Source organism: Zingiber officinale, chromosome 8A, assembly GCF_018446385.1.
Source record: "Zingiber officinale cultivar Zhangliang chromosome 8A, Zo_v1.1, whole genome shotgun sequence".
NCBI classification, from domain to species: domain Eukaryota; kingdom Viridiplantae; phylum Streptophyta; class Magnoliopsida; order Zingiberales; family Zingiberaceae; genus Zingiber; species Zingiber officinale.
The window spans coordinates 123,202,578-123,346,756 of record NC_056000.1 but is presented as its reverse complement, the minus strand read 5'-3'; the positions used below and the strand labels follow the sequence as shown (position 1 = coordinate 123,346,756).

The 144,179-nt window shown below is 41.0% G+C and overlaps 2 protein-coding genes across 3 annotated transcripts; both read right to left on the bottom strand.

The window, feature by feature from the left end:
* Nucleotides 1–39,391: 39,391 nt before the first annotated feature.
* Nucleotides 39,392–41,259, bottom strand: LOC122010079 (CBS domain-containing protein CBSX5-like). The gene is made up of 2 exons (XM_042566454.1): nt 40,833–41,259; nt 39,392–40,516 (listed from the first exon to the last, which is right to left on the bottom strand). The coding sequence occupies exons 1-2, from the start codon at nt 41,141–41,143 to the stop codon at nt 39,676–39,678; spliced, it is 1,152 nt and encodes a 383-aa protein (XP_042422388.1). The 5' UTR covers nt 41,144–41,259; the 3' UTR covers nt 39,392–39,675.
* A 12,990-nt stretch (nt 41,260–54,249) lies between these two features.
* On the bottom strand, nt 54,250–92,190 carry LOC122010078 (mediator of RNA polymerase II transcription subunit 16-like). 2 transcript variants are annotated; one of them, XM_042566453.1, is made up of 16 exons: nt 91,789–92,190; nt 91,530–91,598; nt 89,799–89,887; nt 86,956–87,068; nt 85,551–85,652; nt 71,902–71,992; nt 71,228–71,824; nt 65,630–66,248; nt 65,473–65,552; nt 65,320–65,402; nt 64,242–64,478; nt 63,757–63,925; nt 61,713–62,110; nt 55,664–55,840; nt 55,036–55,419; nt 54,250–54,680 (listed from the first exon to the last, which is right to left on the bottom strand). In XM_042566453.1, the coding sequence occupies exons 1-16, from the start codon at nt 92,070–92,072 to the stop codon at nt 54,540–54,542; spliced, it is 3,633 nt and encodes a 1,210-aa protein (XP_042422387.1). In that variant the 5' UTR covers nt 92,073–92,190; the 3' UTR covers nt 54,250–54,539. The 2 variants fall into 2 exon arrangements, 1 of the variants encoding a protein (XP_042422387.1); XR_006119779.1 differs by having other exon boundaries at nt 54,538–54,680; nt 55,036–55,220.
* Nucleotides 92,191–144,179: the final 51,989 nt, after the last annotated feature.

The window sequence follows — 144,179 nt, the reverse complement described above, 5'->3', positions numbered from 1 at the left end:
AAACCATTAGAAGGTCATAGTGTAATTAGGTATCAGTTTATCTTGACTGTATAATTACACTAGTACACTTAGAGTATATTGAGTAGGACCATTTGAGGTCGTTTCTTTTATACTGACTTTATAAAGAAACAAAGACCTCGGTTATTATGGAAGTGTGTGCTCTTAATCCTAATATAATAACAAGCACATATATTTGATATTTATTTCTTTAATTTATCAATGGGTGAGATTTAGTTCGATGAATCAATAAGCCCGATAAGTTGGGAAATGACATCACTTATAGTGTGTGTTGTTGATTATAGAAGGAAACTGTGTCCTAGAGATACTAGGTTGATAATGTCCTCAAGAGAAGCTCATAAGGATTGTCATGTTAAACCCTGCAGGTGGACCTAGTCCGACATGATGATAAGGTTGAGTGGTATTACTCTTGGATTAAGATATTAATTAAATGAGTTGTCAGTAACTCACTTAATTAGTGGACATTCGATATCTTAAACACAGGGAGACTAACACACTCATAATAAGAAGGAGCCCAAAAATATAATTTGGGATTGGTGTGGTAGTTCAATAATAGTTCTCTAGTGGAATGAATTATTATTGATAAAATTAAGTTGTGTGTTCGGGGCGAACACGGGATGCTTAATTTTATCGGGAGACCAAAACCAATTCCTCCTCTCGGTCCCTATCGTAGCCTCTTATTTATAGAGTACTATACCCACCTATACCCACCTTCTATACCCACCTAAAGGGGGTCGGCCAAGCTAGCTTGGGAACCAAGCTAGGGCCGGCCTAGGTATAAATTGGGGTGGCCGGCCCTAGCTTGAACCCAAGCTAGAGGGGCCGGCCAAATTAAATTAAAAAAAGAATTTTAATTGAAAGATATAATTTATTGAAGAGAATTAAAATTAAATTATCTCTCTTGTAAAAGATCTACAAAAGATTAAAGAAAGAGATTAGATCTCTTTCCTTATTTGTAGATTGGTGAGATATTTTATTTTCTCTTTAAAAATTATTCACATGTTGTAAAATTAAAATTATGGAAATTTCTTTTTATCAACCATGAAGAGATTTTGAAGAGAAATTTTAATTTTAAAATTTCCGGAAACAAATTAGGAAGTTTTAATTGTTGATTGAAACTTGTCTAATTTGATTTCATGATGTGGCCGGCCATTAGAATTTAATTGGGGAAATTTTATTTTATTTTTCTCAATTAAATCATGTCAAGGAAATTAAGGAAATTTTATTGTAATTAAATTTCCTAATTTGCTTAGGCCAAGGAATATAAAAGAAGGGGTGAGGGTGCCTTCATGAGACACAACCTCTATTATTTCTCTCCCTCTTTTGTTCCTTGGTGTGGCCGGCCATCATCATCCTTTCCCTCTCTTCCTCTTGTGGTGGCCGAACCTCTCTCTCCCCTTGGAGCTCTTGTGGTGGCCGGATACTACTTGGAGAAGAAGAAGAAGAAGGAGAGAAAGCTAGCATCTCTTGGAGCTTGGTTGGTGTTTTGATCTTCTTCCTTGGTGAAGCTTCCTTGTTGTGGCCGAACCTAGCTAGGAGGAGAAGAAGGTGGTTGGTGGTTTCTCATCTCGGAAGATCGTTGCCCACACAACGTCCGAGGTTAGAAGAGGAATACGGTAGAAGATCAAGAGATCTTTCTAGAAGGTATAACTAGTAATTTTTCCTTTCCTCATCATGCTAGTTATTTATGAAAATAATACCAAATACAAGAGGCGTACGTGCTAGTATTTCGAGTATGTTTTCTTTTGTTTTGTTTTTTTTCTTGTGATTTGATTGTTCTTTTTGGTTAACCTAAAGTTATTTTAGGAAATTAAATATTAGATTTCTATAAAAGGTTTTGTCTAGTCGGTGGTGGTTGCTCCTATATCCAAGAAGGCCATGTGCCTCGCCACGTCAGTACTGGGAACCAATTATGGAAATTAATATTTAATGGAATTAATAACTTAAGGTGACTTGGGTCGAACGTGTTAAGTTCTGCAGGAGATCCAAGTCAAAACCTAAAAGAACAAATAGATTAAGTTTTGGATCAAACGTGTTAAGTTCCGCAGGCGATCCAAAATTTAATTTAAAAGAACACATGGTAGCTAGGAAAAGGTTCAGACCTTTGTACAAAATGTTTGTACAGTGGAACCGCTAGGTTTTCCGAGTAGCAACCGACAATTGGTATCAGAGCTAGGGTTTTGCCTCTGTGTATTTGGTATTAGTTTAATTATGCACATGTCATACATAATTTAGACAGGTTAATAGTAGGATGTGCTAACTTTATGGATGCAGGATCCAACTATTATGGCTTATAGTTATTATGTGTGTGATTGGACCCTTGGACATGTCAAGGTCATTTTATTGTGTGTGCATGATTGTATTATAAAATACAGCAAGAGCTGTATTTAGTTTTATTAGGATTTTATTTTTTGATCTAGTTACATGTACATTCCTTTTATGGAATATAGGATTGATGGATGTAAATTTTATTTTATGTTCGATCTAGTTTACATGTACATTCCTTCGAGGAATATAGGATCAAAATGTAAAATTCTATTTATGTCGCGGATCGAATCTTGCAAAGCGTGGAACCTTCTAAGGACCAAAGGCGCAGCGGAACTAGGAGCAAGATGGATGCGACAGCTAGACCCGGTGGCAGTGGCCAAATATGGCAGCAGCTTGGGATGACAACACATGGAGGATAACTAGAGAAAAAAGCCATAATAGTTGAAAATTAGATTTTCTATTTATTGCTTTTATATTGTGCTGTGTGTGCATGTTAGTTTACATATTTAGTAGGCTAGCATAGTTAAAATTCCTCATTTATAAATAACTAAGTGGGAGAGGGATTTTTAAGTAAATCCCATGGTCTCCATTATTGGTTTGTAAGTGATGCAAACAAGCTTACGCGTTGGCTCTGAGTGCCTTCCTCCATAACGAATGAGCTTGTTTGTGGATCACTAGAACAGACTTCCATTTTGGATGACTATAGGAAGTTAATTAAGAGCGTGTGATCTTCCCCAACGGAAGGGGCATAATCTTATTAATGGACTTAGTGTCAAGTAATGGTATACACTTAGACACATCTAATAGTATCCTCCCCATCGGAGTCACTGCTATTATTTGTGTGACCAAATGATACCAACTATTAATTTTATTTGTCAAAAAGTTAGGTTGACAAGATAATAAAATTAATGGGTTAAAACCCTCCTTTTACAAATATTGAATTTGTATACGTCCACACTAACGTGGCATGCAAAATTCACGGTGTTTGAGGTGTTGGTGAATTTAAATAATATTGTTTGAGGAATCAATATTTTTTTTAAAATTCAAAAGTTTTTGACCAAATATTTGATCAGAGACAAATCAACTATTAATTTTATTCGTCATAAAGTAAAGTTGACGAGATAATAAAATTAATGAATAAAATCTCCTCTTCGATTTTGTATACATCCACACTATCGTGGCATACAAAATTCATGGGGATTTTTAAAAAGTTGATCTTGACCAAGTATTTTTGTGATTCTTAGGATTTAAAATGTTTGTCAATCCCCTAGTAGTCATACTATAAGAAAGACTTAGTAATCTCAATTGTAATGATTGGAAATAGGACTTGGACATTAAGGTAAACTGTCTTCTTAGAACTAAGAACAATATAGGTGTATTTAATTCATTAGTTGAAACATGTTTAGTGGTGTTATCTACCAGAACCTGGAGTGTAGATACAGATGCCATTAATCATGTTCGCAATTCATTGCAAGGTTCCAGGAAACCCGGCAACTAAATGAAAATTAAAACACTGTCTACATGGGCACTACTGTAAAAATGGTAGCTGTTGCAGTGGGAGATGTTTATCTTTTGATAAGAATAAAACATGGATTTTTGAGTAATTGTCTTTACGCACCAAGTTTAGAAAGAACTAGTTTTCAGTTTCTAAACTATTCAAAGAACTTGATATTCTGCCTCTTTTAATAACAAAGTTGTTATTAAGAAAAATGTTGGTGCAACCTTAGGTCAAGGTTGACCTGGTTGACCAGACTCGAGTTGACTTGACTCGAGTTGTGTTTTGATGTTTGACGAGTTATGTTTGACAATGTTTGACGTGAACAGAAAAGTTGTATCTTGATGTTTTACAAGGATACAAGCTTGGGAGATTGTGGGTGCAACCCGTGGTCAAGGTTGACCTGGTTGACCCGAGGTGAGTTGACCTGACTCGGAAAAGTCCAAGCAGGGAGCTTGGCACGAGAAAAGTCCAAGCAGGGAGCTTGGCATGGGAAAAGTCCAAGCAGGGAGTTTGGCATGGTGAAAAGTCCAAGCAGGGAGTTTTGGCATGGTGAAAAGTCCAAGCAGGGAGCTTGGCACGGGAAAAGTCCAAGTATGGAGACTTGGCACGGAGAAGTCCAAGTATGGGAGCTTGGCACATGGGAAGTCGGAGAGGGCTCGGTAGCTCGTTCTCCTGGTCGAGAGGGCTCGGGAGCTCGTTCTCCGGACGGATGGAAGTCGGAGAGGGCTCGGTAGCTCGTTCCCGGATTGTCGGAGAGGGCTCGGTGGCTCATTCTCCGGACTGGGTGAAAGTCGGCTGGGTAGCCGCGGATGAAAAGTCTGGTGAGTGAAGTCAGGCGGAAAAAGTCACGGTGAGTGAAGCCAGGCATTGGAAGTCTGGTGAGTGAAGCTGGTGAAAACCCTAGTGAGTGAAGCTAGGTGAAAGTGAAAGTCCCAGTGAGTGAAGCCAGGCGGTTGGTGAAAGTCACGGTGAGTGAAGCCGAGCGGTGGGAAGTCTGGTGAGTGAAGCCGGGAGGAAAATCCGGATGGATCAAGGCCGATCGGACATCGGTGTTGTGAAGGTCAAGAAGGTCAAGGGAGTGACCGGATACTTGTACGAAGAGAAAAGTCAAAGTGGGTCAAAGGATTGACCGGACACTTGGTGGGAGTCTTAGCAGGTCAAGGGAGTGACCGGATGCTAAGCATGATGTACCAATAGGTCAAGGTTAACGGATGTTGGTTTGGAAGGCTTGGGACTTGGTTTGGGCAAAACCAAGCTCGGATCGATCGGTGGATCGATCGGTGATATCGGTATCCGGATCGATGCGTGACCGATCGGTAACAAACGAGCCTCGAGTGTTATCTCGATCGGTGCGGACCGATCGAGCAACGATCGAAGGCAAGAAGTTCGGAGAAAAAGGAAGGGACATGCATGCCGATCGGTCCTGGACCGATCGAGAGGAAGCTCGATCGGTCCCGGGGACCGATCAGGGTCTTCTGGATCGAGACATAGCTGATCGGTCCGGGCTCTGATCGGTCCCCAAGACCGATCGGGGACGATATGGATCGATCGGGTTGGGCTGATCGGTCGAACTATCCGTTGGCTCTGGCGGTCTTACATCTTCTCTTGTCTTCTAGCTTCTTCTTCGCAGGTGGATGCAGTATAAAAGAGGGCTTCTCGAGGGGTAACTACTTACTTCTTCTTCCTCCTCTGAACTGAGCTGTTCTTGCGATCTGAGCTTTCCTGAGCTCGAAGCTTCGTGTGAGCTTCTTGTTGAGTTGCTTGTTGGCATTCGTCCGTGAAGTTGGTGCTTCATCCGGGACTTCAGTCGACGAGAAGGCAAGCGAGTATTTGTACATTCATTGTGTATTTTGTTCTTGCTCTTCTTTGTATTTCCATATTGCTGTTGCAAGCTATTGTAGTGAGGTTTCTCCACCCACAAGGAGTATTTATTAGCCGGTTCTCCGGGGACTCATCCACCGACGGATTGATAGGGCTCGTCCACCTTACGGACACGCCGAGGAGTAGGAGTATCACCTCCGAACCTCGTTACATCCATCGAGTTTGAGGTTTGTCTTCTTCCTTTTCATTTCTACGGTTTCATTTCCGCTGCGCTAACCCTAATCGTAGGAAGAAACGCGAAGAATTTGGGGCGGCTGTTCACACCCCCCCTCTCTAGCCGAGTACGACGATCCTAACAAGTGGTATCAGAGCAAGGTTGCTCTTCGACGGATTAACACCCAAGGGAGCACAAGCTAGAGAATGGAGTTATTTGGAGAAGACGTCACAATTCCACCTTTCTACGATCGCGACGACTTCGCGTTTTGGAAGGTAAGAATGAAGTACTTTCTTATGACTAACCTAGAAAATTGGAGGTGTGTGCAATTAGGTTTTACTCCTCCATTGGATAAAGAAGGAGAACTTTTGGAGAAGAAGAAGTGGACGAAGGAGCAAATCCACCTATCAACCATCAATGATGAGGTAACGAAAATCATTGAATTTTCTTTACCTAATGATGCTTTGTGTAGGATAGGTGGATATAACGATGCCAAGGAGTTGTGGAATAACTTGGCAAAGTTCCATGAGGAGAACTCCACTTCAAGTCATGAAGAGGAGTCAAGTGAGCCAAGTAGCTCACATCATGGAGGCATGGATTTAGAGGTTGAGGGCTACTCAACATCTAAGGAAGAAGAGGAGGAGAGTTCCTCTTCAAGATCGGAGCAAGAAGAAGAAGCTTCTATCTCCGGAAGGGATGAAGAAGAGAGCTCACATCCATCCTCAACCCTAGGTAACTCAAGCCATTTAATTTCAAATAAATTACACATAATGTGCTTTGAGTGTAGGGAATTTGGGCATTACAAGAGTAAGTGTCCAAAGAGAATAAGGAAGACTCCACCTGCACCAAAGGTCAAGGAAGCCGGAGTCCCGATACGTAAGGGTAAGGAGCACGTGGTGTGCTTCCAATGCAAGCAAAGGGGACACTATAGGAGCCAATGTCCGAGGGGGAGGCAATCTCGCAAGGACAAGAGACCGAGCACGTCAATAGGGGGAGCTAAGGCAAACCCTAAGGTAACATTTAAGTCTCATTCTTGCAATAAGACACATGCTAGTAGTTTTATTGAAATTGCTAATAATGATAAGCATGTTAATTTTAGGAACCAATACATGAGCTTAGGAGCCAAACATGTTAACCTAGATAAGGATAATACTAGAAATGTCAACCCTAGAATTAACCCATCTAAGGCTAAGGAAAATCTAGGTAGAAATCCCAAATCATCTAGACATATGCCTAGGAATACCTCAAAGAAAAATGATAAATTAAAGCTTGAGGTATTAGAGAAAGAAAATCAAGTCTTGAGGTCAAGACTTGACTCTTTAGAAAAGGCTCTTGAGGATTTGACTCTAGAGTCTAGGGGTCAAAAACCCAAGTCCAAGGACAAGGAAGGTTTGGGTCACAAACCTAAGTCCCAAGTGGTCAAGCCCACTTACCATGATGTTCCATTCGATTATGGAACAAAATCTAGGGCTAGGAAGACCATCACCAAGGTCACAAGGGGAGTTACCCCTAGAGTGGATCTTGATGAGTCCCAAATGACCAAGGCTTTAAAGCCTAGGAGGGTCATTAGGAGGGTTGCTAGGGAAGACATCCCTAGTGAATATTTAGTGAACCCAATGAGCTCCAATAGGTATTAGGTTCCTAGGAGCGTGATTTCATCACGCTAGATGAGTTAGGGTGTGCCAACCTTACTTGAATAGGTAGTTAACCTAATCATGGAAAAAGGTGGCACTTTAGGATTTTTCAAGGTATAATCAAGCCTTGAGAATGAAATTAAGAATTATTCCTAAGGTGATTAGAATGTGTCAATCAAATTTGAGGAGTTTTCTAGAGTCAATCTAATTGGCACATAGTGATCTAAAAATCTTTGGTATAAGATGCTAGGTTTATTACACTTAGAAATATATAACCTATGGCAAAATGATCAAAATTATCAAAAATGGAAACTAAGGCTAGAATTAGGTATTTTCTATACCTTTATGTGCTATTTGCCATATATTGTTTGCCATATGCCATGTCATGACATCATATTTATTTTATGATCATTTAAAATGTCATGATAATGCTTAGGTTAGTTAAATGTCATGCTTTATTTAAGTTTCATACTTTATGCCATGACATCATGACATTGGCACATGTTTCCATTTATGATACAATTATATGCCATGTCATCATCTTTTGCATTTATAATCAATTAATTTGATTTAAGGACTAAAACACAATTTGATATGGAGATCAAATTGTTATTTAGAAAAATGCATGAGAACTTAGATTAAGCTAACCTAAACCCATATCTCACATCAAAATTGACTTGGATGTGTTTGATACACCTTAGATGTGTGTGAGATATTAGGATTGTGAGTTAGGATCAAGGTGCATAGTTCTTGTACCTAGATGAGCATAATTCTAATTGGGGATCATAGGGAAAGCTTGTGTACAAGTCATGTACATTTAGCCCTAAGATTGTAGTCCGAAATTAAAGGGTTTAAAATCATTTTAAAATTGATTTGAAAAACCTTGATGAAGCTTTTCTAGTGATAGCATTCATCATTGAACAAGTGATACAAAGAGTGATTAACTTTGAGATATTTCAAAGACTTTTGAACTTTGTATCAAGATTTGAAAATGGAAGTTATTTTCATAGAAAACTATTTTTCCATGATAGTATATGTTATGAGGAATGTATCCTCAAAATTTTACAATTTTTGAAATTTTCTGTGATTTTCTAGAGGTTTCTGAATTTCGGGAGAAGAAAAATTCAGAAATCAGAAATCAGAGGTCGTGGACCGATCAGGAGGTTCCCTGATCGGTCAGTATGATCGGTCTGGTGACCGATCAGGGCGTGCCAAGTTGCTGAAATTCGACTGGTTGTCTGAAATTTCAGCTCGGGAATTGGTGTTTTAGAGTTCTAAAGGTTCAAAACTCTCCAAGACATTGTTGGTGCAATGGTCAAGGGGGAGTTGACCTTTAGGGGGAGTTTTACCTATTAGTCAAAGGGGAGTTGACTTTTAGGGGAAGTTTTTACTCCTAAATACTTGAGTGATATGGGATTATCACTAAGTTAATTGTTGACCTTAGTATCAAGGGGGAAATTAAGGGTTTCAATGAAAGGTATGAGACCTTCATAAGAAATAAACTCTTAACCTTGATTCACTCTTTTTGATGTGTGTCAAAAAGGGGGAGAGTGTAGGTTTGGGGAGAATGTTCAAGGAAGAACATTAGAAAACCTAAGTTAGATTATGAGTTTTGTCAAACATCAAAAAGGGGGAGATTGTTGGTGCAACCTTAGGTCAAGGTTGACCTGGTTGACCAGACTCGAGTTGACTTGACTCGAGTTGTGTTTTGATGTTTGACGAGTTATGTTTGACAATGTTTGACGTGAACAGAAAAGTTGTATCTTGATGTTTTACAAGGATACAAGCTTGGGAGATTGTGGGTGCAACCCGTGGTCAAGTTTGACCTGGTTGACCCGAGGTGAGTTGACCTGACTCGGAAAAGTCCAAGCAGGGAGCTTGGCACGGGAAAAGTCCAAGCAGGGAGCTTGGCATGGGAAAAGTCCAAGCAGGGAGTTTGGCATGGTGAAAAGTCCAAGCAGGGAGTTTTGGCATGGTGAAAAGTCCAAGCAGGGAGCTTGGCACGGGAAAAGCCCAAGTATGGAGACTTGGCACGGAGAAGTCCAAGTATGGGAGCTTGGCACATGGGAAGTCGGAGAGGGCTCGGTAGCTCGTTCTCCGGACTGTGGTCAGAGAGGGCTCAGGAGCTCGTTCTCTGGATCGGATGGAAGTCGGAGAGGGCTTGGTAGCTCGTTCCCCGGACTATGGTCAGAGAGGGCTCGGTAGCTCGTTCTCTGGACCGCAGGTGAAAGTCCTGGTGAGTGAAGCCAGGCAGATGGAAAGTCCTGGTGAGTGAAGCCAGGCAGACGGAAAAGTCCTGGTGAGTGAAGCCAGGCAGATTGGAAGTCCTGGTGAGTGAAGCCAGGTGAAAACCCTAGTGAGTGAAGCTAGGTGAAAGTGAAAGTCCTGGTGAGTGAAGCCAGGCAGTTGGGAAGTCCTGGTGAGTGAAGCCGGGCAAGGAAAAATCCAGATGGATCAAGGCTAATCGGACATCTGGTCTTGTGAAGGTCAAGAAGGTCAAGGGAGTGACCGGATACTTGGCACGAAGAGAAAAGTCCAAGTGGGTCAAAGGGATTGACCGGACACTTGGTGGGGAGTCTTAGCAGGTCAAGGGAGTGACCGGATGCTAAGCATGATGTACCAACAGGTCAAGGTTGACCGGATGTTGGTTTGGAAGGCTTGGGACTTGGTTTGGGCAAAAACCAAGCTCTGGATCGATCAGTGGATCGATCCAGTGATACATTGGGTATCTGGATCGGTCTGGTGACCGATCAGTAACCAAACAGTAGCCTACTGAGTGTTATCTGATCGGTCTGCAGACCGATCAGGAAACAACGATCAGAAGGCAAGAAGTTCGGGAGAAAAAGGAAGGGACATGCATGCTGATCGGTCCCTGGACCGATCAGAGGAAGCTCTGATCGGTCCCAGGACCAATCAGGTCTCGAACCGAGAGGTCAAATGCTCCTGATCGGTCCTGGAGACCGATCAGGCCCCATCCGATAGTGTGGACCGATCAGGTTGGAGCCTGATCGGTCCAGAACTATCCGTTGGCTCACAATGGTCTTCTGTCTTCTGCTGTCTTCTGGCTTCTTCTTCGCAGGTGGATGCAGGTATAAAAGAGACTGAGGGCTTCTAAAGAGGGGTAACTACTTACTTCTTCTTCCTCCTCTGAACTGAGCTGCTGTTCTTCTGAAAGCTGTGCTCTTGAGCTTTGCTGAGCTCCGAAGCTTCGTGTGAGCTTCTTCGACTGAGTTGCTTGTTGGCATTCGTCCGTGAAGTTGGTGCTTCATCTGGGACTTCAATCGACGAGAAGGCAAGCGAGTATTTGTACATTCATTGTGTATTTTGTTCTTGCTCTTCTTTGTATTTCCATATTGCTGTTGCAAGCTATTGTGGCGAGGTTTCTCCACCCACAAGGAGTATTTATTAGCCGGTTCTCCGGGGACTCATCCACCGACGGATTGATAGGGCTCGTCCACCTTACGGACACGCCGAGGAGTAGGAGTATCACCTCTGAACCTCGTTACATCCATCGAGTTTGAGGTTTGTCTTCTTCCTTTTCGTTTCTACGGTTTCATTTCCGCTGCGCTAACCCTAATCGTAGGAAGACACGCGAAGAATTTGGGGCGGCTATTCACACCCCCCATCTCTAGCCGCGACCGTCGATCCTAACAAAAAAGAGGAAAGTTATCTGTTCTGATACGTTGGTTGGCAATTTATAAATCCAATAACTCCCACGATGCAACAAATGGAAATTAGTAACACATCTTCTAACTTTAAGAGAAAGTAACCTTCGAAAATGAAGCAATTATATCTTTGGCTTCTAAGGTTAGGTTATATTAACTTGAGTAGGATTTATTGGTAGCTGATGAACTTTTGGGTTCATTAGTAGTGGAAATCTTTCCAACCTACGAGTCTTACTTGGAAGGAAAAATAACCAAGAATCTTTTAAGTCTAAGGGGTATGGAGTCAAAGATATGTTGAAATTGGTTCATTCTGATTTGTGTGATCCTATAACTATCCAGACAAGAGGTAGTGTAAAATATCGGAAAGAGGCGAATATTAATAAGGGAATTTTTCAGAATTTTTGGAAATTTTTCGGGAATTTTTCGGAGCTCGTACGGACGAGTTAACGGGGACAAAAACTGAGGCCGGAAAAGCCTGTTTAGGTTACCCCGTTTAAGTGAGGAAATGTTTATATATTCTTTTCCTTTTTATTTTCTTATTCTTTTTCTTTTCTCTTATACCTCCCGCGCGCCTCTCTTCCCTTCTCCTCTCACGCCCGACACCTTCCTTCTCCTCTTTGCCCTAACCGCCGGCCACGGCTGTTTCCTCCGCCGCTACATCTTCTTCCTCACCGATCTTGTGCCCTAGCCGCCAGGAACCCCAGCCCCGGCCGTTGTCACGAGTGCCCTAGCCGACTTTTTCCCGACGCCTTCCTCTTCACTGCTGTCGGGACGCTAAGCGCCACAGCACACAGCCGACGCCGCCGGAGTACTGCCGACTCAGCGACGCCGTCTCAGTGCCCTAGCCACCGTTGCTGACACCGAGCAGGAGCCGAGCGATTTCTTGCCCTAGGTGCCGACGCCGCACCTCTCTGCCCTAGCGCCGGGCCGCCGTCGAGCCCTAGTTCTCCGGCCGACTCTTCCTTCCCGAGCCGCACCAGGCGATGCCATCACTTGAGGCCGGACGGAGCAGTGCATACCCCTACTTCAATTGCCCAGATTCGGTAGCCAATTTGTTCCTCTGCCTAGTGTCAGTAAACAAGCCTTCTTCCCTCTGTATTGTCGTCGGCCACAAGATTTCGAGCATCAACAGATTTCTATAGCCTATTGACAGAGAGGAAGAAGATTTGGGTAAGGCAGGTAGGGTTCTGTGTTTGCAAATTCTTGTGTTAGTGGGTTAATTGATCATATTGGTGTTTTATTTGTTTACAGCAGCAATATACCTTTGCTGGCAACAACAAACCGTGTGTGTGGATCAACAATCAAGGCTGTGAATTTAGGTAAGGGTAGGAATTTGATGCGTTTTGTAGTTAGATGTTTATGTGTTAAGGGAATTAGGTTTGGATTTAATCTAATGGGTTGATTGGGGATTTAGTTGCTAACCCTAATTAACTATTAGATTTAAAAAGGTAAATTGAGGATATGTGATTAGGGTTTTACCCTAAATTTAGTCCTAGGGATTTTATTTAGCTGTTCTTATGAAGTAGCTAAATAAAATATTTGTATATTGTTTGATACAGGACTTTGACGCGAGACGAGTATCTCGACGTCGTGGACCAGATTGGACTTTTCTATTTTCGGAGGCGGGTACTTTTGACTTATGTCATTTGATATGCTTAGTAATTAAATTAACATGTTGTATTAATTGTGTTTCTTATCTATTTCGGTTAATCACTACCCAAATCTTACATGCTTGATTGATTGATTGGTTTTGCATCTCAGGTATATTTTACCTGTTTATACATGCTTATAGGGGTAGTGATATGCCATGCTTGACCATGTTCAGGACCTAGGTTTTATACCTTCTGTATACCTTTGGATTGTTTTGGATTCGTTGACCTATGATGCATTTTTATATATATGTGGGTTAGGTCAGGATATTCTTGTGGTTAGTGTCATGCACCATTTGCATGATTGCATGCTGAGCGATAGTCCGCTCCATTATTGTTGAGCACATCGCCAGTTACATGGATCTGCACACACCACCACTCATGGGTTAGTGGTCAGTGTGTTGCAGCAGGGACTCTGTTAGGCACCGTTGGTCCGCTCATGGGTAGTGTGACACAACGTGTTATCCGGCAGGGATTCCTCCCCGTCTTTGAGTACTGGGAGTTGAGAGCATTGTGCTCCCCCATCTATGATTTGGGGTAGGAGGATAGGTGTACTCCGACAGCATCCCGTCCACTCGGTCACTCATCAGGAGTAGTGACGACAGAGTGCACGGTTGTCACAGCCCTACCCACTCGGCCTCACTATTGTGTGTGAGATGATCGACTGGCGTCAGGGGTGACCAGGACGCATCATTGGCATCATATGCATGATGCATTTATTGCTTGTGGTTGCTGCATTTATATGCTGCATATTGTTTGGATACCTATGTTTGACATGCATACAGGATTCCTATACCACTCGGACTGTTTGACCTTATACTCAGGACATGGTTAGTACAGCATTCTCTTGTTTACTTCAGATGCATTTTTATCTTTCTTATCAGGAGACTGTACGCATGATTAGTGCTAGGTGTTGTTTCTTTACTTTGCATATCAATTGTACCTGCTGAGTGTTGGACTCACCCCGCCTCCATTGTTGATATTTTCAGGTTGATGCTGTCAGGAGGGAGTTCCAGTCGCTAGTCCCCTGCAGACCTCCAGCTATTTGCTATCGTTTGTATTATTTTTTATTCTCACTTGACTATATTTGGATTTGGATGTTGAATACTTAGATATTATATAAGTTGTCTCATTGATGGATTTGTTTTCGATTTTATACTACTACATGCCTGCATGGACGGCAGAAGAGGTAAGAAAAATCGGATTTGGGCTTTACGAGTGTAGTTGAGTAGGGTTGATTTCGAGTCAGAGTATTACTATGTCGTTTATTTTATTAACTGCGTGGTTGTGACAGCCAGAGGCTGAATACTTATATAAACTCCGTGGTGATTGGTTTATTTACTGTTATTATTCCAGCCGCCTGTGGCTGAGGTATATGGGTTATGTAGAAGTTTCAGATTGTCCGCCGTACAGGGGAGATGCTGCCGAAATTTCTTCGGACAGGGACTCCTCTGGGGCGTGACAGGTAGTATTGAATATTTCGTCTATTTTATAGACAACTATTCAAGATACAAATAAATTTACTTAATGTACCGCAAGACTAAGTACTTTGATTAGTTCAAAGAGTACAAGGCTGATGCGGAGAAATGTTAAAGTAAAAGTCACTATGGTAAGATCGTAGTGGCAAGTACCTCTTGGGAGAATTTAGGAGTCACTTATCAGAAGTAGGGATTCAATCCCAACTAACTGCACCTGGTATACCCTAACAGAATGGTGTAGAAAAAGGAAGGTATAGGACTCTTATGGAAATAAGTAGATTGATGAGTTATTTAGAATATTACCAAAATCATTTTAAGGATATACTCTGGAAACGGAAATGAATATAGTACCTTCCAAAGACAGAACTCTCTACTCATATAGAATTGCTGAATAGGCGTAAGCCTATTTTGAAGCATATTCGGATTCGGGTAGTCCAGCACATATGCAGAAGAGAGACAATGATAAGTTGGACAGGAATTCACTTGTTTGTGGGTTATCCTAGAGAAATGAAAGTAGGTTTATAGTCTTAAAAATCAGAAGGTCATTGTTAGCATCAATGACCGATTTTTAGAAAAGGACTATGTAATAAACCATGTGCCCATAAGAAAATTTGTTCTTAAGGAAATAATAAAAGACATGTCTAATCTAATACCAACTGTACAAGATGAGATACCACAAGGAAACTGCAACAAATATCATAAATGATACACAATTGCAGAAAGTGCCTTGTCGTAGTGGGAGGGTTGTTAGGCAACCTAAAAAGATTCATGTTTTGGGAGAGTTTTTGGACTCGATCCCTAGAGGACATGAACCTGATCTCCGGACATATGACGAAACACTCCAAGATAAAGATGCAACATCTTGACAAAGAGTAATGAATAACAGAATTAGAATATATGTATTTTAATAAAATCTGGAAGCTTGTAGAACCACCAAATGGTGTAAAAGTCTTTGGGTGTTAAAAGGTCTATAATAGGAAAAGAGGGATAGAAAGGAAGGTAGTAACTTTCAAAGCAAGGCTTGATGAAAAAGGAAACTTTTTCACTGGTAGCCATGCTTAAGTCTATCCGGATTCTTTTATCTATTTGGCAAGTGGATGTCAAGACAGCATTCCTTAATGGAAGTCTTGATGAAAGCATCCATATAAAGCAACCAGAAGGGTTCATTGCAAAGGGCTAAGAGCATCTTGTGTGCAAGCTCAGTCAGTCTATGGACTGAGGCAAAGCTTCAAGGTCTTGGAATATCCGGTTTATCAAAGTAATCCAGACCTATGGATTTATTGAGTAAACGGATAAGTCTTGTGTATACAAAAGGTGTGATGGAAACGTGGTGGTATTTCTTGTACTATACGTAGATAGCATTTTTGGTAGTTGGAAACAATATCAAAATGTTGTCAGAAGTAGGGGTATGGTTGTCCAAATAATTCGATATAAAGGACTTGGGAGAATGTATATATTCTTGAGATCAAAGTAATAAGGGATCGCAAGAAAAGAATATTTTACTTATCCCAAGCTTCATACATCGGAAAAATCCTTGCTCGTTTTAAGCATGCAAAACTCCAAGAAAGGTTTCTTACCTTTTCAGGATGGAGTAACTTTATCTAAAGATATGTCTCTGTAGACATCAAAGGAGATAAAGGAAATAAAGGCAGTTCTTTATGCTTCGACTGTCGGAAACCTAATGTATGCTATGCACGAGATCAGAAATATGTTTTGCCAAGGGCATAGTTAGCAGATATCAAAGTAACCCTGGACAAGGACAGTGGACTGCAGTAAAGCATATATTGAAGTACCTTAGAGGCACTAGAGATTATATGCTAGCTCACAAGGCAGTTAATTTGGTTCTTGTGGGTTGCATGGATTTTGACTTCCAATCGGATAGGAACAATAATAAGTCAACCTCGGGGTTTTGTGTTTACTTTAGGAGGAAAAGTCATAACTATGGAAGAGTGATAAGCATAGATGTTTTTCTGGACTCCACCATAGAAGCTGAGTATATGGCAAGCCTCTGAGGTAGTCATAAAAGCTGAATGACTTAATAACCTCAAGATAGACTTAGATATGATTTCTAGTTTGTCCAAAGATTATTACAATTTATTGTAATAATAATGGTGCAGTAGCAAACTCGAAGAAACCATGAGTCTATAAGGCAAGTAAACACAATAGAGCGCAAGTACTACCCAATACGAGAAATTGTATAACGAGGAGAAGTTGTTGCCGCCTAGATTGCATCAGATGATAACCTAAGGTCCTTAAGGCAAGAGCTTTTTGAAAGGCATGGGAATCAGATGTATGGCAGCAGATATGGCAGCTTAGTCTTTTAGTATAAGTGGGAGATTGTTAGAATGTATACTAAAAGCCTAGCTTTTGGTATAAAACATTTATCTAGAAATAAGAATCACATTGGTCAAATGTCTACATTTGTGATAAATGTAGTTGTTCAATTAATTTATACTGTAGATAACATAGTATGTGGTGCCATATGCAGAAGATGATGTTATCAGTACCTTATAAATTATAAACAGTAGCTCTCGACCAAAATGGAAAGGAACAAACCATTAGAAGGTCATAGTGTAATTAGGTATCAGTTTATCTTGACTGTATAATTACACTAGTACACTTAGAGTATATTGAGTAGGACCATTTGAGGTCGTTTCTTTTATACTGACTTTATAAAGAAACAAAGACCTCGGTTATTATGGAAGTGTGTGCTCTTAATCCTAATATAATAACAAGCACATATATTTGATATTTATTTCTTTAATTTATCAATGGGTGAGATTTAGTTCGATGAATCAATAAGCCCGATAAGTTGGGAAATGACATCACTTATAGTGTGTGTTGTTGATTATAGAAGGAAACTGTGTCCTAGAGATACTAGGTTGATAATGTCCTCAAGAGAAGCTCATAAGGATTGTCATGTTAAACCCTGCAGGTGGACCTAGTCCGACATGATGATAAGGTTGAGTGGTATTACTCTTGGACTAAGATATTAATTAAATGAGTTGTCAGTAACTCACTTAATTAGTGGACATTCGATATCTTAAACACAGGGAGACTAACACACTCATAATAAGAAGGAGCCCAAAAATATAATTTGGGATTGGTGTGGTAGTTCAATAATAGTTCTCTAGTGGAATGAATTATTATTGATAAAATTAAGTTGTGTGTTCGGGGCGAACACGGGATGCTTAATTTTATCGGGAGACCAAAACCAATTCCTCCTCTCGGTCCCTATCGTAGCCTCTTATTTATAGAGTACTATACCCACCTATACCCACCTTCTATACCCACCTAAAGGGGGTCGGCCAAGCTAGCTTGGGAACCAAGCTAGGGCCGGCCTAAATTGGGGTGGCCGGCCCTAGCTTGAACCCAAGCTAGAGGGGCCGGCCAAATTAAATTAAAAAAGAATTTTAATTTTAATTTTTATTATGTGGAAGATATAATTTATTAAAGAGAATTAAAATTAAATTATCTCTCTTGTAAAAGATCTACAAAAGATTAAAGAAAGAAATTAGATCTCTTTCCTTATTTGTAGATTGGTGAGATATTTTATTTTCTCTTTAAAAATTATTCACATGTTGTAAAATTAAAATTATGGAAATTTCTTTTTATCAACCATGAAGAGATTTTGAAGAGAAATTTTTGTTGATACAGTCTGACCTGGCTGTTGTTTTGATGTTGACACTGATTTAAGTTTGTATCAGATATTAATTAAACTCAGACTGATTATTGATCAAGGTTGATCATGAGGAGAGGAAAAGTCCAAGTACGGATACTTCGCACGCGAAGTCGGAGAGGGCTCGGCAGCTCGTTCTCCGGACTAGGTCAGAGAGGGCTCGGTAGCTCGTTCTCTGGACCGGACGAAGTCGGAGAGGGCTCGGCAGCTCGTTCTCCGGACTAGGTCAGAGAGGGCTCGGTAGCTCGTTCTCTGGACCGGACAAAGTCGGAGAGGGCTCGGCAGCTCGTTCTCCGGACTAGGTCAGAGAGGGCTCGGTAGCTCGTTCTCTGGACCGGACGAAGTCGGAGAGGGCTCGGCAGCTCGTTCTCCGGACTAGGTCAGAGAGGGCTCGGCAGCTCATTCTCTGGACCAAGAAGACGTTAGAGTTTAGGGCTGGGAAGCTCTAAAACTAACTCAGGGACTTTAGATCGGTCAACAGACCGATCCAGTGATACTCTGTGTGACTGGATCGGTCCACAGACCGATCCAGTGATACTTGAAGTCTCTGATCGGTCTATGGACCGATCAGAAACCACACAGAGAGTTTCTGTGGGTTATCTGATCGGTCTGTGGACCGATCAGTTACCACACAGAAGCTTCTGTGGGCTATCTGATCGGTCTCCTGACCGATCAGCAACAATTGACGGAGCTCAGAATCGAGGGGGGGATCGGTCTATGCACCGATCCACCCATAGTTTGATCGGTCCACAGACCGATCAGACTCCTTCCAGACCGATCAGGAGAAATCCTGATCGGTCCAGAGATCTATGGATCGGTCTGTTGACTGATCCACAACATGTCGTTTGTGTCTGCTGCTTCTCTGATTTTGCTGATTCACTTCTGATTCACTTCTGATTCACCTGATCGAATTATCTGCTGTGAGATCTTTAAGTTACAGGTTGCAGGTATCATGTCATTGGTTAATTTCAAATGAAGCCCCATCAGAAGAATAAGAACAAGTGATCTTTATGTTGTATTTCGCTGCAAGTGATGCAATTCGAGCTTCAACGTTCATTGACCGCGATCAGTTGGACTCTTGCTCATTGGTTCGAGCTCAGAGACACCAGAGAAGACCATGGATGGTATTGGTGTGAGTTCAGAGAACCAAGTGAGGAGCAAGAGTGATTGGCGACGCCTGGTTTGGTTGCAGTGATCCGATACAGGTGACAGCGATTCTCTACGGTAAGCAAGCAGAATAAGAAGAAGGAAGAAGAGAGGTTTGCTAAGGTTCTGGAAAAACTCTCTCTGTCGATCAAGCAAGAGGCTGTGTGTGTTGTTGAGCTCTTGGCTGATTCCTTCGGTCTTTGTTTTTCTGCTTCGTGGCTGTAAGTTAAACTGTTCAATCCTTTAGCCACACTCTGTAAGTAATTGTGCTTCACTTTCAAATCTACTTTTATGATCTTTGTGGAGAGGTTACTCCACCGAGAAGGAGAGATTCTTAGCCAGAATTTGTCCGAGGTGTGATCTACCGAAAGATCAAGGGATCGTCCACCTTACGGACACGCCGAGGAGTAGGGGCAAGTTATCCCCGAACCTCGTACATCATTTTGTTAGTGTTGGTTGGTTTTCTTTCCTTACATCAGTTTTTGTTCTTGTTTATATCCGCTGTGCTAACAAAGTTTTGTGAGGAAATTGTTGACTTTTAGTGAAGGCTATTCACCCCCTCTCTAGCCATCCCAAGATCCTAACAATTTTAATTTTAAAATTTCCGGAAACAAATTAGGAAGTTTTAATTGTTGATTGAAACTTGTCTAATTTGATTTCATGATGTGGCCGGCCATTAGAATTTAATTGGGGAAATTTTATTTTATTTTTCTCAATTAAATCATGTTAAGGAAATTAAGAAAATTTTATTGTAATTAAATTTCCTAATTTGCTTAGGCCAAGGAATATAAAAGAAGGGGTGAGGGTGCCTTCATGAGACACAACCTCTATTATTTCTCTCCCTCTTTTGTTCCTTGGTGTGGCCGGCCATCATCATCCTTTCCCTCTCTTTCTCTTGTGGTGGCCGAACCTCTCTCTCTCCTTGGAGCTCTTGTGGTGGCCGGATACTACTTGGAGAAGAAGAAGAAGAAGGAGAGAAAGCTAGCATCTCTTGGAGCTTGGTTGGTGTTTTGATCTTCTTCCTTGGTGAAGCTTCCTTGTTGTGGCCGAACCTAGCTAGGAGGAGAAGAAGGTGGTTGGTGGTTTCTCATCTCGGAAGATCGTTGCCCACACAACGTCCGAGATTATAAGAGGAATACGATAGAAGATCAAGAGGTCTTTCTAGAAGGTATAACTAGTAATTTTTCCTTTCCGCATCATGCTAGTTATTTATGAAAATAATACCAAATACAAGAGGCTTACGTTCTAGTATTTCGAATATGTTTTTCGAAGTTGTGTTCTTTTGTTTTTTTTTCCCTTGTGATTTGATTGTTCTTTTTGGTTAACCTAAAGTTATTTTAGGAAATTAAATATTAGATTTCTATAAAAGGTTTTGTCTAGTCGGTGGTGGTTGCTCCCATATCCAAGAAGGTCATGTGCCTCGCCACGTCAGTACTGGGAACCAATTATGGAAATTAATATTTAATGGAATTAATAACTTAAGGTGACTTGGGTCGAACGTGTTAAGTTCCGCAGGAGATCCAAGTCAAAACCTAAAAGAACAAATAGATTAAGTTTTGGATCAAACGTGTTAAGTTCCGCAGGCGATCCAAAATTTAATTTAAAAGAACACATGGTAGCTAGGAAAAGGTTCATACCTTTGTACAAAATTTTTGTACAGTGGAACCTCTAGGTTTTCCGAGTAGCAACCAACAGAAATAAAACTAGCATGATGCAGAAAAACATTACTAGTTATACCTTTCTTTTGAAGACAAAGACCTCTTGATCTTCTACCGTATTCCTCTTCTAACTTCGGACGTTGTGTGGGCAACGATCTTCCGAGATGAGAACCACCTTTCCACCTTCCTTGTTTCTTCTAGATTTCAGCCACAATAAATTTCTTCAAGGATGAAGAATTTCGGCCACCACCAATACTCCAAGGGATGCTAGAGACGAGGTTTGCTTTCTATTCTTCTTCTCCTTCCTTGATCCGGCCACAAACAAGAGCTCCATCAAGAAGATAGGTTTCGGCCAACAAGAGGAGAGGAGAGAAATAGGGCCAACCACCAAAACCAAGGAAGAGAGGGAGGAAAATAATAGAGGTTGTTCACCCATGAAGGCTCCTCCACCTCCTCTTTTATAATCCTTGGTCTTGGCAAATAAGGAAATTTTAATAAAAACTTCCTTAATTCTTTTGCCATGAAAAAGAAAATTTTATTTAATTAAAAATAATTTTTCTTCTCATTATTATAATGGCCGGCCAAACCAAATCTCCAAGCAAATAAAAATTTTAGACACAAATTAAAATTTCCTTATTTGCTTCCGAAAATTTTATAAAAAATTTCTCCAATAATTTTTATCCCTTCATGATTGGTTAAAAAGAAATTTTATAAATTAAATATTTCTTTAAACATGTGGATAATTTCTGGAAAGTTATCTCTAAAAATTAAAATCTCCTTTCAATCTACAAATAAGGAAAGATATCAAATCTTTTCTTAATCTTTTGTAGAAACTAATAAAAGAGAATTATTAATTTTTAAACTTTTAAATCATGAACATGGTTAAAAGGAAAGTTTTTACCAAAATTAAAATCAACCTTTTAATCTACAAATAAGGAAAGAGATTTAGCTCTTCTCTTAATCTTTTGTAGAATCTTATAAAAGGAAAGATTTAAATTTTAAACTCTCTTTTAAATCATGTTATCCATATAAGAAAAATTTTAAAAATAAAAATCCTTTTATTTTAATTTGGGCCGGCCACACCAAGCTTGAACCCAAGCTAGGGTCGGCCACCTTGAAGCACCCATGAACCAAACTTTGGCCGGCCCTAGCTTGGCCGGCCCCTATGGGATGGGTAAGAAGATGGGTATAGGTGGGTATAGTACTCTATAATTAAGAGGCTACGATAGGGACCGAGAGGAGGAATTGGTTTTGGTCTCCCGATAAAATTAAGCATCTCGTGTTCACCCCGAACACACAACTTAATTTTATCAATAATAATTCATTCCACTAGAGAACTATTATTGAACTACCGCACCAATCCCAAATTATATTTTGGGCTCCTTCTTATTATGAGTGTGTTAATCTCCCTGTGTTTAAGATAACAAATGTCCACTAATTAAGTAAGTTACTGACAACTCACTTAATTAATATCTAGCTCCAAAAGTAGTATCACTCAACTTCATCGTCATGTCGGACTAAGTCCACCTGCAGGGTTTAACATGACAATCCTTATGAGCTCCTCTTGGGGATATTCTCAACCTAGATCACTAGGACACAGTTTCCTTCTATAATCAACAACACACACTATAAGTGATATCATTTCCCAACTTATCGGGCTTATTAATTTATCGAACTAAATCTCACCCATTGATAAATTAAAGAAATAAATATCAAATATATGTGCTTGTTATTATATTAGGATTAAGAGCACACACTTTCATAATAACTGAGGTCTTTGTTCCTTCATAAAGTCAGTATAAAAGGAACGACCTCAAATGGTCCTACTCAATACACTCTAAGTGTACTAGTGTAATTATATAGTTAAGATAAACTAATACCTAATTACACTACGACCTTCCAATGATTTGTTCCTTTCCATCTTGGTCGTGAGCTACTGTTTATAATTTATAAGGAACCGATAACATGATCTTCTGTGTGTGACACCACACACCATGTTATCTACAATATAAATTAATTAAGCAACTACATTTATCGTAAATGTAGACATTTGACCAATGTGATTCTTATTTCTAGATAAATGTTTATACCAAAAGCTAGGCTTTTAGTATATATCCTAACAATCTCCCACTTATACTAAAAGACTAAGCTGCCATATCTGCTACCATACATCTGATTCCCAACCCTTCAACATGCCCATCAAAAGCTCTTGCCTTAAGGACCTTAGTGAAAGGATCTATAGGTCATCACCTAATGTAATCTAGGCGGCAACAACTTCTCCTCGTTTATATGATTTCTCGTATTGGGCGATACTTGCGCTCTATTGTGTTTACTTGCCTTATAGACTTATGGTTTCTTCGAGTTTACTACTGCACCAATATTATTACAATAAATTGTAATAATCTTTGGACAAATCAGAAATCATAACTAAGTCTATATTGAGGTTATTGAGTCATTCAGCTTTTATGGCTACCTCAGAGGCTTGCCATATACTAAGCTTCTATGGTGGAATCCAGAAAAACACCTATGCTTATCACTCTTCCATAGTTATGACTTTACCTCCTAAAGTAAACACAAACCCCCGAGGTTGACTTACTATTGTCCCTTTCCGATTGGATGTTAAAATCCATGCAACCCACAGGGAACAAATTATCTGTCTTATAAGCTAGCATATAATCTCTAGTGCCTCTAAGGTACTTCAATATATGTTTTACCGCAGATCAATGTCCTTGTCCAGAGTTGCTTTGATATCTACTAACTATGCCCACGGCAAAATAGATATCCAGTCTCGTACACAGCATTGCATACATTAGGCTTCCCACAGCCGAAGCATAAGGAACTGCCTTCATGTCCTTTATCTCCTTTGATGTCTACGGAGACATTTCTTTAGATAAAGTTACTCCATGCTAAAAAAATAAGAAACCTTTCTTGGAGTTTTGCATGCTTAAAACGAGCAAGGATTTTTTTTCGATATATGAAGCTTGGGATAATTTAAATATTCTTTTCTTGCGATCCCTTATTACTTTGATCCCAAGAATATATTCATTTTCCCAAGTCCTTCATATTGAATTATTTGGACAACCATACCCTTACTTCTGACAACATTTTGATATTGTTTCCAACTACCAAAAATGTTATCTACGTATAGTACAAGAAATATCATCACGTTTCCATCACACCTTTTGTATACACAAGACTTATCCGGTTACTAAATAAATCCATAGGTCAGGATTCCTTTGATAAACTGGATGTTCCAAGACCTTGAAGCTTTGCCTCAGTCCATAGACTGATTGAGCTTGCACACAAAATGTTCTTTGCCCTTTGCAATGAACCCTTCTGGTTGCTTTGTATGGATGTTTTCTTCAAGACTTCCATTAAGGAATGTTGTCTTGACATCCACTAGATAAAAGAATCCAGATAGACTTAAGCATGACTCACAGTGAAAAAGTTTTCTTTTTCATCAAGCCTTGCTTTGAAAATTTACACCTTCCTGTCTATCCATCTTTTCCTATTGTAGACATATTTTCACCCAATGGCTTTTACACCATCTAGTGGTTCTACAAGCTTCCAGATTTGATTAGAATACATATATTCTAATTCTATATTCATTGCTCTTTGCCAAGATGCTGCATCTTTATTTTGGAGTGCTTCATCATATTTCCAGGATCAGACTCATGTTCATTTGGGATCAAGTCCAAAAACTCTCCCAAAACATGAATCCTTTTGGTTGTTTGACAACCCTCCCACTACGATGATGTACTGTTTATAATTGTGTATCAATTGTGATACGTGTTGTAGTTTCTTGTGATATTTCATCTTGTACAGTTGGTACTAGATTAGACATGTCCTTTATAATTTCTTTAAGAACAAATTTACTTATGCGCTTGTGGTTTATTACATAGTCCTTTTCTAAAAATCGATCATTGATGCTAACAATGACCTTCTGATTTTTAAGACTATAAACCTACTTTCATTTCTCTAAGATAACTTACAAACAAGTGAATTCCTGTCCAACTTATCATTGTCTCTCTTCAGCATATGTGCTGGACTACCCGAATCCGAATATGCTTCAAAATAGGCTTATGCCTATTTAGCAATTCTATATGAGTAGAGAGTCCTGACTTTGGAAGGTACTATGTTCACTTCCGTTTCCAGAGTATATCCTTAAAATGAATTTGGTAATTTTCCAAATAACTCATCATCAATCTACTTATTTCCATAAGAGTTCTATACCTTCCTTTTTCTACACCATTCTGTAGGGGTGTACCAGGTGCAGTTAATTGGGATTGAATCCCTACTTTTGATAAATGACTCCTAAATTCTCTCAAGAGGTACTTGCCACTACGATCTCACCGTAGTGTCTTGATACTTTTACTTTGACGTTTCTCCACATCAGCCTTGTACTCTTTGAACTAATCAAAGCACTTAGTCTTGCGACACATTAAGTAAATGTATTTGTATCTTGAATAGTTGTCTATAAAATAGATGAAATATTCGATACTACATCTTGTCTGGATAGTCATAGGATCACACAAATCAGAATGAAACAATTCCAACATATCTTTGGCTCCATACCTCTTAGACTTAAAAGCTACTTGGTTATTTTTCCTTCCAAGTAAGACTCGCAGGTTGGAAAGATTTCCACTACCAATGAACCCAAAAGTTCATCAGCTACCAATGAATCCTACTCAAGTTAATATAACGTAGCCTTAGACGCCAAAGATATAATTGGTTCATTTCCGAAGGTTGCTTTCTCTTAAAGTTAGAAGATGTGTTATAATTTCCATTTATTGCATCGTGGGAGTTATTGGATTATAAATTGTCAACCAACATACCAGAATAGATAACTTCTCTATTTTTCTTGATAACAGCTTTGTTATCAAAATAGACACAATATCTATTCTATAATAGTTTAGAAACTAAAATCAGGTTCTTTCTAAACTTAGTACGTAAATACAATTTCTAATAATCCATATTTTATCAAAGGATAAACATCTCCCACTGCAACAGCTGCCATTTTTATAGCAGTGTCCATGTGGACGGTGTTTTTATTTTCATTTAGTTGTCGGGTTTCCTGGAACCCTACAATGAATTGCGGACATGATTAATGGCATCTATATCTACACTCCAGGTTCTGGTAGATAACACCACTAAACATGTTTCAACTAATGAAATAAATACACCTATATTGTTCTTTAGTTCTAAAAAGACAGACTACCTTAATGTCCAAGTCCTATTTCCAATCATTACAATAGGGACTACTAAGTCTTTTTTATAGTATAACAACTAGGGAATTAACAAATATTTTAAATCCTAAGAATCATAAAAATATTTGGTCAAGATCAATTCCTTAAAATCCCCATGAATTTTGTATGCCACGATAGTGTGGACGTATACAGAATCAAAGAAGAGATTTTATCCATTAATTTTATTATCTCATCAACTTTACTTTATGACGAATAAAATTAATAGTCGATCTTTCTTTGATCAAATATTTGGTCAAAACTTTTGAATTTAAAATAACATTGATTCCTCAAACAATATTATTTAAATTCACCAACACCTCAAACACCGTGAATTTTGCATGCCACGATAGTGTGGACGTATACAAAATTAAACATTTGTAAGAGGAGGGGTTTACCCATTAATTATCTTGTCAATAAATCTTTATGACAAATAAAATTACCTCAAACACCGTGAATTTTGTATGACGCGATAGTGTGGACGTATACAAAATCAAACATTTGTATGAGGGGTTTTTTAATTTTATTATCTTGTCAACTTATTTATTTGACAAATTAATAGCTGGTTTTCTTCAGTCGCACAAATAATAGCAGTGATTCCGATGGAGAGGATACTATTAGACGTGCCTAAGTGTATACCATTACTTGATACTAAGTCCATTAATAAGATTGTGCCCCTTCCGATGGGGAAGATCACACGCTCTTAATTAACTTCCTATAGTTATCCAAAATGGAAGTTTAATCTAGTGATCCGCAAACAAGCTCATCCGATATGGAGGAAGGCACTCAGAGCCAACGCGCAAGCTTGTTGCATCACTTATAAACCAGTAATGGAGACCGTGGAATTTATTTAAAATTAAATCCCTCTCCCACTTAGTTATTTAAAGTGAGGAATTTTGACTATGCTAGCCTACTTAACATGCATACTAACAAGCACACACAGCACAGCATAAAAAGCAATAAATAGAAAAACTAATTTTCAACTATTATGGCTTTTATCTATTGTTGTCCTCCGTGTGTCGCCAACCCTAGCTGCTGCCATCTTTGGCCACCGCCACCGGGTCTAGTTGTCGCATCCATCTTGCTCCTTATTCCGCTGTGCCTCTGATCCTCAAAAGGTTCCACGCCTTGCAAGATTCGATCCGCAACATAAATAGAATTTTACATTTTTTGATCCTATATCCCTCGAAGGAATGTACATGTAAACTAGATCGAACATAAAATAAAATTTACATCCATCGATCCTATATTCCATAAAAGGAATGTACATGTAACTAGATCAAAAATAAAATCCTAATAAAACCAAATACAGCTCCTGCTGTATTTTATAATACAATCATGCACACATAATAAAATGCCCTTGACATGTCCAAGGGTCCAATCACATACACAATATCTATAAGCCATAATAGTTGGATCCTACATCCACAAAGTTAGCACATCCTACTATTAACCTGCTTAAATTATGTATGACATGTGCATAATTAAACTAATACCAAATACACAGAGGCAAAACCCTAGCTCTGATACCAATTGTTGGATCGAAAAGAATTTAGATATCTCCACAATGGTATGATATTGTCCATTTTGGGCCTAAGCCCTCATGGTTTTGCTCTTGGGCTCTCTCTAAAAGGCCTCATGCCAATGGAGATATCTTTTCTCTTATAAACTCATGATCTTTCCCATGTGTTTCCAATATGGGACTATGTTTGCAACCTTGCAACCCCAACAATCCCCCCCTTAAACAAAGGACCATAGGCTTCCCACGTCCGATCCTCGACCCACCAGGTCTTCCTGCCCCTCGGTCCACCCGACCTACTAGGACTTCCTTGCCTAGTCGCAACTAGGACTTCCTGCCTGGTGTCTGATCCCCTTGATCCGAACATAGGAGCCCTCACTTTCTTTGTTTGAGGTCAATATTGTACCCACATGGCTCAATCAGACCATAGCTCTTGTGCACAGTCGGTGGTTAAACCTTCTGGCAGTCCGTGCTCTGAGTATTTGGTATATATCCTAACAGACACCTCTTGATCAACTTGGAAGTGTAGCAACATTTCTCTCTAAGTCTCCAAGAATCTGGTGTGAAGTCATGTGAGCTCGGTGAAGAGAGTGGGAGAAGAGATGTAGTGAACAGTGCACGTGAACCCCTTTTCTACCTGCATAATGGCCATATTTTCAACCTTAATCGACTAACCCAGTCAATTAATCCTTGCTGAATCGATTAGCTGGATCGATTTAGGAATATTCTGTTCAATCGCGAGAAATAGCTTAAGCAAGTAACCTGATCTCTTAAGCTTCGAACAGAAACATTCTATTCGAAGCAAAAGGGGGCGCAAGTGATTGCTCTAATCGCTTACGATGTGTCTAATCGATTGACTTAATCGATTAGGTACCTCTGTGCACTCACATAAAACCAACTCTTAAGCGATTAAGAAAAATACGTAATCGCTTAAGCTAAGTGTAATCGATTACCCTAATCAATTACCGAACCTTAACTTCCAAATCTAAGTCTAGGGTTCCTTGCCCAACATCTGGTCAACTGTGACCTGTTGAGACTCCTCATTGCCTGACATCCGGTTACCCTTGACTTGCTAGGACTTCTTCACCAAGTGTCCAATCAATCCTTTGATCCACTTGGATTTTTATAACTGCCTAGCTTCACTCACCAAGGATTTTCACCTAGCTTCACTCACCAAGATTTTCTTCTACTTAGCTTTACTCACTAGGGATTTCACCTGGCTTCACTCACCAGAATTTCCTTCTGCCTAGCTTTACTCACTAGGGCTTTCATCTATCTAGTTTCACTCACTAGGATTTTCAACTACCTGACTTCACTCACCAGGAATTTCACACAAGTGTCCAGTCAATACTGACCCACTTAGATTTCCAACTTCTACCAACCTTCCCATTGGACTTGCCCTTGCCTAACCTCTAGTTAGAACTTCCCAGTCAAGTATCCATTCAATCTTGACCTACTTAACTATTTTTCACATCAAACTAGTCAAACCTTGACTAGTGGAGAATTGCACTAACAATCTCCCCAAATGGATAATTGCACCTGTAATTTTCATATATTATCGAACATCAAAACTTAAATATCACGACTCAAGCTTGAGCCAACTCAAGCTTAGTCAAACTGGTCAACCTTGACCTATGAAAATTGCACTAACAGTTATCACCTGCATTAAGCATATTCCTATCATTATATTTAAAACCATGACTTTACATAGGTAAATAAAAATTATTCCTACCATACATGGAAGAATTTAAATCTGAATACAAATTTAAACTAGGGTATACTTCTCTTACCCTTGAAGCTCCCCCATGAGCCTCTCTTCTTCTCTTATTTCTTTAAGTGTGCCAACTTCTCGAGCTCTCCCTTCCTTGGACACTTTGTGTGGTAGTATCCCCACTTACCGCATGTGAAACATCGAATGTGCCTCTTCTTCTTGGAGCCATCCCTACAACCCACGTTAGTCTTCAAAAGAACTTTACCAGGTTTAGAGTTTACCTCCTTTATCTTCTTGAGCAATAGACACCTACTCTTGTAGTGTTCCTGTTGATGTTGCAAGGTTGCAAACATAGTCCCACATTGAAAACACATGGGAAAAATCATGAGTTTATAAAGAGAAAGATATCTCCATTGGTATGAGGCCTTTTGGGGAGAGCCCATGAGCAAAGTCATGAGGGCCTAGGCCCAAAGTGAACAATATCATACCATTGTGGAGATATCTAAATTATTTTCGATCCAACAATTGGTATTTGAGCCCGGACTGCCAGAAGGTTTAACCGCCAACTGTGCGCAAGAGTTATGGTCTGATTGAGCCATGTGAGTACAATATTGACCTCGAATAAAGAAAGTGGGGGCTCCTATGTTCGGATCAAGAGGACCAGACACCAGGCAGGAAGTCCTAGTTGCGGCTAGGCAAGGAAGTCCTAGTAGGTCAGGTGGACTGAGGGGCAGGAAGACCTGGTGGGTCGAGGATCGGGCATGGAAAGTCCGTGGTCCTTTGTTTGAGGGGGGGGGATTGTTGGTGTTACAAGGTTGCAAATATAGTCCCACATTGAAAACACATGGAAAAGATCATGAGTTTATAAAGAGAAAGATATCTCCATTGGTATGAGGCCTTTTGGGGAGAGCCCAAGAGCAAAGTCATGAGGGTCTAGGCCCAAAATGGACAATATCATATCATTGTGGAGATATCTAAATTCTTTTCGATCCAACAGTTCCATCTTACCATATTTAAAGCACTTGATGTGGGGTTCCCACTCTTCTCGGTAGTTGAGATTGAGGGTTGAGCTTCCAAAACTTCTTCCTTGCCCGTCTTAGATTGTTCTCCCTCATTTGAAGATGTGGATGTTTTCGCTTCTTCCTCCTCCGAAGATGTGGTTGAATTCACTTCTTCCTCCTTATCGGATGTTGAACTCGTCTCCACATCCGATTGGTTCTTCTCCTCCTCTTAGACCAATGAGCCCTTCTCCATAAGCTCCTCCACTTCTTGGACTTGTATAGGGACTTTATAAAGCACAATCACTTTACTCCATAGCTCATGAGTACACTTGTAGTCATCTACACGTGACACAATATTAGAAGTTAATAAATTTAATGCAATTCTAGTTACCTCCTTATCCATCTCTGATTGCTCCCTTTGCTCCTTGGTCTAATACCAAGATCGGAGACGTTTCCCCTTCTTGTCCATTAGAACTTTGAAAGGGGCTTCCAACGCAGTCCAATAGTCCCAATCCATTTGGAACCACGTCTCTAAATGCTTCCTCTAATACTCAAAATCATCTCGATTGTATGGAGGTAGGATTTGGATATCCCATCCTAGTAGACTTTCTGACTCCATTTTCTTCCTCTAGCGTTTGCTCCTTCCGGAGATTAGTCCTTCAAGAATGCTCCTCGCTCTTATACCACTGATGTGGTGTGGAAAGCAATTGTCACTCACGCACATCAAATTAATTCATTTTTACTCAACCGAACCCCCTCAACCTATATTAAGTAGTATAGTGGAGGACCAGGTCGTCTCTACAAGGAACTAATGATAGGGCGTTTGTTTTTAGACGGATCGAAAAATGGGGGTTTTGTTTTGAGGTTTTGTTCTCTAAACCTAATGCAATAAAAGAAAGTCTAACTAACCAACAAAAATGAACTCACAGCGCAGTGTCACTCTACGCTATAAGGATCCCTTCTACAAAAGAAACATGCGTAAAGAAATGAATCCATTATCCTAACTAACTATTGAAGATTTCCCTACATCACATTGTCACGCTATGATTCAAGAATATCTATCAATGGACATAACATGAAAACATAACACATAAAAGTGCAAGACATAAACTAAATTATGCAAGTGAACTAAACAAATCTAAACATCAATTAACAAAACCTAATTATGCATAAAAGTTAAACTTGGACCACATTGTCACCCTATGACACAAGATCAACATTCATACATAAATGAAACTAACCAAGTGCAATAACAAACAAACTATCATGCATAACAAAACTAATCAAAGTGCAATAACAACAATCAAACATGAACAAGAAAATAACACAATCAACAAACAAGTAAATCAACTAAGCTAACCAAACCCTCTTCAGCGATCATACACCAATCGACTACCTCCGTCGTCACACAGAGACCCGACTCCGGAACCCCCAAAGCTGGTGGACAGCAGCTAAGATACTGGCAGTGCTCGCTCAACAACAACAACGATGAATGAATCTTTCAACAAAGAACCCCTTTGTTGGAAGTTGACTGGAAATGAAGGTGTACTGCCCATCTCCGTCATCCTACACATATCACAGTGAGCATGACTAGATCGGATGTAGCCGGAAGCAGGGACAACATAGTGGAGCTCTCTCCGGCTGGTGGAAGTGGCTGCCGAAGAAAAGGGAGATGAACCTCGCTGTCGCCTTCTTCTTCCTCTGCCCGTCCGAACCCCGGAAAGACAGAGAAGTCGGAGAAATGCCTGGAGGTGAAGAACACACCGAAGAACCAACTTCGATGAGATGAAGATCGAAGCTCGCCCTTCCGCCACTCACTGTGGAACCCTAGCCCTTGTAACTCGCGCCAGTGAGAGCGACACAGTAGCCACGGAAGGGGGAGAAATGCCGAAGAACCCCTCCACTGAGTTGAGCATGATCTGAGATGTCTTTGCTGTCGCTCGCATTCGTCGACACTCGTCGGCGTTCGTCATCGCTGGAGAAATCACGAAAGAGAGGGGTGGACTGGGTTGGCCGGCCAGCGGCAGTGAAGAGAAGAAGAGGAGCCGCCGGCCGATGGTGAGGAAGAAGAGAAGAAGAGGGCGAAGGGTCGCATGCCCTTGCTGTCGCAAGGAAGAGAGTGCCGCCTGCGTGAGAAAAGGTAAGGTTTGGTTTTGGTTGATGGGATCTAATCCATTAAGAGGATGAAATTGGGCTTTTAGAATTGGGCTTTAAGAGTGGGCTTAAGTATTGGGTTAGGTTTTTGAAATTGGACATGGAATTACATTGAATTAGAGCTCTACTTCTTAATGAATCCTTGGATTATTTGATCATGATCAACGGCCTAGATGCTTCCCTACAAAACAAAATGCACCTTTTAGATAAAATCCTAGAAAATATAGGAAAAATTATATCAAGACTCTAAATAGATATCAACTCGTAAAACATAATATAAATACAGAATTAAGCATATGAGAGGCTAGAAATGCTAAGTATAAGAGTCAAAATAATGCATCAAAATGCTAGTTATCAACCACTTGTTGAGACCTTGATGCCCGGACAGAGGGGGATGAATAGACGATCACCCACTTCGTTCGCTTCCTACGTATTCGTTAGCACAGTGGAATATGAAAACAAACACAAATACAAAAGCTAATCCTAAAAGACAAGAAAGAACAAGAAGAATAAATTGACACGTTGTGTTTAACATGGTTCGGAAAGTAAGGCTCCTACTTCATGATTGTCCGTAAGGTGGACGATCCTAATCTGTTGGTAGATGACTATCTGAAAAACCCCAGCTAGCTCAAGTAGCTCATTGTGGGTGGAGAAATCTGACCACAACCTCGCACAAGCACACTTGATCACACAAGAGCTTGGAAGATTCTAATAGACTTTAACCAAGTCTATTTCGTCAAACATGGTCGGCCACCCCGAGCTCTATTAAATAAAGCACGGGAGAAAACATAAATTGTGTTTCCCATTATCAGTCAACTGGTATATGCATCAGTCGACTGTTCCTCTGTGAAATTCGACAATTACAATCCAACGGCTGGATGCTAGTCGACTGGTCTAACTTAGTTGAGAGAACAAAAGCATTATGTTCTCTCCTTGTCCAACCATCAATCGATTGGTACATATACTAATCGATTGGTAAACCTTAGATCTAGGGGTTTTACCCCAAGTACAATCTTTCAACACTCGTTCTCGCCCGCACAACTTTGACCTTACCTTCTAGCCTCCTTCATCAGCCTTGCGTCTCTCATATGCTTCCTCATCATTCACGTTTTGCCTTCAAGAGCTTCCTTCGGTCTTTTCCTTGTTGTCAGATCTTCTATTGAGAAGAGGCTCCTTGCCTTCGGGACTTCATCCTTTGTTAAGTCATAGTTAGACTTACGTTGTCAAGATTACATACTTGGATTTACACTTCAAGACTCATCCTTAGACTTTCCTCCTTTGCCAAAGTCACATTTGGACTTTCCTGCACCTGCACACTCAAAGGTACATCCAATACAATAATAAATTTAACCTAAATCTTTGTCCAAACATCAAAACCTAAGCCGCCTAGATTGCTGCAACATAAGTTGCTTGTAAACTTGTCTTTGTGATTGTGGTTTTCGAGAGCTCTTCTGTGCAGTGATTTTATTTTGGATTTACATTATGGTGTTACTCTGTTCTTCTACTTTATGAATAAAAATGTTTTGTATGCTATCATCCACCCTAGATTATTTATTTCTAAATTGAGCTTATAAGACATATATTAATCTGACTAAAAATCCAAAGCTAATATTCAGCTCAAAGTGAACAATCAAATCGATTTTATCCAATCAGTACCTGGAATTGTTATTTATGAGAAAAATATTATAAGTACGGATTTTGGATTGGCTCAGATCAAAAATAAGGGCAAGGGTATGGAAACGATGGAGGTGGCCCTATCAAACGCTCAAATTATAATAAATATAACATGACAGAACATTAAGGGTCAGACTGTTGAGATAATAGACTTTTTAGAATTGTTGCACCCAAGATGAGTTTCTTAACCACAACATGGTCTCTCGTATCTTTTGGTTTGCAATTGCAAACCATGTAGAAGAGCAATTGAGACTCTTCATCTTCAGTCCATTAAGAGTAGAGCATGTGAAATAAAAAAAATAACACGGTTCATATTCTTGGGAAATTTTTACAATCAAAAATGAAAATATAAAGGTTCATATTTAATTATATATTCATAAAGGATTTATTCAATGCATGTCTCTTAGAAATGCATGTCATCTTAGAAATACAATTAATCATTAATATAGAGAGATAATTTTAAAAATTAAATATTAAAATAAGTGGAAAAAGATATAATTGACTTATAAGATATGATATTATTTGTATACCTTTAATAATACCCTAAAAGTTATTAAAAAATCTATTTTAACTAATCATATTCTGATCATTTAGCATTGTCCTTTGTTGAAACTTGATTTAGTTCTTATGAACTGAACCAATTAAAAACATTTATGCTTAATGCTACGTATGACTTTAAAAAAAACATTCATCAACCAATTAAAAAGATTTTATAGTCAATTTAATTATAGCAACCAGTTAATTATTGTTACAATGATTTTATAGTGAATTTGGTCATATTAAAAATGATTCCAATCAAATAATTTAAGTAATGTAATTAAGATAATAAAATATATATAATATCTTATGTATAATTTTTTTTAGCAAATTAAATTAATTTATTTCTATACTTTATAGCTACAGAGTAGTTATAATAGTATCAACGGTAATTTATCAAAGGGCGCATATAGAGAGCTAAATTTATCAAAAGGCGTACACTACTTTGATATTTACCAAAGAACGCACTTTGTTAAATGCATTTTCTATTTTACCCTCCTGACAATTTGACTTTTCTCCCGTTTTTCTTTTTCACTATATTTTTCTCTTTTCTCTCTCTTCTCTTTTTTGTATCGACATGCAGAACATATGAATAACATTAATCTATTTTTTAATAACATTTTAATATATTTGAAGAAGTAAAAATAAACAATGAATAATATATTTGAACTCCTTGTAATTTCAGAAATCTACTGGAACTAAAATGAGTGTAATCGGAGTTCTCTAGGTCGATTAGTGGGTTTCAGTCAAAACTCACTGATGGACCTAGAGAGCTCCGATTGTACCCATTTCAGTTTCTATGGATTTCTGAAATTGCAAGGAGTTCAAATATAGTGTCCATTATTTATTTTGGTTTTTCATAAATGTTAACATGTAAAATGAAAGAATCATCAAAAACACCCACGTTGGACCTGATATGGAATCATATCAGGCCCAACGTGGGCCTGATATCATTCCATATCAGGCCCACGTTGGGCCTGATCATATCAGTCCATATCAGGCCCATGACATGGGTTATTTTTGTCGATTCTTTGATTTGATATTTTAACATCTATGAAAAGGCGAAATAAATAATGGACATAATATTTGAACTCCTTGCAATATCAAAAATCCATAGGAACTTAAATGGGTGCAATCGGAGCTCCCTAGGTCCATCAGTGGGTTTCAGTCAAAATCCACGGATGGACCTAGAGAGCTCCGATTGCACCCATTTCAGTTCCTATGGATTTCTGATGTTGCAAGGAGTTCAAATATGGTGTCCATTATTTATTTTGACTTTTCATAAATGTTAATATATAAAATCAAAGAATCGTCAAAAAAGCTCACGTTGGGCCTGATATGGAATCATATCAGGCCCAACTTTCATCAACGCTGGAGAAGTTATATGTATGGGAAAACAATGAAGTCAACCATGTAAATATGAAAGTTATCATCATAACATGAAAGCAGATAGCTTTCAAAAGCTTGTTTCTCCCTAAACCTAAAATGAAAGTCATTGGCATGCACACACAGGGACATAGAGGTAGATCACAAGTGAAAGAATGACTAAGAATACTTGATTTCAAACTCCATAGCACAGTTCTTATGAGAAGATAACATTCAAGTGATACACAAGATTTAGAAAATATCATATTAAGAAATTAGACCTTCTAACTACAGTATCATCGTTTTTTGCTAAATTGTCTATAATTTGCACTAGTCCTAAAAATTAGGTTAATGTAGCAGTCAATAGAACCATTAACAAAATAAATACCTATGATGATCAACCAATTCTGGGTGGACCTATAAAACTTCTCTAGCGTTGATGAAAGTTGGGTCTGATATGATTTCATATCAGGCCCACGTGGATCTTAATCTCATTCTTGAAAATGGTCGCTCTAATATAATCAGCTATTGGGGGGTCTATTCTGATATCTAGTTAGTCAGAGACTCAGGCATCTGTTGGTGCTTATGCAATATTGAAATATATAATTATTTAGTTAAAGGCATATGTTGATATTCACACTTAAAGAGTGAGGCTGTATGAAAGAAACTTGCAGCAATTTGCTCTATTGCTACATCATGGATGATATAAAATTGTTAGTTATCATGTCACATATTGGCAGCAATTCACACTTAATTGTTAGTTGGAAATGGATTTTGTACTGTATCATAAGTAGATGGTGGAAATGTTGCAAGTTTGTCTTGATGATATACAGGAATGAGGTTAATAATGGTTTTATCCACTCAGAATTATTCTATACCTGCCATTAGATGTGCAACCCTCACTCAGAATTATCATTTTTTTATTGGAAAACATGGATTTTCAGGTTCTGTTTATTTTCTATGGTATTATATGATATTTGAACGGTAAAGATCTTTGCTTTTGTCTTACTTGTTGAACTTTTTCTAAAAATTTGACATATACACATGCTATACTTTTTAATGTTGTAAAGCATCTGTTGTCAAATGGTGATTAATTAAATTGTATGAAACAAATGGATTCTGCAGTTACCTATAACACTTAACTATCCATTCGGCTTTTCTCAGATCTGACTTTGTGGCTAACTACTTTTCCCATTTTTGAGCAGCCTGATTGTTTGGATGACTTGGCCTATGCAATTATGCGTGAGATAACCAAACTCTCCTATAGAGTCTCAGAAGTTGATGTTACTCGAGCACGCAATCAGGTAGATCATTAAATCTGTGTTTCATTTTAATCATTTGAAACACTAGATAGTCATTCTATAAAACATTTTTATGGTTCAGTATGTATTTCTTCTATTAGGGTAAACCAGCCTTTAAATAATGGAATTCCCTGAAAGTTTATTATCTTGTGATAAATGTATTGCAATACTGAAAAAACTAATACATTTTTGTAACTTCTGCTGGAAATTTTCCTTTTCGGCTTCCACAATGACTGAACCAATATATAGTTCAAATTATGCTTTGCACTAATGTACCACAACTTGGCTTTCCAAGTTGGGCCTGATATGATTTCATATCAGGCCCACGTTGGGCCTGATATGATTCCATATCAGGCCCAACGTGAGTTTTTTTGACGATTCTTTGATTTTATATATTGACATCTATGAAAAGCTAAAATAAATAATGAACACCATATTTGAACTCCTTGTAACATCAGAAATCCATAGGAACTTAAATGGGTGCAATTAGAGCTCTCTAGGTCCATTAGTGGGTTTTGACCGAAACCCACTGATGGACCTAGGGAGCTCCAATTGCACCCATTTCAGTTCCTATGGATTTCTGATATTACAAGGAGTTCAAATATGGTGTCCATTATTTATTTCACCCTTTCATAGATGTTAATATATCAAATCAAATAATCGACAAAAAAAAACCCACATTGGGCCTAATATGGACTCATATCAGGCCCAACGTGGGTCTGATATGGAATGATATCAGACCCACATTGGGCCTGATATGATTCCATATCAGGCCCAACATGGGCGTTTTTGACGATTCTTTCATTTTGCATGTTAACATCTATGAAAAGTTAAAATAAATAATGGACACCATATTTGAACTCCTTACAATTTCAGAAATCCATAAAAACTGAAATGGATGCAATCGGAGCTCTCTAGGTCCATCAGTGGGTTTTGATCGAAACCGACTGATCGACCTAGAGAGCTCCGATTACACTCATTTTAGTTCCAGTGGATTTCTAAAATTGTAAGGAGTTCAAATATGTTATTCATTGTTTATTTTTGCCTCTTCAAATGTATTAAAATATTATTAAAAAATATATTAATGTTATTCATATGTTCTGCATGTCGATAAAAAAAGAGAAGAGAAAGAAATATAGTGGAAAAGAAAAACGAGAGAAAAAGTCAAATTGTCAGGAGGGTAAAATAAGAAATACATTTAACAAAGTGCGTTCTTTAGTAAATACTAAAGTAGTGTGTATCTTTTGATAAATTTAGATCTTTATATACGTCCTTTGGTAAATTACCGTAATATTAAAATAACAATAGTTTGGGTATAACCGTATAAGAAATATAATAGATTTTTTGTAAACTTTATTTGAAAAAAAAGGATTGTCCTTTATGCCTTTTTTTTTTAAATGTAAATTGTGGTTCCACCGAAACATGTGGACAAACCGAGTCATGCACCATGCTATGATACTTAGATTTGTAATCAAGCCGAGCTAAGTGATTCAAAATTTAGTTCAGGTTTATTAAATAAGATTATTGAGTAAGCTAAATTAAATTTAAAATAAATTAAATCATTAAAATGATTATTAAGTTTGATTTAATTCCTATTTTATGAGTTTGAATTTAAGGATGGTTCAAGTTTAATTGGAACTTGATTTGTTTAAGTGTTATAGAGCCGCTCTTAAATTAAATTTGTTTGATTATTTAAAATTTTTTGATTCAATTGATTATTGAGTTTAATCCTATAAATTTATTTATTAATTTTAATAATTTTTGAATATTTAACACGTTGATAATCAAAATTCATGAAAATATATATATATATATATATAGTGAGCGATGTATTGGTAACTTAGAATGATCCTGAGTGTCCATATCATTCCCAGGCGTCCTGAGTCAACTTCGGCCACTCAGGACGTCCAAGAGTAGGTTGGACGTTCAAGAATAGTTTGGATATCCGAAATCACTCTGAATCACTTAGTGTCGCTCATCGAATAAGTATGCAGGTATATATATATATATATATATCGAGAGAGGATTTGTTATCTTGCACATCCGTTCGATACATACACATAGGGTGTATCGCTCGAAATTATGTGAGTCACCTAGTTAGACATATAGATCGGATGGAGAGTCCCACAGTTACTCCCGATAATTCACCCAGTAGCGATTTCAGATAGGAACAGGTCCAAGAGGCCAAGAGTACAAATTGATAGAAACCTTGATAAGCCTGCATATTTCTGAGATAAAACAAACAGCCAAACGACACAAAAGTGTTTTTTGTAGCCCGAAACATAAACACAGAGTAGGAACAACGGAGTCACGTCATCGCACTAAGGGAACTGACGGATAGGAAGCATTTGGAGCGATCGCTGGAAACGCAAATGATATCATGAGCTCTCGGACAAAAGGGGGAAGTGCGGTGTAGGACAGTGGGACCCTCAGAGAGGAGGTTCATGGCAGCAACTGCTCCCGTAAGACTCTGAGCATGTCGGAGAAGTTCACGATGCCGATGAGATCGTAGTTTTCTTCGTCGACGACCCACAGATAGCTCACCCGGTGGGCCAGCGCCTGCGCCATTACAGCCACCAGGGAGCTTCCCGGGTGGCAGACTTCCGGCTCCTCGGATCTCCTCACCGAGGACAAGCTCCTTGATTTTGTCCTCCTCGGCCGCTTCCCCCCGAAAGACTCCTCGTCGGAGGACGAGGAGGTCGTCGACGGCGAGGAGGATGAGGTGGAGAAGGAAGACAACTCATCCTCCACTAGTTCGAGCATCTCCGGCAGGCCCTGCTCCTTTAGGCTGGCCTTAATTGTGCGGACAAGGTACTCCGGTGGAGCGCCGTAGTAGTCGATAAACGCCATGAGGTCGTTCGCGGTGAGGGTGGCGATGGCCGCGGCCAGCGTGAGGGACTCGTCGCAGGCGGAGAGAGCGGAGGGGGAGATCTCGCCCACAAGGCGACCATCGTCGGCGACGACAGCGACGGCGGCCTGGTCTGAGAGGGCGCGGTCGAGGAGGGGGAGGAGGGAGAGACCAGGCTCATTGCTGCGGATGGAGAGCGTGTCGGCCGGACGGACAAGGCCGAGCGAGTCGATGGAGAGAGCGGCGATGTGTGAGAAGAGGGCGATTGAATTGAGGAAGTATCGAACGAAATCCTCGTGCGTCAGCCAGCAAAACTCAGGGGCGCCGCCGCCGCCGCCGCAGCCAGATTGGATCTTCCGCCTCCCGGCGACGGAGCGGATAGGGACTACGAGGTTCTGCGCTCCGTCAAGTATCAGATCGACAGCTTCCAATAATCTGATCAAACAAAAAAACAAGAAGAAAAAAAAGAGTGACAACTTGCGCTTAAATTCTTTCTCTAATCGCAGAGATCCGACCAAATCAGATCGAAAGAGCTACAAACAAGAACATAAATTCAAACTTTAGCATCCGCGCAAGAACGAAAGCGACAATTTCGATGATCAACCAAAAGCCACGTTGTAAACGAAAGCATTTTTGGCATTCCGCACGATCGCATTAGTTTTCTAATCGATCAATTTGCGCAAAAAAAAACAAAAAAATTAAAGAAAAGAACGCGTTTTGACCAAATCATCGACGGGGCAAAAGAGAATACCCAAAATGAGGCTCGACGCGCCGAACGATGCCGGCTTCTTCAGGAAGGGCGGCGGCGACGGGCCGCTCGAGAGCGGCTGCCGGCGAGGCGAGGTTGCCGTCCGAGCAGAGGTAGCAGATGATGTCCGCGACGGAGATCTTCCCAGAAACGGCCTTCTTAACGTCGCCTATCACGCCCAATTGGGGCTCGCCAGATCTCCTTAGCGCGATTAGGGCTTCGCCGACATCGACCGCGGAGAGCGGCAGCGTTCTCAGCGCTGGCTTCCCGATGCAGAGGTCCGACACCTCATTCGACACCAATCTCACTGCCATGCACCGGAAAAATTCGAACCCTAACCCTCCTCGGCTAACCCTAAATTCTCAGAGCAGGACGAAGACGAGCGAGAGAGAAAGAGAGAGGAAGAGCTCGGAGAGGCAGAGGATCGACGAGGTCGCGAGTCGGAATAAATAGGCGAACGGTGAAGCCACCTGTCGATCTAGACAACGCAGAACATATTTCAACTTACCATAAATTGTTTTAGAAACTATAAATTTACCCCGCATGGTGTTTAAAGATTTCAAAATGTCAATTTCAACAAAGTTTAGGGTCGCAATAAACTTTTCCCATGCATCCAAAGGTAAACAGGTCGATGGTTCCTTTTTGGCGGAATCTTTATTTAGATTCGCCAACAAAAATAGCTCCAATAAAATTTTGACCATTTCTTTTTTGTTTATTAAATTTAATTCTTTAAAATAAAATAACAAATTATATTAATTGTTATATGTAAACTGATTTATCATATTCTATTTTTGAAATATTAAAAAACATTAAAAAAATCAATGACAATATACTTTAAGAACGATTATATAATGAAATATTTAAATGATGTTTTTAATTCGATTAAATTATAGTGAACTAGTGTATTAATTTTAAGGCAATGGATACAAGTAGGTATTTAAAATTATGAAAATTTTAGAAGGCACACCTAGGTTTTAGATTTTTTTAAAGGGTACATTTATTTTTCATTTTACCTCTCCTGTCAACCTTGCATTCAAAGAACAACACCATCTTAGTTTTAGATTTCAAAAAATAATACAAATATGGTGTTTTTTTTAAAAAAAAAACTAATACCATTTTAATACAGTATAAATCCTAAAACCATCATAGCGGTGTTATATTTTGAAAATCAATGTTATTATAATACTAATTTTTAAAATACAGCATCACAATTATGATGTTCTTTGAAATCTAGTATCATAGTGGTATTGTACTTTGAATGCAACACTTTGAAATCTAGTATCATAGTGGTTAACGGTAAAAATAAAATGGATAAACAAGCATATCTTTTTTGAGAAATTTAAAAGTTAGAGGTACCTTTTAGGAATCCTAAAATTTTAAATGTGTTCATTGATTAATTGCCGTTAATTTTATACATCAAAAATAGCATAAATTATCTGTATTCTTATTTTACTAATTAGTTAAAAAATGAATATCTTTTATGTAAAAAAATTCATCATCTTGACGCCCCCTCCACGCCTGTCCTATGTCATTCGAAAGCCCCCTTACTCTATTCTATAAATTTATTACATGATTATCGATTCGGCTACGCTATGTGAGCGTTACAAAACTGAATATGGAACAACTTTTTGGTAGTTGAACACAATTCGGCTTTAGCATTTCCATGTTGGGTGAGAAAGTTTTCATTGATAAACTTGCCACTTTTGTGAGTAGATGAATAAGTAGACTTGCCATTTCAATGAATGAAGACACGATCCATCAACTGAACAAAGTAGAAGTGATCATTTATCATACTAGGCCTCCAACTAAAAAAAGAAAAAATCAAAAGTAAAACGCTACTAAAATTCTAAAGGAATATTAAGATAAATTTTAAAACTATAAGGGTGTTTTGAAAAGAGAGATAAAGGGTAAAGGAAAACAATAATCCCCTTCTATCTTTATTTTATATACTTATATTTAGGATCCTTGCTTCTATTACGTTTACTATGTAATATCCTTGTAATTCAACTTGTGAATTTGTTTTAAATTGTTTATGTTACAGTGAAGTTTGAAGGAAAAAAATTGTGTTTTTTTTATATGGATATCCTTAAAAAAAAAAAAAAATCAAATGAGCTTCGTTCTTCTGTGCCTATTTTAAAGTGACCTATTTAAAATATTCTTATATTATTTGATCATTTAGTCATATAGAAGATAGCAAATAGCTTCTACAATCGTAGAATATATCATCTAGTTTTTACACCATGTAAAAAATTAACAACTAACTTTTACAAATATATTATCTGATCATTAGGTCATGTGAAAGTTAGATGTTAACTTCTATAATTGGAAAGGCTAGTTACTAGCTTCTACAATGTGTATAAGCTAACAAGTAACTTCTATAAGGATAATTTTATATCATTTTGATTTTTGAATAATAACCTGATTAAAACAACATCTTAACAAGCAAACCAAACAATGAGGACTTCATAACATTCATTACATTTTAAATAAACATAATCTAATCATATTTGAGTGTGTAGAAACCAGCATGTAATTTTTATAACGTGTAGCAATTATAGGCTAGCTTCTACATATTATATAAGTTAATCGATAGTTTTTATATATTGTAGACGCTAGCCAGTATCTTCTACACATTGTAGAAGCTAGCTGATAACTTCTACAATATCAATATCGTTGAATCTAAGGATATTTTTGGTAATAAACATTTTTTTTTAGAGGGACACTCATTTGACTTTTTAGAAAAGGGGTGCACATCTAACGAAAATGAAAATGATGAACACCCTTTTAATTTTTGCCTAAATTTGAATGCTCGTGGTGGAATTCTTCTCATTGTTCTCAGGTCTAAAGGATAAGCTCCTACTAAAGTCAACACGTAGTCAGAGGGTGCTAACTTTGTCCTAGCATGACTTCTCATTGTTCCCTCTCTAGGCTCGACTGACCGGATCCATCCTTCAACCACCTATCCAAACTTTTCGGATTTCTCAACTTCTTAATCTGAATTAATATGGAATATCAATTTAATATTTCAGATGTAAATAAAGTTACACATGCTTTATCTGAGTATATTATTCTAAAATAATATAAAACCGATTACATTTTTTATATAAAAGGAAAGATTAATTATTGAACTTTTAAAAGTTATGTTATAAAAAAAACTAGTCTTCTATACATTGGTTATATTATACCATTTTTAAATTTTATCTATATTAATTGTGTTTTGGATTGTGTTATTTAATTATATTATCTAGTCGTGTCTAATAAACAGTCGTTTTTAAGATAATAGTGGTAGCAATAGAAATATCTAAAATCAATTTTTAATAAGCACATTTGCCCACGTGATTAATTTTAGGAAATCCGATTGTCAAACCACTGGATACTTTTTGAATTTAGGACCCATGAAAAATCTTCATAAGTCAAATTGGTCATCTAGTTTAGTATCATCCGATTCGTAGCAAGGTATCGGTAAATAAATTAAGGAGATCATTTTATCTTTTATCTTAATATAAATAATCTGACATTAGATATTTTACGTCCGCTAAAAATTCATTCATCTATTTAGTGTAGGACGATAAATGAATCAAATATTCATAAATAAATTTAGTGTTCGACTTGGTAAGAATTTATTTATATTCGTTCAATATATACAAGATTAATTAAATAAATAAACTTGAACACCTCGTTAAAATAAACAAACAAACTTAAACACATATGTATTCAGTTTGTTAACATTCATGAACAACGTTCATGAACAATGTTCACGAACCATATTCATTAATAAAATTCTTTTCAATATACTAAATAAATAATAAAATAAAATAAACAAATAAGTTTAAATTATCAAGCTCAATAATCAATCAAACAACTAAAATTTTCAAACAATCAAACAAGCTTGAATTGAGAGCTTGATAACATCTAAACAAACCAAACTTGAACTAAGCTCAAGCCAAGCTCGAATTGAGAGCTCGATAACATCTAAACAAGTCAAGCTCAAGTTTCAAACAAGCTCAAGCTTATAAAAAATAAATCAATCCCAGCTTGAACAATTATTTCAAAAATATGGTTCATTTTAAGCTCGGCTTGACTTGACTTGGCGTGACTCGATTATCTTATCAAACAAACTTAAACACCTCAAAACTCGATTCAAACTCGATTCAGCTCGACTCGTTTACCATCCTAATTTGGAGCAAATACTGAGTAAGCTAGATTCAAGCATGCATGCAAATTTAAAATACTCAACTTAAGTACTATCACATTATATCTAATTTGATCCACAACGTGATTAATAATGATAAAAATCTAAAAGCCTCATCACATTATGAATTGAGTAAATAAATAGATTCATATAAATTGAAAGATATTCCTTTATATATATTTATATATATATATATATATTATAAAAATATTTTTAAAATTACATGATTAATTTTTTATTATATCATATAATTTTTTATTGACCTTAATGTCCTAACTAGCTTATATTATTAACATAACACAATAAGAATTGCCATGCTACCATCTTGAATTATTCTATATTATTGATGTCATCAAATTAGGTGAAGATGGCTAAACATATATTTTTTTAAAACAAAGAATTAGTAATTCTTTAACATTTACCTCCTTGAAAATTTAATTGTTAGCTGTTCCCTTAAAGTTTGAATCATACGTCAGCTACCAGCTCTTCTGAATTATATTAATACAAGCACTAATAAATTAAAGGGTAAAAGTCATATATCTATATATGTTAAAGAATATGCTACCAGCTTATTCTATGCATGATTCAAACTTTAAGGGAACAGCTAACAATTAAATTTTCAAGGAGGTAAATGTTAAAGAATTACTAATTCTTTGTTTTAAAAAAAAATATATGTTTAGCCATCTTCACTTAATTTGATGACATCAATAACATAGAATAATTCAAGATGGTAGCATGGCAATTCTTATTGTATTATGTTAATAATATAAGCTAGTGAGGTCATTAAGGTCAATAAAAAAATTATATGATATAATAAAAAATTGTATGATATTCAAAAGCACCATATCCCATCAGCCCCCAAATGCATTGTTAGTTAGATTTTGAATTTTAATAAGTCTATTTTAAATTTAAATCTTGAATCGGTCGATCGATTAGTCATGTGAACATAATAATTTTATATTGGTACAATATAAATGTTGAACAAAATAAATTAGTATTATAACAATTATAATATTTTTTAACTATTATTATAACATGAATCTATATTATAATTATTATAATTTTATAGTAACGTGAATTAGCATAACAATTATAATTTAGTAATTATGACCACGTGAATCGTAATAATAATTATTGAATAGTGGTGGGTGCACTTTTGAAAAAAAAAAATAAAAAACAAAAAGCGACTCTTCAATTTTTTTATCCTAAATGAAATTAATAAATAAAAATAATAATTTAAGACTCCTCCGTGAATACAATATTATCCGTTTTATAATATTAAATTTCGGGCGTTCCTAGAAACCAGTTGGCCTTTGGAACAGAAGAGTCAAAATAATCAACACGCCAAACGTGCAGCAGCTGTTTTTTGACCGTAGCTATAACTTACAAAAACAAAACAACTCAAAAGTAGAATCTTTTTCCTTTTTATAAATAATATATATATATATATATAAAATATGAGCTCGGCTGCAGACGGGACGCTGCGTGCCTGCCCATGCGTCTGAATCAGAGATGTAGGAGTCTGAATTAAATTCAGGTTTGAGCAGTATAAACGAAAAAGGAAAGTTTAAATGCTAATGAAAATTTTATTAGTTTAAATTTATTATAACTTAATTTTTAAAATTTTAAATTTTAAATCTTAAATATATATAATATACTTTACGAGCATTTAAAATTTTTAATTTTGAACGCTATAACTAAAGAGGAAAATCTGAACTTGTAAAAAAAATCTTATTGATTCAAATTTATTATAACCCTTCTCTTAAATCCTTAAATCCTAAAATTTTAAATCTGATTATATATATATATATATATACTATAACTCAATTTTTTTTAAAAAAAAAATTTTTTTGATTGAATTCATGTGTCTGGGTTTAATTCAGGCACCTGCCTGAATTCAACCTGGGACGCTTAGATTCAATCTAGGCATCCGGGGTCCACATGGTCGTGCGGCGATGAGTCTGTAGCAGAGTATTCCTATATATAATATTATAACAAAAGTAAAATAAAAGATAATAACACTATCCTTTTAAAGTCCATTTTATGTGGCAAAAGGTGATTTACTTGTCTCTATCGTCTCCGTCAGCTCATCCCTAGGTCAACACAGAGGAGATAAATCACAGGTGGCTACTAGCCATTAGTACAGATGGTCAAGACATGATGAAAGACATATTTAAACGTACCGAGTTTCTTCAGAGTCCATTTAAAGATCTACGGAAGGGTAGTAAATTATGATATTGAACGATCTATTAGATGGAAGAAACTTAGGTGACATTTGATTTAGGAGAATGAGAATGAAAAATTGGAATGATTACTTTTTGTTATGTATGGTTAATGGGAATGAGAATGAGAATAAAATCTAAATTTTTGGGAATAAATGAAACTCATCCCTCTTCTCAGGGTTGATATCACATTCCAAAAGTAAAGTTCTTTCAACTTCCAACCAATTTCAATTACCAACCAATCAAATTCGTCGATATATTCATCATGTCAATGATGGTCTTCAAGGTCACAATTTGACCGAGATTTGATTATTCAGGCTAAATTTGTTTGCTCCGTCGTGGTGACGACAAGTTGTTACTGATCTAAATAACGGAAATGTTTCTCCACGGATCTAACAAACATGGCATCAATGGTGTTGTCGTCGTTGTCAATGGCAGCGAACCCCACTTTGCCCTCTTTGAATTCGATGACGTTGACGAAGCCAGAGGAGTTGGCACGGTTCCAATGGCTTAGTCGAGGATGATGTGAAGCTTCTTGGCGTTGAAATAGTCGAGGATGATGTGGACGGAGAGGACATTTTTTGAGAGGGCACTTTTGAGAGAGGAGGATGTGGACGGATGATGGTCTTCAAGGGTATTTTTGAAATTCAATTGATTTCCATTCTTGAATATCAAAATAACCAAACACTATATTGAAATAATGATACTTATTGTCATTCTAGTCTACTATCAAATCCATTTTGATTCCTATTCTCGTAATCCAACCCAAACACCACCTTAAATGCTTTGTTTACTTTGGAGCGCAGATCATATAAAGGATATATTTCTCATGAATCGATCCACCTACTTCCGTTACTTCGAAAAAAAAATACGGACATATGGATTTTAAATTAATCCGTTGTTCAAATTTACCCCATTTTCTTATCCTCCCAAATTAGACGGAACTAACTTTTCATCTGTCGTCATGTCTTCATCTTGACCTTGCCATAACAACATTTTGACGACGGGGCCGCAAACCAGCCGTGGCCTTGCTCGCCACAAGTTCGTGGGCGAGGTGCGACCTCAATGGCATGATGTCGCACGAAGAAGTTGATAGGGCCGATCTCCAAGTCTTCGTCAAACTCCATCGGAAACAAACTTCTCTCTATTCCATGAAAGCCCCCCAAACTGGTATGGTGAAGCAGGGAAACTACTCCTCCACAAGCCCAAAGGAAGGCACAATTTGCACCACAAACTCCTCCCCTCCTTCAAGTTTCAGTGCGGCCGCACTTTGTTCGCAGTCATGCTGCATTGCACCATGAGCGTCGGCTTGCTCCTCCTCCCTTGGTTGCTCAAGACAAGTGTAGGGCATCATGGTAAGTGACGTCGTAGACCAATGTGTGCTTCTTAGTAGGGCAGTCGTGCGAGGTCCAAGCATCGAAAATAGGCCGCAGGCAAAAAGCTCATCAGAATGCATGGTTTTGGCCCTTCATTGCGGTTGACATGCAACATCGCAACATGGCTACAAGTTCACAGCCTATACACTACAAGGAGACATGGCCATAAGGTCACGGGTTATAGCGACCTCACTCCTTTCCTTTTTCTTCCTCAAGTTTACTTTATTTATTTCCTTCATCTTTGCATTCTCTTTCCCTAAGGCAATATTTTTGATCCTGTCTGAAAGCTAGAGAGATGACGTGCTGGGTCGGTAGCTGGAATGTCGATTGAGAGAAGACTTTTAATCAGCGAAAAGACCATAAACTAGAGCGAAAATCCTCCTTGCACACACTTAAATGAGTAGACAAAACATCAGTGCCTAAAAATGAGGGAAGGAGTCCCTGATAAAGGCCCTCCGACGCTCAAGTTAGTGTAGTGATCGAGCGAAAAAATGGAGAGATGAACAGTAAAGGCTCACGCATAAATAAGACTACTATAAAAGCGTACCTTACTAACGGAGAGGACCCCTTTTACATATCACCTCTAATAATCTCCGCAATCATGAGGTGACAGAGAATGTCAAGTGTTAGAAGTTGTCGAGTAAGGGAATATGTATAGCTTGGGAGGCCTATAATCATTGGCCGAGGAATCTTCCGCCACTCGTGTGCATCCTTTTTGTAACTTATACCATTAAGACGGCTGTTGAAGGAATATATTGTCATAATGTGTCGGTTGATAGAATGTGTAGAGTCATCTTCGAGAAAGGTTCCATTGAATGCTTATGTAACAATAAAAGAATATTATATGACAAACGGTTGTTATTCTCTGACAAACTATTGCGATTCTCTGATAATGTGGTCCCCCAAAGATATCCCAGCTAGATGTTTAGCAGACCAGGTGTATATATAAAAGTAGAATACTGAATATGGTAGGACGTTCGACCAGAGACAAATCCAGGAATTAGAGTTAGAGGGCTAAATTTAAGTCATTTACTGAATATGTGTGCCCTACGGGATTTTGAAATATAAAATTCATCTATAATAGAATCTATATTTATATCCTAAAGGTTATAGAACTGAAAAAATAACATAATCTACCAAGAGAGCAACTTTAAAATAATAATTTATTACAACTCATACTAGAAAATAACAAAATTACAAATAATGAATGAAAAAGATAAAAGAACTTACTTTCTTGAGATTAAAATCCAAAGTAAGAATGCTTCCATGCCAAATTAAGATCACACGCAAGCATTCACAATTTTAAATCTACAATGTAAGAAACAAAAATGTGTGCAAGAAATAAAAATTCAAGTGGGCAATAATGTATACTAATAATTTCAATTCAACTTTTTTGGCAACAACTCCACCAAATACAGTAAAAAAAAATGACAGCATATCCTATTCATTTAATAGATTACCCAACGATGAGAGTAGGATTTTAGAGTTTAATTGGTAAAACAAATTCTATAATAATCATGTTCTTTAATAATATGTTTTAGGAATTAACAATTGATTAGTTAATTGGTCCACAGTGAATAGAAGCAAACATACGGAAATAAAAGACAGACAATTTAGCATCAAATAGAAAATGTGAAGCTTTTTTTGCATAAATAAAAAAATAAAAGGTGAAGCTTTCTAAGTTCTATTTCTTGTCTGGAAAAACAACAAATAAAGCAACAAATCGAAATTTGAAATCATCATTAAAATGATACTAGTTCGGACCTTTAGCAGTTTCGTAGTTTGGCAATTGACAGCTAACTATTCTCTTCGCAAGAGCCGTCCGTCCACGAGAGAGGCTAAGAGGACAGAGGTGAATGGAGATCTATTGATCCGTGATTTTAAGTCTTAACAAAACAACTAAGAAGAGAAGAGAACTAGAGTTTAGAGAGAACCGAACCTGAGATCTAGATTCGTTGTTGTCGACTTGCCATGGAGATCGTTGTCGCTGCTCTCTTGTTATCGCCCTTCATCACCATCGCGCTGTGGAGAGAAAGCAACCAAGGGAAAAAAAACCTAAAACCTTATTAAGAAAATGGATTGGGTAATAGAGTTGGTTAGGCAACTGGGTTGTGCTACATCCTAGTACAACCCCTATGATGATCCGTCTATGCGTTTGACCCTTAAGATTTCTCGGATATATATTGTGTAATGTTAGGGATCTGATTATGAAGTAATAGAAAATCAAGTCTCCTAGGTTTGTACAACTTTTTGACCGACCAACCATATGCAGGGATACTTGTTTATTGAAAATGGGGAACTGAGCCCCGAGAGGCCCGACCGGTATTTTCCGTCGATCGTCCTTGTACCAAGAGGCTTGCCCCTGAAGTGATATCTGAGCTCTAGAAATCAGTTCGGATTTCTTCTGAGATTTACCTTGTATGTTTACTCGACGAAAATAAAGATACTGAGCCTTGTAATTCTAGTCAGTTGTATATTTGGCCGCACCATAACAGGAGGACGGGGGAATGAACAATGAAGGCCTATATATTTGACCGGCTGTCAAATCGACCCATTGTATACTAGATACTTAGAGCGGAAGGCTAGGTCCCGGGACCTGTCCGAATGTTACTTTCGACCAACCCTGTGACCAGTCGGGCATCTTTTGAACCCGAACGGATGATGGCCAATCAAATATATACTAGGGTGGTGTTTGGTTTAGAGATTTGGGAATGAGAGAATGGATTCATTCTCAAACCTTGTGTTTGGTTGATGGGAATGAAATCAAAATTTTAGAATGAAACTCAAAAATTTGGATATGGATGAAACTCACCCCCTCCCTTGGGTTTTGATGGAATGGGAATGAGAATTAAATTTTGGACGAAAATATCCTTAGTATATTTGTTCAATTTTTCTTTCATTTCACTTTCTCCTTGTTCTCTCTCATCATACTTTCTCTCTCCTCATTCTATCATCACACTTTCTCTCTCAACATACTTTCTCTCTCCTTACTCTCTTTCATCACACATTATTTATCATTTTTTCTCTGTATTCTATCTCATCACACATTCTCTCTCACATCATTTTCTCTCTTTTCATTCTCTTCTCATTTTTACCAAACTTTCTCTCTCATCATAATTTCTCTTTTCTCAATCTCTTACCATACTCTCTCTCCACATTTTCTCTTATCACATTTTATCTCTCTTCATTCTCTTCAATCACACTCTTTGTTCTCATTTTCTCTCATCACATTCTCTCTCTTCATTTTTTTAATCACACTTTCTCTCTCATCACATTTTCTCATCATACTTTCTCTCCTCAATCTCTCATCACATTTTCTCTCTTCATTTTTTTCCCATCACTTTTCTCTCTAAGCACACTTTCTCTCTCATCATACTTTTTCTCTTCTCAATCTCTCCTATCACGCTCTCTCTTCTCATTTTCTCTCATCACACTTTCTCTTTTTTAATTTTTCCCATCACACTTTCTCTCTCATCATATGTTTCTTTCACATTCAACTTTCTCTTCCATCTAATTTTTTCTCTTATTTTTCTTTAAGGGTAAAAAAAATAAATTTAGGTTCATTCCGATTGAAAATATTTAACTAACCAAACATTATTTTTAAGAATGATACTCAAGCTCATACTCATTCTCATTCCACAATACTATATGATACCAATTCCTTTTCCGATTCCTAAGAGAGAACCAAACACCACCTAGATGTCTTAATACAAGCGGAGAACACTAAACCCTTTTGGTCTGACCAGTCTCTAGGCCAGCCGTCCTTATACTGAGGGTCTTAGCGCTAGACGAGGAACTAAGTACATTGTTGAAAGTGGCCTACTGACTACCATCTCTATTAACATTAATTACCATATCATACTTGAGTCGGTTGTAACATTCCGTATCAATTTTCACTGTGAATTCCTTTGTCTACCTGATCCGCAGTCCGAATAGATCGATCGAGCATAAGAGAACGAACCCAACAGATTCTAAATTTTGTTCCTCTATAATAATTCTACTATCCAACTGGGCTACGCGGACAGGGACAACAATATTATAACGAAAGTGACCTTACAGATGATTTCTGAGTCGTCCAATCCATGTGCTTATCGACGTTTCACATGCCCACGTTTGATAAGATAAGAACTCTGTGCGTATCGATCCACACCTACAGAGAAACAACAAGATCCAGACAAAAAACAAGCATTGATAATTAAGGGCAAGAGACAAGTTGGAAATTAATTAGAGGGAAAAAAGAATTAGATTAACGAGGCTAATTGCTGTTTAATTAAGATAGTATTTATCAGAATCACGTGCATGCTGCGCAGTTGGATCTCTTTGACTCGATGATGATGCGGGTTGAGGACATTTAAGCACGTGGAATTTGACTTCTAGCGAAAGGTTGGTTGGCTTTTAATATAGCGTATTTCATGAAATATATTAGACAATTGAAGGGCAATTAAAATTAACTTTTAGATTTTTTTAATGACGCACTTGTTTTTTTTTAAAGTGCAGCGGTTAAGGCGTAGCGAAATTTAAGAGTGACATCACATCAGACAAGTGTTGTCATTTAATTTGACGGAAAAACTTTGGATTGGACGGCCGGGGAACGAACTATCGACGGTGTAAAAAGTACATGAATTTATGATGAAGTAATGATTCCGTGTTGTATAATCTTATTTGAGACGGTAAAGGCTTCCGTGGTATAGTACAGCAGCGGTAGAGTATTTAAATTATTATTTAGATATTTATAATTTAAATTTCAGTTATGATAAATTTATAAAAAAAATTTCTTCAAATAAAATATATAATTAAAAGATATTGAATTCCTAGGCTGCCCGCTACAAGTACTTCCCGATTTATCTTGATGGACAATGGAAAACTTCCGTGGAACCAGACTAATCACCCCAGACTCGACGTTACTCAGCCTAATTAATCATTTAATGCCCTCGGGGCTATGATACGCAAGGCATGTAGATTATCACCCAGAGATCCACGGTTCGAACTCCAACCATAGTAAATTTATAAAAATTTATAAAAATTTTTTCTTCAAATAAGACATGTAACTAAATGATACTGAACTCTTGTACTGATCTCCTTTTTTAAGTCCCAAATTCCCATCAAAATATTTTAGCTACAATTGTTATGATAAAAGAATGAACAAATTCTTAAAGTAAGACTAATGCAGACAGAGAGTTTTGGAATTTTGGGACCGTTTCAATTGTTACTTATAGACAGATAAATTTTATAAGATCCTAATTTTTTATTCAAGTAAAAACACGTGACCTTCAATCTATCAAATCAAAATTCGTTCAAAATCCACAATAAATTATTAGATGAAACCTTTAACGGGTCATTCTAGGACTAAAAAAATAATCTAAAAGTTAATTTTAAGAGGTTATCAAGTATTTAAATGATTATTAAATATTTTTAAAAAATAATGTAAAACTATCACAAATAAATATATTAAATAAGATAAAAAAAACCAAGCAAAACTTAGTTAGTAATGATAAAACTTGATTGTTGTTATTACATGTACATTGTGTTTTTTTTAGATATGCAATGGGTACTAGGCAAAGAGTCTTTGAGAAGATAGATATCATCTAAATATCATTTACATAAGATTAAATTTAGGTTCAATAAATAATTCATGCATATTAATTTCATTTCTATTACATCTTGTAGGGGTTAGTAGATATTGCTCAGGAAGAATTTTTGTTTCAGTTTGTCATTCACAGACTATACATAAGCAGATCATATCTAGAAAAAAATAGCTTATTCTATACTAGAATAAATTTTGTATCGATCGTGATACTCGGAATATCTTCTATTCGCTTTCTAGTATACAACTATAAACTCTAAGCTGATCTAAACTGAGCTGGATAACTCTACTTACCTCGCAACTAGAAAAGCTCCCTCAGAAAAATAACTTACTTGACTAGACTACTCGAACCCATGCGCCACCGCACATCGGGCAGCCGTGAACCCACCGACCGATCCACCATGCTTCACGTTCATTCGGAGAATTAGAATTGTGGGGTTGTGCAAATGCGCAAGTCTGGCGTAAGCATCTAATACACTGCAATGAAGGATCAAAATTTAAGATGAGTTTCAACCTAAAGCATGAAATAGAATATTTCAATATTGGCAATGACAGTTAACAATGACAAATTATAAGAAAGAGTTATGTCTTCCATCAGCCATATTTTTTTATCAAGATGATAGGTAACAAATTAATGAATGTAAACACCTATAGAAATGCACACTTAATATTTTTCTTTAATCTCGGTTGATGAACATCAAGAACAGAATGGTGTACCTGATTCTTTTTTTTACCTAAAATAGGGCAACAAAAATTGCCAACTCGAAGAAAAAGAGTTGAGCATAGCAGAGGTGACAAAAAAAATCAGAGATGATGGATTTGAAAATCCAACCTTGTACCAGACTCCTTCAGCACCAGTTCTCCAAACGGATGCAATGACATCCCTGCGAGATCCCATAATGCCAAGATAGGGTCCTAAACCCAACGAAGTCTTCAATCCAAATGCTGCATCCCTCTCAGAGAATCTACGCTTCCTTGGCCAGAGGAATTGAGCTCCAGAGTAGTCATTGTAGCGTTCTACCAAATTAGGTGTAGAAGAAATCAAAGATTCACTCAGGTTAAACTTGTCTTTGTTATCCAAAGGACCGAGATCGTCTGGATCTGACCAAGGACAACCAAACATATTTCGTTTGTGCCAGTCCTCGGATGGGGGATGCAACTCTAGTTCACGTAGTAAAAGTCCAGCAGGATCAGTTCCTCTAGGACGAGGCATATTCTGCAAGAAATGGGTCATAAGCATTCTAAACATGCAGTTGTGTCACTATAGTTAGAAAACACCAAATAGTTTATATTGTTGAATTCCTGCAGCTATCAAATCTGGTTCGCAGCAAGTCAGAAGCTTAAATTAAGAAGACAGGTCGAGCCTTGAAAATGAAGCATTAATATGCATCCCCCAGTTAGTGTATGAATAGTATGGGGAAAAAGAAAAAAAAAACTAATTTTCAAATCTTGCATCATACCTGCATGTGCGAACTAAGTGATGCTTCCACAACTTCAGGTAGCACAGTGTAGCTGCCGTCAATATAGTGCAACTGTATTATTATATTGCCGGAACCAACCTGAGAAACAGGCAAAGGGTGCTGCAGAGTAGCTGTCTTTCGACAAAGATCTACTAGCATGAGGAAGAGAGCCTTAACCTGCAGTGAATAACATTATTAAGAAAGCTTGAAAGAACTTTGTCTACTTGGAAATGACAGCAAGAGTTTGTTAAAAATATTAGATTAATCGAGTTATTTGTCTGGGATTAGAGATAAGAGATTTATCGCGAATCTATATATTTATTTACTCATGCAACATTTATCCAATTGTAATGAAGCAATATAATTTTTTTTCCTTTTCCAAATACTATATGGTACCAGAGCCACTTTTCCTAGGGAAATGGCTTTTGAGAAAAAATGTATTCCTCTAATGGCAGCCTACCTCTTGTCTCTTGACCCTCTCTTATCTCCTCTCTGCCCCAGCCAAAGCCTTCCAGGTCATGACTCTCTACTTGTGACTTGTTGATCAAATACATCACTTGTTGTGACCAAGCACCCTTTGCAGGTCGTGCATTCTTCCTAGTCACTCCAACCCACTTTGCCAAATCTACGACCTGGACTAAGCATTCCTTGTCAGATCTAGCAATGTTCTAAAGCCATGTTGACCTTCAAAGCTCCTCTACTAGGCTTTTGTTAGGCAAGCCCATAACACTTGTGGCTCCCTCCCCCAGGTGCTGTTTGATTGTAACATGCCTGATATTTAGCTGCAAGCTTCACATCCATTTCCACTGCGAGCCATGCAATGACCAACCATTGTAGAATCTTCTTCCGATGCCATATCCAGAGTTAGGTTTCCTTGTTTGCAATTTTACTTTGGAGTGCCTGTCGTTGTCCGATTCCTCCTAACACTCGAGCTTGCACACTACTGTGGACACCTATCAAGGATATCCTCTTCTCCTTTCAAGAGGATGAGCTTCGGTTGCTTGCCAAGCAAGTCCGAGAGACCTACAGATGTTTGAGCCGCCTGTTGAAGATATGGACATATAAGGGATGTGAGCACCACCAATACTAAACTTACGTGATACCGCATTTCACGTGGATCAGACCATTGTCATTACCGGTCTCTGCTCACAATCTAATAGTTTAACAAAGACCACGCTTCACGTTGAGGCAAGCATCATACTACCAGCCTCTGCTCGTACCCAACTTAACACCCTGTCGATGAGTACGCCTCACACATACACAAGCATGGCTACTATAAATTTTTGCCCGCAATCCAATTGCGTGATGCTCCATTAATGAGAATTTATTCACAAGTAGTATGTTTTGCATTAATGAGAATTTCTCTAATATATGTAACAAGCTGAACATTAGATAATATCTTGAGGGGAGTGTTAGAGGTAGTAGGCTAATAGGATTATTAGTCTAGTTGGTGTAATTCCACATTAGTAATACAACATTTAACAAGCTTAGCCTCATGCTGAAAAAATTAATTCTACAGCTTAACCATAAGAAAAATAATAGATGGTTCTCAACTATACTCATGAACATTCAAACAAGAAAGCCCAATTCAAGGATGGTCACAACTAGAGTCTTTTTGTTTTTCTTACTGTCAGATCCAACCACACAAGAATATGTGAAAATCATTAACATGTTTTAAAAAAAAAATCAAAAGAATCACATATATGTAGAATTTGTTGGTACCCCGTGATAGTTTTGATGTGACCAACCAAGTCAGGTTATGTCATGTTGGTGTTTAACCCTGTGTCTAAGTGTGCAGGAGCTTAGGAGCACATGAAGTCTAGGGGAAGACGCAGCCAGCGAGAAGGATGGAACGAGAAGGGAGTCGACAAGCTCGGTGCATCCGAGGGACGAGGTGCTGCGGAAGAGTACACCGGCGGACGAGAAGGACGTGCGCAACATTCCGAGGGACGAGAAGCCAGCGCGGAAGTCAGATCGAGGAGAAGACAGGAAATTGGGTTCAGTGAGCCCTATTTTGGTTGGCCGACATCACCGAGGTGATCAGAGCAACAGGAGAGCAAAAGAAGGCTGATTTGAAGGCGCCTCCGCACCTTCACTGTGGAAGGCGCCTTCCATGGATGGAAGACACCTTCAATGAACAGTACGAAGGCGCCTTCCAGTCTTATGGAAGGGGCCTTCAACCAGGCAAATTTTGTCGTTGGCAGTGGATAAACTCTTATCCACTAGCACCTTGCTGGAGGCACCTTCCAACCCTATGGAAGGCGCCTTCCAGCCCAAGATAAGATTTCCCAGGGGTTATAAAATGACCCTTGGACCTAGGAAATAGATACAACACTTGTAAATGATCCATCTTGAGTTCTGAGTTGTAATTGAGTGCGTCAACTGCTGTAAGAGGTTTCTCCACCTGAATGAGAGTTTATTGAGCTTTTATCTTTCTTGGATTAACAACCTTCCCGGTTGTAACCAAGTAATTCATTGTGTCTCTTCCTTTTAGTTTATTTACTTCGTTTATGCAAGTGTTCGATTTAATTACACTATAAAGAACGAGGAAGGTTTGTTTTTGATTGCAGGGCTATTCTCCCCCCTCTAGCCGGCCGCTACCGATTTCCAACAAGTGGTATCAGAGCCAAGTTCGCTTCAGGAGGACTAACCGCCGAACGAAGTATACGAGATGGCCGGATCAAACATCTACCCACCAAAGTTTGAGGAGAATTTCGCCAATTGAAAGAAGAAGATGAAGGTATTTTTCAAAATTGATTTCGATTTGTTTTTAATAATGGAGTTTGATTTTGTAACACCCGAAGGCAAAGACAAATACCACTGGACCAAAAAAGAGCAGGCCGATTTCTTGGCAAACGACAAGGCAGAGTTCCATTTGTTGAGTGTCTTACTACCACAGGAAGTCAACCGAATCGGAGCCTACAAGTCTGCGAAGGAGCTCTGGGAGAAATTCCTGGAACTACACGAAAGAACCTCGAAGGTAAAACTCGCGAGATGGGATCTGCTCAGAAACTATATCAGCAACATCAAACTAGAAGAAGGCGAAGCTGTTGCACACCTTCACTCAAGGATCATGGAATTCATCATTGAACTCACGAATCTTGGAAAAAATGTAAGTAACCGAGATTCGCTAAGGAACGCTCTTTAACGCATTCCCTAGAAATACTGGATGGACATCATTAGTACATGCTTATTATATATCTAAGGATCTAGACTCAACTACTTTAGAAGAATTATTTTCAACTTTTGAAGTCCATGAAACGAGATGTGCAGGTCCGAAGGAGCATAACATTGCCTTAAAGGCAAAGGCGGACGAACAAGATTCAGAATCTTCTCTCGATGATAATGAAACAACACTGATGGTACGTAAATTTAAAAAGTTATTTAAAATAAAAGATTTAATCAAGTGCAGGGTAGAAAAAGAAGGATAAGATGCTACCACTGCAATGAAGAAGGACATGTGAAAGATAATTGCCCTAAATTAAAAGACAAGGACAAGAGCAAGAACAAGAAGCCGACCCAAGCGAACAAGTACAAGAATATGAAGGCGACGTGGGACGAAACGTCGTCCGAATCAGAAATTGAAGTCATCGCCGAACTTGCGCTAGTGGCAAGTCACCAAGAATAAGGAGACGAAGCAAGCTCGTCCGAAATGAGCATCGAAAGCATCGATGAAGGGGGAGCGACATCGGAAGAAAACAATACTTCAGGGGGAGCTTCGGATCACGGGATCGACAAAAGTAAGTCAGGTACGGTCTCTTCCTCCTGATAAATTATTTCAGTTTATTAAATTATTAACAAAGAATTGTTGTAAATTAGAAAAAGAAGTTAAAGAATTAAAATCAACTCTAGCTAAATCTTGTCTATTAGAAGACTATGATAATATAAAAAATGAAAATGAAAGCTTGAAAAATGAAATAGAAAATTTGAAAAATCGTGCATATTCAAATATTCAATATATTAGAAAATATAGTGGATTGAATTAGTACCTTAAATACCATAAGGGCCAGATTAGGAAAATTTCACAAAAATACATACCTAAGAAATTTTTAATTAACCCAGTAGGAAGGAACCTATATTGGGTTCAAAAATCATATTTGGATTGAATATTTTTAAATTCTAGCTTTTAGAGTAAATTAAATATTAAATTTCTTTAAGAGACTGTCTAGAAAGTAGTTGTTGTTCCAATATCCAAGAAGACCTAGTGCCTCGCTACAGCCTGGAAGTCAATTATTGAAATAAGTATTTAATTGACTAACTATTAAACATTTAAAAATTATAAAATACCTGAATTTTCTGTTAAAAATTAATTCTTATCTTTTTAAACAGTTAGAATTTTTTTTACTAATTTTATTATTTTTTACTCTTAGACTTTTAAATGAACCTCATTTTTAATGTGATCAAAAGGGGAAGTAGGGAAGAAACAAGTCTAAAAGGGTACTTGCAAATTTTTTTTTAACTTGAAATTTTTTTACTTGAATTTTTTTTTGAAGAACAAGTCTAGTTAAAAAAATTTTACTTCAAATTTTTTTTAGCAAATTTTACTTAGAAATTTTTCTAGCAAATTTTACTTAGAAAAATGTTCTTACTTGCAACTTTTTTTTACTTGCAAAAATTAGAAATTTTTTTAATTACCCTAACTTAACTTGGGTTTGATCACATCAAAAATGGGGAGATTGTTGGTCCCCCGTGGTAGTTTTGATGTGATCAACCAACTCAGGTTAGATCCTGTTGGTGTTTAACCCTATGTCTAAGTGTGCAGGAGCTTAAGAGCACAAGAAATCGAGCGGAAAATGCAGCTAGCGAGAAGGATGGCACGAGAAGGGAGCCGACGGGTTCGGTGCATCCAAGGGACGAGGTGCTGCGGAAGGGTACACCAGCGGACAAGAAGGACATGCACGACGTTCCGAGGGACGAGAAGCCAGGGCGGAAGTCTGCTCGGAGAGAAGGCAAGAAATTGGGTTCGGGTGAGCCCTATTTCAGTTGGCCAACATCAACCAGGCGATCAGAGCAGGAGAGCAAAAGAAGGCTGAAAATGCTGCTGGAGGCGCCTTCAAAGGGAGTTGAAGGCGCCTCCGAGGCGCCTCCACGCCTTCACTGTGGAAGGCGCCTTCCATGGATGGAAGGCGCCTTCGATGAATACGAAGGCGCCTTCCAGCCTTATGGAAGGAGCCTTCAACAAGGCAGATTTTGTCTTTGGCAATGGGCCTTCCAACCCAGGATAAGATTTTTCAGGGGTTATAAAATGACCCTTGGACTTAGGAAATAGATACAACACTTGTAATTGATCCATCTTGAGTTCTGAGTTGTAATTGAGTGCGTCAACTGCTGTAAGAGGCTTTTTCGCCTGAAGGAGAGTTTACTGAGCTTTTATCTTTCTTGGATTAACAACCTCCCTGGTTGTAACCAAGTAATTCATTGTGTCTCTTCCTTTTAGTTTATTTACTTCGTTTATGCAAGTGTTCGATTTAATTACGCTATAAAGAACGAGGAAGGTTCGTTTTTTATTGCAGAGCTATTCTCCCCCCTCTAGCCGGCCGTTACCGGTTTCCAACAGAATTGACTGATTCATTGAAAAACTCTTAGACTATTCAATTTAATAGTTATTATAGCATTTTGAATTCTTTTCATCAACTAACATTTACACTAACTCTATATTTATTTAGCTTATTCTATTTATTAACTATTGAAGTTTCTGCAATAAACAAAACCTATTAATAGATTTAGATTCATAGTAAAAGAACTTATACAGCAGAATATTCAAGCTTTGCCATGTCCTTGTACCTAATTTCAAAATTCAAACCTTTTTCTGTTAAGGTCCCTTCCCAGTTATCCCTACTTCTAGAAAACGATGACAGATATCTATATCCATACACATGGCAGGCATAGGAATCATGTTAGACTTTGGTGATCAATGAAGTACTGGCTACATGATTGATAATTGTGGTTCAAACGGCAAAAATGTTCACAATATTTGTTCTTATTTTTTACCACCCGTAAAACATGCCTTTGATATGAAATAAAACCACATGATGCAATATAGAGCTACCTCTTCTAATGTGTATCCTTGTCCTGCATTTCCAGAACCATATCTAATAGACTTGCTCGTAGAAGCTTCAACCCTTTTGGGTCCAATCAACGTCTCTCCAGACCTATATGCCTGGACTTCATCAGTTTTTGCAACACCCATAGTTGATCTGCTAACTGCACTGTTTTCTTCAACTTTTCTATTGGAAATAGTTTGAACTTTCTGGAGGCTAGAGGCTGGATTCTTCTGAATATTTCCAATAGAATGTCGTAACTGTCTTTGCCAGAAGATCAAACAAAAGAACAACAATTGGCAAAGCCGATGAAGAAAATGGCAATCTCCAAAAAGCCTGACAGCAGGTGCTCCAGGAAAAGCCCCCGTATTGATGTTAATCGGCATGAAGGGAGATTGCTCACTAGCTGGATTTTGTGCCATTGAGGAACCCAACAGTAAATGCAGAAATACGCCCACAAAAATCAGCTTGGCATAAAAGCAAAGAGTAGCAAAATAAATTTCCATTTGCTAGTGTATCATTGACGAGAAAAAAACTATCAGGAATTACAAACTATGTATCATATATCAGAACTACAAACATTGATTGGGGATTTAAGTATTTTCATTAGCTCAATGAAATTTAATACCATGACTTGCAGCATAATCCACGCATACACTTGACTAAGGCAAGGATTCTTAGGAATATCTTCAAATCTCCTAAGGCATACCGAAGTTTTAATCTGACAGGAATATTATAGTTTTAATAGTGGCTCATACCAATATAATTTTAAGACTTAATTACTTCCAAAGAAATCTATGTTAGTTAAAAAGTCATTTGCATTAACATTTAAAAACAATAGGTTGCAAAAATATTGCAATCATCCTTTATAAAAATTAGTAACTTAAATATTTATATTAATTTTATTAAACCTATTAAACTTATACAACATAATTAATTATTATTTATAATTATTTACTTGTAATTATGGTTAACCACCTATTGATATAAATTAAAATTAATTAATATACTGTGTAAATTAATTAGTATATGTATTAATATAAAACATAATATCAATTAATTATACTATATATATATATATATATAGACCATGATGATATGCTGCGCGCTCGCATGTGTGCCTAAGGGGTGGCGTTGATGTGGCAGGGTTGACCCCCCTATTGCCACGTCAATGGGCTCTCTCAAGCACGCACACGAGCGCACAACATATTGGGGCTCTCTCTATATAATATATCTTACGTAGAAATAATTAATATTAATTAATTATATATATCAATTATACATGTGTTAATTAATTAAATATATGTATGTATAATATATGGATCAATTAAATATACTATAATGATTAAAGCTGTATAATATTAATTAGGATTGCCACATTAGGTCATGGGGTCAAAACTCGGCGTGTTCGAGCATACCTTCCCCCATGCCCCAGCCACAACACTAATAGCCAGTAGTCACCCATAATTTACCTCCTCCGTATTGGACTAGGGACGGGTTGACGGGGACACTGGGGGCGAGCGAATCAACTTTTTGCTACATGCAATCGCTCAATTGTGGATCCACAAAGGTCCAAGATCTGAAGAACTACCTTTACTGACCTTATGATTTTGCCTCCGCCAATGACCTGAGCACCTCCCTTCATTGTGTCTGCCTATGTCGATTCTTCATCAATTGATGTCTAATATGCAATCTCTAATTTTAAGTCGCATGAAATTTCATTCAGTGGTGCTGCCATGTTCTGTATTTCGGTCACATAACGAAATGAGAAATTTTAACTGTGTTGATGGTACGGCTAAAAATATCAAACCATGATCTGGATACAGAATGCAATTGCTATTATAAACCCTGAAATGTGCTGAGTCAAACAATTTAGAGCAAAATGTGTTTGATGTGCAGATCTAAAAAAGTCCTCTAGACCAGTGGATGCACAACTTGCAATTTGCAGATGCAAATAAGTTAATGACTAGGTTAAAAAAACAGCTATTATCAACAAAAGACCATGTTCAATATATGCATGACTATATCCAAGATAGCATGACTAATACTGACCCTCACTTGTTGCAGACACAGAACTGTGAGTTGGACTTGTCACCATATGCCGTGCACCATTTGCACCAGAAGAAGCTCCATGACTTGCCAAAGAACGACAAAATCTAGCATAACGGCGCAAGTGCACAATGAAATATGAGGCGAGATCAAGGATGGCATCAACATATGCCTAGAAAAAAAAAGATATACATTAAAAATGATTTGAAAAAAAAAAAAGAATTATGAAACAACATCCAGATTCAGAGAATTCTAGTCAAGATCAGAAGATCTTTGTCTGCCATAACCAATATAGGCCACCTAACAGCAGTTATAGAATAATAACTTAAACATAGAAGATATATTGCAGGGGGCTGTGATGAGATTAATTGGATATAATATCAAATAAACTAATATCTCATCCTGTTATGGGAAAAAAAAATCAAAAGGCAACTAGCAGGTGAAAATATTTATCTTTAGAAAATGCTCAAAGTGAACAGAATGCTAACCTGTATGCTTGGAACCAAATCCTGCTCCACAACCATTTTGTCAGCATCAATGCTAGATGATGTCTCACTAGTTACTTGCCAAGGCTCAGGTAATAAAGTTGCAGGATTCACAAGGGCTGACTCAATTCCCTTACCCAACATGTCTAGTAATAACCTAACTTGCATATCCAGAACAAGTGCTCTGACATCTTGAGCATTTGTACCTTCTAAAAGCCTGCACTTTATCCTATCAAGGTTCTGCATAAGAACAAAGGGAATTAGTTAAGAAGCAAAGAACATTACGTATCTTGAAATAAAGATCATAGTTGCAACAAAAATAAAGTATTAACAATTTGGAAGCATTGTTAATCTGTACACAGCAGCAAAAACATACAAGATGAAGAGAAGAATAGCTACAAGTTTAGATGGCATTTACAAATTGACATGCCAGCTCCTCACATTCGAGAAGAGCTGATCATGTATATCTGTATGCCTAGATAAACAAAAGGGAAAATTCTAAATTTTAATTGTCTTTAAGTTAATAGGGAAGTAAGAAAAAAATAATTGGCACAATAATAGGAACAAGTTCGCAGACACTTGAAATCTTATTTTTCTCTATTTAATTCCTCAATCAGATAGCAACTAGGAATCTCTAAGGAATCCATCTAGGCTATGGAACTTAATTGGTATAAATTTCTAATACTACAGATTTGCATGCAGAATATTATACCCCTATTTCCCAGATTGAAAATAGAAAGACCATATTTTATTATCTTTGAACTTCTGAGAAATTATAATTTTGAACCTTTTCTGCCCCTCCACCCATCCTAACTTTCCACACATGTAAACCCAGCGTAAGCAATCTAAATAGCTAAGTAATCAATTTTGATTCAACAATAAGTTTCCTAAAGCTATAGATTTGCAGGCAGATTGGAGTTCAGGCACAGGCATGATGAACCAATTCATCCAGAACACGTTCTCAGTGTTTGCTGAAAGATGACAAGAAGAAAATTCTACAAATTCAGGAAATAATTAGAGACAAATATATCAGCTAGTAATTCCATCAGCAAAAATGGTTCTAAAAGAAAAGAATGTATACAGGACTAAGTTGCTGCCTGTGTTGAACAGATAGAAGAGAATGGAAGTCCGCATCCAATACAGCGATCACACCATCAAGAGACACTAAAACACAGGACACATAGTAATATTAAAAAAATAACAATACTCCATGAAAGAAATAAAATCTGCTTACCTATACCATCCTCAGAAGCACTTTGACTACAACCGATAGCATCCCACCAATCAACTCCAACTAAAAGGCTCCACCAAAACCTGCATAAGAGTTTAATGATCAAACATAAAAAATGTAAGATAGAAACCATACAACTTGGTAGGAAGTAACTGGCTACCTATTCGCAATAGCTCGTTCCCAAGTAGCTGAATTGATTTTTGTTTGTGGGCTAGCAATAGCAGGAGGTAAAACACGAATAATCTTAAGTATTGTTCTGTCCTTGAACGTGTCATGCCAAACACAGGCCAGACAACAGCTAGTAGATGAGAAGGCAGGTGCAGCAATAGTTGAATCAACATTCATATGATAACTATCAACAGGATCAAAGTTTGCACCAGAAAATATGTGCACTCCACCCCCATGAAATGCAACGGCAATCTCTCCACCGTGAGCAGAATAAACTATTTGAGCTAGTTGTCTAACATCAATTGGTACATCATATGGATCAAAAATGAGCCTACTTGTTCCATCAACACTACGATCTGAGGAGTTCAATTCATCAGATACCGTTGGCTTGGATGAACAAGCATGAGGATTTACTAAATCATCTTTCGGTGGAAAATTCATATTTACTCTAGTTAGCCATACTGTCTGCACAGGTGGTTGCCCACCAGAGTTGGCAGGATTTCCAAAGATTGGATGAAGAAGAACTGGTTGGAGAGAAGATTCCCAACATTGGACTCTCCACCCTGTAATTGAGGGCCCTTCATCTGGATCATAAGGAGACATGTATTGCCCTACAACAAAATATATTGTTGAATGGACTCATTCATTGAAGAGAAATATAAAAGAAAAGAACAGTCATCCAAACAAGTACAAATAAGAAACCTAAACATTTAAGAAACCAAAAGTTTGTCTTATGCCTGCTTACCTTGATGGAACTTAGAGAGTGCAAAGGATAGGAAAAATAGAGAATTTTTTCACTCGTTAATTGGGAGCAAAACAAGAAATGGAAGGGGAAAATTTAGGTTAGTTGTCCTCCAAAAACATTACTACCCCAAGCTGGACAGAAAGGGGAAGGAACAAAAAAAACAAAAGGCACTCTTTACTCTTTGACTGAAATCTACGTGCTTACCACAATAGAAATGCTACCATCCTTGCCATTATCAGCTGCCAATAACGTTGATGTCTCCTCAACAATATAACCCCCAGCAATTGAGCTACGGAGAAACCATGTACACCAAAAAAAACATTGAAAAAACTAAGATGGCTGTCATCTAGCAAGCCCCAAGGAACCATCAACGAAACCACATAACAACCACATGTTGGACACCATCCAAATGAAGGCCCACATACCTGACATTCTCAGCCATTGGATAAAATACATACAAAACTAACTCGTGGGATGGCAATCAATTATATTGACAACTCTGCCATCAACGACCATACAGTTAAATTCAAGGAGGTTCCACAAATTCCACAATCTCGTAACAAAGGTGAAATCAAGATCTTGAAATGTGAACAATAGAGAAGAATGGTAAAAAAAAAGGGCATGAATGGGAAAGGAAGAAGAGGAAGCAGGTGGAAGAATGGTAAAAAAAGAGGGAATGAATTGAAATGGCAGAAGAATTAAATAGGAGAGGACATACTGGTATAGTTATCTATTCCCCCTTTAATTTCTTCCACCTCTCATTTTCCTCCAAGTATACAAAGGAGAAAATCAAGTAACATTTTCCTTTTTCCTCCAAGCATCTCTGCTGCCTCTCTTCTTTTCCTGCCTAGATCCCCATCTCACCAAGTAAAACAAGGGGTATCATGGGTCGTTCTTGTACAAGCACAAAACAAGCCCATTTCAACCTGCCTTTATCATGCCCAACCTGAATTAACTTCGAAAGGTCAAGCCAAGAATATCCCCACCGACCAAACCGCAAGAATCAAGCCTAACATGAACTCAAGCACTAGTCGTGCCTAGGCAGACACATTAGACCTAATTCAGCAATAAAAAATGAAAAATTAAAATTAGACAAAAAATGGAAAATCATATTTGAAATTTCAAGTTTTTCTAAAATCTGAAGACGAATAAATTAGACTACCATTTTGAAAATCATTTGTTTCCTTCAGAGAAAGTACATGAGTTACATGTTGGATATAAATTACATGATTTAAATGGAGTAAATTACTTGATGTTGGAAAGTTGGTAAAGATCCAAGATGAATTGGAAAGTCTGTATGAGATCCCAAATTTATGGGACTGTAATTCTTGTTGTTTATTACCTATTGTATTCACTCATAGTTATGTGATTTGTGTATGGCCTAGGAATTCATTCTGTTTCTTATTTTACAACAATTATCTTGTATTTATTCAATGTAGAATGATAGAATAGATGTACATATCATTTCCAAGATCCATTTTTTATTCCACATAACCAAATGCAATGGCCAATTCTTCTTCTACCTTCATCACTTCATTGGCAAGCCTCCTACCTAATCCTCTACCTTATCTATCCTTTGATAATTATTCTGTGTAATAGCCTTAGGAGCAATCGACTAGTGGAGCAATAGACTAGTGAGCTGACTGATGCCGAGGAGGCAACTATCAGAAGGTTATTCAAGTGATCAGTTGAGTGAGTAGTCGACTAGTGGCACATTAGTCTCCTAATGGTAAGTTTCAAGTCGATTGATGCCAGGGATGGAAAATAGAAAATAGTTGTTGAAGCTCGACAACAAATCGAGTAAAGCAGCCGATTGATCAGCAACAGACCATATTAGAGCAATAGGATTTGAAGGATGGCTTCAAGGAGGCTTTTTGACTGCAAAATAGAGTCGGACAAACTCTATCCCTCGTCTAAAGCTTTCTTAAAATCCTTGTAATCCTTTGAGCTTGTAAAAGATTTCTCCACCTCCAGTAATTGACCGAGAAGGAGAAAGATAGTGGCTTTCGAGATTAATTCACTGACGGATCCTAGGTTGTGGAGTAGGAGCCCGAAAACTGTCAAGGCAAGTAAAAGGGATGCATCGTGATCAATTTGTTGTAGTTGTTGGTGCAGCCGGGCCGACAAGACGGGGGGTGAATTGCCTGTAAAATAAAAACAACTCCTTTCTTCTTCTTTTGACTTAGATTATTAGCATAAGTTAATTAATAAAAAAAACAATTAACATAAAGAAATAACAACTTAAAAGAGTAGGTAAAAGATTAGGATTTACTCAGTTACAACCTACATGGTTGTTAATCCAAGGCAGATGAAAGCTCACTAAAAATTTTCTTCGTCGAAGGCAAAGAAGCCTTTTACACATGTTAAGCTTAGATATGACTAGGAAAGTTAATACAGAAGTTGTTGTTCAGTTGTACATTCTTTCCTAGGTCCAGGGGTCTTTTTATAGCCCCTGGAAAATCTTATCCGAGGCTGAAAGGCGCCTCCAACAAGGTGGAAGGTGCCTCTAATAAGGCAAGCGAAGATAAAATTTTATCTTCGCTAACGGTTAATTCTGCCCAGTCTAAGGCACCTTCAAAGGATTGAAGGAGCCTTCCATCGGTGGTTGAAGGCGCCTTCCCACAGAAAGGCGCGAAGGCGCCTCCAACCACATTGAGGACACCTCCAGCAGCTCCGCAGTTCCCCGTTGACTCTTCCGCTACTATGATTGCCTGGGTGATTTCCTCCATCCGGAATTGGGCTCACCCGGACCCATCTTCCGGCCTTTTCCTCGAACAGGCTTCCTCCCCGGCTTCTCTCCCTTGAACGTCGCGCACGTCCTTCTCGTCCACCGGTGTACTCTTCCGCAGCACCTCGTCCTTCGGATGCACCGAGCCCGCTGGCTCCTTTCTTGTGCCATCCTTCTCGCTAGCTGCATCTTCCGCTCGACTTGTGTTCCTAAGCTTATGCACACTTAGACACAAGTATCAAAATACACAGGACCTAACTGAACTTGGTTGACCACATCAAAACAACCATGGGTACTAACAGTAGCCACTACATTTCTTTATTTATCTTTCTGTTGTAGAACAAGTGTTGTAAAAACAAGAACGAATCGAGAAAAACACTAATCACCCCTCCTCTCTAGTGTATCCATCACCCCTCCTATCTAATATTGTAAAGGAGAAGCCCCCACGGGCGGGATCAACTGGTTATTTATATTCCTAGAGCTAGTCAAGAGGCACAAATGTTTACCAAATTCTTGGCAAAACCAAGATTTAAATCACTTATCAATAAGAAAGTAATCATAGTATGTGTTCAACAGCTAAGGGGAGCTTTGGAAAGTCAAGAAGAGATCCCAGATGAATGGGAAAGTTGGTAGGAGATAGGATTTATTGGAATGTAATTTGTTGTTTTTTAGGGTTTATGTTTTACCTATTGCATTCTCTCATAATTAAGGAATTCACCACTACTTTAGCAATTCTTACTATTTTTATTTTTAAATTTTAGAACAATCGTCTTTTATTTATTCCTCATAGAATGATGGTATAGTTCTAACTATTATTTTCAAAGCCCAATTCTTGTTTGACCTAATTTACAAGGTTAGAGTTAAAAAAAAGAAAGATATTTGGAGGAAAGTCTTGCTTATTAAGATTTTTTAATTTCTGGAGTATTTAGTAACTGTCTGATGATCATCATGCTCTCAGGATTTTAAATTTTGTTATAGTATTTTTAGGGTAGAGTGGTAATTTTTTAAGGTTCAAATTTCAGAGAGCAAGAGAAGCCATGCTAGGCCTATACCAAGTCGTGCTAGGCATAGAGCATGGCACAACCCTATATATTTCATATCTTAAGCGGCAGGTGGCTAATTGAGAGCTTGACACTGACCCTTTATTTAAGAGGGCCAGACAAAATGCAATTGTCGGTGAATTTCACTAGCCCATCTCAGGCCTATCATGTGACAAGTGTTACAGTTCAATTGGTACCTCAAGTAAATATAGCCTTAAATTGGGCGATCTGATCAGTGAGTGAAAATTATACTTTAACTCAGTCTAGCCATGAATATATATTGATATGATGTGGACCGCCTCTTACGGACTCGTGCACACCTCGACTCGAGGTGCCTTCAATGCATTGGAGGCACCTTCGTTAATTTTTTTTTATAGCATTGATCAAATCCATGCGCCCCAGTTTTTTATTTTTAATATTTTTTAAATCTTAAACCCTAAATACATATATTATACCCCGTGAGTACCTTTTTTTTTTTTAATTTTATATTTTTTAGCTTGAACACTATAACCCAACCCCTAAACCCTATAGGTAAAATCTAATTGGCTTAATCTCAGAGTTAAAAAAATAAAAAATATTATTAGGCACCCTAAATATATACCCCGTGAGCACCTAAAATTTTTTTGTTTAATTTTTCTTTAGCTTGAACACTATAACCCAACCCCTAAACCCCAAAGACAAAATCTAATTGACTTAACCTCAAAACTTAAAAAAAATTTAAAAAAGATTGAATTGATGCGCTTGGATTTGATCCGGACACCTCAACACTGTAAAAAAATTGGCGTAGGCGCCTCCAATGCATTGGAGGCATATGTCGCACACCTTATGGTGACCCCATGGGCACTTAATGTATTTTTTTTATTTCTTTAGCTTAAATATTAAATCCTAATCCCTAAACCCTATATAGATATATATACATACAATATATAGCCAAGATGCTCTACATTGGTATAGTGCAATAGTGAGTTAGTGACATTGCTAACTGCAGGCCATTTAGTACCTTAAGATAAAAGAATGAGATCATTATGCTCAATCTTTAGTTGAAACATTTAACTCGATGAGAGAATAGGAAAGCACCTTCAGCTATTACTACAGTGATGACAGACCCCCCTTGGGTGGGATCAAAAGCAACTGCATTAACTCCAGAACCCCATGTAGTAGTTGCAGCAGACTGAGCTGCAGCCTCAGGACTGACGTATGCAGAAAAGTTTGAAACAGGTGAACAATGAAGTGATGCAACCTCATGGATCTCATTATCTGCCAAATTTTTACCTTGCTTTTCCTGAGAAATTAAATACTCCTGCACACTAAACAAATATGCAGCCAAAGGTGCAAAAGCTGCCCAAGAAGGGGGATTCAAAGATGATGGAATAGTAGACCCCATAGTCAATTTTGCTGAAGATTGAAAACCATTTCCAGGGCCTGGCATAACCTCCCAAACAACAACTGTAGAAGAATTTACAAGGGGAACTCCAGCCACATGCAGGACTCCTGATTCTGTGATAATAACATCAGCAGCCAATAACCCACTGGGTCCTGCTCCTAATAGCCCATTGCTGGTATATAACCATTTTGGTGCTGGTTCATTTTGTGCAGATGGCCACTGTTCCCAATGAAGTTGGACAGCGCCAGATGAAAAAACTGAGCAAACACAGAGAAAATCTGGCCATCTAACTGGAAGACAGAATGAAAGTGAGATACATATCATATAGAAAGTAAAACTAAATAATGCAATTAACTTAAGTAGTAACCTGAAGCTTGAGACTGTCTAGATAAAAACTTCTCCACAGAGGTTGACATCATTGTAGCCAAGGTGTTTGAATTTGAAGGAAGGGACCGATACTAAAATCAAGGACAGGATTCTCAAGTCAAACTAAGCAAATAAAATAGGTACATTCTAGCAATTAATCAATTATTTTTTTTTTTTTTTTGAATAATCAAGCAAAACAAGTCAGAAAAAGATCAAATTCTGTAATACAGGATCTCTTCAACAAAAAACCCTAGTAAACCTTATGAAGAAAAACACAAGCCAAGAACCAATGATGATAACTTGATCCACCTAGACCTTACCACGGTTCGGAACCGACAGTTCAACGGTTCAGAACCACCGGCTCACAGTTAGTGCACGGTTCGCCACATGGTTCAAAGTTATTTTAAAATTATAAATTCATATAAAAAAACTTGCCCACTTATTTAAATTACTTATGTATCTTTAGGATATAGGGGAATCAAAACTCATATAATTTTCTTATTTTTTTATCCTTTCATGGCGTTGTTACTCACTTTCAATTTTCATTCCCGTAGTATTTGTTCGTTCGGTATTAAATTTATAAAGAAAACTATTAGTTAGATATTAATAAACTAACTGACATATGATAACAATAATAATTATAGCCTTGATGGTTAAGTTGTTTGGCTTTCATATAGGAGATGTGGGTTCGAATCCTACCCCTAATAAAATATTTTTAACAAAAAACAATTTCCCCGAACCGCCGGTCGGCCTGTGACCCAGCCCATGTTCGGGTCTAGATCCACCGTGACAAGCTTTAGTAGGGTCTATAGCATGGTTGTAAAAGAATGCAAAACTTATATGTTCAATATGAATAAGGCTATCTTTGTACAAACTGCTTAGACTAGGAGTTATATAAAATATTAAGCTTCTTGTTGACCCAGTCATTCATCTATGTATCGACTGCTTAGATTGGGAATTATATAAAATATTAAGCTTTTCCTTCACACTGTCCCTCATCTATGTTACTTGTTGATCTTGTCCGAAAATCGATGAGATGGAAAGCTGGGGATGTGGAGGTCTCGCTGACTGCCCATAAACTCCACTCCGCTCTGCAAAACAGATAACGTAGTACCAAGCCAGGAAAGGGGTCCCCGGCGTTGACCCTTCGACGCTCAAGTCAGTCACCGGCGATGATGTAGAAGGCAGAGCAACAAGAATGAACTCTGTAGCGCAAATAGTGTATATCGCATACCTCCGTCGATGCTTGGACCCCCTTTATATAGAGTTCCTGTAGCGCGCGTGCACGCTTCCCCAGACGAGCACGCTTCTCGAAATTTTCCCTGAAAAGACTTGTCAGTAAAGTGTGTCTGACACAATACCTTAATAAGCCGAGCATATCTTTGTCAGAAGCTTCCGTCGTACGTGTTAGTCCAGGTTGCACTAACGGTCGAACTCAATTTTTGATGAATGACAAAATAAGTTAAGTTAGGTTTATTATGATCTAACGATGTAACTAAGTATGCAGGAGAAGTCCAAATAGGTCGACGGGCTGACCGGATATCCGGCAAAAATCCAGCTAAGTCGACGGCCTGACCGGATAGCAAGTACGAAGTCCAGATAAGTCGACGGGCAGACCGGATATCTGGCACGAAGTCCAATTAGGTCAACGGGCCGACCGAATAGCTGGCACGAAGGCCAGATTGGTCAACGGGCTAACCGGATGTCTGGCAAAATAGCAAGTTAAAGTAAGTCACTAGGGGGGAGTGACTTGGTGAGGGCGCATTCTCCGTTTGAGCGAACATAGACGTCGATCCAACTTAGATCCATTTCGGAAATCTAAGTTGAGATCTTGACTAGATTCTGATCTCGAGGAGACATACTCTAATTACTACTCTATTTTTTATAAATTGTGCTAACTTTTGTTTTACAAGGTAGTATAATGTTTATTGTCTCGGGCTAATCTTTTTCTTGCATGAAAAAGCTTTGCTATAGAAAGAGGTCTGAGTGCCCGGAAGGGATCCGGGCGCCCAAAATGCAAAACTCTATCTCGTCGCAAACATGGAGCGCATTGATTGGCTGGGCCGACGTCACAGTCCAAGCGCTCGGAAGGGATCCAAGCGCCCGGAACTGCTTATATAAGCAGTCTTCCACCAAGAGTCAAACACAACTTCTTCTATGATTGCTCTCTTGCGCGTTGCTCCAAAGACGCTCTTGCGACGAAGCTCCTCCGACAACCTGCGACTCAATTTCATTTTCTTTGTTGTCGGTATTTTGTATAATTCTTGTACTAAAATTGTGCAATACTTTTGCGAATTATTAGTGATTGCCCAACGAAAGCACTCTCACGTGCGGGCCTTGGAGTAGGAGTCGACGAAGGCTCCGAACCAAGTAAAATTGATTTGTTTGCGTTGCTTCAATTTTTCTATTTCCGCTGCTTACTCGATTAAGTTTTAACGATCGCTATTCACCACCCCCTCTAGCGAACTTTACGATCCAACAGTATGATCTTCTTGTCAACCATGCCTGGTGTCAGCGGCACTAACTCCCAAAAGGATGTCGAGAGATAACATAGTGGGTTTGTTGTTAGGCCGAGCGGGTTAGCCGCTCGGCCAGAACTTCGCTGCGCCTGTACCGCGTCCGCTTGGCCGGAACTCCACTGCGCCAATGCCGAGTCCTGTCGCCAGGCCGAGTGGGGTAGTTGCTCGGCCAGGATTCTGTATATCGTCTCCTCCTCCTTTTGGCGTCCAACAACACCCCATTGAGCGTTAGCTATTTGACACACCACCCCGAGTCAAAGGTGGGGTCAGACCGAAACCTTCTCCTAGTCAAGGGCCTGATCGCCCGACCGGCCAATACGATTATCATTCGTTTGGCCATATGATACCTGAACATTGACTACCCTAACTTTGACCTCATCGAGGCAACTAACCCCTGCAGGGTGGGCCCCTCCTTATCGCCGCATCACATGCCTCCCCCTCAAGTCTAATCGAAGAAGGCTACAAGTCTGACTGACTGCACAAATTGTCAATGACGCTTTTCACCCAATCGGCTTATGACACTCCTTAGCTTCTGATCGGACCGACGTAGTCCAACAGTCGGCTATATGACCGCTCCCTTGTAACTGAGTGAATGTGTTAGCAAGTTTCTTTGTCGATCGACCTCTTGAAGACTGTCGTTCAGCGATACGTCTACTTCCTTACATCGATCAGCACAAGCAAGATCCATCCTCGATACCTTCTCTTGTGCTTCCTTGGTTGGGTGCGATCTGGGTTTACGTCATCCATATTTCTGGGAGATCGTGCAAATCCCTACTCATTATAGTTGAGTGCGCCTCCATGCCTCTTAATTGCTTTCATTAAATGTCATCCCATGGCCCAGCGCCACGTGTCCCTCCTGCTACCGCCGCACGCTTGACGTGATAGGCGAATATCCTCTGGTGCTGTGACTTTTGGTGCTTTGAATTCAACGACCAGATTTCTGCCTAGGTCTCCGCGACCCTAGATCGGACGACCTCGATCGACCAACCCTGGGTTTTATAAACCCGTGCCCGCCGCCTTCTCCTTCTGCATATTTTCGTCTTTGAGCTCTTTGGCGATACTCCACCTTTGTTTCTCGGCGATATACTTCCTCTCCTGCTCCTCCGGCGACATTCCAGTAAGCTTTCCTTCCCTCCAATCGCATCTTTTCACTGCCTTCTTTGCTTTTTGCGATGGCTAGTTCTTCACAGCCTCCTGTCGCCGCCCCTGGGCCATGGTACACCTCTACTGAGTCCAGGTTTGATGCCGACGACGCTGAGAGTCTAACAGCCGCCTATGAGTTTCCTTCCGATTACCAAATTCTTCTTCCTTCGATCAACCAAATGCTCCGCCGTCCGGCTGTCTTTGTTTCTTTAGGGATCAATTTACCGTCGGTCTGTGGTTTCCAATCCACACCTTCTTTCCTGCCGTATGTAAATATTTTCACATCTCTCTTCATCAACTAGTATCGAACTCCATTCGGCTGCTGTGCGGGGTGGTGGTTCTGTTCCGCCTGCATGGCATTCCTCTCACTCCCCGACTTTTTCATTATTTTTATTATCCCAAATTATCCGAGCTGGGGACTTTTCTTTTCCAAGTCCAAGTGGACTTAGTTTTCTTCGATAAAATGTCGACCTCCAATAAGCATTGGAGGGAGTACTTCTTTTTTGTACATCTTCCCAAGCGGTCAGACTTCCTAACCGATTGGCAGCTCGAAGTGGTGAGTCAGCCTCCACTAAAAAGTACAAGAGTCGATCGAACTACGTCAATACAGCTTCAATGCTAGTCGATCAGAAATATGGCATCCATAAGTTGTTGCTAGAGGATGTCCTCTACGTTTTCGGCTTAAGTCCGATCCGCACAAGGCTTCCATCCAGCCTAGGTATGCAGCTTCTTCACTTGTTCCTTTGATTCTAATTGATTTCTCTTCTTCTTTTACAGCTGACATCATGCTGCGTGCGCATCTGACCGAAAAGGCCAAGCTTGTGGACGCTGAGATCAATGCGGCGACCGCGGCCGAGCTGGAGAGCTGCGGTCTGCAGTCGATCGCCTCACAAGAAGGCCTGCATGGCGAGAGCAAGGGGGCTCCAGCCTTAGTGAGCGAAGGGATAGCTAGTCGGACGCCCAGCGGTGGAGCGGTTGGTGCATCGCACCCTCCCTCCGAGCGGCTGTCGGTGATTCCGATTGAGAGGGCATCGGATTCAGCCTCATCTAGGGAACCACTGATAAGACGCAAGAGGCGTCGAGCGAAGACTTCATCGCGATCCGCTTCCTTGGTGGTGCGGACCCCCACCAGAATTAGCCCGCACCCTTCCGCCAAGCCAGACTGTTCCCCCTACGTCGTCTGATTGGACACCATCCTTATCCGGTCTGCCACAGGGAACCATCTGCGCGCCGCTAGTTGCCTTCATGCCGCTGCCATCAAAGATTCGAAAGTCTGGCATCCATCCGGCGTCATCGTCTTGACCGTCCGGAAGAGCAACCTCGGCCCAATCAGCCCCGAACGACCAACGCCACATAATGACGGTCCTCCATCTTCCGATTGAGGAATGGCGTGAGTCGGATGACGTTGAATCCTGAGCCACCAAGCATCAGATAATCATTCAGGGGCCGCTTGCACAGATATAGGCCGACGCCCGAGCCCGTGCAACGGTCATGCCTCCGAGGGCGCTCGCGGACAGCCACACCCAGATGTCCACTGGGGTAAGTGTTGTATTTTATTAATTTATCTCCGATCGACGCTTATATTTTGTTGGTTATTCGCAGTATTGGGTAGAGAGTCCGGCAGACTTTTGCTTTTTGGAGCGAGAGGTTAAGCAACTGAAGGCGCCGGCGGTCAATCATCTGCTTCTCAAGAGCGGCTGGAGCAGATAAATACTAAGATAGCTCAGCTAAGAGCGCCGAGCTGCTGGAGGTGGAGAAAGGAAAAAACGTCAAGCAGGCCACCCAAATAGCTCGGCTTAATAAACAAGCCAACACCTTTGAAGCCAAAATCCATTCGGCCAACACCAAGAAACTCTGGGCTATTGAAATCCTGGAGATCAAGAATGAATGAAATCCTGGAGATCAAGAATAAAGAGTTTCAGGTGTTGGCTCAAAACTTAAAGGATGCTGAGGCCGCGCTGAAGGCCGAGAGGGATGGATAGTTAGCCGAGCAGACTTCAACCAAGACCCAGCTCGATGCCAAGGACAAAGAGTTGGCCCGGTTGAAGGAAGAACTTGAGGCCTCCCGAGCGGCCCTAGAGACATATCAGAGAGCCGAGTCGAGTAGGTTCGAACTCATGAAGCAAGCCTACATCCACTCGGATGTTTTTAATGACAAGGTCGCCGATCGGGCACCTCGTCTGTTTGACCTGGCGATCGAAGGGACGTTCGACCAACTCAAGGAAGGCAACTACCTCCCTGCTGCTCTATCGAGTAAGGTCATCAGTCGGAACAAGCTGATTGAATTGCTGCCTGATGATGTCTTGGATTATCTGGAGTGATCTTTGCTCGAGTGATTTTGTATTCACCCTTCTGTTTGTAATCCTCATGCAAGATGTTTGTAATCCTCATTCCAAGTATTAATGAATGATCGCCCGTCCGACGATCTTTTCCTATTCGTTCGTCCCCTTGCTGCCATTCGACATCTTTCAATTTGACTCGCATTTTAGTTGTTCACGTGTTACCACGTAAAACCCTGAATGAGATTGCGAGTTGCATATTGTGGCTTTGTGACCTTCCGATCGGTGACGAGAAGTCATAGCAGACTAATCCCAAACGATCATCGTATTTTGAAAACTTGGAGCTTTTGAGTAGCGCGTATTCACGGTCGGTCGTTCATCGTTCTTGAGTTATAAGATCGACACTTGACCGCTTATCGAGATAAGAGTTTAAGGTCGCCATTTGACCGCTGATGATGACAGGCGTTTAAGGTCGCCACTAGATCGTTGATGACGACAGGGGTTTAAGGTCGCCGCTTGACCGTTGGTGAAGACAAGGGTTTAAGGTCACCACTCGATCGTTGGTGAAGACGAGAGTTTAAGGTCGCCACTCGACTGTTGATGACGATAGGGGTTTAAGGTCGCCGCTCGACCGTTGGTGAAGACGAGGGTTTAAGGTCGCCGTCCGACCGTTGGTGAAGACAAGGGTTTAAGGTCGTCGCTCGACTGTTGACTCGGCTCAAAAGTGGTGTACTTCACATTTATTCATATTTGTCCTGCATCCATGAAGCAATATACAAATACATCTGTGTTCACTTACGCACCTCTCATCCGACCCTGTTGGGTTGGAGATGATTCGCACTCCACGACCACTCAAGTTGCCTTCCGTTCTCATCCTCCAAGTAGTAGGCGCTTGAGCGAAGCCTCTGCACGACCTTAAAAGGTCCCACCCATGGGGCTTCAAGCTTGGCGACGTTGTCGACTGGCTTTACTTTCTTCCACACGAGATCGTCAACCTGGAAAGACCTCGGGATCACCCTCCGGTTATAGTTCTGTTTCATCCGTGTCGGTGCGCCATTTGCTGAATGGCTGCTTTAGCCCGCATCTCGTCCACCAAGTTGAGCTCCATGAATCTCCATCCAGCATTTCCTTCGTCGTAAAACCACACCCGATCAGATTCCACTCCAACCTCTACAGGGACGACTGCTTCGCCGCCATATACTAAGTGGAAAGGAGTTACGTCGGTCCCCTCCTTTGGGGTCGTACGAAGGCCCACAACACACTGGGGAGCTCGTCAACCCAGCTGCCTCTGATGCGGTCGAGCCGAGCTCGTAGCCCTCTGAGGATTACCCTATTGGCAACTTCCGCTTGCCCGTTGCTCTCGGGATAGGCCACAGAGGTGAAGGTCTGCTGGATGTCATAGCCCTCGCACCACTTTCTAAGCTTCTGACCGGCGAATTGTCTCCCATTATATGATACGAGCCGACGTGGGATGCCGAACCGACATATGATGTTCTGCCAAACGAACTTAATGACCATATGCTCGGTTATTCTCGCGAACGGCTCAGCTTCCACCCAATTCAAGAAGTAGTCCACCGCGACGATCAGGAATCTCTGCTGACCTATTACCATGGGGAATGGCCCAACGATGTCCATGCCCCATTAGTCGAACGGGCAAGACACCGTGGACGTCTTTATCTCCTCGGTCGGACGGTGTGGAATATTTTGATATTTTTGGTAGGACAGGCAAGTGCCTACTGTCCGAGCGGAGTCCTCTTGAAGAGTGGGCCAAAAATATCCAGTCAGGAGTATCTTCCAGGCCAACGAACAACCACCCGGGTGACCTCCACAAGAGCCCTGATGTACTTCCTTCAAGATGTACTCGACATCTTCCGGCCCGACGCATTTGAGCAGGAGCCTGGAGAAGGCTCTTTTATATAACTGATCTCCGACAAGGGTGAACCGTCCGGCTCTCTTTTTCAGTAGACGGACTTCCTCCTGATTAACCAGTGTGACCCCCGATCGGAGGAACTCTATCAGTGTTGTTCTCCAGTCATTCGGGAGGGTTATCCCTTCAGTCCTGTCGATATGCGCCACTAATGAGACTTGCTCGATCAGATGCTCTATGGCGATAGACGTCAAGGAGCTGGCTAATCTTGCCAACTCATCTGTTGCTTGGTTCTCCGATCAAGGGATCTTCTGTATGACGACCTCCTTAAAGTTGGCCTTCAGCTTCTCGAAGGCTTTCGCGTAGAGCTTAAGCCGAGCATTGTTTATCTCGAACGTCCCTGATAGATGTTGAGCAGCCAGCTGAGAGTCCGAATGAATGAGGACTTTAACGACTCCCACATGTCGGGCTGCCTGTAAGCCGGCTATCAATGCTTTATACTCAACTTCATTATTGGTGGCTCTGTAGTCCAGCCGTACGGACAGGTGCATACGGTCTTCCTGTGGTGAGCTTAACATTATGCCAATCCCGCTACCTTGCCGAGTGGACGAACCATCGATATATATCCTCCAAGTTGCCTCCGGCTCGATATTCTGGACCTCTGTGACGAAATCAACCAAGGCTTGGGCCTTGATTGTCATTCGGGGTTGATATTCTATGTCAAATTCGCTTAGCTCGGTCGTCCATTTGATTAGCCTCCCAAATGCCTCGGGGTTGAGAAGGACCCACCCCAAGGCGCTGTTAGTCAGCACGATAATTGAGTGTGCTAGAAAGTATGGACGAAACCTCTGAGCGGCGAGTATCAATGCATAAGCTAATTTTTCCAGACCGGCGTAGCGAGACTCTGCATCCTTCAATATATGGCTTAAAAAGTATACATGCTATTGTTCCTGACCGTTCTGCCTTGCTAAAGCCGATCCAACCGCATGTTCGTTGGATGATAGATAGATACAGAGCGGCTCACCAACAATCGGCTTGGCTAATACAGGTAAGGAATTAAGATATTCCTTAAGCTCTTCTAACGCCTGATCACACTCGGCGTCCCACTGGAATTTTGTAGCTCGGCGATGCCCCGCTCAGTGACGATGTAACCCAGGAAACGACCACTCTTCGCGCTAAATAGACATTTATTCCGGTTCAATTTTATCCCATGAGCCCTCAGAGTTTGGCAGGTCTCGTCAATATCTACGCATAGGTCAGCAACACGAAGAGATTTTATCAATAAGTTGTCCACATATACCTTCACGTTACGCCCGATCCGCCTCTAAAACACCTTGTTCATAAGCCGCTGGTAGGTAGCGTCCGCGTTCTTGAATTCAAACGGCATGACGTTGTAGTAGAACGTTCCATCGGCAATGATAAAGCTAACCTTCTCCTGGTCCTCTCGGGCGAGCGACACTTGATGATAACCTTGATAAGCATCAAGCCTACAAATCAACTCGCAGCCCGTAGTAGAGTCCACCATTTGGTCTATCCGAGGTAGTGAATAAAAATCCTTTGGACATGCCTTATTCAGGTCACGGAAATCGATGCAGACCCGCCACTTATTTCCCGGCTTGGAGACAAGTACGACGTTAGCGAGCCAGCTTGGGAATTGGACTTCTCTTATATGGCAGGCATCCAACAGTTTTTTTATTTCCGCCCGGATGATCAAGTTTTGCTCCGTGCTGAAATCTCTTTTCCTTTGCTTTACCGGCCGAGCGTCTAGTCGAACGTGAAGCTCATGCTAAGCGACGCTCGGTGAGATTCCAGGAAGCTCGTGTGTCGACCATGCGAACACATCGTGATTTTGTCTGAGGCAGGCGACCAATTCCGCCTTCTTCTCCCCCTCCAGGTCGACGACGATAAAGGTAGTTGCTTCCATCCAGTTTGGGTGGATCCGAACTCCTCCTTTTCTTCGTATACCAATGTAGGAGGTTTTTCGGTGATTGTGTTCACCTCCAGGCGTGGATTCTTCCGAGCGTTCCTAGCTTTCAACTTGACCATTTCGACGTAGCATCACCGAGCGACAAGCTGGTCACCTTTGACTTCTCCCACCCGACCATCCACCTGGAATTTAATCTTTTGGTAGTATGTAGACACCACTGTCTGGAATTCGTTGAGGGTCGGTCGGCCCAAGATGACGTTGTAGGCCGACGGTGCATCCATCACGATGAAGTTTGAGGTCCTGATTCTCCTCAGCGGCTCTTCTCCGAGCGAGATGGCCAGCCTGGCCTGTCCGAGTGGTAATACCTCATTGCCTGTGAAACGTAGAGCGGGGTTGTCATAAACAGCAACTCGCTTCGATCGATTTGCAACTGATCGAACACCTTCTTGAAGATGATGTTCACTTAACTTTCTGTGTCAACAAAAGTTCGGTGAATAGTATAATTGGCAATTACCGCTCGGATGATCAACGCGCCGTCGTGAGGGATCACCACTCCCTCCAAATCTCTGGGACCGAAGCTGATCTCGGACCCTTCGGCCCTCTCCTTGCTACATCCCATAGCGTGGATTTCCAATCGACGAGCGTGCGACTTCCTGGCTCTATTGGAGTCGCCGTCGGTCAACCCTCCGGCGATCATGCCTATATCTCCTCGGGCGGCATTGCTTCTATTTTCTTCTTCCCGGGCTGAGGGTATATTCTGCTCGACAGGGAGTTGAGAGGGACCTGTGTTATCCCTCTGCTGGTGTTGTTGATCGCATCACTCGGGCGCCCTTCTTTCTCCTCACACCGCCCCGTGGATCTATGCCTATGGCGTCGATCGGGCGACCGAGATCGGTGATGATATCCTCTCAGCGTCGGTCGACTAATGATCGGTGTCAGATCATAGCAGTCGCGCGTGTTGTGTATCGCAGACTAATGAAAAGAGCAAAATATTGGCGTTCATACCTTGCCTTTTGCAACCTTATGACGACCGGAGGCCACATGCTGCACGCATGTGTCCTGGCCTCCTGGTGTAGCCGCACTCCCTCTGCCCTTGGCCCTTTGGGCGGTTGGTGGCTGTTCGACGGTCGACGCTCGGACATTGTCGAGGGTTCGATCAATGTTTCCTTTTTCCTTACCGCTTGGGCTTCTTCCATATTTATGTATTCAGTGGCCTTCTTGAGCAAGTGGTCGAAGTCCCTGGGTGGCTTTCTGATGAATGACCAAAAGAACTCTCCTTCGACGAGCCCCTGGGTGAAAGCGTTCATCAGCATCTCGGAAGAGACCGATGGAATGCCCATGGCTACTTGGTTAAAGCGCCTAATGTATGCTCTGAGCGCTTCCTTAGGCCCTTGCTTTAGGGCAAAGAGACTGACGCTCGTCTTCTGATAACGTCGGCTACTGGCAAATTGGTGCAGGAATACAGCTCGGAAGTCCTTGAAACTGCGTATTGATCCGTCCTGCAATCTTCTGAACCAGCGCTGCGCTAATCCGGAGAGCGTAACGAGAAAGACTCGACACTTCATCCATCTGTGTACTGGTGTAGCGTGGCTGCATTATCAAACTTATCCAGATAATCATCTGGATCAGTCGCTCCGTTGTATTCCCCGATCGCCAGCAGGGTATAATGCCTGGGCAAAGGGTCACGCAAGATCTCCTCAGAGAACTGCAGATTGATCCGTTCGGGCGAAGTGTGACTTTCGGGCGCCTTGCCTATTCGTGTATCTCGAACAAGAGCATCATCAGAAGATGATCCCCGTTCCTGGTTCGCCTGGACTATTTCTGAGAGGGTTTGGAACAAGGCACGATGGAAGGGGATTGGCGCATGCGACACTTCCCCCTGCGTGCCGATCGGCCTCCTATTCTGCCCCCATACGGAAACTTGTTCCGCTTGGTCTTCTAGCCCCGCTCGTCTTCCGGCTGCCAACGCCCCAGGTTGTGGTGTTTGTCAATCGACTAACGCTTATTGTTACTAGTGCTCGACCATCTTCGCCGCTCGGGCTTGCACGAGCATGTCGAGCTCCTCCTTGGTGAGCGTCACGGTAGTGAGTCGCCCAGCGTCCTCCATCTTCTCAACTCGGATGCTGGTTAAGTTCCCACAGACGGCGCCAATATGATTTTGTCCGAAAGTTGATGAGATAGAAAGCTGGAGATGTGGAGGTCCCGCTGACCACCCGTAGACTCCACTCCGCCTTGCAAAACAAATGACGTCAATGCCGAGCTAGGAAAGGGGTCTCGGCATTGGCCCTCTGACGCTCTAGTCAGTCACCGGCGATGATATAGAAGGCAGAGCAACAAGAATGAACTCTGTAGCGCAAATAGTGTATATCGCGTACCTCCGTCGATGCTTAGACCCCTTTTATATAGAGTTCCTGTAGCGCACATGCACGCTTCCCCAAGCGAGCACGCTTCTCGAAGTTTCTCCTGAAAAGACTTGTCAGTAAAGTATCTCTGACAGAATACCTTAACAAGCCGAGCATATCTCTGATGTGATAGTGGAAGCTTCCGTCATACGATCTTCTTGTCGACCATGCTTGGTGTTAGAGGTACTAACTTCCAAAAGGATGTTGAGAGATAACACAGTGGGTCCGTTGCTAGGCCAAGCGGGTTAGCCGCTCGGCCAGAACTTCACTGCGCTTGTACCGCGTCCGCTCGGCCGGAACTCCACTGCGCCTATGCCGAGTCCTGTTGCCGAGCCGAGCGAGTAGCTGCTTGGCCAGGATTCTACATATCGTCTCCTCCTCTTTTGGCATCCAACAACACCCCATTGAGCGTTGGCTATTTGACACATCTCCCCAAGTCAAAAGTGGGGTCAAACCAGAACCTTCTCCCGGTCAGGGGCCTGATCGCCCGACCGGCCAATACGATTATCATCCGTTTGATCATATGATATCTGAACGTTGACCACCCTAATTTTAACATCCATCGTGGTAACCAACCCCTGCAGGATGGGCCCCTCCTTATCGCCGCATCACTTGCATTTAGACAAATATCCAATGCAAGTATGGATTTGGGCATCCAACACATAATTTTATACAATTGGAGACAACAGAAATTTGGACATTATACAGGGGTTCAACAAAGTTTAAATTCTATTATAGTCTTTTAGTATGATATGAATGTTAAATCTACATTATTGATGCTGATATGACATAAAATAACACCAAATATTAGTGCTGTCAAATTAATATATCTACAAATATTAGATTATTAATAAGTAATTTAGAAAACATATTACAGAATTAACAAATATCAAGTTATTTCAAATTATTGATCTCATACAGTAACATGATTAATAAAATAATACATAGATAACTAATATACAATTACTGGTTTAATTTGTACTTAAATGTATTGTAGTAATTACCTAAATTTAGGGGTTAAATTACGTTGCTTCTTGAGAACAGGTGGTGGAGTTGGCTTAATTGGTTTGGACCATTTTTAATTCAACCAGGTTAAAATTTGGACCTTAATCAATTTGTGCATCCTTCCTCTTGTCTCATGGTTCTCAATGCCTGACTCTTCCTTAACAATGATTGCTCATTGGCAAGGGTCAGCAAGTCATCACCATCGATTGAGAATCTTCACTATAGCTGCTTTCACTTGCACCTTCTATCAGTTAAATTCCAAAACACTGGTGTCAGTCTTCTTAGTCCGTACACATACTAATGTCATGTCGCATTGAAACCAATGTGAGGGAGCGGGAGAGATTCTACCAAGTTCGAGAAACAAAGTACATGTTACCTTGCATATTGGGTTTCATAATAATGAAACTTGTGATCCACAATAAAAATCACAATCAAAATATCAAGATTGGAAAGTGAAAAGGGGAAGGGCCAACATAAGTGGAAAACAAATATAGAATGAGTTGCACACCAAATTCATCCCTGATAGCCATTTCGTTGCAACAGCATGATCTTGTTTCCATTCATATTCACAAAGCCAGCAACTAGCATCCCGTACAAGATTCACTCGACCCTGCAATTAACATCAGGAAGAGAAAATGAGGAAAAATCAAATAAATGAGTGGACCAAAATATCATGTGTTTCCTTGCTTTTTTTCCCTTGCAAATAGTACTTATAAGAGGCAGAAAGAGTTTATTGGTTCAGTACCATTGTCCTGAGTAGATTAGAACAGTCACAGTTATTGCCAACTAGACCGAACTAATGTTATGCCTCTAATCAATCCCACAAAGTCTCATTTACATGAAAAATTGTAAAATTCCTTATAATAGGCCTGAGTTTAGGTCAATCAGAGGATACATAATCAAGTTTTAGTAAGATCTTTAGGTGCCAAAATGGACTAGAAAGTCATTCTAGGTTAATCTTGATGAAATCAAAGACAGTTGAGTAGAAAAGCCTGTGTGAATGATTCATGAATAGTTTCTTTTATTTTGTTTTTCTTATTTGTCATAGAAATGATCTATTACTCAAGGAATGAATTGCCAAGCCATGTTTATCAGGTGTGCATGTTGCTTGGTCCAGAGCTTATATAATAACCAGAATCATCTATTTAAACTATCTCCTAACTTGTTGATAAAATTGTTAATATTTTGTCATAGAAATGATATATTAATCAAAGAATGTTTCTCAGGTGTGTATCAAGGCTAGATCCAGAGCCTAGAAATAAATCTTCTATTTAAACAACCACAACCACCAAGTCTTATCTCATTAGGTGGGGTCGGCATTTACTAATTTTAACACTTAGTATAATTAATATTCTCAATCTAGTCTCAAATTTGATTAACTCAAACCAAAGAAGTAATCACATTAGATTAATGACTCTCCGCTTAAATGAAAAATCAGCAGTTGAAATTTGAAAATGGATCTACCCAAGTATGTACTTAATTATTAGCGAGTTGAGAGTTGAGATAATTTTGACTTGTGAAAACAATTGAGAGGCAAGATGAGATGGCTAAAAACAGTCATTTCAATCTTGAATCCAAACAGTCAAACTAATTGCTAGAACCACTCAAATCTGGCACTGGAGGGCTTCCTGCAACTGAAGGATAGACCCAAATATTGCACTATGCACATAATCAACTGATCTGATCAATACATTACGATTCCAAATGTCAACTGCAACCATGATCATAGTGATCTTAACTTTAATTACAAAACGAGAGTACGAAGGATGAAACACTTTAAATTTTTGCACAAAAAATAATTCAATTCTAGAAAGGGAAGACAGGAAACAGTATATAATTGGTTAAAATCGATGCTCTTTCATATTAAAAATTATCAAAGATGGAGTCTCATCCTTATTAATCTAGATTCTTACTTGACAGGGCTGAGTCCATATTGTGATCCTTCCCTGTAAATTTCCCACCAATAAGGCACGACGGCAGGACCTAGGAGACCATTCAATAAACCGGACAGAATCACCTGGAGAATCTGGAAAAAGGATGCACAATTATCATACATTGTGTTAAAGATAAAATACAGAGGATCATGTTATGAGTTAACAACCAGGGTTATTTACAAGTAAACTAATTCTTTTATTCTAAAAAATCAGTCATTAACTCAACATGCATATGCTATATAGGACATACATCTCCTCTTTCAAGGTGTTTATGAGTTTATCTTATTATTCATTGATCAAAAGCATGGCATGAAGAGAAAAAGATTTCTAATGAATCATTTTCCAATCAGGTCAATGAAAGAAACAACAATTGAGTGGATATATTCGTATTTATGAATTTAAGGTAAAGTTTTCTGTCTAAAAGAGAAGAATTAGACAAATAACTAGCAAAGTCCTTACCAAAATGGAAAGAAAAAAAAAACAGCAATAAGATAAGTCTAGGTTAAAGATGACTCCATGTTGATAAATTAAATAGTCAAAGTAAGAAACACTACAGAGTACAGGAACACTCCTTCCAAGTTTAAAAAGAGGGCACAATGCAAGTGCCAAAGGAAAGAATAAGTTTATGTTAACTAATGACTCTACTTTTCAAAAACTAGGAGAAGCTTCACAACATTCGTATAGTTATGAATGAAGACCAGTTAAAGCCACCACCTAGATTACACAGACTCAGATACGGAAATCCCACATGGGTATGGATTCAAATGAAGTGACATTTGATTTTTTTTTTCCCAAAGGGAGCATAGGAAGTCGTCAAAAAAAGGTCCTAACTTAGGACATAGGTAAGAGGACACAATGGACCTTGAAGATATAAATATAATGTATGTAATATAGTATATATAATATAAAATACTAAATGTATATAGTATATAAGGCATATAATGTTTATATCTTAAGGACCATTGTGAAAATGCCTAACAATTTAAGGGTATTTTGAAATTCTTAAAAAATTGGGTGGTTTTTTAAAATCACATAACCTAAATCAGTTGTTGCACTCCTCCATTTGCCACCTCCATTTCCCCACAATTGCAAGGACTCCTTCCTCTTCATTTCCTAATACGTGAGCAAGACACCTCCCCATGCGATTGTTAAACCCCCCTCCCTCCCACATGTGAGTTCGTCAAACTTCCTTTCCTCCCCACATGACACAAGCATCCTACAAAGCCCTAGATAGGCTTCCCCTAGGTAGTTGTCTTCTTCCTTTTCCTCTTGCAGACAATTTGCTTGAACTCTTTGTTCATATCCATACCCAAGTTGGCGTCATGTCAACATATGTAGGGAAGTGTGTATGTCAAGTTTGAGAAATAGAGGCCACCAATACAAATTGGTGAAGCGATTTTGGTGAGTTAGCCATCAAGCTAGTACAAAAGTCATTGAAGATTGAGCAAGTGGAACTTACGAGTATAATTGTATTTACAATAAGCATTGTGATGAGACTAGAAAAGCTTCCAATAAATGGTGTTAAAGCAGCCATTTAGAGAAGAGAATTTCAACAAAAAAATCATCAAATCCCTGAAGATAAACAATGAAGACTTTAGATAAACATGTAAATGATATTCAATCAAAGCATGTAAGTCTACCAAGAAAGTTTAGTAGACCTATATATGCTTACATAAGGATACCAAGTAAGAAGTCATCACCAATGGAGCAGAATGTTGGAGCAATCTAGTGACCCTAGGTTTTGATGTTTGGGCAAAGATTTAAGTTAGGATTATTGTTGTAATTTGATATACATTTTGAGTATGCAGGATACAGGTACAACAAGGAAAGTCCAAGTGTGATCTTGGCAAAGGAGGAATGTCCAAGGATGAGTCTTGGCGGTGTAAGTCCAAGCATGTAGTCTTGGCAACGTAAGTCCAAGTGTGACTTGGCAATGGATGAAGTCCTAGAGGCACGACCTCTTGGCAAAGGAAGACCCGACAACAATGACAAGGCCGATGGAAGCTCCAGAAGGCAAGACGTGAAGGATGGGGAGGCATCCGAGGGACGCAAGGCTGATGGAGCAGTCGACTGCATGTTTTGGCAGTCGACTGGTATCGAGCCGTTGGGATGTAACGGTCGAATTTCCACATAGGACAGTCGACTGCTAGTTTTAACAGTCGACTGGTAGGCGGGGTTTTCTAACTTGTGGCCTATATAACCAAGCATTAGAATCATGGTTAAGTTTGACGAAATTAGTGGTGGTTAACCCTAATTAGAGTCTCCCAAGTGATCTAGCGTGCTTGTACGAGGTTGTGGCGAGGTTTCTCCACCCACAAGGAGCTACATGAGCTAGCCAGAAGTTCTCCGGGGAATCATCCACCGATGGATCTGGATCGTCCACCTTACGGACAGCCGTGGAGTAGGAGCTTTATCTCCGAACCACGTTAAATCAACGTGTTAGGTTTACTTTCTATTGTTATTATTTGTATTTTGTTTTCCGCTGCGTACTAACAAGTGTAGGAAGTAACAATTTGGGTGAGACGCTATTCACCCCCCCCCCCCCTAGCAGTGTCAAGGTTCCAACACAGAATCCCTCCAAATATCTAACACTGATTGTACCTTTAGATAAACATTGTTATGAAATCAACTGCTATTGAAGGTTCGTTTCTCTGCACTCATCTTTACCGTCTTCAAGTTTGTGAAATTTCTTGTAACAAATCAGTAATTATATAACTTCACATGTATTCATTCCTCTATTTTGTGATTCTGGAACATAAAAAAAAAACATTGCAAATGTATAAAAAAAAAAATTGTAGTTGATATTTGATAACACAAATTACCAGCTTTGACATTGAAGACAACACATTCCGTAGGTCGTTCAGCGTTGACAATGTGTATCGGAATCCAAAATGGAGGATTGGTGATTGAACTGAAACAAAACCAGTAAGATGATAGCAAACACCACATGACTTGAACAAAAATATGGCATTTCCAAAATTCTCAGACACAGAAAGATATATCAAAACATGTTAATGGCTTAGTGAAAGAACTTGAAAGTAATGACAACTAAATACTGACCTACTTAACATGAACGTGGAAAATGTCATTGAATTAAGCTTACAATTAGGGAGATATGTCAGATATGAATTAATAAGTAAAATAACAAAGAAACAATCTATTTTTACATTAATTTTTTGTGAAGTTACACCAATTTATATGTGCATTCTGTCAGCCACCTACTTTTAACCATTTTTATAGGTGTTGTCTAGCTTGTCCCACTTTAAAACTAAAGGTGACAGCTATAGAAGTTTTAGACAACTTACAATTGATACCAAGATGTTTATTGTCAAATAGTTTTAAATATACCTATCCAGGTTTTTTTTTCATGAACAACAGTAGCCAAAAGAGAAAAAAATATGTAAAGTCCGTTAAAGAAAGGAATAGCATAAGATCTTACTAAGATAATAGTGGTAAGGACTATGTATTAACTACCAGCTGAGCAGTATAATGGAAAGAGCCCATTCCAAGGGGTGTACATACATGCTAGGATACAATGAGAGTAGGTATATTCACCATTCTATCAATGACAAATATCATGACCAGATGAAAGCCTGATGAGCTATTATATGTAACTGGAATCGCCATAGCCTTAATGGAAATCCACAAAAACAAGAATGAAAAAATTTTCTATGCTCTTCAACCAATTAGTACAGAATCTAGAAACTCAATGCATAAACTTCATTCTAAAGAGTGTTACAGAGGATAGATAACAATCATAACCATTTTCCTAAACTAGTAGGAAAAAAGTTAGTTTGCTGCCTAAGCTAGTTGATCAAATTTTGTAAGGAAGCACTAACCATAACAAGTTTTTTTTTTCCTAGTACCACCTTTGCAAATGATGTGCTAATTGATGAATAGCAAAAAAGTTTAAACTCAGCTGGATTATGAAAAGAAAATTTAGAAAATAAAGATTTAAAACTAAAAATGAATATTCAAAATGTAACTTTAATAAAAAAAAAAATGAGAGGATCATTAACATGGATGGATATTTCAGTTTTGTTTTTCAGCAAAAAGATGCTGATGAGATATCATTAGTAGGATAAAATGCTGGACTCTTGTAATCGTTGGGTGACCTTATGGCTAACACTTTAATAAGATTATGGTTCAACCTGTCATATTTTCAGTCAGTGTATCCAGTAATTAGGTAAATTGTACAAAAAACTAATTAAATATAAAAAGAATACTAAAATAGATGTGGGTGTCTCAAAAGTTGAAGTCAAACATACAATTGTCTAGGAGAAATTAGATGTAGCTCTAATAGTTAACAAAAAAGATTCTATAGTTCGAAAGACAAACTATAGTTGAAAATACTGGCAAACTTCACCATCGCTAGCTTTACACGATGATCAGTATCTAGGATAGCAAATCTTCCGTAGGTGATTTCTATGCTAAAGTCCACCGTCTTGAAAAGAAAGCAATTCAAACAAGTTCATAATGGGAAAAATAACAAACTTGGAATCTAAATTGTAAAAAAAGAAAGAAAGATAATAGCTTCTTTGAGATATGCTGACCTTGGTATTCTAGCGCATGTCTCTGATGCGCATGCAATAGCATTCAACTTACCGCACCAAGCAACTGCACTGCCCAATAAAATTAGTAGAAACGTTAAAACTTCAGGCGTTTGGTACGGCTGTCATGACAGAACTCAATAGATTAAAAAAATTTAAAAAAAGGGTTCGACCATCATAGACAAGCCAGCAAATACTCGATAGAAGTCATATTAAGAATAAAAGCAGAAACTTTCTAGCCCCCGAATCAAGAGAGGAGAACCTGAAGTTGCGGCAGAGATCAGGGACGTTCTTCTTATGCCGAAGGCTGGACGATGGTTGCTTGAGCCGAATTCGGAAAACAGTTGCGAGCGCCGGCGTGGGTGCTTCTCCGGCATCCATGGGGCGATCTCCTTCCTCGGCCTTCTTGTCTACTCCTCCCACGGCCTCGACGACCGCGTCACCCTTCGGGGCCCTACCCTCTCGAGATGCGCCATCGTTGGCGGCGGTCAGGTCGGAATCCGGCGAGGCGTCCTTCGGGGAAGGGGTTGGAGCGGGGATGGTCATGCGGGATTACCTGAGCAATTAGGTCAATTGCTACAGCGACGGGTGGGATAAAAAGGAGAAAGTCTGGGGCGTGAGGTGTAGGGTGATGACCGGCGGCCGGGAATGTGGCAATGCCTCAAATTCCGCAAAATTTCTGCTGCGAGTCGCATTTTATACTAAAAAAACTCCTACTTTTCATAAATTTCAACTTTACATCTCTGCCTTTGTTCCAAAGTCCGAAAAGTCTCTAATTTTCGTAAATGACCCGTTAGCCGTTAGACTCTCTCTACGACTCTATTCAAAAAATAACTATATAAATCTTTCTATTTTTGAAAATTTCAAAAAAATAATGGGCGATTTACCAAAAAGCACAAGTAGTTTTGCATTTTCTCCCAATTGCGTAGGCATTTTGGTAATGTCTTAAATTTCTATTTTATCCTTTTGAAGACATTTTCAAACTGTGAAAGTGTCTTCTTGGAGAAAACAATCTGCGTCCGAACCAAAGACGATAGGTGATGAACGATGCAAATAAATTTCTAAGGAACAATACAAGTAAATTTTTGAAGAACGATGCAGGTAATTTTTCAGGGACCGATGATTCTCTGCTATGCAGAAAAGTTGAACGGAGAGGAGGTGACAAATGTTGGGCTGGTGGAGAATATTTTCTGACCAACCGTGCAACTGCTTGCCATAAAAAGTGTGGAATGGAGCATAGGTAAAAATTGTTGCCCCAATGGAGTATCATTTTCGTCGAACTTTGTAAGTTATTGTATACGGGAAAGAAAAGTTGATCGGAAAAAACCTAACAAATGAGGTGCAGGTTCTTCTCCAGTGAATAATACAGTGTATAACTTTGGCAGTCTTCATGAGGCAGCTTCTCAACATGGCTCCCTCGTAATCATAAAGTTGAAAGAAATCTAGCTCCAAGCAGTGGTTTTGGCCTCTCTCTATTCCTTTTTAATAAAAAATTAAATATATATTATCAAAATGTGTACAATCATACAAAAATAATCATAGAATCTATTATATTATGTCTGACGAACTATCAGATATGAAAAAAAAAAATCATGAAAACGTACATATACTCACTCGGACTAAGCATTGATCCAGTCCTTTTTGAGTTATTCCTTGATCCCCCTTCCTCAAGCTCTGGTACTTCTGGTCTGAGCTGTTCTTGGTATTGCTTTTGTTGAACTGATCTGTGCTTGTGCGTTAGTACCATTTTCCTTTTCTGTACTATAGATCTTGTTTGGATCTTATATGGGCTGCTCACATCAGTTTGATGGCCTTTCTGGATAGTTACTTTCTTAGTGTGTGATATATTCAATATGGATAAAAATTCATGTTGTAGTTACGATTTTGTAACTATTACCATATGAATTCAACTTACTCATTTAATATTCATACTGTAACAATTATAATTTCGTAACTGCTATAACACGCCGATTGATTTAAAAATTAAATGAAAGATTTAGATAGGATAAGAGTATATTTTAAAAAGAGAATTTAAGATAATATTGTTGAATTTCATATTGCAAGTACTTTTATAAAATGTAATATAGGGACTCAATAACGTTGTACCCTCGGGCGTCCATGCCTTGGTGCATGACTGAGTGGGCGGGGCAACGCCCCACGACATGGGCGCTGTCCACTCAGTCACGCACATTTGAGGTGCAACGTAATAGTCCCGGGTGGTGTAAAAAGTCATCATAATCTATCTCGTCAAGCTTCATTACTTCTATAATCGATTGAAAAACAGGTAGAATATTTTATTATATTATTTCATTTGTATGTCAATTTTTGTCCCCTCGGAATGGACAATTGACTAGTGTATAGTGTTGTCACCATGAGATATAGGGATCAGATCTCGATTAGTAGCTGAGTGTTTGTCCTCCCCTATATATTATTCAATTATTGAAGGCTAGTAGTCATCCGTGATTTACCTCTTTCGTATTGACCTAGGGACAAACTGACAGAGGTATTAGGGTTGAACGAATCATCTTATGCCACCATTTGTATGTCAATGTTGCTTCATGACTATTATTATTTATATATAGTAATCAAGTCGATAAATAATTATTCATAAATTACTTTGATAAGTCTCTTTTTCCTTAATATCATCAGTATGTAATATACACCAACTCAGAGTCAGGTTAACCGAACGCATCTACGTCACTCAAATTCTCACACCTGAGCTCAAGCTCGAGTAGGTTGTGGGCGTTGAATGGTTGTCCAAGCTTAAGTGGGTTGCGAGTGTCCAACTCCTAAGCACCCAAGGAGCTATGGTGTTCAAGAGACTACTACCTTATTGAACATTGATTACCTGAGAACCAAAGCGATGGTTGCTTGAGCACCCTAATTGTCAAGTGTCAAGTGTCAAGTGTTGATCGCTAGAGTACTCCGAGGATCCCGAGTGTCAAGTGATTGAACATCCCAAGATCCCGAGTATGAATGGGTTACACTCTCTGTACGATGGTTAGTTCGATGCGGCAGTTACAATAACATCAATTGCAAAAGTGTGCCCTTTAGTGAAGATGAAAAAAGTACACCCTTTGGGAAGAGGCAGTATAGTTTTTCACCGATTTTTCTCCTTATATAAGGTAACGATGTTAGCATTGAGAGGTATATTATATTGGTGCATTATCACCAATAATCAAACTCAAATTTTAAGATATGACAAAAGGTTAAAGTTAGATTATATATTTTCTAATATTTGGACCAACTATGCAAACTAAGGACTTGATAGGTCTAATGGACTAGACGCCAGACTGAAGTCTAGTTGGTCTAGAGAATCAGATAACTGACATAAAGCTCAGATAGGTCAAAGAGGATCAGATATCTTGCAGGAAATCCAGTTGAGTCAGCATAACCAGATAACTGGCTGAAGTCCAGATGGAACATCTGATAGAAAGACCCGGTGTGTCAAGAGATTAGACATCAAGTAATTATATAAATGGTAAGTTAAGTAAGAAACTATAAAAGAGAGATCTAGTAAGGACAAGTCCCAATGAGACTATAGGCACTATCCAACTTGGAAATTTAAGTTGAGACCAAATATTAGATCCTTGTCTTGATAAGACAGATCTAATTCATAATTTTTTTTATTTAGGCTAACTCTATTTTACAGGTGATCTTGTTATTTGAACTAACATGTTTTATAGGAGTTTGAAGTAAAAATATCAAGTTCAGATGAATAGTACTCCATGTATCCCATGTGAAGGAGGGCACCCTGAGTGAAGCACTAAGGGCGCCTCGGATGACTAGAGGTGCCCTAGAGCAGCTAAAATTCAAGGCTAGGGTGAGTTGGAGGCACCTCGAAGTTGATAACCTCGAAGTATTGGAGGCTCCCTCATCCAATTGGAAGCTCCCCCAAGAGGATAAAAGAGCAAGGTTCTCGAATCGGATGAGTTTCACTTGAGGTGCCCTAAGTCATTGGAGGTGCCCTTAATGCAGTATAAAAGGAGCATTCAACCAAACACTAAACATCAATTCTTCTACAAGCTCCAACTCGATTCTACTATGTTGTCTCCTTGCAACTGCTATGTCGTGACCTTACTACACCAAATCTCATGCCAACTACACGTAAGGATCAAGGGCATTCTCAACGAACTCCACCTGATCAATCATCAGCTAGAAAATACGGATGTGATATGGTATGTCCTAAACTCTTTTGCTCAAAATGCATTATGAGCATTTATAGTAGATTCTTATAAAGTTTCATGAATCTTTCAAAGTTAAAATTAGATGAGAGTTTCTATGAATTAGAGATGTATGAATAGACTAACTCAAAACAGGTCGAGAAAGGTATTGTTGGTCCAGCAGGGCCAACAAGAGGGGAGTGAATTGTCTGTTAAAAAGAAAGTGAACCTTTCTCATTCTTTCAGCTCTAGTTAGTAGCACAAGTATACTAAACAGAATAATAAACTAAACAAAAAGTAAAAGGACAATTTATTTACTTGGTTACAATCTAGGTGGTTGTTAATCCAAGGCATTGAAGAAAGCTCCACTAGAAAAGTTCTTTTGTTGAAGGTGGAGTAGCCTCTTACAGACGTTTATAACTTACAGAATGACTAGAAAGTGAATACAAGACTTATAGTTCAGTTGTTATGTTTTTCCTAGGTCCAAGGGTCTTTTTATAGCCCCTGGAAAAACTTATCCGAGGCTGAAAGGCACCTTCAATAGGGTGGAAGGTGCCTCTAGTGTGGCAAATTCTATCCGTGTGAAGATAAAGTTTATCTTCGCAAACGATTATTGTTTGCCTAGTCTAAGGCGCCTTCAAAGGATTGAAGACGCCTTCTATAGAGGCGCGTGTTGGTTGCTACTTAGAATATCGTACTGGTTCCCCTATACAAAAATTTTTATACAAGTCTCGAACCATTCCTAACAACCTATTGTGTTCTTTAGAAATTAAATTTGGAATCGCAAACAGAACTTAACATTATTGATTCCAAATTCAACTTATCTGTTCTTAGAGGTTTAGACTTGGATCGCAAATGATGCTTAACATTATTAATCCAAATCCACCCATGTTACAAATTTGATTAAATATTTATTTCAGAGATCGACTTCCAGGTTAAATATGGCGAGGCACTAGGCCTTCTTGGGTATGGGATCATCCACCACTTCCTAGACAAAGTCTTTCAACGAAATTCAATATTTAATCTCCTTATAGTAACTCTAGGTTTAACCATTAAGAACAATCGAATCACAAGATCGAAAAACAAAAGAAACACAAAATCGAATCATAAATTCGAAACCTAGAATCATTAGCCTCTTGTGTTTGGTATTTCCAAAATCCACACAAAGAAAACTAGTATGATGCGGAACAAGACAACTAGTTATACCTTTCTTTGTAGCTTATATACCTCACGATCTTCTATCGTATTTCTCTTCTTATCTCAGACGTCGTGTGGGCGACGATCTACCGAGATGAGAATCCACCCAAGCCTCCTTCTTCTCCTTGCAAGTTTCGGCCACCAACAATCTCCTAGAGACGAAGAACTTCGGCCACCAACCAAGCTCCAAGGGATGTTTTCTTTCTCTTCTTCTTCTCCACAAGCAACCGGCCACCAAGATGAAATAAGAGCTCCAAGTGCCGCCGGCCTCAACAAAAGGAGAAGAGAAAAAAAAGAGAGGAGAGGGCTGACCACCATCAAGGAAAGGAGAGGAGAGAAATAGATGTGTTGTTGTGAGGTGAGGCACCTCTACCCTCTCTTTTATATTCCTTGGTCTTGGCAAATAAGGAAAGTTTTAAAATATAATTAAAACTTCCTTATTTTCCCTTGCCAATGAACAAAAGGAAAATTTAACTAAAATTTCATTTTATTCTTTTAATGGCCGGCCCCTACAAGTCCTATAAACTAGGAAAGTTTTAAACACAAAATTAAAACTTCCTAATTTGTTTTCGAAAATTTTTAAAATAAAAATTTCTTTTTTAAAAATTCTCTTCATGGTTGGTTATAAAAGGAAACTTTTACAAATTAAAATCTCTCTATTAAAACATGTGGATGATTACAATAAGGAAAGTTTTCTCCAAAATTAAAATCTTCCTTTCAATCTACAAATAAGGAAAGATATCAAACCTTTCTCTTAATCCTTTGTAAAACTATAAAAGGTAAAATTTAATTTTAAAACTCTCTTTTAAAATCATGTCTTCCACATTATGAAAGATTTTAAAATAAAATCCTTTTTATTTTTATTGTGGACGACCACCTAAGCTTGGGCTCCAAGCTAGGGCCGACCACCACTTGATTCATCCAAGGCTTATCTTGGCCGGCCCTTTCTTGGGCGCCAAGCTTGGCTTAGCCGGCCACTTATGAATGGGTAAGAAGGTGGGTTTAGGTGGATATAAGACTTTATAAATAAGAGGCTACGACGGGGACCGAGAGGAGGAATTGGTTTTGGTCTCTCGATGAACTTGAGCTTCCCGTGTTCGCCCCGAACACTCAACTCGAGTTCATCAATAATATCTCATTCCACTAAAGAGTTATTATTGCACTACCGCACCAATCTCATATTATTATATGGGCTCCTTCTTATCATGAGTGTGTTATTCTCCCTGTGTTTAAGATATTGAATGCCCACTAATTAAATGAGTTACTGACAACTCAATTAATTAATATCTAAATCCAAGAGTAGTATCACTCAACTTTATTGTCATGTCGGACTAAGTCCACCTGCAGGGTTTACATGATAATCCTTATGAGCTCCTTAAATGGACATCATCAACCTATATTACTAGGATACAGTTTCATTCTATAATCAACAACACACCATATAAATAATATCATTTCCCAACTTATCGGGTGATCCTGCCCGAGAGTCGAGTCGACGGGCGCTAGGGATGTGGCGCTCGCTGCTATCTTCAGATGACCTCCCAGATGACGTGGACCTTTGGTGAACCTGCAACAAAGTCGAGCTGGGAAGGAGTGCCCGGCGACGACCCTCCGACCCTCAAGTCAAGCCAAATTAATCCTGTCCAAGAGTCGAGTCGACGGGCGCTGGGGACGTGGTGCTCGCTGCTATCTTCAGATGACCTCCCAGATGACGTAGACCTCCAGTGAACCTGCAACAAAGCCGAGCCGGGAAGGGGTTCCAGGCGACGACCCTCCGACGCTCAAGTCAGGCACCGGTGGAATAAAGTGGAAGCAGAGTAACAAGACTGTAGCAATAGTGGAGAATCGCGCATACCTCCGTTGAAGTCTAGGGATCCTTATATAGGATCCCAGGGAGCGCGTGCACGCTTCCCGAGATGTGCACGCTCCCCAAAGCATACCTCAAAATGGACGTGTCAGAAAAGTATGTCTGATGCCATACCGCAATCATCTGAGTATATCTCCGACATGACAGTGGAAACTTCCACCGTACGATCTTCTGTCCGGTCTGGTCGCCGACCATGATGTCTGTCGGCGGCGCATGTCTCGAGAAGGATATCGTCAGCTGTCCATTTTGTCCTCTTCTCTCGTCTGTTACTAGGCCGAACGGGTGAGCCGCTCGGTTACATACTCGGATGGGCATGCAGCCTTAGTTGTTAGGTAGCTCGGCCGAGCAGACATGCCGCTTGGTGAATCAACTCTTTCATACGAGAACCCCTGAGCATCGGAAACCTGCCCTACGATCGAGCTATTTTCGCGCCGATCGGGGCGCTATCACGGCCGATCGACGAGGTACCTTCCCCCGCTCGACAGTAACATTGGGCTGCCCCTCTTGACTCTGACTTCCATGTGTTGTTGACCACTGTACGGCCAGGCCCTCTTCTTCATCACCGGATCACGTGTCTTCCCCTCAAGTCTAGTTGAAGGAGACTGAAAGTCCGACTGACTGGACTGCTAGTTTGGTGGTGTATCGGTCGCTCGGCCACTGAAGTGAGTGATTCTATATTCGGGCACTGTGAGGGCGCCAGGTAGCCGCTCGGCGGCCTACCTGCTAGGCCTTTGAAAGTTTTGCTTGCCGCTGATTGCCTTGCCGATCCAAGGGCGATTAATGTTGACGTCTTCAGGATCTCCTCGGAATTTGTACAAATCCTTGCCATTAAGGTCAAGCACACTCCCACGCCCGCATAATGGCGTTCATTAAATGCCGCCCCCTAACTTGTCGCCACGTGGCGCCACCGCCATCATCGTACGGCGAGGGCGTCAGCTCCGATGGGACAGGCGGTGGTTTGAATTCAACGATAAGATGCCAACTTCGATCCCGATGACCTGGATCGGATGGCTAAGGTTGACCGAGCCCCATGTTTATAAAGCATCGGCATCGACTTCTATTCCATCGTCACTGCCACCGCGTGCTTCTTCGACTTCCCTGGCCTCTAGCGCTCCAGCGATCTTCTACCTCCCTCTAGGTTTTCTTTTGTAAGCTCTCTAATCCTCTCTTGTTTTCGCGTTTGCTTCCCTTTGCTTTCCTTGGCATCACCTCTATCGTTGCTCTTTCCGTCAATCTTTTCGACAAACCTTTTGTGTTTTCATTCTCCGATCAAGGCCAGTTCATCCACCCCCTCTCCCGGCCTTTGGTATTAAGCCATGGAGAGTCGGTTCGACTCGGGAGATGCCTTTAAACTGATCAATGCATATGACATCCCTGCTGACCACAAACTCACCCTGATCGAGCCGTCCGACCGGCCTCATGACCCGCCGGTCGGCACTATTACTTTTTTCCGCGACCAATTCGTAGCTGGCCTTAGGTTTCCAATCCACCCATTCATCCTAGAAGTGTGTAACTACTTTCACATTCCCCTCGGCCAGCTCGTGCCCAACTCCTTCAGGATGCTATGAGGTGTAGTTGTGCTCTTCCGAGTGCACAACATCCCCCTTAAGCCTCAGATTTTTCATTATTTTTACTATCCCAAGCAGTCCAAGCTGGGCACCTTCTTTTTTCAAGCTTGGATCGGCTTGGTTCTCTTTGATAAAATGCCTACCTCCAACAAGCACTAGAAGGACTATTTTTTCTTTTTGAGTTTTCCCAGCCGCCACCTTTCCGAACCCAATGGCAAACTTCACTGCCGCCTCCCCTCGACCTGAAAAGGTATAGGACTGAGCCCGCTTTTCTACACGCGGCTAACCTGCTAGCTGGGCTGAAGCTGGACATCCATAAGTGCTGCCTGAAGGGATGCTGTATCTATTCGGCTTAAGCCCGATCCGAACACGGCTTTCGAACGACCCTGGTAAGAAAAAACTTTCTCTCCTTTTCTTTGGGTCTAATTGATTTCTTTTCTCTTTCTTGCAGCTGAGACCATGATGAAATTGGTGATGCTCGGCATGCTGGAATGCAAGGCTGCCGAGATAGAGGCGGCTGCAGCGCAGGAGGCAGAGAGACTCGGCATCACCCCGGTCGGCTCTCATGAAGGCGAGAGCGAAGAGGTGCAGATGACGGGCGATGTGTCTGCCGCTCGAACGGTCACTACTGATGCAGCTAGAGAGACCGCTCTGTCGAGTACTCAACCGGCCACTCGGCTCGAGGAAGCCGAGTCTTCTGATGACGAACTCCCGTTGGATGGACGCAAACGCCGCCGAACAGGCACACCAACCCACTCGGCCACCTCAGCCGTTCACGTGTCCGAGCAGATGGACGATCCTCCTCCACTAGCTCTAGCGACTGTGGAAGCGCTGTCTGTTGGATCGAGACCACGCTAGAGGGGGGGTGAATAGCGTTCGTGGCTATTTCTTTCGATTCGTAAAACAAATGAGTAAAAGCGCAACGGAATGAAGAAATGACAAACACAGAGAGACAAGGAGATTTACTTCGTTCGGAGCCTAAGGTGACTCCTACTCGAAGGCCCACGATCCTTGATCGCTTTCCGTGGGCAACAACTATAAGCTCGTAAAATGTACAATAAGATATTACAATTGAAAGAACTAAAACAAATTATACCGACAACAGTAAAGTAGCAGAATCTGAAGCTCCGGGTTGTCGGGGACTTGTAACAGCACTTCTGGGTGTTTCTAGAGCAGCTTGTAGCGTAATGAATGCTTGGAGTTCGTTGTTGTTCTTGTCTTTTATATGAGGTTCCGGGCACCTGGATCCCTTCCGGGCGCCTGGAGTGTGACGTGGCCAACCAACCAGGATGCTCCACGTGTCAACTTCGCGCAGGGGATAAACTTTGGTCCCGGGCGCCCGGACAGCCTTTTTCCAGCAGGTTCCTCACCTACAAACAAAGGTTAGTCCGAGCAAAATCCCCTGCAAGACAGTGTTAGAATAAGACAAAACATCGTAAAGAAGAATTGACAGTCTTCGGACTGTCCGAGTCTGACTTCGGATTTCCAACCGGAAATCCTAGGTCGACCCGACGCCTACTGTTCCCTCTACGGGGAACGCGTCCTCACCTACTCCACTCAGGAGATTTACCTGTTGCCAGTCGATCCTCCAGATCGACTGGACTTTTGCTCAGCACTCGATGCTTCTGGACTTTCTGCTGGACATCCGCTTCCCGGCTAGTCCAGACTTTCACCTGGTTCGCGACACCAGGACTTTCCACCTAGGGTTACCACCCCCTAGGACTTTTTCCTGAAGTCATCGACCTGCCAAGACTTTCCGCATAGGGTTACCACCCCCTATTACCTAGGGTTACCACCCCCTAGGGTTTTTCCCTTTGCCTAACCGCAGCTAGGACTTTCCTGAAATACTCATTCAACCATGTTAGATTACAACAACTCTTAACTTTGAATCCTTTGCCATTATCAAAACTCAGGTTCGATCGTCGGATGCTTCCCGCACCAACAATCTCCCCCTTTTTGATTATGGCAACCCAAATTCAAAGTTAAGTAAAAAAACAGATGCATAAGTATATTAAGCAAGCTTAAGTATATAAATTCAAATGAACGCCTAACTTAAGCTAACACTTAAACTTTTTGTAAACTTTTTGTGACACTTAAACTTTTTGTGAAGCTCCCCCTTAATACAGGGTTTCCTTTTTCTTTTGAATTTCTCTACTTTGAATTTCTCTACTCTCCCCCTTTGCCATATATCAAAAATGAGCTAGTTTTGAAAAACTTAATTTTTCAAGACAGAATTAAAAAACATTTTAACTTAGGCAAGGAAAGTGAAGGACAACACCTTAGAATTTATTTTGTTTGAATAGACATAAAAAACATGAGCTCTTTTTGAGTCTATAGAGTCTATAGAAAAACATTGGTTTCCAAAATTTTCATAGAAAAATTTTCAAAATACAAGTTTCAACTTCAGAGATTTTCAAATAAATTTGCAAGGAAAAATAATTTTTAAAGCTTTAACAACTTAATGAATTTTCAAAAGGATTTTAAAAAAAAATTTCAAAGAAGAAGATATTTGAAAGTCAAGTTTGGAGAAAATTTTGATAAAACTGCTTAAGGAATGTTTTTGAGATAAATTTCAGGAATACTTAAGGCAAAGGAGAAGAGATAACCTTAATTTAGTTTTAGTAAGGTTTCAGTGTTCTAAAGTCCAAGCATGAGTGAAGATTTGGTTTTGATCAGGTATCAGAGCTCTTAAGTACAAACATGCTTAAGCTTTAATATTGCCTCCACCAACTGTCTAACCATTTAGCTACTTGCTGATTGCCTAGAGGGCAACAGTTAGATTTGACTAAGGCTGGAAGACTTGATTTGATTACTGTTAATTATGTATTTAATGCCCAGACTCATATTGATGTACAGAAATAAGCATTCTTGAGTCCAGGCTGTACCCTATGCATCTCACACCGTTCTATGTTTTACAAACACAATCAAGGTAAACCTAGGTGTTTGTGAGATGCTCTGGCTGACTCCTGGAGGAACATGATTTCTAAGGGTACAATCCTAGACCAAATCCAACTTTCGAAAGTCTAGTAAAGTGGGGATTTTGGTAAATCAATTTTGCCTAGAAGTTATAAAAAAACAAGTAAAGAATATAAAGTTATAGTATCTATTCTACCCAACACATACCTATTTGTCTTCTAAGTGAGCTGAACTCAAGTTCAGGTAAGGGTTTTGTGAAAATGTCAGCTAGGTTTGATTTTGACTCAACATAGTTGAGTATAATATCACCCTTAGCTACATGATCCCTTACAAAATGATGCTTCACCTCTATATGTTTAGTCCTTGAGTGATGAATTGGGTTTTTTGTTAGATTTATTGAACTTATATTATCAATTGAAAATTTTGTTTTATGATATTCTAGCTGATAGTCTTTAAGAGTATGCATCATCCATAGCAATTGAGATGCGCATTCACCTAAGGCTATATATTCAGCTTCAGTGGTAGATAAAGCAACACAATGTTGCTTTCTACTTGACCAACTTACAAGGCATTGCCCTAGAAACTGACAACTGCCACTTGTGCTTTTTCTATCTAACTTGCATCCAGCGTAATCTGAGTCAGAATAGCCATGAAGGTCAAGAGTGCAAGTTCTAGGGTACCAGAGTCCTATATTTAGAGTACCTTTAATGTACCTAAGTATTCTTTTAACATAGGTTAAGTGTGACTCTTTTGCACAGGATTGGTATCTTGCGCACATACCTACAGCAAACAGTATATCAGGTCGGCTTGCAGTTAGGTACAGTAAACTACCTATTACACTTCTATAATATTTTGGGTCTACTGGTTTTCCTGCTGGGTCAGAGTCAATATTGATGTTGGTTGCCATTGGAGTATTTATTATTTTTGAATTTTCTATGCAGAATTTTTTAATTAACTCTTTAGCATATTTAGTTTGATAAATGTAAATTTCATCTTTAGTTTGTTTTATTTGTAAGCCTAAGAAAAAAATTAAGTTCACCCACCATACTCATTTCAAATTCATTTTCCATTAATCTAACAAATTCTTTTAGAAATTCAGAGTTAGTGGATCCAAAAATTATATCATCCACATAGATTTGGGCTATGAAGATGTCTTTTTCTGCAGTTTTTACGAATAGAGTTGGATCTATTTGACCTTGGCTGAAGCCTTTGGAAATTAAGTGATTGGACAACCGTTCATACCATGCCCTAGGGGCTTGTTTAAGTCCATACAAGGCTTTTTTTAACTTAAATACGTGAGTGGGATTGTTTAAGTCTTCAAATCCTGGGGGTTGGCTTACATAGACCTCTTCTTTGATGAAACCATTTAAAAAGGCTGACTTAACATCCATTTGGTATAATTTAAACCCTTTATTTGCTGCATAGGCTAATAGCATTCGAATGGATTCGAGTCTAGCTACCGGTGCATAGGTTTCATCATAGTCTAATCCTTCAACTTGACTAAACCCTTTGGCTACTAGTCTGGCTTTGTTTCTTATGATATCACCCTGATCATCCAACTTATTTCTAAAAATCCATTTGGTGTCTATTATTGATTTATCTATGGGTTTAGGTACAAGGTCCCAGACTTGGTTTCTCTCAAATTGGGCTAATTCCTCCTGCATAGCTATGATCCAGTCCGGATCGGGTAGTGCTTCTTCTATTGTTTTAGGTTCGATTTTAGAAATTAGGGCAATCTGACTATGGATTGTATAGGAAGATCTAGTTCTGACTCCTAGGTTTGGATCACCCAAAATTTGGTCAGGTGGATGAGAAGTACTGGCCCTAGTTGGTCTTATAATTGGGTCAGGGGCTGGTTCCTCTGGTTTATTAAGATTTGGTTGAATTTCATCATCTTCTATATTTCTTGGTTCAACATTCACATTTATATTTGGTAGATTATTTTCTTCATCAAATATTATATTAGTTGTTTCTTCAACTTTTAGGGTGTTTTGATTGTAGACTCTATAGGCTCTACTATTTGAGGAGTATCCTAAAAATATTCCTGGGTTAGATTTAGGTGTGAATTTTCCTAAATAATCTTTAGTATTTAAAATGTGAACTTTACACCCAAATATTTTTAAATAGTTTAAGTTAGGAATTTTATGATAATATAGTTCATAAGGGGTTTTCTTGTGAAATTTGTTGATTAAAATTCTGTTTTGAATATGATTTGCAGTATTTATTGCTTCAGCCCAAAATTGGTGATTTAAATTATATTCATTTAACATAGTTCTAGCGGCTTCTTGTAGTGTTCTATTTTTACGTTCCACTAGACCATTTTGCTGAGGGGTTCTAGGACATGAAAATTCATGTAGGTATCCATTTATTTTACAAAATTGAGTAAATCTATGATTTTCAAATTCTCCCCCGTGATCACTTCTTATTCTTTTAATTTTAGTATCTTTTTCATTTTCTATTAGTTTGCAAAAATTACTAAATATTTCATAGGTTTCATCTTTTGTTTTTAGGAATCTTACCCATGTAAACCTAGAGTAGTCATCAATTATTACTAAGCAATACTGGTTCTTGCTTAGTGACTTGGCTCCATGTGAATCAAATAGGTCAAGGTGAAGGAGCTCAAGTAACGAGTTAGTTCTTTCTAGATTTGTTGATTTGTGTGTTGACTTAGTTTGTTTTCCTTGTTGACAAGCATTACAGATTGAGTTTTCAATGAATTTTATTTTGGGCAAACCTCTAACTAGACCATTATGACTCATTTTTGAAATGAGTCTAGTGTGAGTGTGACCCAGTCTTCTATGCCACAAGTCAGTTTCCTCTTCCTGTGTTATTAAACACTTTATTGAGGATGTGGGTAGATTGATTGAGTACATATTATTTTTCCTAAGTCCTTTAAGTGTGATTTCAGGATTTTCAATATTTTTGACTAAACATCTAGCTTTGTCAAAAGTGACTAAGTATCCGCTATCACACAATTGGCTTATACTTAGTAAGTTGAAATTGAAATTTTCAACTAACAAAACTTTTCTAATAATAAAATCGGAGCTAAGTTCGATATTACCTCTTCCGATTATTTTAAGTTGACCATTGTTGCCGAATGCAACCGATCCTAAATTTTTTAGTTTGAGCTTTGAAAACTTCAATTTATCTCCAGTCATATGTCTGGAGCATCCACTATCCAACATCCATTGATCCAACTCCTACACATAAAGTGAATGAATTGGTTTCTTGTTAATGGATAAAAATATAGTTTGACTGAAGTGGACTCCTTAGAATTTTATCTTACCCAGGCTAAGTTAACAATAATTGGTCATATTGTTGTGCTTGTTTTGAAAAGAGTTAAAGTTTAACTTGATTAAAACTGTTTAGGTTGGAGATATTTGAATTATTATTATTATATTTGAATTTGATTTTGAAGGATGTTTAACTTAACTTTAAGTAAGATTTAAAATTTAGTTTGCTTAGTCATCTCACCCGATCTAAATTGTCAATCAGGGAATCCTATAATTGATGTGAAATGATTTATTGTTTAATTCAAAGGTCTGGTTTAACTTTGTGTTAGATTCAGGTTTAGCTTTGGGTTCAACAAGTAAGCATTCTTTGGATAAACTTCTGGGCTATGGTGAGTCACAAGGAGCTCATTAAAGTAGCCATGCCTTCGAGGTTTTCCAAATAGTCCTACCCACTGAACTTAATACTAATCCTTGGTCTAACTAGTTAGGATCCATTTAAGGGTAGCTTTGGTCAGTTCCACTTGGCCAAATGCACCAGGTCGAAGCCATATCTTCCTAGACATGCGATGCCCAAGCTTCCCTAACGTACTATCATCCAAAAAATTTCACCAGTACCGTGGGTCAAGTTAAACCTAGCCCATTTTACCTAACCTTAATTACCCTGCCGGGTGGTCTACTCTTGGTTACCCTTATTGGGTATATTAAGTTCGGAGGTGCCAGATAATCTGGAGCCTTCCTTTTAATTTGATTTAATTATTTAATTTCAAATTTTGAATTTTATTTTTTGAATTTATAATTTAATTTCGAATTTAATTTTTGAATTTATAATTTAATTTTGAATTTTGAATTTAATTTTTGAATTTACAGTTTAATTTCAAATTTTGAATTTAATTTTTGAATTTACAATTTAATTTCGAATTTTGAATTTCATTTTTTGAATTTATAATTTAATTTCAAATTTTGAATTTAATTTTTGAATTAATTTCGAATTTTGAATTTAATTTTTGAGTTTATAATTTAATTTCGAATTTTGAATTGAATTTATAATTTAATTTCGAATTTTGAATTGAATTTTTGAGTTTATAATTTAATTTCGAATTTTGAATTGAATTTATAATTTAATTTCGAATTTTGAATTTCATTTATAATTTAATTTTGAATTTTGAATTTCATTTTTGAATTTAATTTTGACTTTATAATTTAATTTCTAATTTTGAATTTATAATTTAATTTCTAATTTTGAATTTAGTTTTTGAATTTATAATTTAATTTCTAATTTTGAATTTAGTTTTTGAATTTATAATTTAATTTCTAATTTTGAATTTAGTTTTTCATTTTGCTCCCCCTGGATCACGGCCTCGATATGGTCTATCGAGGTAGTGTATTTGATCCTTCGGGACCCAGTATTGATCAAGTCCAACTTGATTGATCAATTTGGACTTGGGGACCCATGCTTGGACTGTGTTACTACTTTGTTTGTTTATTAAGGATAAGTAAGATTTATATTTACTTTTATATCCTAGCCCAGTTCTATTGTAAATGGCCCTTTGTGTCCCAAGAATTAAGTCCAAGTTCTTGGAGCCCAAAGAAAACCGTTCTAAAGTAGTTTTTAAATCTTTAACCTGATTTTTTAGACTTGAATTTTCTTCCTCAAGTTTATGAACTTGAGTTGGAAATTCAGTCTGACTCTGGTCAGGTAAGGTTTTAGTGTCAGCCACTTCTTTAAGGACAGATACTTCCTTTAGAAGTGACTTAACTTTCAGGTTTGACTTAACTAATTTGTGCAATAAATAACTAACTAAAATGTTTAACTGGGAGATACTTACAGCGGGGTCTGGTCCTTCGGAAACGGATACGGATCCGTGGCTTTGCTCGGACTCTGCCTCGGACTCGCTCTCGCTTCCGGATTCGACGATTTGGTCCCGGGCCATTAATGCGAGTAGACTCGTCTGTTCGAGCTCGTCGTCGTCGTCCTCCGATGAAGATTCGTCCCATGTTGCCTTAAGGACCTTTTTCCTTCTTTGCTTTTTGACCTCCTTCAGGTTAGGGCAGTTGGATTTGATGTGCCCTTTTTGGTTGCAGCCGTAGCATGTAACTTCAAACTTCATCTTTGAGTTCTGTGAACCTTCCTTCGTTTTTACTGCCTTTTTTAGATCTCTTTTGTTGAAGCCCTTCGTTTTGTAGAGCTTCTTTACGAGGTTTACCAGCTCGGTTGTAATTTCAATGTCTTCATCGTCTGAGTCTGGTTCAACTTCTGACTCTGGTTTCGTTCTTCGTCGTGATCTCGGTTCCCGTGTTCGACTTGTACCTGCAACCAACGCAATACCTTTCTCGGTTGGCTGTGCATTAGTCTGCTCATGAAGTTCAAATTCACAAAATAATTCGTCTAATTTTATTGAAGACAAGTCCTTGGAAACTTTGTAGGCATCTACCATTGATGCCCACAATGTGTTCCTTGGAAATGAGTTTAAAACATACCTTATGACGTCCCGATTCTCTATCTTCTGTCCGATTCCGTGAAGAGAATTGAGGATGTCTTGGATTTTCGCATGTAGAGAACTTGCCGTCTCGCCTTCCTGCATCTTTAGATTATATAATTTATTAAGTAAAAGATCTCTTTTACTTACCTTGGTGTTGTTAGTGCCTTCGTGGAGTTCGACTAGCTTTTCCCAGAGCTCCTTTGCGGAAGAGAACGGGCCGACTCTGTTGAGTTCTTCTTTGGTAAGGCCGCACTGGAGGGTGCAAGTAGCTTTGGCGTCGGCTTCCACCTTTTTTATTAGAGAGGCGTCCCACTTCTCGCAGGGGGTTGGTTTGCCGTTGTCATCGGAAGGTAGCTGAAGTCCCGTCTTAATGATCATCCATGTTTCGAACTGAATCTTCAGATACGTCTCCATTCTTCCCTTCCAATAACCGAAATCATCTCCAGAGAATAGTGGGGGACGAACAGTACTGAACCCCTCTTGTTGAGCCATTTGTAATATGCAACAAAAACAACAAAAATATATGTTCCAAGACTACGTCTTGGATTAGTAGTGCGGGAATAAAGAATAGTAACAATAACGAGCTCGAGTGGTGTTGCACCAACTTCAGGCAAAAGCCGATTCGATAAAAGAATTAGAATAAAGCTTTAAGGCTAAATTCTAATTAACTCCGAAAAATATAAAATCGAAAGAAAAATTTGTTTTGAAAGGTGGTTGCACCAATTCAAAACGACCCCGCTCTGATACCAATTGTTGGATCGAGACCACGCTAGAGGGGGGGTGAATAGCGTTCGTGGCTATTTCTTTCGATTCGTAAAACAAATGAGTAAAAGCGCAGCGGAATGAAGAAATGACAAACACAGAAAGACAAGGAGATTTACTTCGTTCGGAGCCTAAGGCGACTCCTACTCGAAGGCCCGCGATCCTTGATCGCTTTCCGTGGGCAACAACTATAAGCTCGTAAAATGTACAATAAGATATTACAATTGAAAGAACTAAAATAAATTATACCGACAATAGTAAAGTAGCAGAATCTGAAGCTTCGAGTTGTCGGGGACTTGTAACAGCACTTCTGGGTGTTTCTAGAGCAGCTTGTAGCGTAATGAATGCTTGGAGTTCGTTGTTGTTCTTGTGCTGCACCTCGACCCTTCTTTTATATGAGGTTCCGGGCGCCTGGATCCCTTCCGGGCGCCTGGAGTGTGACATGGCCAACCAACCAGGATGCTCCACGTGTCAACTTCGCGCAGGGGATAAACTTTGGTCCCGGGCGCCCGGACCTCCGGGCGCCCGGATCCATCCCGGGCGCCCGGACAGCCTTTTTCCAGCAGGTTCCTCACCTGCAAACAAAGATTAGTCCGAGCAAAATCCCCTGCAAGACAGTATTAGAATAAGACAAAACATCGTAAAGAAGAATTGACAGTCTTCGGACTGTCCGAGTCTGACTTCAGATTTTCAACCGGAAATCCTAGGTCGACCCGACGCCTACTGTTCCCTCTACGGGGAACGCGTCCTCACCTACTCCACTCAGGAGATTTACCTGTTGCCAGTCGATCCTCCAGATCGACTGGACTTTTGCTCAGCACTCGATGCTTCTGGACTTTCTGCTGGACATCCGTTTCCCGGCTAGTCCAGACTTTCACCTGGTTCGCGACACCAGGACTTTCCACCTAGGGTTACCACCCCCTAAGACTTTTGCCTGAAGTCATCGACCTGCCAAGACTTTCCGCATAGGGTTACCACCCCCTATGACCTAGGGTTACCACCCCCTAGGGTTTTTCCCTTTGCCTAACAGCAGCTAGGACTTTCCTGAAATACTCATTCAACCATGTTAGATTACAACAACCCTTAACTTTGAATCCTTTGCCATTATCAAAACTCAGGTTCGATCGTCGGATGCTTCACGCACCAACACTGTCTTCTGGTCGGACCCCATCTCAAGGAGATTGGCCTTCCAACCTCGTCGCTGCTCAGCCTCTCAGCTCACTTCCTTCGGCTCCACCGGTAATCAGGCGATCCCTTATTCGCTCTGAGCCGGTCGGCCAGTCCTCCACCCCTTCAGCGTCTGCTCAGTCTACGCCGAGCGGGCGCAGGACAATCAAGGTCATCCTTCACCTACCGACGGAGGAATATCTACAGGCGGCCGAGCGGCCGATGAGCCCCGAACACCAAATAACCATCCAGGGACTGCTGGCGAAGGTCTGGGAGGACGCCCAGGCGCGTGTTGGTTTGATGCCCCAGAGGCTGCTCAGCAACAGCTATCTGCAACAAACTACCAGGGTAACTTTTATCACAAGCCTTCATTTCTTCCTCTCCGTTCGGTATTGACTATTCCCCTTTTGACCTGGTTGTAGTATTGGATGGAAAGTATAGCGATATGCCACCGCTTGGCTCTCCTTGAAGAGGAGTTCAAAAATCTCAAGGTCTCTGGTGGGGCTCCCCCTCAAGGCCCCCCTTACTCCGTGCTACAGGCGGAGCTTGACAAGACCAAGAAACTGCTGGAGGCCGAGCAGCACAAATCTTCGGGCTTGCAAACTATGGTGGACCGGCTCGAGACCCAAGTGAAGACTTATGACAAAAAGATGGACTTGGCTACCTCCAAGAAGAATAGGGTCGTCACCGACCTGAAGGCAAAGAATGTCGAGGCTCGAGCGCTTGAGCAGAAGGTCAAGGAGTTAACTGATCTGCTCACCGCTGAGAAAGCGGGCCGCTCGGCGGAGGTGGTCGCTCTCCAGGGTGACTTGAAGACCTTTCAGGAGGCACTCAAGGCCTCCCGGGCCGCCCTAAAAGAATATCAGGAGGCCGAGCTAGTCGATTTACTGTCATGCAGCAGAACTACATCCGCTCGGAGAAATTTGTTGAAAAAGCTTGCTTTCGGCTCGTCCATGCGTTCGAGTTGGCCATCACCGCCACGAATGACTATCTAAAGACAAAGGGCCGTCTTCCCGAGGATTTCATCATTCCGGTCCGTGACCATGCCGAGCTTCTTACCACGATCCCTGATGAGATTTTTGGTTATCTCGAGTAAACTTGCTATTATGTAATTGTCGTTCAACCTATCTTACTGCATGTACTCGTCGCTCGGCCTATTTTGATGAATGAACTTTTTGGGGCTTTCCCTTGCTTTGCTTGTTCCATCGTTGTGTATCCAAGCGAGCTATCTATTTCCTTGATCGCTTTCAAATCCGTGAGAACCTCCTTTTGATCTTCGAGCTGCTATTCGACAAGCGAGTACCAGACCACCCATTTTCCATTGGGCCTATGTCAGATTGAAGTGATGCCAAGGCACAGCTTTATAGTCACCGCTCGACAATCTTTAGGCCGGGGGTTTATAGTCGCAGGTTCCACTCTAGAGTTTAACGTCGCCGCTCGACTGTCGTCAAGCCGGAGGGGGGGTTTATAGTCGCCGGTCCGACTCTAGAGTTTAACGTCGCCGCTCGACGGTCTTCAGGCCGGGGGGGGGGGGGGTTTATAGTCGTCGGTCCGACTCTAGAGTTTAACGTCACCGCTCAATGGTTTTCAAGCCGGGGGGTTTATAGTCGTCGGTTCGACTCTAGAGTTTAACATCGCCGCTCGACGGTCTTCAGGCCGGGGGGTTTATAGTCGCCGGTTCGACTCTAGAGTTTAACGTTGCCGCTTGACGGTTGATCCTGTCTGGAAGCTGAGAAGACGAACCTGCAGGTGTGACGTGTCTGGAAGGTTGACCGCATCCCCATGACCCGGTCGATGATCTGTCCGCTGCGTTGACCAAGTCGTCTGAAGTCCTCCTCCGGTCAACTGTACCTGTATCCAGCGACCGGGTTCCCCCGGTCTCTGGTACCTCGGTGCTCGAGGCGAATCCCACAAATGTATGAGTAACCAGATAATAACAGAATAGTAGTAAAATAAACAGATACCGAGTACGAGAACGTACCCTGGCCCAGGGGGGTGCCCTCGGATGGATGAGTGAGCTGGTCGTGGTGCTGATCAAGTCGTCGCGGTCGTGACAAGTAGATGGGTGTGAACCCGCTGAGAAGTCAAATCTAATGGTGACGGCACGGAATCCGATGCAGCCTAGATCCAGAATGCGGCATGTAGGCTGTGACACAACGGCTCGCAGGCCGATACGCGGCACGCAGGTCGGATAACACAGATAGCTCGTAATCATAAGAGAGATGCACAGAGTAAAACCCAACGACTCAATGGCCGGAACAACCTCGGCTCGATGGCCAAACCCGATCTCGGCGCGATGGCCGGAATAACCCAAATAGTACCGAGCTGCGGCTATCTGGAAGGTGACGATATCCACTAAAGACAGCGGCAGTAGATGCGAGAGGGGGAGGCTGCGGCTGCCGGCGGCGGCTGTGGCCGCGGGAAAAGGCAGCGATGGCTGTGGCAGTCGCCGAAGGAGGCCGTGGCGGATGGAGACGCTGGCGGCTGCTGGAGGAGGTGACACCGGAGTAGGAGGCGGCGCTGGACGCCGTACGCGACGGCGGTGCTCGATTTCTCCCTGGCAGCGGTGAAAACGCCCTCTCCTAGGCGGCGTCGATGGCGTGAGACCGGAGGAAAGGGGTGGAGGAGAGGAAGAGGAGAGCTCCGGCGACTTCGTCGGTCGCCAACGAAGGGCGTGAGAGGGGCAAACCCAAGCTTCTCCTTGGTTGGCGGCGGGCTCCCCGTTTCTCCCTGGCGGCGGCCGCCACAAAAACATGAGCCCTCCTTTTTTCTCTCTCACGTCCTTGCCTTAATCACCCAAAGAAACCTAAACATCCCCTTTACAAAAATGCCCTTCTTCTTCCTCTTAATTACCTTTGACCTCTTCATATATTCGGATCACAAGCCTCCCCTTCAAGTCTAGTCGAAGGAGGCGTGAGTCCGACTGACTGGACAGTCTATTGCAAAGATTTGAACCACTCTCGATGTCAAAGCCAAATCGCTGAACCAATAATATAATGTCCCTCGAGCGATCGCGATAATAATGGTATCGCAGGAGATGGTCACGATACCGAGCAGACTAAGTCAGAAACTGGACCAATGCCAAGTGCGCAGCCGCGAAGATACCGACCGGACGATCGAAGTGCTGTCGATCGGATGGATAGATGCTAAGCGAACGCTGTCGTGCGAGCGATCGAAATGATGCCGATCGGATAGATAGATGCTAGACGGACGCTGTCGTGCGAGCGATCGAAATGATGCCGATCGGATGGATAGATGCGGGGCGGGCGATGCTGCGCGTGCGACCGGAATGATGTCGATCGGTCGGATAAATGTCGGGCGGACGATACCGCGCGTGCGACCGGAATGATGTCGATCGGTCGGACAAATGCTGGGCGGACAATACCGCGCGTGCGACCGGAATGATGTCGATCGGTCGGATAAATGCCTGGCGGACGATGCCGCGCGTACGACCGGAATGATGTCGATCGATCGGATGGATGTCGGACCGCGAGGACTGTTCAACCCCGAACGGGGGAGATAGATGCTCGCGACGGCTACTCGACCCCAAACGGGGGAGATAGATGTATGATATACTGGTCCGATATACTGGTCCTCCCGCCCGAACGGCTCGGGGGCCTTCGGCTTCGAGCGCTTGGCTCGGATAATAACCTTTCGGCCGAACGGCTCGGGGGCCTTCGGTCCTCGAGCCTGTGGCTCGGATATAATCCTCCCCGAGGTAGTCTCGGCTAAAATGTACCTGACCGAGCGGCTCAGGCCTTCGCTCCCTGAGGTAGTACTCAGCTAAAATGTACCTGGCCGAGCGGCTCAGGCCTTCGCTCCCTGAGGTAGTACTCAGCTAAAATGTACCTGGCCGAGCGGCTCAGGCCTTCGCTCCCTGAGGAAGTACCGAGAGACTCAGGCCTTCGCTCCCCGAGGTAGTACTCAGCTAAAATGTACCTGGCCGAGCGGCTCAGGCCTTCGCTCCCTGAGGTAGTACTCAGCTAAAATGTACCTGGCCGAGCGGCTCAGGCCTTCGCTCCCTGAGGTAGTACTCAGCTAAAATGTACCTGGCCGAGCGGCTCAGGCCTTCGCTCCCTAGCGACCAACGGAGATCTGCATTAGCTCCCCACTCCCGAACACCCGTGGAGTTAGGAGAACATAAGACACTCTTCAGAATACAAGGCAATAACCTCCCTCTATCATCCTGAACAGCGCAGGGTTTTGGTTTCCCATCCTGCCATAATAGTATGCAGCTCGGCCGAACAGCTCGGGGTCTTCGTGTTCGAGCCCGTGGCTCAGATATAAACCTCCCGACCGAACGGCTCGGGGGCCTTCGGCTTCGAGCCCGTGGCTCGGATATAAACCTCCCTGCCGATCGGCTCGGGGGCCTTCGGCTTCGAGCCCGTGGCTCGGATATAAACCTCCCCACGGGGCCTTCGACCTCGAGCCCGTGGCTCGGATATAAACCTCCCTACCGATCGGCACGGGGCCTTGACTCGAGAGCTAATATAGATCTCCCGATCGGCTCGGGGCCTCGAGCCCGTGGCTCGGATATAAACCTCCCGGCCGATCGGCTCGGGGGCCTTCGGCTTCGAGCCCGTGGCTCGGATATAAACCTCCCGGCCGAACGGCTCGGGGGCCTTCGTCTTCGAGCCTGTGGCTCGGATATAAACCTCCCGGCCGAACGGCTCGGGGGCCTTCGTCATCGAGCCTGTGGCTCGGATATCAACCTCCCGGCCGAACAGCTCGGGGGTCTTGTTTCGAAGAACTACTACAGATCACATAACTAACCGAAAACAGATAACGGAAAGACTGACCTAGGTCATGAGGATAGAAGAACTCTCCGGCGTCGTCCATCTTCACGTTCCAGATCAGGCGCGTTCCCACAGACGGCGCCAAATTGATCCTGTCTGGAAGCTGAGAAGACGAACCTGCAGGTGTGACGTGTCTGGAAGGTTGACCGCATCCCCATGACCCGGTCGATGATCTGTCCGTTGCGTTGACCAAGTCGTCTGAAGTCCTCCTCCGGTCAACTGTACCTGTATCCAGCGACCGGGTTCCCCCGGTCTCTGGTACCTCGGTGCTCGAGGCGAATCCCACAAATGTATGAGTAACCAGATAATAACAGAATAGTAGTAAAATAAACAGATACCGAGTACGAGAACGTACCCTGGCCCAGGGGGGCGCCCTCGGATGGATGAGTGAGCTGGTCGTGGTGCTGATCAAGTCGTCACGGTCGTGACAAGTAGATGGGTGTGAACCCGCTGAGAAGTCAAATCTAATGGTGACGGCACGGAATCCGATGCAGCCTGGATCCAGAATGCGGCATGTAGGCTGTGACACAACAGCTCGCAGGCCGATACGCGGCACGCAGGTCGGATAACACAGATAGCTCGTAATCATAAGAGAGATGCACAGAGTAAAACCCAACGACTCAATGGCCGGAACAACCTCGGCTCGATGGCCGAACCCGATCTCGGCGCGATGGCCGGAATAACCCAAATAGTACCGAGCTGCGGCTATCTGGAAGGTGACGATATCCACTAAAGACAGTGGCAGTAGATGCGAGAGGGGGAGGCTGCGGCTGTTGGCGGCGGCTGTGGCAGTCGCCGGAGGAGGCCGTGGCGGATGGAGACGCTGGCGGCTGCTGGAGGAGGTGACACCGGAGTAGGAGGCGGCGCTGGACGCCGTACGCGACGGCGGTGCTCGATTTCTCCCTGGCAGCGGTGAAAACGCCCTCTCCTAGGCGGCGTCGATGGCGTGAGACTGGAGGAAAGGGGTGGAGGAGAGGAAGAGGAGAGCTCCGGCGACTTCGTCGGTCGCCGACGAAGGGCGTGAGAGGGGCAAACCCAAGCTTCTCCTTGGTTGGCGGTGGGCTCCCCGTTTCTCCCTGGCGGCGGCCGCCACAAAAACATGAGCCCTCCTTTTTTCTCTCTCACGTCCTTGCCTTAATCACCCAAAGAAACCTAAACATCCCCTTTACAAAAATGCCCTTCTTCTTCCTCTTAATTACCTTTGACCTCTTCACATATTCGGATCAACGGTCTTCAAGCCGGGGGATTTATAGTCGCCGGTCCGACTCTAGAATTTAACGTGGCCGCTCAACGGTCTTCAGGCCGGGGGGTTTATAGTCGTCGGTCCAACTCTAGAGTTTAACGTTGTCGCTCGACGATCTTCAAGCCGGGGGGTTTATAGTCGCCGGTTCGACTCTAGAGTTTAACGTCGCCGCTCAACGGTCTTTAGGTCGGGGGGTTTATAGTCGCCGGTCCGACTCTAGAGTTTAACGTCGCCACTCGACGGTCTTCAAGCCGGGGGATTTATAGTCGCCGGTTCGACTCTAGAATTTAACGTCGCCGCTCGACGGTTTTCAGGCCGCGGGATTTATAGTCGTCGGTCCGACTCTAGATTTTAACGTCACCGTTCGACGGTCTTCAGGCCGGGGGGTTTATAGTCGCCAGTCCGACTCTAGAGTTTAACGTCGTCGCTCAACGATCTTCAAGCCGAGGGGTTTATAGTCGCAAGTTCGACTCTATAGTTTAACGTCGTCGCTCGACGATCTTCAGGCGGGGCGTTTATAGTCGCCGGTCCGACTTTAGAGTTTAACATTGCCGCTCGACGGTTTGATGGAGTGTAGCCGTTCGGAGCAAACCGATTATACCCTTGTGTTTCATGAATTCCTTCCTGCGATCAAAGGATACCGAAGAATGGAAATACACTTAATGAATTACATTGGCGCACCTTTCAACCAGCTTAGTACGGCTGGAGATGGTTAGCGCTCCATGGTCGCTCTAGTTGCCGTCCATCTTCGTCTTCGTCTTCAAGGTAATAGGCGCCCGATCAAAGCTTTTCGACAATCTTGAAGGGTCCGGCCCTGGGAGCCTCCAGCTTGCTCACATCGCCCACCGGCTTTACCTTCTTTCATACAAGAGAGGAGGAATTGATTTTGGTCTCTCGATAAACTTGAGCTTCTCGTGTTCGCCCCGAACACCCAACTCGAGTTCATGAATAATATCTCATTCCATTAAAGAGTTATTATTGCACTACCGCACCAATCTCATATTATTATATGGGCTCCTTCTTATCATGAGTATGTTAGTCTCCCTGTGTTTAAGATATTGAATGTCCACTAATTAAATGTGTTACTGACAACTCACTTAATTAATATCTAGATCCAAGAGTAGTACCACTCAACTTTATTGTCATGTCGGACTAAGTCCACCTGCAGGGTTTACATGAAAATCCTTATGAGTTCCTCAAGGGGACATCATCAACCTAGATTACTAGGATACAGTTTCATTCTATAATCAACAACACACCATATAAATAATATCATTTCCCAACTTATCGGATGATCCTGTCCGAGAGTCGAGTCGGCGGGCGCTGGGGATGTGGCGCTCACTGCTATCTTCAGATGACCTCCCAGATGACGTGGACCTTTGGTGAACCTGCAACAAAGTCGAGCTGGGAAGGGGTTCCCGGCGACGACCCTCCGACCCTCAAGTCAGGCCAAATTGATCCTGTCCAAGAGTCGAGTCGACGGGCGCTGGGGACGTAGCGCTCGCTGCTATCTTCAGATGACCTCCCAGATGACGTGGACCTCCAGTGAACCTGCAACAAAGCCGAGTCGGGAAGGGGTTCCCGGCGATGACCCTTCGACGCTCAAGTCAGGCACCGACGGAATAAAGTGGAAGCAGAGTAACGAGACTGTAGCTATAGTGGAGAATCGCGCATACCTCCGTTGAAGTCTAGGGATCCTTATATAGAATCCCGGGAGGCGCGTGCACGCTTCTCGAGATGTGCACGCTCCTCAAAGCATACCTCAAAATGGACGTGTCAGAAAAGTGTGTCTGACGCCATACCGCAACCATCTGAGCATATCTCCGACATGATAGTGGAAACTTCCACCGTACGATCTTCTGTCCGGTCTAGTCGCCGACCATGCTGTCTGTCGGCGGCGCATGTCTCGAGAAGGATATCGTCAGCTGTCAATTTTGTCCTCTTCTCTCGTCTGTTACTAGGCCGAACGGGTAAGCCGCTCGGTTGCATACTCGGATGGGCATGTAGCCTTAGTTGTTAGGTAGCTCGGCCAAGCAGACATGCTGCTCGGTGAATCAACTCTTTCATATGAGAACCCCTGAGCATCGAAAACGTGCCCAGCGATCGAGCTGTCTTCGCGCCGGTCGGGGCGCTATCACGACTGATCGGCGAGGTGACTTCCCCCTCTCGTCAAGAACATTAGGCTGCCCCTCTTGACTCTGACTTCCATGTGTTGTTGACCACTGTACGGTCGGGGCCTCTTCTTCATCACCGGATCACGTGTCTTCCCCTCAAGTCTAGTTGAAGGAGGCTGAAAGTCCGACTGACTGGACTACTAGTTTGGTGGTGTATCGGCCGCTCGACCACTGAAGTGAGTGATTCTATGTTCGGGCACTGTGAGGGCGCCAGGCAGCCGCTCGGTGGCCTTCCTGCTAGGCCTTCGAAAGTTTTGCTTGCCGCTGATTGCCTTGCCGATCCGAGGGCGATTAAAGCTGACGTCTTCAGGATCTCCTCGGAATTCGTGCAAATCCTTGCCATTAAGATCGAGCACACTCCCACACCCGCGTAATGGCATTCATTAAATGCCACCCCCTAACTTATCGCCACGTGGCACCACCGCCGTCATCTTACGGCGAGGGCATCAGCTCCGATGGGACATGCGGTGGTTTGAATTCAACGATCATATGCCAACTTCGATCTCGATGACCTGGATCGGACGGCTAAGGTTGACCGATCCCCATGTTTATAAAGCACCGGCACCGACTTCTATTCCATCGTCACTGCCTCCGTGTGCTTCTTCGACTTCCCTGGCCTCTAGCGCTCCAGCGAACTTCTACCTCTCTCTAGGTTTTCTTTTGTAAGCTCTCTGATCCTCTCTTGTTTTCGCGTTTGCTTCCCTTTGCTTTCCTTGGCGTCACCTCTATCGTTGCTCTTTCCGTCAATCTTTTCGACGAACCTTTTGTGTTTTCATTCTCCAATCATGGCCAGTTCATCCGCCCCCTCTCCCGACCTTTGGTATCAAGCCATGGAGAGTCGGTTCAACTCGGGAGATGCCTTTAAACTGATCAATGCATATAACATCCCTGCTAACCACAAACTCACCCTGGCCGAGCCGTCCAACTGGCCTCATGACCCGCCGACCGACACTGTTACTTTTTCCGCGACCAATTCATAGCTGGCCTTAGGTTTCGAATCCACTCATTCTTCCTTGAAGTGTGTAACTACTTTCGCATTCCGCTCGGTCAGCTCGTGCCCAACTCCTTCAGGCTGCTGTGCGGCGTAGTTGTGCTCTTCTGAGTGCACAACATCCCCCTTAAGCCTCAGATTTTTCATTATTTTTACTATCCCAAGCAGTCCAAGCTGGGCACCTTCTTGTTTCAAGCTCGAATCGGCTTGGTTTTCTTTGATAAAATGCCTACCTCCAACAAGCACTAGAAGGACTATTTTTTCTTTTTAAGTTTTCCGAGCCGCCACCTTTCCGAACCCAATGGCAAACTTCACTGCCGCCTCCCCCCGACCTGAAAAGGTATAGGACCGAACCCGCTTTTCTACACACGACTAACCTGCTGGCTGGGCTGAAGCTGGACATCCATAAGCTGCTGCCCGAAGGGATGCTGTATCTATTCGGCTTAAGCCCGATCCGAACACGGCTTCCGAACGACCCTGGTAAGAAAAAACTTTCTCTCCTTTTCTTTGGGTCTAACTGATTTCTTTTCTCTTTCTTACAGCTGAGACCATGATGAAATTGGTGGTGCTCGGCATGCTGAAACACAAAGCTGCCAAGATAGAGGCGGTTGAAACGCAGGAGGCGGAGAGACTCGGCATCACCCCGGTCAGCTCTCATGAAGGCGAGAGCGAAGAGGTGCAGACGGTGGGCGATGTGTCTACTGCTCAAACGGTCACTACTGATGCAGCTGGAGAGACCGCTCTGTCGAGTACTCAACCGGCCACTCGGTCCGAGGAAGCCGAGACTTCTGATGACGAACTCCCGTTGGTTGGACGCAAACGCCGCCGAACAGGCACACCAACCCGCTCGGCCACCTTAGCCGTTCACGTGTCCGAGCAGATGGATGATCCTCCTCCACTAGCTCTAGTGACTGTGGAAGCGCTGTCTTCTGGCCGGACCCCATCTCAAGGAGATTGGCCTTCCGACCTCGTCGCTACTCAGCCTCTCAGCTCACTCCCTCTGGCTCCACGGGTAAACAGGCGATCTCTTATTCGCTCTGAGCTTGTCGGCCAGTCCTCCACCCCTTCAACGTCTGCTCAGTCTGTGCCGAGCGGGCGCAGGACAATCAAGGCTATCCTTCACCTACCGACGGAGGAATATCTGTAGGCGACCGAGCGACCGATGAGCCCCGAACACCAAATAACCATCCGGGGACCGCTGGCGAAGGTCTGGGAGGACACCCAAGCGCGTGTTGGTTTGATGCCCCCGGGGCTGCTCGGCAACAACTATCTGTAACAAACTACCGGGATAACTTTTATCACAAGCCTTCATTTCTTCCTCTCCGTTCGGTATTGACTATTCCCCTTTTGACCTGGTTGCAGTATTGGATGGAAAGTATAGCGATATGCCACCGCTTGGCTCTCCTTGAAGAGGAGTTCAAAAATCTCAAGGTCTCTGGTGGGGCTCCCCCTCAAGGCCCCCCTTACGCCGTGCTACAGGCGGAGCTTGACAAGACCAAGAAACTGCTTGAGGTCAAGCAGCACAAATCTTCGGGCTTGCAAACTATGGTGGACCGGCTCGAGACCCAAGTGAAGACATATGACAAAAAGATCGACTTGGCTACCTCCAAGAAGAATAGGGTCGTCATCGACCTGGAGGCAAAGAATGTCGAGGCCCGAGCGCTCTAGCAGAAGGTCAAGGAGTTAACTGATCTGCTCACCGCTGAGAAAGCGGGCCGCTCGACGGAGGTGGTCGCTCTCCAGGGTGACTTGAAGACCTTTTAGGAGGCACTCAAGGCCTCTCGAGCCGCCCTAAAATAATATCAGGAGGCCGAGCCGAGTCAATTTACTGTCATGCAACAGAACTACATCCGCTCGGAGAAATTTATTGAAAAAGCTTGCTCTCGGCTCGTCCATGTGTTCGAGTTGGCCATCATCGCCATGGATGACTATCTAAAGACAAAGGGTCGTCTTCCCGAGGATTTCACCATTCCAGTCCGTGACCATGCCGAGCTTCTTACCACGATCCCTGATGAGATTTTTGGTTATCTCGAGTAAACTTGTTATTATGTAATGGTCGTTCAACCTATCTTACTGCATGTACTCGACGCTCAGCCTATTTTGATGAATGAACTTTTTGGGGCTTTCCCTTGCTTTGCTTGTTCCATCGTTGTGTATCCAAGCGAGCTATCTATTTCCTTGATCGCTATCAAATCCGTGAGAACCTCCTTTTGATCTTCGAGCTGCTATTCGACATGTGAGTACCAGACCACCCATTTTCCATTGGGCCTATGTCAGATTGAAGTGATGTCAAGGCACAGCTTTATAGTCGTCGCTCGACAATCTTTAGGCCGGGGGTTTATAGTCGCCGGTTTGACTCTAGAATTTAACGTCGCCACTCGACGGTCTTTAAGCCGGGGGGTTTATAGTCGCCGGTCCGATTCTAGAGTTTAACGTCGCCGCTCAACGGTCTTTAGGCCGGAGGGTTTATAGTCGCCGGTCCGACTTTAGAGTTTAACGTCGCCGCTCGATGGTCTTCAAGTCGGGGGGTTTATAGTCACCAGATCGACTCTAGAGTTTAACGTCGCCGCTCGACGGTCTTCAGTCCGGGGGGTTTATAGTCACCGGTTCGACTCTAGAGTTTAACGTCGCCGCTCGACGGTCTTCAAGCCGGGGGGTTTATAGTCGCCGGTCGGACTCTAAAATTTAACGTCGCCGCTCAACGGTCTTCAGGCCGGGGGTTAATAGTCACATGTCCGACTCTAGAGTTTAACGTTGCCGCTCGACGGTTTTCAAGCTGGGGGGTTTATAGTCGCCAGTTCAACTCTAGAGTTTAACATCACCACTCAACGTTCTTTAGGTTGGGGGGTTTATAGTCGCCGGTCCGACTCTAGAGTTTAATGTCGCCATTCGACGGTCTTCAAGCCGGGGGATTTATGGTCGCCGGTTCGACTCTAGAGTTTAACGTCGCCGCTTGACGGTCTTCAGGCCGTGGGATTTATAGTCGTCAGTCCGACTCTAGAGTTTAACGTCGCCGTTCGACGGTCTTCAGGCTGGGGGGTTTATAGTCGCCGGTCCGACTCTAGAGTTTAACGTCGTCGCTCGACGATCTTCAGGCCGAAGGGTTTATAGTCGCCGGTCCGACTCTAGAGTTTAACGTCGTCGTTCGACGGTCTTCAGGCCGGGGGGTTTATTGTCGCCGGTCCGACTTTAGAGTTTAACGTCGCCGCTCGACGGTTTGATGGAGTGTAGCCGTTCGGCGCAAACCGATTATACCCTTGTGTTTCATGAATTCCTTCCTACGATCAAAGGATACCGAAGAATGGAAATACTCTTAATGAATTACATTGGCGCACCTTTCAACCAGCTCGGTACGGCTGGAGATGGTTAGCGCTCCATGGTCGCTCTAGTTGCCGTCCGTCTTCGTCTTCAAGGTAATAGGCGCCCGATCAGAGCTTTTTGACAACCTTGAAGGGCCCGGCCCAGGGAGCCTCCAGCTTGCTTACATCGCCGACCGGCTTTACCTTCTTCCATATAAGGTTGCCGACCTGGAATGCCCGGGGAATTACTCGCCTGTTGTAATTCTGCTTCATTCTCTGCCGGTACGCCATTAGCCGGACGGCTGCTTTGGCTCGCGCTTCGTCTATCAAGTCTAGCTCCAACTGCCTCCGCTCGGTGTTACTCGCGTCGTACTGTTGCACCTGATCGGATTCTACTCCGACCTCTATGGGAACGACAGCCTCTCCTCGGTACACCAAGTGGAAAGGTGTGACCCCCGTTCCCTCCTTAGGGGTAGTGCGAATCGCCCATAGCACGCCAGCACGCCTGGGAGTTCATCTACCAGCTGCCACCAACATGGTCGAGCCGAACTCGAAGAATCGGAAGGATCTCCCGATTGGTGACCTCGGCCTGCCCGTTGCTTTGCGGATAGGCTACAGAGGTGAAGTGTTGCTGAATACCGTACCCCTCACACCATTCTCGGAGTTGCTGTCCGACGAACTACCGTCCATTATCGGACACGAGCCGACGTGGAATACTGAACTGACATATTATGTGCTACCAGATGAACTTCTTGACCATCTGCTCGGTTATTTTCGCCAATGGCTTAGCCTCGACCCATTTGGAGAAGTAGTCCACCGCCATAAGTAAAAACTTCCGCTGCCCGGTCGCCATCGAGAAAGGTCCCACAATATCCATACCCCACTGGTCGAAAGGGCAGGACACTGTAGACGCCTTCATCTCCTCAGTGGGTCGGTGGGTGGAGTTGTGATATTTTTGGCAGGAAAGGCATGTGGCGATGGTCCGAGCGACATCTTCCTGGAGGGTCGGCCAAAAGTACCAGGCTAGCAAAATCTTCCTTGCCAAGGAGCGGCCGCCCGGGTGTCTTCCACAAGACCCTTGATGTACTTCTTGTAGTATATATTCCGTGTCCTCCGAGCTAACGCATTTTAACAATGGTCGGGCGAAAGCCTTCTTGTAGAGTTGATCCCCGATGAGGGTGAACCGTCCGGCTTTCCTTCTCAGCAACTGGGCCTCTTCCCGATCGGATGGCGTAGCTCCCGATCGCAAAAATTCCATTATGGTCGTCCTCCAATCGCTCGGGAACGTGAGGCCCTCCATTCTATCAATGTGAGCCACTAAGGCTACATGCTCAATCGTTTGTTGGATGACGATCGACGTTATTGAACTTGCAAGTTTGGCCAATTCATCTACTGCCTGGTTCTTCGCTCGGGGGATCTTCTGTATGACAACATCACAAAAGTTAGCTTTGAGCCTTTCGAAAGCTTCCGCGTAGAGCCTGAGTCTGGGGTTGTTTATATCGAAGGATCCTAAGAGCTGTTGAGTGGCAAGTTGAGAGTCTGAGTAGATCATTACTCGGCTCGCCCCCACATGCCGAGCGGCCTGCAATCCCGCTGTAAGGGCTTCATATTCTACTTCGTTATTGGTTGCCCTATAGCCCAGCCGGACGGACAGATGCATCCGCTCTTCTTGAGGGGAGATCAATAGAATACCATTACCACTCCCGAGCTGAGTGGATGACTCATCCACATATACTCTCCATAAAGCTTCAGGCTCGGGATTTTGCACTTCAGTGACGAAGTCCGCCAGTGATTGCGCCTTAATGGTCATGCGAGGTTGGTACTGGATATCAAATTCACTAAGCTCGGTTGTCCACTTAATCAACCGTCCGAACCCCTCCGGGTTGAGGAGAACTCTCCCTAGAGGGCTATTCATCATGACGTTTATCGTGTGCGCGAGGAAATAAGGTCGAAGCCTCCGAGCGGCGAGGACTAGTGCGAAGGCAAGCTTTTCGAGACCGGTATAGCAGGACTCAGCATCCTTTAGAATGTGACTCAGGAAATACATGGGTTGTTCTTCGTCATCCTATCGTACTAACGCCGAGCCTACAGCATGCTTGGTCGAGGATAAGTAGATGCGGAGCGGCTCGCCAATGTTGGGCTTAGCTAATATAGGAAAAGAGTTTAGATAAACCTTTAATTCCTCAAATGTCTGGTCGCATTCTCTGTCCCACTGGAATTTGGTGGCTCGGCGCAAAATCTTGAAGAAAGGCAAGCTACGATCGACCGTTTTAGCGATGAACCGTGACAAGGCCGTTATCCGATCGATAAGGCGTTGCACTTCCCTCAAGTTTCTGGGAGGCGGCATGTCCTGCAGTGCCTTCACTTTGCTGGGATTCATCTCTATGCCCCGCTCAGTAACGATGTATCCCAGAAAGCGACCGCTCCTTGCTCTGAACAGACACTTTTGAGGATTCAGCTTGACTCCGTATGTCCTTAGTGTCTGGAAGGTTTCTTCTATACCTGCACACAGGTTGGCCGCTAGGATTGATTTAATAAGTATGTCGTCAACATATACCTCTAAGTTTCACCCGATCTGCTTCCGGAACACCTTGTTCATGAGCTGTTGGTATGTGACACCGGCGTTCTTCAGTTCGAATGACATTACGTTGTAACAGTAGGTGTCGTCTGCCGTAATGAAGCTCACTTTCTCCTGACCATCTCGGGTGAGCGGTACTTGGTGGTAACCCTGATAGACATCCAGCATGCATATCAGCTCGCATACAGTGGTCGAATCCACCATCTGGTCAATTCGAGGCAGAGGGTAAAAGTCTTTCGGGCATGCCTTATTCAGATCCCAGAAGTCGATGCAAATCCTCCACTTATTGCCCGGCTTGGAGACCAGTACCACATTCGCGAGCCATCTTGGGAACTGTACCTCCTGTATGTGGTCGACGTCCAAGAGCTTCTCCACCTCCGCTCGGATGATGACGTTCTGCTCTGCGCTGAAGTCCCGCTTCCTCTGCTTCACTGGCCGAGCGTCTGGCCGGACGTGGAACTCATGCTGCGCGACGCTTGGCCGAACACCGGGTAGCTCGTGAGTTGACCATGCAAAGACATCGTGGTTGCCCCCCGCCGCAAGCAACTGATTAGCTCTTCCTTCTAGTTCGTCTCCAGGTCGGAAGCGATGAACGTGGTGGTTCCCGGTCTGCCATCCTGGATCTGCACCTCTTCCTTTTCTTCATAAACTAAGGACGGAGGCTTTTCGGTTATGGAGTTTACCTCAAGGCGCGGTGCTTTCCGAGCGGACCTCGATTCAGCTCGGATCATCTCCACATAACATCGCCGAGCGGCCAGCTGATCGCCGTGGACTTCTCCCACCTTGTCCTTGACAGGAAATTTAATCTTTTGACAGAAGGTTGAGACGACTGCCTGGAACTCGTTGAGAGCCGGTCACCCCAGTATCACATTGTAGGCGGAGGGGGCATCGACCACAATAAAGTTTGTGGTCCGCGTCCTCCGCAGCGGCTCCTCTCCGAGCGAGATAACCAACCTGGTTTGCCCGACCGACGGAACCTCATTGCCAGTAAATTCGTACAGCGGGGTTGTCATAGGCAGCAACTCAGCTCGGTCAATTTGCTGTTGATCGAACGCCTTCTTAAAAATAATATTGACCGAGCTACCTGTATCAATGAATATGCGGTGAATAGTATAGTTTGCTATTACCGCCCGGATGATGAGTGCGTCGTCATGTGGTACTTCAACTCCTTCAAGGTTTCTGGGTCCGAAGCTGATCTCAGGGCCCTGTGCTTGCTCCTGACCGCAGCCTACTACATGGATCCTTAGTTGCCGAGCGTGTGACTTTCTAGCTCTGTTTGAGTCATCGCCTGTGGGTCCACCAGCAATGATGCTAATCTCGCCCCGAGCAGTGTTGCTCCTGTTTTCTTCCTCCCGAGCGGACTGTCTCACTCGCTCCTGTGAGACTCGGGGATTGACCCTCGGCTGATGATGATGTTGTCGTTCGGGGGACTCCCTAGCCACCCGTCGCCCGGTACTCTGGTGTCGACGGCGTCGATCAGGCGAAGGTGATCGACGTCGATAGCTTCTCGATGCTGGGTGAGCAATCAGGCTGAGACTCCGACAATCGCGGGTGTTGTGGGTTGTCGACTCGTGAATCAAACAAAACATGGGAGTCCATATCTTTCCTTTTTGCTTAGGTCGATCGGCTCTCACATGTTGGACAATGTGTGGCCTCGTTTCCTGCTGAGGGCGCATTCCCTCAGCGCGGGGTCCTCTTGGCGGTTGATGGCTGGCCGACGACCTCCGCTCAACCGGGGCTGAAAGCTCGAGAGGGGCTTCTTTCCTCCTAGTCGCCTGAGCTTCTTCCACGTTGATATATTCGTTTGCTTTCTTCAGCATGTAGTCGTAGTTGCAAGGCGACTTTCGGATGAGCGAGCGGAAGAAATCCCTATCAACTAAGCCCTGAGTGAAGGCATGCATCATTGTCTCGGATAAGACCGTAGGGATATCCATGGCCGCCTGGTTGAAATGCTAGATGTAGGCTCGAAGGCTCTCTCTCGGCCCTTGTTTCATGGAAAATAAGCTGACGCTGGTCTTCTGGTAGCCTCGGCTGCTAGCAAAGTGGTGGAGGAATGCCGCTCGGAATTCCTTGAAACTCCGAATTGATCCGTCTGGCATCCTCCGGAACTAGCGTTGTGCGGAGCCGGACAGGGTGGTGAGGAAGACCCTGCATTTGACTCCGTCGGTGTATTGGTGGAGCGTAGCGACATTGTCAAACTTATCGAGATGGTCGTCCGGGTCGGTTGCGCCGCTGTACTCCCCGATCGCCAGTGGGGTGTAGTGCCTCGGGAGCAGGTCCTGCAAGATTGCTTCAGAAAATTGGCGGTTAATCCGCTCGGGAGATGACTCAGTCTGAGGTGCCTTGCCCTTCTTAACATCCCAGGCGGGGGCTTCATCAGATGACCCTTGGTTGGCTTGAGCTAACTCGGACGGGGTCGGAACAGGGCCCGATGGAACGAAATAGGGGCGGGCGACACGTCTCCTAGTGTGCCAGTCTGACCTTTATTCTGTGCCCAAGTGGAGTATTGCTCCGGTCGATCTTCTTGGGTCGCTCGATCGCCCGACGTCGAGGTCGCCTACTGTGCTATCCGTTCGGCTAACGCTTTTTGCTGCTGCTCCACTATCTTTGTCGCTCGCGCCTAGATGAGCGCGTTGAGTTCTTCGGGAGAGAGCGTCACGGTGTGTGAACGTCCAGCTTCCTCCATCTTCTCGGCTCGGATTCAGGTGCGTTCCCACAGACGGCGCCAAATTGATCCTGTCTGAGAGTCGAGTCGACGAGCTCTGGGGACGTGGCGCCCGCTGCTATCTTCAGATGACCTCCCAGATGACATGGACCTCGGGTGAACCTGCAACAAAGCCGAGCCGGGAAGGGGTTCCCGGCGACGACCCTCCGACGCTCAAGTCAGACCAAATTGATCCTGTCCGAGAGTCGAGTCGACGGGCGCTGGGGACGTGGTGCTCGCTGCTATCTTCAGATGACCTCCTAGATGACATGGACCTCTGGTGAACCTGCAACAAAGCCGAGCCGGGAAGGGGTTCCCGGCGACGACCCTCCGACGCTCAAGTCAGGCACTGATGGAATAAAGTGGAAGCAAAGCAACGAGACTGTAGCTACAGTGGAGAATCGCGCATACCTCCGTTGAAGTATAGGGATCCTTATATAGGATCCGGGGGGGGAGGGGCGTGCAGGCTTCCCGAGATGTGCACGCTCCTCAAAGCATATCTCAAAATGGACGTGTCATAAAAGTGTGTCTGACGCCATACCGCAACCATCCGAGCATATCTCCGACATGACAGTGGAAACTTCCACCGTACGATCTTCTGTCCGGTCTAGTCGCCGACCATACTATCTGTCAGCGGCGCATGTCTCGAGAAGGATATCGCCAGCTGCCCATTTTGTCCTCTTCTCTCGTCTGTTACTAGGCCGAGCGAGTGAGCCACTCGGTCGCATACTCGGACGGGCATGCAGCCTTAGTTGTTAGGTAGCTCGGCCGAGCGGACATGCCGCTTGGTGAATTGACTCTTTCATACGAGAACCCTTGAGCATCGGAAACCCGCCCTACGATCGAGCTGTCTTCGCACCGGTCGGGGCGCTATCACAGCCGATCGGCGAGGTGACTTACCCCGCTCGGTAAGAACATTGGGCTGCCCCTCTTGACTTTGACTTCCACGTGTTGTTGACCATTGTACGACCAGGCCCTCTTCTTCATCACCTGATCATCGAGCCTATTGATTTATCGAACTAAATCACACCCTTTGATAAATTAAAGAAATGAATATTGAGTATATGTGCTTGTTATTATATCATGATTAAGAGCACACACTTCCATAATAACAAAGGTCTTGTTCTTTTATGCAGTCAGTATAAAAAGAACTTACCTTAAATGGTCCTGCTCAATACACTCAGAGTGTACTAGTGTAATTTTATAGTCAAGATAAACTAATACCAAATTATACTACGACTATTCCAATGGTTTGTTCCTATCCATTTTAGTCGTGAGCTACTTTTTATAACTTATAAGGAACTGATAACATGATCTTCTGTGTGTGACACCACACACCATGTTATCTACAATATAAATTAATTGAACAACTACACTTAGCATATAAATGTAGACATTTGACCAATGTGATTCTTTATTTCAAAAATAAATGTTTACAAAAAGCTAAGCCTTTAGTATACACTCTAACAGCGCGAAGTTGCCTTCAATGGTTGAAGGCGCCTTCCTCCCGAAAGGCGCGAGGGCGTCTTCAATACCATTGAAGGCGCCTTCAAAAGCTGCTACCAATCTCCAAACTTCTCCTTTGGCTCTTCCGCTGCTTCACTTGCTTGGGTGACTTCGGCCATCCAGAATAGGGCTCACCAGAATCCATTTTCTGACCTTCCCCTTGAGCAGGATTTCTCCCCGGCTTTTCGTCTCTCAAACGTCACATACGTCTTTCTCATCCATCGATGTACTCTTTCACAGCACCTTGTCTTTCGAATGCACTGAGCTCATCAGCTCCTTTCCTGTGCTATCCTTCTCGCTAACTGCGTCTTCCACTCGACTTCTTGTGTTCCTAAGCTCCTGCACACTTAGACACAAGGATCAAACACAACAGGACCTAACTGAACTTGGTTGACCATATCAAAATGATCCGGGGTACTTACAAGTATAACTTTTCTTGTAAGTTCTACTTAGGAGGTAAAGATGAAAATCTAAATCAAACTCAAGCCAGAAGACGAGTCCAACTCAGAATCATATAAAGAAGAGCAACTAGTGAACATGGTAAGGAAAATATTCACTATAAGGAAGACAAACTTCACCAAGAAGGACCTATAAAAAATATCAAGTCTTCATCCAACAACACAAAAGCAAACATCACCTACTATGGATACAACAAGAAGGATCACTTCAAGCACGAGTGCTCCAATTTGAAAGAAGGCAAGTCCAAGAAGACAAAAAGAAAGAAGAAACTCGAAGCCACCTGGGACGAGTCCTCTTTAGAAGAATTGGATACTAAAGAACCAAAGCAAGCAAACTACCTGGTGTTGATGGCAACCGGACTCGAGTTAGAAAATGAATCAAACTAAGAAGATGAGTTTGAATATAAGTCAAACCACATATTCATATACGGTTCAGAAGGCTCCAATGAGGTAGAATTTAAATTAACTGTAAATTTTTTTAAAGTAACTACATGCTTAAATAAACAATTAACAAAATCTGAGAAACAAGTTAAAATTTTCCTTAAGGAAAATCAAGACCTTAAAGAACAACTTAACTCGATCTACTCAACTAAACAAGTTCAACATAGAGAATCAACTCAAGTTGTAAAACTTAAGGAAGAGAATTCCATATTGAAATGTGAAGTTGAGAAATTCAGTGAATTTTTGGGAAAGTTCACCACAAATCCAAGTACCTAGATATAATACTTGGATCCCAAAGAACTATGAACAACAAGTCCGAACTCGAATACAAATCTAGCTCAACTAATAAAATCTTCATTTCACTTGTTAGTCAAAACAAGGAACAAACCAAAGTATGTGTTCTGAAAGCTTACCTAACCAAGCAAGTAAGACAAAATCAATATTATATACATAAAAGTGAAATTTATTACATAAACACAAAACAAAGAGTATATGATTCAGAGGGAGGCATCAAATTAGTTGAAACCTCAAAAATATAACCTACCCACTTGGATAACTAGGACTAGATAAATCAGGGATAGTTTTAACTTGTTATTGTTGGGGTTGCAAGGTTGCAAACAAAGTCTCATATTAAAAACACATGGGAAAGATTATGGATTTATAAGAAAAAGATATCTCCATTGACATGAGACCTTTTGGGTAGAGACCTTTTGGGTAGAGTCCAAGAGTAAAACCATGAGGGCTTAGGCCCAAAGTGGACAATATCATACCATTATAGAGATATATAAATTATTTTCTATCCTTCAATTGGTATCAAAGCGAGGTCGCTCTTCACCGGACTAACCACCATGAGCTAAAGTCATGATCCAAGATCAAACCACGTGGGTGAAACCTTAAACAAAGAAGGAGAGACCCTAAGTAGGTCAGTGACCTGATGCTTGAGGGGAGTCCATGAGCAGGTCAAAAGTGACCCGATGCTTGAGAGGAGGCCCTGAGTAGGTCAAGAGTGACCCGATGCCTGAGGACCCTGTGGTCCTTTGTTTGAATGAGGGATTATTAGGGTTGGAAAGTTACAAACAAGGTCCTACATTGAAAATACATGGAAAAGATCATGAGTTTATAAGAAAAAAATATCTCTATTGGCATGAGACTTTTTTGGTAGAGCCTAAGAACAAAACCATGAGAGCTTAGTCCCAAAGTGGACAATATCATACTATTATGGAAATATTTAAATTCTTTTCGATATTTCAATTAAAACCAAGGTTAAGTACTAAATTCTTTGGACAAGATTAGTTGAAAAGCTTTGTCTTAGGTACATGGTTATTTTAATAATATCCAAGTGACTTACCATAATTTGAAACCTTATTCAAGAAAATTTTCTTGATGGGCCTAAAGTTACACTAAATCCAACACAAGTTAAAATAACTCAACTCATCTCCCCCAACTATAAGTTTACCAAGTTAACAACCAAGAAATGGTGAGATAAATTTAAACTAATTAACTAATTAAAATAATTAATAAATTAAACTTAATTTAAAATAATAGATAATGTTAAACTTAAACCTATGTATCAACCTTAATTAATAATTAAAACTTAATTCTAATCTAACTTAATCAATTTTAAATAATTAATAAACACAAACTCAAGTAACTTAAACTTAATTACTAAACATTTAAAACTGAATAATTAAACCTAATATTTAATCCTTAATACCTAAAACTAATTAATCTGAAACTCAATTAAAATTCTAATTAATTCAAAACTCAATTAAAAATTTAATTAATCAATAAATCCAAAAGTCAATAATTAATTAATTTGATATAATTAATTCTAAATTAATTAATCAACTAATTAATATGAAATCAAAAATTAATTAATCAATCTTAATTCTATCCTCAATTAATTTAAACAATTTTTCTTTAACCAAATTTAATATGTAATCAATTAATATATTTAATTGCAATTAATTGAATCAATTTAATTAATAATAAATCAATTTAATCACAATAATAATTAAATTAATTTGAAAATAATTAATAATTAATATTAATATTAATATTAATTAATATTAATCCAAATAATAAATACTTTAATTAGAATAAAAATTAATTAATACAAAATTCTCAAAATAATTATTTTAACTTCATAACAATTAATTTCATTTTCAATAATTAAATTAATCACTTTAAATTCAATTAAACCAAAATTAATTTATTCAATATAAATTATTGTAAACTTAATTTAAAATTTAACCTAATTCGAAATTAATTATATGTAATCCAAAATTAATTCATTTAAATATAACTTAATTAATTAAACTAGGTTTGATTTGGATTTATTTTAGTTAATTTAAAAATGAAACAAGTTTATGTATATAAGAGTTTGGTTCAATTGTATTTAATTTAGATCAATCATAATTAATTAAATAATAATATTTTTAAAAGATAGGAATAATTATATTTACTTTATTAATTTTTTCCTTTTCTCCTTTCTTAGATTCAGACAATTTTAATCAATTTAACTAATCCTAAATTAACTAATCAAATTAATTTAAATTGAATTAATTATTAATTTGAAATTAAATTAATTAATTTTATCTTAACTTGATTAAATTAATTCAAACTTAATTATTAATATAAAATTAACTTAAATATAATAGTAATTTAATTTTTTTATTTTGAAATTGGTTTAATTAATCTTAAGTCAATACGAAATCAATCTTAATTTAATATAAAATTCAAAAATAATTAAAAATCAATCCGAAATTATTCTGAAATTAATTTAAATTTTAATCCAATATTAAATTTAATTTAATTTTAATCCACAATTTTTATTTAACTTAATATGAAATTAATTATTAATTTATCTGAAATTTATTTATAATTAATTTAAATAATTTTAATTTACCCAAATACAAAATCAATTAATCAATTCAAATGTAATTAAAAATTCTATGTTAATAAAAATTCTAATTGAAATTTTAAATAATACAAAATAACAAAATTTTAATAATCCAAGTTTAATTCAAAATTTAAAATTAAATTAATTAACCAAGAATCTTTATAATTAAAATTAATTTGAATAAATCTGATTTAATCTAAAAATAATGAAAAATCAAAATTTTACCTTAGCCAAATCATTGAAGTATCTCTCAAAACTCATAAAATTACCATATTTATAAATTTCGTACGATTGATATGCTAATTAATTGAAAATTGTGTGATATTTTTGATAAATATTTTATTTTACAAATTATGCAGGCCTATACTTGAGGATACATTGTTTAAAGTTAAACACTTGCCAAAAGAATATGTACGTTAAGGGAAACCTATATTTTTGAAAAATCTTCTCTCAACTTTTGAAAATATATTGAAAATCCTATCCAAAACTACATTTCGAAAAGTATTAGATTCATTATTACTTCAAAAATTCTTCAGAAAATGCTCTTGTAAAATATTTATAATTACCTTCAAAATTCTTTAAAAATTCTTCTATGATCTTAAAAAACAAGTTTTGGAAAAAAAAATTATGCCAACTTTCAAAACTTTGTTAACAATTCTCCCTTACAAAATCTTTATGCTACAAATTCTTTATGAAAATTTACTTTGTTGAAATTTTTTTAATAGACTTTGATTACGTAGCATTTTTTTACAAAGTGTTGAATCCCGGGTAGCTTCTGGAGTATGCAAACTGATCATCGAGGCTAGTGTTCGACACTATCTCTGTAAACGATATTGCTCCGCTACGGTGCTTAACGGATTGTTGCAATTCGTTCCCAAGATACAACGACGACGAACGTCTCAGAATCGTAGCACTCCGACTTCCGAGACCAGCGAACCTTCTAGTAGACTTCTTGGACTCTTGAATTCACAAGATGAGATGAATGCTTGAGGAAGAGAAGAGAGGATTGAGTGATTGAGTGAATTTTCCATCATCTGGAGGGTTCTATTTATACTGAAAGAAGAGGTTGATTATCCTTTGGGTGAGTGGATGTGTTCCTTGGGCTGGATCGATCAGGATCCATTGATTCGATGCTTCAGATCAAGTCTCATCCCAGGCCTACAAAGCGCCCATTGCGCACGTGCGCACGTGGCGGGTGGTGGGCTCACAGGTGCGAGCACCTGCTCACCCTGGGCTAAGGGGTAACCTGTCCTTTTATTTTTGTGTTAACTCCATTAACACATCTTCATTAATAAGTAGAGAATACACATCGAGAATTTCCGATGTGGGACTATTCTCCCATGCACTTTATTAATGAATAATAAATATTATTTTGGGCTGACTTTAAACATTAATTTCTCATTCACCCTTAATCGGTTTTGAGCAAATTAATAATCTAAATCTATCTACGCGAATCGTAGATTTCAATTTTGAAGTCAATTACGACTTTCAACAATTGATGGCTTCCTTCCTCTAAATCGTTTTGGTCCATTTAAGGCCCAAATATCCAACAATCCCCCACATGAATGGAAATTAATGCAATGCGTGTATGCATGCTGACATTTTACAAGAGTTCAATCGATAAGTCACTGCATCGGGAGAGGTACCTTGTGGCTTTGAACCTTCCGTAGTGAAATGCTATCGAGTATACTAGGCTGCGCAGTGAACGTGATGTCTTGAACTGCTCAGCTGTTGGTGTATACTGAGACAATAACACCCACACAGAGATCTATCTCACCTATTTTAGATTCTCATGGTTGGTTCCGTTTCGGCCATGGATATCATCTTGGATTCATGAGTGTTTCATTGAAGCGGCCTGTCTTCACACTCACATAGGTGACACTTCTATCAAGAGTATCCTACCATACTCCACCTTATCAGGTATAGAAGTCACTAAAAGCATAAGCTTAACCTCACTATATGAGGTAGGACAGCACAAATTCATCCTAGAATTGGGATAGAGATAAACTATCTAATGTGCTGGACCACAACTTCTGTAACTTCGTTGTCCCATTGAACCAAGATCTTGGGATCTCCAGTCAACAAGGTTGGGTTACCGCTACAGTCGTTTTTAGTTGTAGATTTTTTAATCCCATTCCTTTTGATGAGCAGTATACTTGATCTCGACTCAACCCCTTCGTTAGAGGATCTGCCAAATTATCTTTGGACTTAGCATAGTCGATTGCAATCACTCCATTCGAGATCAACTGCCTAATGGTATTATGTCTACGACGTATATGTCGTGACTTCCCATTATACATATTACTCTGTGCCCTTCCAATCGTCGATTGACTATCACAGTGGATTAGTACGGCAAGCACAGGTTTCACCCAGCTAGGAATATCTTCCAAGAAATTCCGCAGCCATTCAGCTTCCTCAGCTGCTTTGTCCAGTGCTATAAACTCGGATTCCATAGTTGACCGAGCAATGCAAGTCTGCTTAATGGATTTCCAAGATACTGCTCCCCCACCGATCGTGAATACGTATCCACTAGTGGATTTGGAGTCTTTTGTATCTGATATCCAATTAGCATCACAATATCCTTCCAACACAGCGGGATATTTTCCATAATGTAATCCATAGTTCATAGTATATTTCAAATATCTGAGAACTCGCATCAATGCTTTCTAATGGGTGTCGTTTGGATTACTCGTAAAACGACTCAGTTTGTTGACCGTACAGGCAATATCCGGACGTGTGCAGTTTGTGAGATACATCAAACTGCCTATTATCCGAGAATATTCCAACTACGATATGGTCTCACCATGGTTTTTCGCTAAGTGTTGACTTAGATCCATAGGTGTTTTCACTGTAGAGAGATCGTACGCATTGAATTTTTTCAATACAGATTCTACATAATGGGATTGTGTTAAAACTATCCCTTCTGATGTCCTGAGAATTTTAATTTCCAATATAACATCTGCTTAACCCATATCTTTCATATCAAAATTTCTGGTCAACATTTTCTTTGTAGTCATGATTACATCATGATTACTGCCCATTATTAGCATGTCGTCTACGTATAGACAGACAATTACATAGCCTTCAGGTGTGTTTTTGACATAAATACATTTGTCACATTCATTTATTCTGAATTCGTTTGACAGCATTACTTTGTCAAATTTTTCGTGCCATTGTTTAGGCGCTTGCTTAAGTCCGTACAACGACTTAACAAGTCGACACACCTTTTTCTCATTTCCAGGAGCCATGAATCCTTCGGGTTGCTCCATATAAATTTCTTCTTCCAACTCACCATTTAAGAACGCAGTCTTAACATCCATTTGATGTATTTCAAGGTCATACAATGCTGCAATGGCTATTAGCACTCGTATGGACGTAATCCTTGTCACCGGTGAGTATGTATCGAAGTAATTAAGGTTTTCCTCTTGCTTGTACCCCTTGGCTACAAGTTTGGCCTTATACTTGTCAATTGATCCATCATCTTTATACTTACGTTTTAGTATCCACTTACATCCTAATGGTTTATTACCAGAAGGAAGGTCTACTAATTCCCAAGTATGATTATTCATGATAGACTCAATTTCACTATTGACAGCTTCTTTCCACATTGGAGCATCGGGTCTAGAGAGAGCTTCACTTAATGTTCTTGGTTCCATTTCTGACATAAAAGTCATGAAATCTGGCCCGAACGATTTCTCAACTCTAGCCCGTTTGCTACGACGTGGCTCTTCACTTTGATCGTCAATAGTCCTTTTATAACAGCTAAGTTCGGTAACGTCATTTTTGTTTGAACTTCCGTTGTTATCACTTTCAACGTTTCCCTTTTTATTTGGGAATACGTTTTCAAAGAATATCGCATTTCGAGATTCTATGGTTGTTCCCACATGTATATCAGGAATATCTGATTTGTGAACTAGGAAACGATATGCACTACTATTATGGGCATATCCGACAAATATCGCATCGAACGTTTTAGGTCCGATCTTTACTTGCTTTGGTTTAGGTACTTCGACCTTTGCCAAGCACCCCCACACTTTCAGGTATTTGTACGATGGCTCGCGGCCTTTCCATAGTTCATATGGAGTTTTATCATTTTTCTTATGAGGGATTCTGTTGAGAATGTGATTTGCCGATAATATTGCTTCCCCCCACAAGTTTTGAGGTAAGCCTGAATTTATCAAAAAGGCATTCATCATTTCTTTTAGTGTCCGATTTTTATGTTCGGCAACACCGTTTGATTGAGGTGAGTAAGACGCCGTTGTTTGATGGATAATGCCAGATTCTGTACAAAATTCATCAAACGGTGCACCATATTCTCCACCTCTATCGCTTCGAATTATTTTAATTCGTTTGTCAAGTTGGTTTTCAACTTCTGTTTTATAGGTTTTGAACGCCTCTAGGGCTTCGTCTTTACTTCTTAAAAGAAAGACATAACAGAACTTTGTGCAGTCATCGATAAAAGTAATAAAATATTTTTTACCTCCTCTAGTTTGCACAAATTTCAAGTCACATAGATCACTATGTATTAACTCTAGAGAAGTTGTTGTCCTTTCCACCGAATGAAAAGGTAATTTCGTCATTTTCGCTTCCACGCACACTTCACATTTGTGTGTTCTGTCAACATTGACGTTTGGTAATAAATTTAATTTGACGAGACGTTTGAGAGTATTATTATTCACATGTCCGAGTCGATCATGCCATAAATTAAAACACTCAACAACATAGCTGGAAGCAATTATTTTATTAACATCAAAATTTCGGAGTACAGGCATTATAATCATTTTGAATAGACCCTTTTCTAGGTACCCCTTTCCTACGAAGACACCATTCTTCGTAAGTACAAAGTTGTCTGACTGGAACACTAGCCTAAATCCGGCCTTAACCAATGCCGCTCCAGAAACTAGGTTCTTACTGATGTCGGGAACATGGAGTACATCAATGAGTGTTAGCTCTTTTCCGGACGTCATCTTCAGAACAACCTTTCCGAGTCCAACAATTGGCGACGTCGTGGAATTACCCATATAGAGCTTCCTGCCATTTATTGGAGTATACTTGGAGAACATCGCTTTATCGGAATAGATATGACGAGTTGCTCCAGTATCAATGAACCACTGCTTCGGTTTGGTATCCACCAAGTTGGCTTCAAATACAACCGCAGTGAGATCCAAGTCCTCAAGAGAGGTTGCGACATGATTCGCAACATCCTTTGGCCCCTTGGTTGGCTTGTTTGGGCGTCTGCAGTCCTTGGATAGGTGTCCTGCCTTTCCACAGTTGTAGCAGGAGCCTTTGAACTTCTTTGCTTGAGCCTTCTTTTTGAACTGCTTCGGCTTTTTGGCGTTCGGCTCGACCAGGTTGGACATTTCGTCTATAGTCCGCTTGGTTCCTCTGGAGTCGGATAACTTTCGATTATCCTCCTCTATTCGTAGCCTCAGGATCAGATCTTGCAGCCCTATCTCCTTTTGCTTGTGCTTTAGGTAATTCTTGAAATCCTTCTATGACGGAGGGAGCTTCTCAATTACCGCAGCAACTGCGAATGTCTCGTTCAGCTTCATGCCTTCGGCGTCCAGATCATGCAGTATTAATTGCATATCTTGGACTTGAGATGAGACGCTTTTTGAGTCCACCATCTTGAAATCCAAAAACTGACTGACGATGAATTTCTTCAATCCAGTATTTTCGGTCTTGTATTTCTTCTCAAGGGATTCCCACAAAGATTTCGCCGTCTCCAGAGAACAATATACGTTATATAACGTGTTGTCCAAGGCGTTGAGTATATAATTACGGCACAGAAAATCTCCGTGAGACCACGCATCGCTAGCAGCCTTACTACCTTCCGTAGCGGCTGGCGTGTCTTCGTGCAAAAACTGTACAAGGTTTAGCGTTGTTAGATAAAACAGCATCTTCTGCTGCCATCTTTTGAAGTCGGTTCCGGTGAATTTCTCCGGCTTTTCTCCATGCGGAATGGTTGTCGGAATGGCGGTCGGAACGACGGTCGGAACGACCGTCGGAATGTCGTTGGTAGCCATATCAGTTTGCAGGAAATATCGTTTACGATTGTTGAATCCCGGGTAGCTTCTGGAGTATGCAAACTGATCGTCGAGGCTAGTGTTCGACACTATCTCCGTAAACGATATTGCTCCGCTACGGTGCATAACAGATTGTTGCAATTCATTCCCAAGATACAACGACGACGAACGTATCGGAATCGTAGCACTCCGACTTCCGAGACCAGCGAACCTTCTAGTAGACTTCTTGGACTCTTGAATTCACAAGATGAGATGAATGCTCGAGGAAGAGAAGAGAGGATTGAGTGATTGAGTGAATTTTCCATCATCTGGAGGGTACCCCTTTGCCCACGAGGATGCCGCATAGGTGCTGCCACGTCAGGTACGAGCCTGACACGTCACCCGAGTGCCACGTAGGCACTGCAATGTCACCTGGAGCATAAATTTAAGCTCCTCGCGACAATGTGTACGTGCAAAGTGCGCCTACAAAGCGCACAAAGCGCCCATTGCGCACGTGGCGGGTGGCGGGCTCACAGGTGCGAGCACCTGCTCGCCCTGGGCTAAGGGGTAACCTGTCCTTTTATTTTTGTGTTAACTCCATTAACACATCTTCATTAATAAGTAGAGAATACACATCGAGAATTTCCGATGTGGGACTATTCTCCCATGCACTTTATTAATGAATAATAAATGTTATTTTGGGCTGACTTTAAACATTAATTTCTCATTCACCCTTAATCGATTTTGAGCAAATTAATAGTCTAAATCTATCTACGCGAATCGTAGATTTCAATTTTGAAGTCAATTACGACTTTTAACAATTGATGGCTTCCTTCCTCTAAATCGTTTTGGTTCATTTAAGGCCCCAATATCCAACAATCCCCCACATGAATGGAAATTAATGCAATGCGTGTATGCATGCTGACATTTTACAAGAGTCCAATCGATAATTCACTGCATCGGGAGAGGTACCTTGTGGCTTTGAACCTTCCGTAGTGAAATGCTATCGAGTATACTAGGCTGCGTAGTGAACGTGATGTCTTGAACTGCTCAGCTGTTGATGTATACTGAGACAATAACACCCACACAGAGATCTATCTCACCTACTTTAGGTTCTCATGGTTGGTTCCGTTTCGGCCATGGATATCATCTTGGATTCATGAGTGTTTCATTGAAGCGGCCTGTCTTCACACTCACATAGGTGACACTTCTATCAAGAGTATCCTACCATACTCCACCTTATCAGGTATAGAAGTCACTAAAAGCATAAGCTTAATCTCACTACATGAGGTAGGACAGCACAAATTCATCCTAGGATTGGGATAGAGATAAACTATCTAATGTGCTGGACCACAACTTCTGTAACTTCGTTGTCTCATTGAACCAAGATCTTGCGATCTCCAGTCAACAAGGTTGGGTTACCGCTACAGTCGTTTTTAGTTGTAGATTTTTTAATCCCATTCCTCTTGATGAGCAGTATACTTGATCTCGACTCAACCCCTTCGTTAGAGGATCTGCCAAATTATCTTTGGACTTAACATTGTCAATTGCAATCACTCCATTCGAGATCAACTGCCTAATGGTATTATGTCTACGACGTATATGTCGTGACTTCCCATTATACATATTACTCTGTGCCCTTCCAATCGCTGATTGACTATCACAGTGGATTAGTACGGCAGGCACAGGTTTCACCCAGTTAGGAATATCTTCCAAGAAATTCCGCAGTCATTCAGCTTCCTCAGCTGCTTTGTCTAGTGCTATAAACTCGGATTCCATAGTTGACCGAGCAATGCAAGTCTGCTTAGTGGATTTCCAAGATACTGCTCCCCCACCGATCGTGAATACGTATCCACTAGTGGATTTGGAGTCTTTTGTATCTGATATCCAATTAGCATCACAATATCCTTCCAACACAGCGGGATATTTTTCATAATGTAATCCATAGTTCATAGTATATTTCAAATATCTGAGAACTCGCATCAATGCTTTCCAATGGGTGTCGTTTGGATTACTCGTAAAACGACTCAGTTTGTTGACCGTACAGGCAATATCCGGACGTGTGCAGTTTGTGAGATACATCAAACTGCCTATTATCCGAGAATATTCCAACTGCGATATGGTCTCACCATGGTTTTTCGCTAAGTGTTGACTTAGATCCATAGGTGTTTTCACTGTAGAGAGATCGTACGCATTGAATTTTTTCAATACAGATTCTACATAATGGGATTGTGTTAAAACTATCCCTTTTGATGTCCTGAGAATTTTAATTCTCAATATAACATCTGCTTGACCCATATCTTTCATATCAAAATTTCTGATCAACATTTTCTTTATAGTCATGATTACATCATTATTACTGCCCATTATTAGCATGTCGTCTACGTATAGACAGACAATTACATAGCCTTCAGGTGTGTTTTTGACATAAATACATTTGTCACATTCATTTATTCTGAATTCGTTTGACAACATTACTTTGTCAAATTTTTCGTGTCATTGTTTAGGCGCTTGCTTAAGTCCGTACAATGACTTAACAAGTCGACACACCTTTTTCTCATTTCCAGGAGCCATGAACCCTTCGGGTTGCTCCATATAAATTTCTTCTTCCAACTCACCATTTAAGAACGCAGTCTTAACATCCATTTGATGTATTTCAAGGTCATACAGTGCTGCAATGGCTATTAGCACTCGTATGGACGTAATCCTTGTCACCGGTGAGTATGTATCGAAGTAATTAAGGCCTTCTACTTGCTTGTACCCCTTGGCTACAAGTCTGGCCTTATACTTGTCAATTGATCCATCTGCTTTATACTTACGTTTTAGTATCCACTTACAACCTAATGGTTTATTACCAGAATGAAGGTCTACTAATTCCCAAGTATGATTATTCATGATAGACTCAATTTCACTATTGACAGCTTCTTTCCACATTGGAGCATCGGGTCTAGAGAGAGCTTCACTTAATGTTCTTGGTTCCATTTCTAACATGAAAGTCATGAAATCTGGCCCGAACGATTTCTCAACTCTAGCCCGTTTGCTACGACGTGGCTCTTCACTTTGATCGTCAATAGTCCTTTTATAACAGTTAAGTTCGGTAACGTCATTTTTGTTTGAACTTCCGTTGTTATCACTTTCAACGTTTCCCTTTTTATTTGGGAATATGTTTTCAAAGAATATCGCATTCCGAGATTCTATGGTTGTTCCCACATGTATATCAGAAATGTCTGATTTGTGAACTAGGAAACGATATGCACTACTATTATGGGCATATCAGACAAATATCGCATCGAACGTTTTAGGTCCGATCTTTACTTGCTTTGGTTTAGGTACTTCGACCTTTGCCAAGCACCCCCACACTTTCAGGTATTTGTACGATGGCTCGCGGCCTTTCCATAGTTCATATGGAGTTTTATCATTTTTCTTATGAGGGATTCTGTTGAGAATGTGATTTGCCGATAATATTGCTTCCCCTACAAGTTTTGAGGTAAACCTGAATTTATCAACAAGGCATTCATCATTTCTTTTAGTGTCCGATTTTTACGTTCGGCAACACCGTTTGATTGAGGTGAGTAAGGCGCCGTTGTTTGATGGATAATGCCAGATTCTGTACAAAATTCATCAAACGGTGTACCATATTCTCCACCTCTATCGCTTCGAATTATTTTAATTCGTTTGTCAAGTTGGTTTTCAACTTCTGTTTTATAGGTTCTGAACGCCTCTAGGGCTTCGTCTTTACTTCTTAAAAGAAAGACATAACAGAACTTTGTGCAGTCATCGATAAAAGTAATAAAATATTTTTTACCTCCTCTAGTTTGCACAAATTTCAAGTCACATTGATCACTATGTATTAACTCTAGAGGAGTTGTTGTCTTTTCCACCGAATGAAAAGGTAGTTTCATCATTATCGCTTCCACGCACACTTCACATTTGTGTGTTCTGTCAACATTGACGTTTGGTAATAAATTTAATTTGACGAGACGTTTGAGAGTATTATTATTCACATGTCCGAGTCGATCATGCCATAAATTAAAACACTCAACAACATAGCTGGAAGCATTTATTTTATTACCATCAAAATTTCGGAGTACAGGCATTACAATCATTTTGAATAGACCCTTTTCTAGGTACCCCTTTCCTACGAAGACACCATTCTTCGTAAGTACAAAGTTGTCTGACTGGAACACTAGCCTAAATCCGGCC

Coding starts and splice junctions, on each gene's coding strand:
- LOC122010079 (XM_042566454.1), bottom strand. CDS start 41,143: ATGGCAGTGAGATTGGTGTCGAATGAGGTGTCGGACCTCTGCATCGGG. Junction 40,517..40,832: donor CGCGTCGAGCCTCATTTTGG/GTATTCTCTTTT, acceptor TTGTTTGATCAG/ATTATTGGAAGCTGTCGATC.
- LOC122010078 (XM_042566453.1), bottom strand. CDS start 92,072: ATGACCATCCCCGCTCCAACCCCTTCCCCGAAGGACGCCTCGCCGGAT. Junction 89,888..91,529: donor ACATGCGCTAGAATACCAAG/GTCAGCATATCT, acceptor GTTTTGTTTCAG/TTCAATCACCAATCCTCCAT. Junction 66,249..71,227: donor CACTGTAGTAATAGCTGAAG/GTGCTTTCCTAT, acceptor ATTTTGTTGTAG/GGCAATACATGTCTCCTTAT.